At 35.8% G+C, this 144,179-nt stretch overlaps 2 protein-coding genes across 2 annotated transcripts; both read left to right on the plus strand.

The window, feature by feature from the left end:
- The first annotated feature begins 39,603 nt into the window (after nt 1-39,603).
- On the plus strand, nt 39,604-119,451 carry LOC150103408 (thyrotropin-releasing hormone receptor-like). The gene is made up of 2 exons (XM_090398470.1): nt 39,604-40,467; nt 119,101-119,451. The coding sequence occupies exons 1-2, from the start codon at nt 39,604-39,606 to the stop codon at nt 119,449-119,451; spliced, it is 1,215 nt and encodes a 404-aa protein (XP_090254596.1).
- A 9,980-nt stretch (nt 119,452-129,431) lies between these two features.
- On the plus strand, nt 129,432-130,950 carry LOC150103409 (uncharacterized). Its single transcript, XM_090398471.1, has 6 exons — nt 129,432-129,825; nt 129,913-129,986; nt 130,133-130,268; nt 130,358-130,485; nt 130,574-130,708; nt 130,796-130,950. Exons 1-6 carry the CDS (start codon nt 129,432-129,434, stop codon nt 130,847-130,849), a joined length of 921 nt encoding a protein of 306 aa, XP_090254597.1. The 3' UTR covers nt 130,850-130,950.
- The last annotated feature ends 13,229 nt before the right edge of the window (nt 130,951-144,179 follow it).

The following is a 144,179-nucleotide window of genomic DNA, read 5'->3' on the forward strand; positions in this document are numbered from 1 at the left end:
AGCTGAGTTACTAAATATCACTCCGATAACATTGATAGTCCCATTATTTCTTGGGAAGATGAGATGGATCTATACATTAAATTAGTACGTTGTTAATGAGTGTTTGAAGATCTTGATGCAAATACAGATGTGGGTTGGATGAATGAGAGAGCATGCGTGTTAATGGAATGTACTAACCTGGTTGTATAACTCGAGTCTCAACACGACTACGATTCCTAATAAATGGAAGGACAGTAAAATAATTCCATTATTAAAGGGTGAAGCTAGGATTGATGCAGCCAATTATAGATTAATCTGTATCTTTGCGGTAGTTAACAAGCTATTAGAGAGGATGGGCTTATATGAAGGACAGCATGACTTTATTAAAGGTGTGTTTTGTTTTACCAATCTGATCGCGTTGTACAGTATAGTGAAAGCAAACTTTGATAAGGGAAATTGATACGTTATGATTCTTTTAAATGTTTTAAAAGAATCATAACGAAATAATTTGAGAAAATAACAATTTTATGTTTTGTTAGCGAGACCAATTCAAAATAAGACCTGTTTCTATTCCTTTCTCGAAGTATCGATCTAGAAATGAGAACTGTGACCCGAGAGATGCCACCTTTTGTATTTACCTCTTAGCTTTAAGTAGCACTCGAAAGATTGTTGAAAAGATGCGTGCGGAGAAAGATTCTTTGAACATTACGTACCTGAGATCGAGAAAAGGAACTCTCCATAAATGTCAAAATGCTTAGAGAGGAATATTTACAAAATGCGTGAGAGAAGAATTCACGCCCTTTTGCATCGATGCAGTAAATACATTTTCTCCCTAACCCTTTTGAGAGCCGTTGAAGAGATTGTCACTGAATAACAGTTCACTTTTATCGACCATCAGGGAGAAAAGGGGATTTATACGAAAATTTTATCGGAGTAATTTTATCTCGGTGATAGAAAATGTGGGTATTTCAAAACATTGAAAGGTACTAAAAGGTATACTTTTAGTACCTTTCTGTTTATATTTCTGTCCTGAAAAAGAACTATCATTAGCTTTAAATCGTGTTATCCATTTTAAGTATGTTTCATCACACTATTATCCATGAAGAAGAAACAATAGAGAGTCAGGTGGAGTGAGGATGGAGAGATGATGGTGACCAGCTTCTCCTAAGATAACTGATACAAAAAAATTCTGATGTCAGTTAAATATAAAAAAATAAACCTATCTGTATATATTTTTGGATATTCAGATTTATTATACAAATTAAATATTTGAAATAAATGTTATTAGTGAAATATTGCTGTAAATTATCTTAAAAAAACAAGAACTGTAAAAGAAAATACACTGAGATGCGGGGACCATTTATTAGAGGGATGACGAAGCTATTTCCCTTCCAAATATCTTACTCCAATAATCTTACTTATTTCTGTATTCACCGTTATTTTTTCCATCTCTTGTTGAATTTCAGATAAAGCAAATAATTGATTATCCCAAGAATAGGTAGATTGGTTATACTTAGAACCCTCTCTACTGTTCCTGCGTCACCTCGGAAATCAGGAGACCTGATCTTAGCACGCAACAGTATAGGAGAGTCGTATCAAAGACTTATAAATAGGCAAAATGACTTTCTTAATCTTACATGTCAATGTTCCTCTTAGCAATGCAGTTAACCTTTGAGTTGCATTTCCAGTGTTGGCGGTACAAGATATCATTACAGAATAGAACACAAATGATTACAGATGAATTTCAGTCGACTAAAGCAAGTTTCAGACTTAATAGAAGTTTAAGGAACAAAGTTAGGCGCTGCTGTCGATCAGATCGAAACCATTTATGTCCGCCCTTGAACTTTAATATTTCCAGTAAAGAGACCGGAAATATTCATCCAAGGGTGATAACCAAAATTGGTTTTTTCTAACTGAGAGTTCTCAAAAGAAGCTTGATGAATTTAAGCTTCCAATTACTTTTATATTATTATTAAAAGGTCATACAACAAACACCGTTTGATAACATCTCTGAAATAAGTTTATAAAAACGATCTGCATTCCCAAATTAACATTATTATATCAAAATAACTCGTTTTTGCCTGTTTATTTATTTATTTTTATTTTTATTTTTTTTTTGGGGGGATGGACTAAGTCCTTGGCTCTTCATCCCTTCATCTGATTGAAAAATATCTGTGTGGATGGGGTGTTATTGAGCTAAAAGCTCTAGTCATGGCTGAGGTTCGGTAATTGCCGAGCCTCAGTTAAACCTTCATCGGCTACAGCATTGCCATCCGTTACCCTGTGTATTGCCTATCATCTCATCCATCCTTTTGCCTGTTTATTTATTTTTTTATTTATTTCTTGGGAGATGGACTGAGTCCTTGACTCTTTATCTCTTCATCTGATTGAAGAAAATGTGTGTAGATGGGGTGTTATTGAGCTAAAAGATCTTGTCATTGCTTGTCACCCAGCAATGGTGACCCAGCAATGAAGTTCGGCTATTGTCGATTTGCCGAACTTCAGTTAAAACTTCATTGGCTACAGCATTGCCAATAATTACCCTGGATCTGTTCAGGATCACCTCCATCTTTTGCCTGTTGACAATTGACATTTATGACTTAAGGGGTTAAGCGAAAAGCTTTTCACATTCCCCGTTGTCTGTTACGGTCACAGTGAGGGAAAATATTATGAGCAGTGCTCGTCCAGAATGGGTATGGAGATTATACATCACCGAAGGAAGTTAAAATGGCTTTTGGTCTTTTGTGTTTGAATGTATCCGTAGGCTCATAGGCTACAGCTTGCTGAACTAGATAATTGGGACGAGTGGACGTCTTCAGGAAGAACTTTGCAGCTAAAGTTTGTAGGAAGAAGAAGAAGATATAAGGAATATTTGTATCTCGGTGAAGTTGATGATTTCTGACGAACCATGGAGTGTTTAGGATCATTCTCAAGCATTTGTTCTGAACCCGTCCGTTGCAATTTGATAATATTTGTAGTGGAGGTGTGGCTCCAGGCTGGAGAAGCATAAGTAACTATAGGACGAATCGTCAGCTGGCATAAAAGCAGTTTGATTCTGATGTTTAGCTTGCTACTTCTGTTTATTAGGGGGTAGATCTGAGCGATGGCCTTAGATGCCTTTGTACATGTAGCCTTGATGTGTTGATTAAAAGTTAATTTTTTGTCGAGGACGACACCTAAGTATTTTGTTTCCGTCTGCCAGGGAAGTTTGGTGTTGAATAATAAGATGTCCCCTACAGGAGATATCGACCTTTTTGTGAAGAGGATAGCTGAACTTTTTAGGGGATTTACTTGCAGTCTCCATTTGGAGAACCATCTTTCTAATTTTGGAAGGTTTTCTTGAAGTTTTCTAGTAACGAGATGTGGTCGGAGAGATCTGACTAATAATGCTGTGTCATCTGCGTACAGGGCCATGATGGATGACATTGGGTTGTGCGGGATATCAGACATGTATACAGAGAACAGTAATGGAGCCAGTATTGATCCCTGTGGCACTCTGGCTAAGATGGGTCGCTGAGATGAGGTAGTTCCGCCAATATTGACTTGATTGGTCCTGTTTTGCAGATATGAACCAACTAAATGTGTCAATTTCATTGAGATACCAGATGAGATAAATTTATGTAGCAATCCTAAGTGCCATATTTTGTCAAATGCTTTGGATAGGTCAAGGAAAACAGCTCCAGTGTATTGACGCCAGTTGTAGCTGGTAGTAATGTATTTCACAATTCTGTGGATTTCGTAAGCAGTACTGTGGTATTGCCGAAAGCCGAACTGCTCTTTAGGAAGGATGTCTAGTTCATTTATTGAGGCTTGAATACGTGCGAGGATGACCTTCTCCGGAATCTTGCCTAGGTTGGAGATGAGACTGATTGGACGATAATTTTGAGGCAGGTGAGGATCCTTGCCTGGCTTATGTATAGGAATCACATCGGCCAGTTTTCAGGTGGAAGGAAAATAGTGAAGACTTAGGATTGCATTTATAATTATGGTCAGGTGCACTACTGCTTTTCGGGGCAGAAGTTTGATCACCCGATTAGTAATGCCGTCTGACCCAGGAGCTTTTTTGTTCTTTATTTTTTTAATAATGTCATATATCTCAGCAGATGATGTTGGTGCAATATGGTCAGTGCTGGTCAGGAAGTTAGTGAGTGTCTGACCTTGCTGTGAATCTTATATATGTGGCAAAGTCAAAGTTTCCATACGAAGGCCTGCATTGCTCCTCCAAATTGTATGCTATAACTTCTGCTTTTTCTACATCTGTGTGAACAAGGCCCTGGTCAGAGAATATTGGGTAAGGGATCTGTCTTTGTTTCTGATATTTTTCAGTAGTCCCCAGATGGAGTGATCACTAGGTGAAATGGAAGCTAAGGTTTTTTCTTCCCATACTTGGTCTCTATGAGCTTTGAGTGCATCTCTTACTGCCCCTCTTTTGCCTGTTTTGCTCTCATATAAATTAATATATTTCATTTCTTTTTATAAAAAAAAGGTGTAATAATTAAAGCTAAATTTTTTAGAGTAAAATATAAAATTTTAAAATTTAATCGTCATTTTAAATAAAATGGAATTGTATTTCAAATTTGATTAATTTATTATTAGAATAGATATAGATTATATAATTTTATTATTAAATCTAATCTGAAATTGATAATCACGAATTAGTTACTAATTTATTTATGCATTTCATTAAAACTGGAAACAGAATAAATGCATAAATCCAATTATTCTTCTCACATTGGTTTAACGATTGATGATGTTTACTTGCCATTAAGTAGATTAAATATAATTTCAGTAAGAATTATAATACAATTAGAATTTAAAATTCCTCAATTGTTTGATAAAATATGTCAGAGTTCGCTCTGGAGTATATTTTTTGTTTTGTTATTTGATTTTTGATATTTTGCCTATTGTTTTCTTTAGGAATTAATTTCTTGTACCTTCGGGGCTACAGTTTATCCTCTCTTCCTACCATTCTCACTCTCTCCCTCTCTCTCTGATTTTTGTTTATTTTATTTAACTTCATTATATGCATTTCTTAACAAAAAAAACTCTTTACTTTTCTGGAGGATTCCATCCTTGGAATAATTTCTTGTTACTTCACATACATGCATGTGAAAAATTACCATATTTGGGGATTTCAGAATGCGGGGTATGCATGGGAGAAGGGTGATTCTGAATATGCAATAGAAAAGCAGCCAGCATCAAGAATAAGAATAAAGAACGTCGACGGCGAATATCAGTAATCCAAAGGTTCGCTTAGTTGCCTTCTGAATCAATGGGATTGATACCAAGCCCTTGATATCTGATGCTGCAGAGACGAGAGTTAAGGGCTTAGGAATATTACATGTGCATGTATTCATAGTGTTCCGGTAAGAGAAATGTGGAAATAAAATACAATTTATGACACGATTGTAAACTTCTTTTATCAATACCCATTCAGCACAGAACTAATTTATTGATTTACTCGTTGAGGAACACATAGTTTCAATACTTTTAAACTAGTTTAAAAAGTATTGAAAAATGCTCAAAATTGCCGATAGAGAAAATAAAGCATAGGTAGAAATTCAAAAGATAACTGGTTAATAAGAGAAGAAACATCACAAGGAACTAAGTCATTTCGTATAGTTTCCCAACGTTTCGATTGATTATATTTTAAATTCAACTTTCATTATCAACTTCACTCTACTGACTTAATACTTGGATGGGATATGGCTACGCAGCGTATGCTATTAAAAGAATTGATAATAAATATATATTATTCTCCCAGTATCGAGATTTGGTAATTATAATCTTCGAAATGAAAGTTTCATTGTTATTGGAGTGTCTAAAACTCTATCCAGGATGAATAACAGCTGGAATAGGATGCACCTTTATACGGACGATATATATATATATATATATATATATATATATATATATATATATATATATATATATATTTCAATAACTCGTAATTTCAATAACTCGTAACTTGGCTACAAATAGTTTGGACTGGAAAGTTATTGCTCATGATAGCATGAATCCGCTTTAGGAGGAGGAGAATGAACGATCCTTTCCCTGATCCAGAATTCATTTTTTTTTATATAGAGATCAAACATAGATCTTTTTCAAGCCGCTTCAGACTTCCAATAAGCGAGGAAGATTGTCTTACACCAGACGATGGAACACTTACGAACATCCGTGGCCAAAATAGGATTAGAATTCATACTCTATTGGTTGGGTTGGAGATTAGGTATGATAACCAATCGGCCAACCTAGCCTAAAATTCCTATTTGCTATTCGAAATTTCTTTTAAAATATGTGGACTGTTTTGGATGTTATACAGCTAGATTCTTGTATTCTTGTGTTCTAATTCATTCAGGATAACGTCATATTAATAATGCACTTTGAATCTGTTTTAAGTTATCTTTCTAACGAATCTCTAAGTACAAATCAGATAGAAAATCTAATTATGGGTTTCTTCAAGAAGAAACACAGTGAAATGCTATGGAATGGATGTCAGGGGTTTACCTTGCAACACAAGCCCAGTACATCATTATCACTTGTGACATCGTAATAGGCTAAACATCTTCCATAGAAGATGTTTAGCCTATTACGATGCCACAAGTGATGATGATTCCTCTATATTTTTTTTTTTCAAAACTGAAATTGCTTCAAGTGTTGATGCTGTTTCAACACAACCCTGGTTTGTTGAAAGATGGATACACCAACGACATTACTTGTATAAAGATTGAGGCGTGTCTGAAATTGTTTCTTGGTCCTTGGCACTTTTAAAGAATGATTTCTGTACGCGAAGTATTAAGAATGTGCCTGGGAATTGTAATTCCAAAAGAAATGAATCAATAAAATGCCAGTTCAGATTTATTTGATGAATCTGAACTGGCATTTGGGAAAAGAAAACCAGGACGTCCTCTTAAACGATTCAACGATGACTTCTAAGGCCGGAACAGGCCATGCTAGGCCTAAATCCTTGATACGTATGATGATGATGATGATGATGATGATGATGATGATTCATTTGATTTCCTCTTGGCTTGTTGATGTCACAATTCCGGTTATTAATTTTTCAAGACGTGCAGTTTATCAGTGTTGTATAATTTGGGTCAGTGATTTGTATACTCTACAATTCAATAGATGAATTATAAGGATATCGTGCATAATTTAACTCTAAGTTAATTTCGACCAGTGAATATCATATTAAATCTTGAATCTACTTTTGATTAATGAATACAGCTGATCTGAAGTTTGTAAGTTTTTCCAGTTCATATGGATGGATCATTATATAAATTGAAGAAATATAGACCTGCTAGTATTACAGAGAAAGTCGTAGAAAAATATAATTAGGAATCGTATCGTGGGATCTTCGGCATATTTCACAACTAAAATTTAAAACAAACGTTATATCACACATATATATATTTATTTATTTATTTATTTATTTATTTATTTATTTAAAAATAAAATACGTAAGGGAATTGTGTTTACAATAGATAATATCCCTCCGCGAGATCTTACCAAATCTTCAACGAAACGCGTGTTGTTATAATTATTATTTCAAGGGAAATCGTTACACGTTCGAGATAAATATATATAAACAAAGAAAAAATATATTTCTTTATGTACTGTAGTTCTAAATTCCTCTATGTCGTAAAATAAAATATTTCTTTATATACTGTTGTTCTAAATTCTTTTATGCCGTAAAATAAAATATTTCTTTATGTACTGTAGTTCTAAATTCTTGTATGTTGTAAAATAAAATATAGTTCTAAGATAAAATAATGAAATAAAAGGTTTTTAAAAAATTATATTAATTTTATATATAAAAAATAAGTAGGTTTTTTTAATCATTTATAAATCACATAAAAATAGAAATTGTTTTTTAAAAAGTTTACTAAATATTAATAATATATTATACTTTTCATATTTTTTTTAAATTCAAGTTGTCTTATATTATGAAACTAAGAGTCTGTTTATGGAGATTCATGATACTGAAAGAACTCTTTTCAGGTTCATTTTCAGAACACATTACCTTTTTTTGTTCACATGTGGTGCTGATCATCGCATCCACTTAAATTGATTGCAAAATTTATTTTATTTCAGTTTATTTCTTTATTATAATCAAACTCTTCGAAAATTGTATACGTTCACAAAGATCTGAAAAGATTCCAAAAATGTTGAAAACTAAAAATACAATAAATAACTAGTTTTAGAATGGCGTATGTTGTAGCAGGTTCCTCATAAAATGGTCAAACCTAGAATAGTCACGTACTAAACAAGCAAAGAAACAAACAAACGTAGCGACACACAGAGGGAAAAAAGATCATAATAGATATTATTAAAAAAATAAAGAAATAAAATATAGAAATAAAAAGGTAAATAAATTAATATTAAAAATTTTTAAAAATACTTAATTAAATAACAATATTTTTTAAAAAAATAATAAATTAAATAACAATATTTTTTAAAAAAATAATAAATTAAATAATAACACCATTTATAAAAATACATGATAAAATAATAAATATCAGAAAACTCATGAATAGATTAGACGGAAAAAACAAGATGGCGGCTCGCGTGGTAGTGTTTAGTGTCGTGTATTATTATTGATGGTGAATTGTGAATTTGACGGTTATGATTTAGTGATTTATGCGTATTCATCAGTAATTTCAGTTAATTGCTTACTGCCATAAACAGGCACTTTATTTATTTTCCATCCAGGTAAGTCAATTGAAGTTATAAGGGCGATACGCTAGGCCTACTGCCGTTAGTATCGCCATTGCTGTATTTTATATCGCGACATCTTATTGCTGGTAGACACCTTAGGGTGTCTACGGGATTTGCTAGTGGACCCTCAAAAGTCCACAGGATTACTTTTACCTGCTCGGAACACCAGAGCAATCTCTACTCTTTCTCCATCCTTGACTTAACACATTTCCAAATATTGTCATGGCAAAACTTCTGAATGAGGCCAAATTCGAAGAAGTCTATTTTGAATTCCTCAGACTGGGAAAGCTGCTGAGTGAAAATTGGCCAGGAAAAGTCAAGCTCTTTGACACATTCCCCCCCCACAGCTGTCACAGAGGATAATATGGTTGACATGATTGAAGAGCCCACAAGTCAGACACAATCAGATTTAGCACACTCCCCAAGTGTGGAAGATGCTACATCCCAAGACAGTAATTATCATTCCTTGGAAACTGATACAGAGTTCCAACTGGTGAAAAAGAAGAGGAAAATCTCTACCAGTGTGGAAGAACCCAAAACAACAGGGATAGAAGTACTCAATGGTCCTAAAGAAAAGATACCACCAGTCATATTAAGGGATAAAGAAAAATGGATCCCTTTCACATCAGCCCTAACAGAACAAAATATCTCATTCTCATGGGCTAAAAATACAGATGAAGGAGTTAAAATACAACCCTCTACTGTCTCGGATTAAAGACAGATGACCAGATTTATGGACAATGCTAGCGTCCCATACCACACCTTCACTTTACCTAGCGAAAAGAACCTGAAAGTTGTTCTACGTGGGATAGCTGAAGGTATCACTCCTGAAGAAGTGTCCACTGATCTCTCCAGACAGGGCCTATCCCCAGTTAAAGTGAGCAGAATGCTCAGAGCAGACAAAAGACCAATGCCTTTGGTGCTGGTAGAAATAAACAACACACAAAAGCAGATCTATGAACTGACTGTAGTATGCGGTCTCAAAATTACAACTGAGCCTCTAAGGAAAAGAGCATCTGCAGGTCAGTGTCATAGATGTCAAAGATTTGGACATGCTCAAAAATTATGTAAGGCAGCCTACAGGTGCTTGAAGTGCGGCGAGGGACACCAGACCATCTCTTGCACCAAACCTCGCACAACTCCAGCATGCTGTGCAAACTGCAGAGGACCTCACCCCACCAACTATAAGGGATGCCTTTCCAATCCAAAAAACCGAGGAACAATAAAAGTCAATCTTTCTCAGCCACGTAACAATGTTTCAAGCATCCAAACAAATGGTCTTCCAGTCCGAAACACCTTGCCTTCTACCTCACAAGAAGGAACAACCAGGGACAAAACATATGCTGAAGCTGCAAGAACTAAGCCTCCTACATCTCCCGAGCTAGAATGCTCCAACATAACATCTGTCTTAACAGCCTCACTTGCCACTATGCTGCAAGAATTCAGCAAGACATGCCCATCAACATCTTCCAGAAAAAGATTCCTGCAAAGCACTCAAAACATTATAACAGCCATCTGTCATGAATAATAAATTCAAACCAAAAGCTCTTAAGATAATAGCATGGAACGCTAATGGACTAATGAACAAGATATTGGAACTAAAAGAATTTTCAACTCGTCTCAGTGCAGATATCATCTTGATTGGTGAAACAACCTAAGACCAGCTAATAACCCAAAAATCCGTGGATATACTATGTACAGAAACGACAGAATTGGCACAAGAGGCGGAGGCACAGCCATATATATTAAGAGTTATTTAAATCATAACACAATAGACAAGCCCAAAACAGTAAACCTGGAGGTGACTGGTGTGGAGGTGCATACCTTCAATGCCGGGAGTCTCAAGATCTATGCTGCATATAACCCTCCAAGCATTCCTCTGCTGACAACAGATCTGGACTCCATACTTAGTCCAAATGACTCCATAATAATAGCAGGAGATTTCAACTCAAAACACACATCTTGGTACAGCTCATCTACTAATACCAAAGGTCACACACTTTTCAACTATGCAATGCTCAACTCTATTGTAGTGACCGGCCCTACTGAGCCCACCCATTTCAGCCCTTCGGGTGGCTCGGATGTGCTGGACATTGTCATCTTTAAAAATTTAAGATACCAATACAAATTGGAATCAGTCAACGAATTATCTTCTGACCACAGTCCAATAGTGCTTAATCTAGGTTCATCAGATCAATTCTCTCCTCTGCACACATTCATACCATGGGACAAGTTAGCCAAGGTTCTTCCTGATCATATTGGTCCGGTACCCAATATCAGTAAAAAGGAAGAGATTGACACAGCAATAAATAACTTAACTATACAAATTCAGAAAGCAATTGAATCAGTCAGACAATCCACTGCCTTCAACCCAACTAACCGAATCCCTGAAGAAATCATGGATCTAATCAGAGCAAAAAATAGAGCCAGGAAGAGATACCACAATACCAGAGCCCCACAAGATAAAAAAGTATTGAACAATCTAAACAGGCAGGTCCGAGAAGCTCTTCAAAAACACAGAAACCAACAATGGGAAACCAAATTGACCAACATTAACATTGATGATCATTCTGTATGGAAATTCTTAAAAGCAATCCGCACCAAAAAACAACTCATACTCCCTATCCAAACCAAGAAAGGAACAGTTCACAAAGATGAAGAGAAAGCCGAGGCAATAGTAGATAATCTAGAATCTCAGTGCAACCCATCGTATACTAATTTAAATATCAACCTTATATACAAGATTCTTCGTCATGTTAGGTCAACCTTAAGACAGAACAATGTCAACTCAGAACTTATCACTCCTACTAATCCAACAGAAATGATAAATATCATCTCCCATCTAAACAATAAAAAAGCCCCAGGACCGGATGGCATAACTAATAGAATAATAAAACTACTTCCAAGAAAGGCCATAGTCCATCTCGTCAACATTACAAATGCCATCTTTAGATTCCAGCATTTCCCTTCTACATGGAAAACAGCCACAATCATGCCACTGAAGAAGCCAGGAAAAAATGCTCACCTACCTGAAAGCTACAGACCCATAAGCCTATTATCCTGCCTCGGAAAGATAACAGAGAAAGTGATCCTCTCAAGATTCCAAGCAGAAACAGATAAGTTAGGAATTTTGCCTAATGAACAGTTCGGCTTCCGTAGGGCCCATAGTACATCCCAACAAGTGCACCGGCTGGTAGAAATTATTACTAAAGGTTTCAACTGGAAACTCAATACAGTTGCCATCTTCATCGACGCAGAGAAGGCGTTTGATAAAGTATGGCATCAAGGTCTTCTCTACAAACTGATAAAATTTAATTTTCCAGTCAGGCTAATAAAGGTAATACATTCTTACCTGAAAGACAGATACATGCAGGTCAGGGTAGGCGAAACGGTTTCGACCAGACGCAGAATCTCGGCAGGCGTACCTCAAGGATCTCTTCTGGCACCTCTACTGTTTTCAATATATGTAGCAGACATCCCTCTGAACACAAGAACAACATTCACTGCATTATATGCAGATGATACTGCACTGATGGCAAGATCACTGAGCCCAAAACTGGCAACTAAAAGATTACAAAATAGCATACACACCTTAGAAAAATGGATGGCAGACTGGAGGATCCAAGTTAACCCCCAGAAAAGCTCAGCCATACTGTTCACTAGAAAGAAAATTCACACCATGGAGGATATTTATTTATTGGGAGTAAAGATTCCATGGCAGACTGAAGTTAAATATCTTGGAGTGATTCTTGATAGTAAACTCCTATTCAGCAAACATATTAGTTACATTACCTCTAAGACATCCAACGTCTTAGCACAGCTCTTCCCTATGATCAACAGAAAAAGTAAACTGGATATGCAAACAAAATTAACAATCTACAAGATGGCAATTAGACCGGTTATGCATCACTTACGCATCCCCAGCTTGGAGCCACACCGCAAATTCAAACATTCTAAAACTTCAGAGATTACAGAATAAGAGCCTGAGGATGATTCTGGATGCCCCCTGGTACATAAGAAACACCCAGATCCATAGAGAAGTTAATATCCCTTATATCTCTTCCCTTCTCAAAAATCTAGCTGAGAAGTTCTTTACCAAGACAAGTAACCACCCAAACCCTTTAATCAAGGAAGCCTCGGAATATAATGAAGAAGAAATCAACAAATATAAAAGACCAAAGTCTATCTTAAGTTCAGCTGAACACAACTAACTTCACTGCCCTCAATGGGCGAGCATAAAGCTCACAAACATTCCATTTAAAGTCCTACCATTAAAAGACAAAGGGGAATATGAAAAGCAATTTTGCTTCACCCATCTAGCCAGAAATGTTAATGTTAATGTTAATAGATTAGACAATATTATATTATTTATTCGTACATTTTTTGAAAGGCTTTTTGACATTCTAGAAAATACTGATATTGACTTGGTCACAAATAGCATCAGTATGTGTAGTACGTGTAAATGGAGAGGAAACAGGAGAATTCCCGGTGGAGAGAGGAGTCAGACAAGGATGCAAGTTATCACCATTATTGTTTAACTTTTATAGTGAACAAATGTTTAGAGAGGCACTTGAGGATGTAGAAGAAGGAATAAAAATAAACGGTAGAATCATTAATAACTTAAGATATGCGGATGATGTAGTAGTGATGGCAGAAAGTGAAAATGGGTTACAACAAATTATTCAAAGAATTGAAAACTCTTGTAAAGAATATGGACTAAGAATTAACACATAAAAGACCAAGATAATGATAATGGGTAGAAAAATAGGAGATAATGTAAAAAGATGTGGAGGAAAGATTTTAGAAGTGGAAATATTTCAATATTTAGGTAGCTGGATCTCAGAGAAAGGAACTTCAGAGTTTGACATTAGAAATAGAATAGGCAAAGCTAAAAAAAAAAAAATCAGCTAACGCCTTTTTATTCCCGTATACGGGAGTAGGCGAGGCCATTTAGCCCTATTTAACTTTTGGAGACTGAGTGGGCAGTTCAATCTCCACTGGTACCCAATCAGAGACAGATGGCCCAAGGCTATCACTAATTAAGCGGTACGCAGTGAAGAGAGACGGCTCAAATGTGCCGCCATCTCGTGGTCCCTAACCCTAACACAATATATTTAATGTCTGAAATAATGTGGGTTCTACGGTCGATTTTCTTGAGTTTACAGGACGAAAAACCCGAGTTTCCGGGAGGAAAAACCTGCTTGCCCGTGCCAGAGATCGACTAACTCGGGAACCGGTCGAAAAAAGGCTTAGAAAAATTTCCTCTAGTCGCCGACTAGACTCGAAACCAAGACTTCCTTCGTGCAGCCAAGCGCGGTGGTGTGCAAACGCCACATCCACTGAGCTACACAGGCTCCTAGGCAAAGCTAAATCGGCATTTATGGAAATGAAGAGAATTTTAATAAACAAGAACACTAAAATAGGCGTTAGAATTGGAATAGTTAAAGCAACAGTTTGGAGTATTGCAAGTTATGGAAGTGAGTCATGGACACTAAGAAAGAGAGATAGGGAAAGAATTAATAAAATAATTAATAAATAATTAATAATTAATAATTAATTAATAAAATAATTAAAAATAATTACACTTTTATTTAATTAATAAAATTGAAAAAATAATTAATAAAATGGTAATATATTTAATAAACTAATTAACAAAAGTGATAAAATATTTATTAAAATAACGTAAAATTATTAATATAATAATAAAAAATTAATTTAAAAGTGACAGCGTTGCGAAGGCAACACGCAAAAAAATCTACAATAAATATGAAAGAGTCACGCTTCAAAGAACGCGAAAGGTCATTTCTAGAAACATTAATCCAAAATTCGCAAAGAGGACCGCTAATAGCATCTCCTTTTCTTGCCATAAACAACATGGCTTCCTTTCATAACCGAAAGCAGTCAATAGGCAAAAGGATCTTAATCATACCTGAATAGAATCACCTCTGTCGGCATGAAAAATTTTACTTTATATTAACCTATCCATCTCCGGAACATAATAGCTCTTTCCATTACGATCGAAATGGATTTCTTTAGGGAGGAGAGTGTCAGTGTTTTTCTCTGAAAGACATCCATTATTGGCTAATATTCGGACTCAGAAACTAATGATATCAAATAACTTTGCTGCAGTACGAGGACATAAAAGGTTGAAAAGATTATAGCAATAAGGAGAAACAAGAATAGAATGAAGAGAAATAATACCTTTTGAAAAAGTGAGAGGTCCTTTATTACATATATTTATTGTACATATACTGGATATTTAATACCAATCCTACCCAGGAAAAATTACACAACATATCTCTATTTAATGCCTTGTGTAGGCACTAAAGTAGTGAACGAAGCTATCCACTTTTTATTCAAAAGTTGTACATTATAGTTATTAAAAGGCAGTTCGCGAGAATAAAAATAGTTGGAATGAAAGTAGAGAAACAGATTCGGTGGATCTGTAGTTTAATACACGAAGATGTTAGGGAGTTCTGGTCCTATCAAAAGCGTAGGAATAATGTATGCTGGTTTAGTGGAAAAGCGCCCATAGAAGTATCTGTTACAACATAATTCTGACACAATCTTTGCGAATACGATGGAAATGAGTCCATGAGAGATGAGGGAAGGCATTGATTTGCCGAATTGCCTTCTTTTGGACACCAAGGAGATTTTAGGGTGATGTACCATCCCAAATATGAGCAGAATACTCTAAGGTTCAGCTGACTTGGGATTTGAACACTGTTGGATCCATATGAAAATTACCATCTTCAGTGGAAAAGGACGATATCTTTTGAGGATGGCACTGATGAGATGTGTTTTGTGCTGGGAAAATATAGATTGAAATATTACGATATATAAGAGAAAGTAAGTGGAGATCCTCCTCCTCATTGAAGAATGATATGAAGTCTGTGCTTAATACCCTGGTTGTAGTTCTTGAGCTTGGGATTTTGTGCAAATATGGTACGTCAGATGAATACGAGGAGTGGAATGGCTATCATCATCACGATGATACCCAGCAATCAGTCAGAGAAAACAGGACACTTTATTCAGTTACAAAAAAAAAAAAGGAAGGGGAAGAAATTTTACGAATTTTCTGAACAGCTCAAATGAACAGAACAAATGCTCTGAAAATATAAAGAGTCACGGGCAATCGTACACAGGCTTCTCAATACATTTCTGTGCTATGTGTCCAGAGGTGGGTAGTGTGGACTTGGGGATATACGATGGATTTAAACAACGGAATCCATACTGGTATTCTCAACTCCTTCATCATTCTATTTGTGTTGAACATCGCCTGATTAGCCACTTTTCAATTATTATTTTCCCCACTTAGATTTACTTCCTTCAAAACTGTCGAGTGTAAGCTAAGTAAATCTACTTCTTATTGTTGTAATTTGATTCTATAAACTGGTCGGGACGATTCTTTAATTGGACTAATGAGATTCATAATCCTAGTTGGGTGTTACTGTTTTGTGATCCCTATGTTCGGGAAATCCAAAATTGTCTAAGTAATAACTTAAGAGTTGAATTTGAGTTCCTCCAATTTAAATAAACGCGCACTTTACCGTGCAGGCGTTAGAATCCAAATTCGACCAATGAACACAATATACTACTTGTGGTCGTTTGGCCGGTTTCTCTGTTTTGAACAATGAAAAATCCCCCCCCCCCGTATGACACCGGCTAACTCAGCATATGATTGAAAACAGCTGACAATGGTTCCTTACGTCATAGACTAAATTCGAATCCAGATCTTTCCAACAAAAGAGTTCGTCTAACCCAAGTGAGCTACAGTGGCTCAATTTGTAGTTACCATGAAGTAACTAAAAATCAAATCTAAGTTATCTGTTATGGCGACTGAAATCGAACTTATAGCTGTCTTTCCTCTGGCGTCTAACGTTAAGCAAGTGGGAGCCTTACCACAGATCTACACAGACACCCTTAATTTATGAGTAAACGTAAGTGACGTCAGCATACTTCTTTCCCTCAGATTACACGGTTTACCAATCTAATGCAATTTATTTCTCTTTGAAATAATTTTCAGAGAGAGAAGTATAATACTGTAGATGAGTCAACGATGGTAATAGTGAGATAGTAGTGTGCTAACGTCACTTCCGTTTAAACAAACTAAGATATACATATGTATTGGTCATCGGGAAATCGTTCCTATAAGCCAAACTATCAGTTAATACGCTTACGGTGTCCCTATGCGTTTTAAAGATGTTCGCTGAAACAAAAACAGGGAAAAAAAAATGTAATTGGTTGCTTCATCATGGAAAGGATTCGGTAGGCATAACGTTGCCTGTGCTACGCTATGTCTGCCGCTATGTTTGGATTATGCATTCCCTAGAAAAGGAATATTGTTGTCCGGATGAAGCGTTTACTGCAGTCCGACTTTTTTTTTTTTTTTTAAGGAATGCAAATCCTTCTTTTGAATTGACCAACAGTCGACCGACTTCTGGTTGCCTCTCTTTTTGTCGATCATGCGAATGCATAGCAAAGACGTTATTAAAAGAAACAGGAAGGAGCGATTGAGACGCAGAGTAGGCAATCACATGGATCTTCGAAGTCGTAGAATGCATTGAAACGAATTCGCCAACTGAAAAAGCAATTACGAAGACAAGAAAAGCATTTAAAAGAAATGAAATTGCAAAAAAAAAAAAAAAACGGGACTTCAAGCAATCTGGATGACTGCGTCACTATTCTAAGGTTGCATAAAGAAAGAGAGAGAGAGGGGGGGGGGGAATATATAGTAGTTCACTGGAATCGCTGGCGTTTTCTCTCTAGCAACAAACTTTTGTCGTCCTCTGCGTTTTTATTCGTTTTTTGGTTTTTTATGAGATAATTTTATATTGTCTTATTACGTTCATGACTTCAACCCCAGCTTTCCCCTTTTAATTTTAAAATGTCGGATTTTAGAACTCTTCAGGCTATTAGTTATAAGTATAAAGATGATCCTAGTCATTAAAAATATTAAACGTCACAATAAAAATTGATTCTCGGACCTTTTATGACTTATATGTTGTTTATTTACTGCCATTATTACTAACATAAAATGCTTTATTATTTCAAATTTCTTTTCTTAATTTCAAATTAAAATTAAAATCATTGGCAAATTTTATTCTTCATTCAATGTTCGCAAATAACTTTCGCAGAGAAGTTATTACTTTGCATAATTTCTAAATCTTTTGCCATTAAAAGTGGTCCTATTGAAATAAACCGAGATCACTCAATAAATCCTGCAAGAGATATCAAACGGTAAACCTGAATAAAAATAAAAAAATAAAAATAAAAATTCACTCGGAGTGGATTATGATATACATTCTTTACAGATGCATAGAACAAAAATACCCTCCAAATAAGCCATTAGTAGTAACGGTATTTTTTGAAATATTAACTGTACAGTTAAGGATGAGTGGCTATATACTATTTAATTAAACACTCCCTGTTGGGGTGCTATTGTTCGAATTTGGCTAACCTAAATAATGAGATGGGCATACTATTATGTCTATTAATTCAATGTATAGGAAGAAGCCAGACTCATATGGTTGGAATTTTTCCTACTGGAATCTATTGGTTTTCCTAAAAGCAGGTCCTCCTAAAAGCAGGCAATCTGGACAGATAAACACACACCTTTAATAAACAATACATTGACTTCATGGTCTTAGTTTTTTTTCGGCTGTAATTCAGAAGCAGTCGCAACAACCATCGTTATTTGCGTCAAGCGAAAGTGATAGGTATCGAAGTGAAGTAAGTTGGAGGACCATGTTACATTTCGGAACATTTCACATCTTTCTGTTTTAGTATAGAAAAACAGACAACGTTATATACGTAACCAAATACTTAAAAGTCCTTAAAGCTAAATGGGCGAAGCAAGAATGCTTTTCCTATTCCCCGTCATCTGTAGAGGACAGTGTAAGGATAGGGTGTTATTGAGCTATATAAAGCTCTGATCATGGCAGGAGGGCAACAGCAATAGCCGAGCCTCAGTTAGAACTTCATTGACTACAGCATTGCCATCCATTACCCACCCTGGATACCCATTTTAGTCGCCTCGTATGACATGCATGAGCTACATTGGGGCTATTCTTATCCCGGCCACCACACCGGAAATCATAAACCAAATACTACTTCAGAGTAGATCAATTCAAAAGTAACATATCAATATTCATAACTGGTGTGTTTATAAAAGTAAAAGGTTTTGTGTAATTTCTTTATTTTATCTTAAAAAAGTTTCAAATTTTAAACTTAATTTATCATAAAGTTTGTTATTTTATTCTATTTTTCTATTGCTTTTTAATTTATTCTGTATAAATATCGAATTTTGCTTTCCGATTTGCCATCTCGTGTCAAATATGGCAAAACAAATCTGAACTTCACACACACAAAAAGTGTTTTTTAGAGACTTATATATTTCTTTATGGGTTTTGGTTTCTAAAGCGATTTTCTTAGCGCTTCTCACCATTGTGTTTCTTTCTGTGACCATTATCTGGATCAGGTTTTCAGATTTCTCTCCCACACCCTCACCTGCTGTGTGCCTGTGAGTATCCCACTGCTCCATTTGCAATCAGAATGCTGATATTCGAAGAAGTGAGAGGCGCTTCTGCATTATTCAGCAAGTGATGATTCCATATTTTAGGGAAGTTTGGAGTGAGGTTCTTCATTAAGATACGTTATATGTATCTTAATGAAGAACCTCATTGTTGATAAAGCCAGTTTTACATAGAATGGAGTTTTATTTGCCGGCGTCCGACAATGATGGTTTGACCTATTTAAAAAGAGCATCTGTCATTATCTCACAGAAAATTACTGAAATTTTAAAGTATTATCACTCCACTCTTTTCAGATACAGTTTACCCATAATGGAAGGGATCATAGGTTAGCGGTGTCATCATGGAAAATGGCTGTCACTTTATGACACATCCCATAAGTTCGATCAAGTCCTTATCCTTATGAGGACTGGCATAAAGGGGCGAAACAAGAATGCTTTTCATCTTCCCCGTTATCTGTAGAGGACAGTGTAGGGATAAGGGGTTATTGAGCTATTAAAGCTCTGATCATGGCAGGAGAATAACAGCAATAGCCCTGCCTCAGTTGAGACTTCATTGGCTACAGCATTGCCATCCATTACCCTCCAAGGGTATTAATCATTGCATCTCACGGTTCGCATCTGAAGTTCGATCATGGACATACTCCACCAATATAACAATATTATAAATGTGGTAAATAGAATGGTGTAAGAAAGTTTTAATACAATGTCGCACAAAGGAAATAGTAGTATATTTAGTGTTTGCATGAATCAAAAAGTAAATTAAAAATACGTAATTTAAATATAAATATGTATAGTAATATATCCACAAATATTTACCCAGTACTATGTCGATCGTTCAGTCTGTTTTGCGTCATAAATGCAAAGAAGGCTAAAAAAGCTTTACTTTGCCTCGTCCGTATAACGCAGAAAGCATAGGCACGTGAACATTAGCAGTGTGGACATTCTTTGCTGTTAGGATGAGTGGACAAAAAATAGTTCATTCCTCTCGAACGTGGTATGATAGTCGGAGCACACAAGTTCGATCATTCGGTCGGAGAGTTTTGTGCCAATTGCACGTGCCCCGTCTGCTATCAGCGAGGTTATCGTGAAGTGGAAACGTGATGAAACCAAAAGACCCTACCCCGAATTGGTAGTGGAGGAAACTGACAAATCGGGACCGACGAACTCTCAAGCAGCTGCCATAGAAAATCATCAACTAGCCTTAGGAAACCATCGCAAACGACTTTCACATGAACTCTGGAACGAATTCCAGTGGCAGAACTATTCACTGAAAGGTGTTTACCCTTGGGTTTCATGGTCCTGGTGAGGTTCAGCCCTTGATTACACCTGCCAATATTCGTCGTCATCTGGAATGGTGCAAACAACACCATCATTGGACTGTGGATTAATGGAAGAGGATCCCGTGGAGTGGTGAATCACGGTACACGATCTGGCAATCCGATGGACGGGTTTGGACTTGGGTGATGCCTGGTGAACGATACTTACAGGAATGTCTTCTATCGATCGTGAAATTTGGAAGCGTTAGCGTAATGAACTGGAGCTGTTTTTTCCTGGTTTGGACTGGGCATATTGGTTTTCTGTGTCCGGATTTTTAAACGCTGATCCCTATCATGACATTTTGGATAATTCCGTTCTTTCTGCACTGTGGCAACAGTTCGGAATGTCTCTTTCCTGTATCAGCACGATAATACACCTGCTCACAAAACAAGGGTCTTAGCTCTGTGGTTTGAAGATGTGAGGGTGGATGAACTAAACGGGTCATTCCAAAGCCTCAACTTCGGTTTCATGTTAAAATTACACGGGACAAAATTACACGGGATAAAATTACACTGCTAAAATTACACAAGGAAGAAATTACATATAGATAAAAACACACTTAGAAAAAATTACACAAATTTGAATATTCACACCGAAGTTTTTTACTTTAGAGTTTTTAAATTTTTATGATGAATTTTATATTTATTTTCAGATAAGAGTTCCGTTAATTTTGTAATACTTTGTAAGACCTACCTGTTGACTTTAATTCGATTAAAATATTATTGGTATTTTGTTGTCAAATTAAACACATAAACTTTCTTAATATTGCAAAAATTACTTTTATTTTAAAAAATAATAAAAAACAAACACTAAGTCATATAAGCTATGCAACGTAAAAAAATCCAATCGTCTATTAGAGTCATAATTTTGTACAATATTTGAAATACGTTGTTTTAACGAAATGTACCTACAACGTCCTGGGTTTCGTTGACCAGTTAAATGCTGCAAATAGTTTGTATGTTGTAAAGAAAATTCTTTAACGGTGTTATCAAAATTTTCAAAACAGTTGGATGGGAACACTGAAAGAGCGACTGAAGTCCAGAGTGCCATCCTTCGATACAATTTGTAGTTCTAGCTATACGGTTGGCTGCAGAGTGTCTATGGTTCCAAGTAGAAATATTGAATAGAGGTTGTCTATAAGTGTCGTTCCTGAGCTGTCGACCTCGAATATATGTACGTTCGAAGTAAAGGAGAACTTGCTCGATTTGTTCATTATATTCGTTGCTGATCTGTTCTCTAAATTAGAGAACAGATCAGCAACTTCTAAAAATGTTTCTAACACTTCTTCTTCTGGTAAAAGTGCAAGTGATTGTAGCATTTTAATGTGTACTGCAAATGAATGATTAGATTCATATAGAGATTTTAATCCACATTTACTTTGCGTATGAAAGATTGTGATAAGTGAAAAAAGCAGCCACCAATTTCGATGTTTTCAAACACGGCACGGAAAGCATTCGTTGCTGCTGTTTCAAAATCGGTCAACATTTTTCGTGGTCGAGCTTGAGGAATTTTCTCGAGTAACATGTTTAGCATCTTCAGGTATATTTCTTCCTTTTTCCCTGGTAGAAGAGCCAGTAGACAAGGAAAAGCGACGCCTTAATCATATTGGACATGGATACTGTATAACTGATAATATATTTCTGGAACCACTTTAAATGTACCATCTGCTAGCTAAAAATCTTTAACCACAAGTTCATCTAGTCTTGTGACCAATTAGTATTATACGTTTTGGATCTTCTGCGCCGGAATCATGAATAATCCATTTAGAGTACTTCACTTCTCTGGTATTTCAAAATTTTTGTTATCTGGATTTGACGGAATGTTTCCGATTGTTTTAGCTTTGGATCTATTTAATCGCCTCGTCATGGAGCTCTTCTTCGGTTGTCACATTTGTAATCCGTCTGATATAGTCACTAAACTGTTAGCTATAATTGCACGATCCGTTGCGCCTGGATTCGACATTTTTCTTTTCATTTGATTTGCAAGTTGATGAGCTTCAGATTCAAAAGTCCTATTAACATGACAGTGTTCTGAGACTCATGGATAATCTTGTTGTCTCTGGTATGGAGCAGCGATCGACAATGTAAAATCCTTCTTAAAATTCTACTGGAAAAAGCAATAGACAAATATATAATACAGTTTCTGATAAAATATTACTCTAAGACAATTGCAATAATTAAAAAGGACACACTCACAACAGAACCCATAGAGATCCAAAAAGGAGTAATGCAAGGATGCTCATTATTCCAATGCCTATTCAACATATATCTAGAAGAAGTTATAAAGAGGGCAATAGACAATCAGCCTGGGATCAATGTCAATGGTTAAAATATAAATAATATCAAATATGCAGATGATCTCGTCCTTCTTGCAAGAACCCCAAATGAACTACAATAGTTGATCAACAAGCTAAACGAAACCTGTAAAACATATGACATGACAATAAATATACAAAAGACAATAGTGATGAAAACAGGGAGGAAGAGAACTACCATCATAGCCACCCTAAACGGAGAACAAGTAGACAACTTCATACACCTTGGTCAAAACTAACAGAAACAATAGATGAACTCAAAACAATCAAACACAGAATAGCGATAGGATGGACCACCTTGGGAAAATTACAGAAAATCTGGAAAACAAACAAGATATCTAAGCAAGCCAAAATCAAATTATATGAAGCAATAATTATACCAACAGTCATCTATGGAACAGAAGCGTGGACAATTAAAAAAAGAGAGGAGAAAAAACTGCTGGCATTTGAAATGAAATGCTTAAGAAAACTAAATAGAACAAGTTGGATAGAAAAGAAAAACATCACAGTCAGACAAGAACTATTGTATAAAAAGACAATAATAGAAAAAATTAGAAAACAACAACTGAGATGGTTTGGACACACTATACGCATGGACGCAGACAGTCTTCCTAACGTTCAAATCAATACTTTTTCCAACTGAAAAAAGAAGACCCAGAAGACCAAGAATTACCTGGATGAAATTAATAAAGAACATCTCGGGATGCAGAACATATAAGGAACTTTTTCGAACAGCAAGAATAGAGAAGACTGGAAGATCTTGCTCAAGAGAAGACTCAACCCGTCTTAGACGGAAGAGAAGAAGAAGAATTTTTTGTTTGTATAATTTATTCCCTGTGTAATTTTGTCCTCGTATAATTTTTGCAGTGCAATTTTATCCCGTGTGATTTTGTCCTGACACGAGTAATTATATATAATTGAATTATATATAGTAGATTATTTTCAAAATAACATTTCGTTTTATTATATTATTTTTACTTTATTTAATTAAAAATAGCTTTAAAATCTTATATTGAAAACTTATTTAGTATAGATAATAAATTGTTGCAAGGTATTTAATAAAAATATTTTTCTAAATCAATTTGATTATAATTAATTAATAATCAAATAATTAATTTTAATAAATTTCTGCCAAAAATATTTTTCTAAATCAATTCACTTGTTAATTAATAATCAAATAATTAATTTTATTAATTTAATTAATTTTATTAAATTTCTGCCAAAAAATAGTATTACATAATTTCATCTTTAATAAATGAACTTTTCCAAAACACGATGACTGACCGATGACTGATGCGGCATGATGGATATCAGTCCCATGGACTCAGATCCCTTCGTCGCTATGAAATAATCTTGTATTAAAGATTAGCGAGCACCTGGCTCACCCTATTTAGGGCTGTACGGAGGCACCTGAACCGATAAGCAGAGCCGCTTTCGGGCGCTTATGTTTCCACCTGTCGTGTTCGTCATAGTTAGAAGACTCTCGAATGAGTTGATTTGGATGAACAGCTGCTTTGGCAAAATAAGCAGCAGCACTGTTATGGAGGAACGTGGGAATATCTGGAATATCGGCATCACGGTGTAAAAGAGCATTTCTGACAAACCATGGAGCGTTAAAAATCATACGGAGGCACTTGTTTTGAATAACTTGTAGCTTTTTGATGTTGGTGGGGGACGTGTAACCCCATGCCGGTGATCCGTACAGTTAACGATGGTCTGATAATTGTTTTATAGATCCGTAGTTTGTTTTCAGTGCTGACTTGACTTCTTCGATTGAAGAGAGAATAGAGTTGCACAATTGCAGAGTTTGCTTTTTTGCATGCATAAACTATGTGGGAGTTAAAGTTTAAATGATTATCAAGTTGAATGCCTAGATATTTGGTGCTAGTTCTCCATGGGATAGCTATGTTAAAAAGTTTAACTTCTCCAAAGTGAGATGCTTGTCTTCTTGTGAAGAGAATGGAAGTGCTTTTATCGGCATTTACAGGTATTCTCCATTTCCTGAACCAGTCCTCCAAATTTGTTGCTGCAGTCTGCAAGCGCTGCGTAGCTATATGTGGCCTGAGAGATCTGCTACGAATTGCCATATCATCCGCATAACTAGCTATAGTGGTTAGTGATGTGCTAGGAACATCGGAAACAAAGATGTTAAAAAGCAGCGGTGAGTGCAGCGAGCCTTGAGGAACACCAGCAGTGATTTTTTTCAGTGAGGATCGAATTCCGTGCAACGTGACCTGGATTTTACGGTCTTGTAGAAAGGAGTCAATAATTTTAGTAAGGTAAAGAGGGATGTTGGCTGAAATTAATTTATAGATGAGACCTTTGTGCCACACCTTATCAAATGCTTTTGCAACATCTAAAAAGATAGCTCCTGTGTGCTCTTTCCAGTGATGAATTCAGTGAGTCTGTGAATTTGCTGTGTAGTGCTATGTCCGGTACGGAAACCAAATTGTTCTTTCGGAATTATGTTATTTTTATTGACCTCCTCATTAAGTCGGTTGAGAATGACTCTTTCCGCGATTTTTCCTAGGCATGATAAAAGACTGATAGGTCTATAGTTCTGTGGCATTTGAGGTGCCTTACCAGGCTTGAGTATAAGGAATATATCAGCTTGTTTCCATCTTGAGGGAAATAATTTAATCTCAGCATTGCATTAATAATGGCTACTAAATGCATGACAGCTTTGTGTGGGAGGGCTTTAATTGTTTTGTTGGTAATTTCATCTGGACCAGGGGCTTTTTTGTTTTTAAGCTTCTTAATGATTGAGTAGACCTCTTTAGGTAAGGTGGGACAGATATTTTCATGGCTACAAGGTTGCCGAAGCGCGGTGCGTACTCGATGGTGTATTTTCTCTATGAAGACCAGATCCGCATGTGCATAATTAGGACGGCACTGAAGTTGGAGAGCAACCGCGAAAGCTTCTGCTTTTTCATTATCTCTATAAACAAGACCTCTTTCTCCGTGAATGGGCTGGATGTTAGAGCGATCCGTACGGAGAGCTTTAGTCAACCTCCACAGAGAATTATCTTCAGTATTGAGAGAACAGAGTTTTCTTTTCCATTGCTCGTTCTGGTGATCATTTAATGCGTAACGGACTAGGTTGGACGCTCTATTTAGTTCTCCACGGTCTTGCGGAGATAGCGTGTTGTGATAGTGGCGTCTGAGTCTATTTTTGTTCCTGATCAGAGCAAGGATTTCGTCAGGAAGTAAGTTTACTTGAGCTGGGGTGGAAATAGAACAAGCTGCGGATAAGCCAAAATGGATTTTACATTCAAGATTGCTGACTGCCGCATCAATTTCTTCACGGGAAGAGATAATAGGTACTGAGTCTATGATAGTGTTCATTTTAGCCTTGAATTTTGCAAAATTAGTGAGGGATTGCCTGGGAATGAACTCAGGCTCCCCTCCTAAACTTAAAAGTACTGGATTGTGATCTGAGCTAAGTTCGTCAACCACTTGAAGTTGGAATTGATGAGAAATGTTGTTAAATATTGCAATATACAAAACATCAGGTCTGCCGATCACTCCGTAATGTGTTGGTTCGATCGGGCCTGCAATAACAATATTTCTCTTCAAGGCAAAATTGTAGAGGATCATTCCGTTGTTAAAACTCTTGCTGTTCCATAAAGGATGCTTGGAATTGAGATCTGCTGCTGCAATTATTGCTTCAGTGGTGTCTAGTAGCTGAGAGAGAGAGATCGGAGGGGAGAAGTGGTTTGCCAGGGGGGTTGTATACAGAATAAATCATTAAGCTGCCTGCATTTTTGGTATGAATTTCTATGCCTGTCTCCTCGAGGTTAGATGTATTATTCTTCTTAATCTCATTATAGCGGATGCTTCTTCTGACAAAGATGGCAGTGCCTCCACCTCTGGCATTGAGTCTGTCATTTCTAAGTAATGAGTAGTTTCTGAGTTTGGGATTATCGCAGGACGTAGGTGAGTCTCGTTAATGAGGAGAATATCAATTTGTAAATGATCTGTAAGTTCCTGTAGTTCCAAAATTTTGTTGTTGAGACCATTTGCATTCCAGAATACTATCTGCATAGAATTTGATGTTGAGGCGGATTAGTCATTAATCATAGAGAAGATGACCTGAGTATTCCTAATGAATTTGTTGGTGTCGGCCTGGCTTGGATTTGTTTTGCTAAAGGCCGTTAACATCTACCCTAGTGAGGCAGCGAGAATTGCTGAGGAGTTTTGACTGCTAGTTGCAGGGAGTACCTCGGTGTTACGTGAGGAAACCGCCGAAGCATAAGATTTATCTGGCGTAACTACCCGCGCTTTGATTTCAGGCGCAGATCTAATGATACTTTTCTGAATGGATGGGACTGACTTCTGTCTAAACGTTTGGAGGTTGGATGGATGTAGAGAACAACCCTTGTAATTCGCAGGATGTGGGCCGCTGCAGTTCGCACATTTAGCAGGTATGGTCTTTGGCTTGATGCAAGTGTGCGAGGGATGGTTGCCACCGCACTTTATGCATTTGTAGTCTGCTCTGCATAGCATTTGCGCATGCCCATATTTTTGGCAGCGATGGCATTGACCAGCCGATGCCTTTCTTCTCAGTGGCTCAGTCCTGATCACCAAGTTGCAGACTATTCTGAGATCGTAGATTTCTCTCTGATCTTTACTGATCTCCACTAAGACCAGAGGCATGGGACGCTTGTCTGCTCGATACATACGAGAAATCTTGATCGGCTCCAAGCCTTGTGATCTGAGGTCAGTAGCTATCTCTTCTGATGTTATGTTTTCTACCAATCCTCTGATCACTACCTTAAGGTTTTTTTTTCACTTTTTAGTTGGTAAGTATGGTATGGTAATTTTTATTCATCCATAAGCCTGGTGAGCTGGCGGTAGTCCGTTGTTCCTTTGGGCTGTATGCGGACTCCATCATTTGTGTTTTTGGCTGATGAGAACTTGATGTTATTGTTCTTCATCATTCGTGCAAGTGACGACCATTTCTCCTTAGATCTCAGGATAACTGGTGGTATCCTCTCTTTGGGCTGTGTCAGTATATCTGTCTCTGTTCTTGCACCAGATAGCACTGATGTGTCCATTTGATGTACTATTTCAGGTTCTGCTGCTGGTGAACTCTTCTTATGCTTTTTTCTGCTGACAACCTGATTGTCTGTAGAGTTATCTGAGTCCACTAGGGGCTGGTCATTAACCAGTGACATAATCTCTCTGGTGTTATCTTGAGAAGTGCTGGGGAGAGGGTGAGGGGATTGACAGTCCTCTGTATCCACCTCTTCTACTTGGTGGATTGCCACCTTACCTGGCCATTTCCTTTGTAGAAGGCCACCAATGTGTTTAAAGACAGCCAAAAGCTGTTTTAAATCAAGCTCGTCGTATGGAGAGTCCATAGTTTGGCTTGAGAGAAACTAGCAGTTTCCCGGGTAATCCTGTAGACTGAGAGTCTACTAGCAAATCCCGTAGACAGCTTAGAATAAGCGTCTACCAGCAAAACGTTAGTCTGTTATGGGAGACTGTCCTAAAAAACGAGGAAAAATGAGTTTCAGGAGCTTACTTGGACACAGTACAGCGATCTACCTCCATAAAAAATCATTCGTCCACCACTGGTCCTCATTGCGGGTGGGGCCTGCCGGCCATTAGACCTGTGCATATTTCATACAGAGGGGGATATAGTAGATCAAGAACTGTGTTAGTTCCAGTGCAATGCGAGCTTCCCGAAAAACCCTATATAAAAATCAACTAGGCAGAGTCTAAAGGAATACGTCCGATCACAGTGACAGCAAAAACCCGACTCTTTTTCTCCTTTTCCAAAACATTTGTTTTTTTTTTAAATTATATTCCATATTTATTTATATATATAAAAGGCATCTTTGAAAATTTATGCAAATATAAAATATTATTTAAAATATAATCTTTTAAAGTAAAAATATTAAACAATATAATGATTTTTATATAATATAATATCATTTTTAATATAATGTCATTTTTCCAGTTTTACTATACAGAGGTATTCTATAAACTTATTTTATTTAACTTTTAAGAAGTCAATATAAAATAATTTACTACAAAAATTTTATATTAAATATATATATGTATATATTTAATATAAAATAAAAATATTTTAAATAAATATTCAAAATATTTAAAAAGAATGAAAGATAATTAATTAAATATTTAAAGTATAATAATATAACAAATTATAAATAATTAAAAATGAATATATTTCATCGGTCTTCAGAGGAAGGCGATGAATCCTCCATCATTAATGGCTGTAGATGAATCCTCCATCATTAATTCGCTTTAATGATGTTTCTAATGTTTTGTAGAAGAGACTTAACAGATCAGAAGATATAATCAATGTCTTTCACTATAAAACATTATTTATGATACTGGCACGCTAGAAAAAAATTTAATTAATATATAAAAATCAGTTTAATATAAAACTTATATAAAAATTTTTGAAAATTTAATTCCTTAGCTAAATTTAAATAATAATGATTGTTTTGAAATATTCTGTTTCAAAAAAGTGGTCTTCCCTTAAACACCTTATTATTTTAATTATTTTTTTTATTTTATTAATTTGGAACATTTTCAATTTGAAGCAAGTGGAATATACAATGATATTTTAAGTCCTTTTTAGGACTTCCCGGGTAACAAATGGCAATGCTGTAGCCAATGAAGATTTAACTGAGGCTCGGCTATTGCCGTTACCCAACCATGACTAGAGCTTTTTAGGTCAATAACACCCCATCCACACAGATTTTCTTCATTCAGATGACGGGATAAAGTATCAAGGACTCAGTCCATCGCCCAGTTCTTATAAGAACTCTAAGATTTTGAAGCAAGTTGGTATTCCATTGCCACTAGTGCTACTTTTCAAATCATATAACAGAAAATTTAAAATAAAACTCAACGGTATCAGATCCACACAGAGGAGAATCACGGCCGGAGTACCTCAAGGCTCTCTACTATCTTCCCTACTCTTCTCCATATATATACATGGTAGATCTCCCCAAACTGTCTCCAGCTATCACTCTGTATGCCGACGACACAATCATTATATCCAGATCCCTCCGTCCACACCTGGCCACAATCAAGCTGCAGAGAGCAGTCAATGAATTGGAGGATTGGTACACCAAGTGGCGTATCGCAATTAATCCAAACAAAAGCTCTGCAGTACTTTTCACCAGACGTAAAGCAAAACCGAATACAAGCATACAAATGTTTGGTAAAATCATCCCTTGGCGCAATTCTACCAAATATCTGGGAATTCATCTTGATAGACGTCTAAACTTCAAGTCACATATGGATAGTGTTGCCACTAAGGCAAGTCAGACTATAGCACAGCTATATCCACTTTTGAACAGGAACAGCTTCCTAAGCATAAGCAACAAAATCCTCCTTTTCAAATCGGTAATCAGACGGCAACTAACTTATGCCTCTCCAACCTGGGGTCACACGATTAAAAGCAACATCGACAGACTTCAGATAATACAGAATAAATGCCTAAGAATGGCATTTAATGCCCAATGGTTCATCAGAAACATCCAGTTACATCAAGAAGCCAATCTTCCAGATATCAAGACCTACATGACAAGCACTGCAGAGAAATTCTTCACAATCACGGATAATCACCCAAATCAGCTAGTTCGACAGCGGACTACAAGCTCTCAGATCGTTTCAAACATTAAAAATCGAAATCCTCCATCGCAAGAGAAAGCTGGTACAGCCTCAATGCTCACAATGAGCGGGTAAATTACCCACAATAATCTCATCACCCACATTCTAAAATCCAGATGAAGGGATAAAGAGTCAAGGACTCAGTCCATCAACCAATTAAGTTCAAAGTTCAAAGTTCAAATTTAAAACAAGGCTGGATCAATCGACCGTGAGATGCGGTAACACCTTATCCCTATGCTTTTCATCTTCTCCGTTATCTGTAGAGGACAGTGTATATAAGAATTTGAAACCAAATCGGTTTATAAGAATTTGAAACAAATCGGTTTAGCGAGATTGGAATCGACCGTTAGATGCGGTGATTATTACCATTGGAGGGTAATGGAGGGCAATGCTGTAGCCAGTGAAGTTTTAACTGAGGCTCGGCGAATTGCTGTTACCCTCCTGCCATGATCAGAACTTTAATAGCTCATAACACCTTATCCCTACACCGTCCTCTACAGATAACGGGGAAGATGAAAAGCATTCTTGCTTCGCCCCTTTAAGCAAGTCCTTATAAGGATATAAGGAATTTGTAACAAGCACTGATCGTGATTGAAATAGTAAATAGTGAAAAAAAGGAGTTTAGGTTGTGAATGGAAGAGTGTCCGAAACAACAAATATAAATAAGCACTTTTAAATTTACATAGGTATTTAAAAAAATATAAATAAGCACTTTTAAATTTGCATAGGTATTTAAAAAATAAAGCATCCCTCTATGACACCCAAGATGGTGATTTGATCGATTTGGAAAGATCAAAAGAGCGAAGAAGTAACATATAATTTATGAAGCAAAATTAGTTTTTATAAAATAAAGTAAATCAGCTAACGCCTTTTATTTCCTTATTGGGAGTAGGCGAAGCCTTTATAAAATAAAATATAGAATAATAAGAAAAAATAACATAATTTGTCTACTCTTAGTTCTTGGTTATAGATGAGAACCAACGATGATCAACATAAACGATAATGATAGATGAAATAGTATTCCATGTTTCTTCGCTTGTTGAATTTAGTTATGCCGTGCTTTTTTGCGATACTAAGAAGCCATTGATTGAAGACGCACCATTATTATAAAAGTCAAATTTTACCCTTAAAACGGACTTACCTTAATCTGAATCGATTGCCATATTTTAGTTTATACCCTAAATCCCAAATTTTGTAAACTTCCATCCAAAATGAGATTTGCAGGGGCGCAAAGAACACTTTGCGCCCCTGCAAATGACCTAATTGCAATGAACCGAGATAACTCCACAATTTTTTGTAAGTATTTTACATACAGAATATTAAAATCCAATCCGGCCAGCCAAAGTACTGAGTAACTTTGCGTAAGGACAGACAGACAAAAAGAATTTAACAAGTGCTTAACCATTTTACAAAACGCAGGTTAAAATATAAGAAATCGATGCCGTATTGTCTTATGAGTTTATCTCCGTGATTTTTTTTTTTTTCGTCTCACCAACCACGACTACTTTTTGTTCAAACTGTCTTAAGAAAAAAGGAAATCATTTACAAGCAAACGATGTCACATTTTTCACACAAAAGAAAAGCCAGACAATATCTAAGAGAGAGAGAGAGAGAGAGAAAGAGAGAAACAGAGATGAATTTCTTTTCCTATTCTCTATTTTTATTGTTGGTAAACAACGGGAAAAATCAATGCCACCTAATTGTGCTGTCAAACAGTAGCTGCTCTTTAGACTGGCTTCTCTTGTAATGAACGTGTCTGGAAGTATTTTAGAAAAACACTTCTCTTAGCACTGTGGCTTTGGTTGGAAGGTTGATGAATGAGTTTCTTAATTACGACAACTGAAAGCAATTTAACTTGGACATTTTTGTTCGCGTGCTAATCATTAATGAGTTCTCAGTATGCAATTGAGAAATAATGAAATAACAAAAGAATATGCTATTAAAGATATCCCAGTAATTAGTTGAACACAATTTTTACATGGAACTTATAAAAAAATGTAATTTTTTTCTAGCATTTCAGAAAAGTATGGAGAAAATTAAATAAACTAAAAATTATGATTTCCATTATTCCATGTCTTCATAAAATGAAAGTTATTCAAATTTAAAACATATGTAAAACATAAATAAATTTGAAAATAATATTACTATTTAAGAACACAAAAATTTAAGAATACAAAAATATGTATCGTTAATAAATAAATATTAGAAAATGCATATAACATAGAAATATCAGGAATTCGTCTTTCATATCATTCTTAACAATTAACTTCATTTAATTTTTAAAAAGGTAAAATATTTATATAAACATAAATCAAAAATTTTAATTTTTTCGTCATTCTTAAAAATTAATTTCAATTTATTTTTAAAAAGATAAATTATTTTGTAAATAAAAATATATGTTTTGAAATAAATATTAAGTTAACAATTAACTTTATTAGTTAACAATGGCTTAGTTAACAGTTAACTTTGTTATATGTTTGCAAACGTAAATGGTTTTATGTACAGTTTTATCTTTGATTTAATAAACATTCTTTTATTTTTAGATATATAAATATTTTGCGTAAATATATGAAAGAAAAAAAAAATAGAATTTTATTTTAATTACAAATATTTATTCAATATATCTTAATTTAATATTAAGAATTAAGATACAAATAAAATATTAAAGATGAAGGTAAATAATAAATAACTATATTGGAATAAATCAAGAATGTGAAATGGATCACTTATAGTCTTCTTCTTCTTCTTCTTCTTCTGCAGCTTCTCCCACTTAAGTGGGGGTCACTGTGGATGATGAGTCTCCTCCACACCTTCCTGTCTTGGGCTGTCACCACATCCAAGTTCTTCATCCTCAAGTCTTCTTCTACCAGCTCCCTCCATCTCTTCTTTGGCAGCCCACGCTTCCACCTTTCTCGCACATCCATCTGCATGACCCGTATTCTCATATATTCTTCCTCCCTCCTCATCATATGACCAAACCATCTCAACCTTGCCTCCTGTATTTTCGTTCCTAAGTTCGTAACTTTCACTGTTCCCCTGACATAGTCATTTCTCAGACGATCCTTTCTGGTCACACCGCACATCCACCTAAGCATTCTCATCTCTGCTACTTCCATCCTGCTGATGTTATTTTTCCTCAGGGCCACAGTTTCTATAGCATACGTCATAGCTGGCCTCACTACCGTCCTATAGATTTTGCCTTTCAGATTGATCGGCATCCTCTTATCGCATAACACTCCAGCCATTTTCCTCCAACCCTCTTGTATCCTGCATCCCACTTCCTTCTCAGCTCCTCCATCTTCTTCCACTGTTGAACCTAAGTATCTAAAGTCCCTCACCTTCCCGATGACATTTCCTTCCAGCTCTAGATCTGTCTCCTGGCCGCCGCCCACAATGCAAGACATATACTCTGTCTTACATCTCCTCAGTCTCATATCTCTCTCTCTCTCTCTCTCTCTCTCTCTCTCTCTCTCTCTTCAGGCACTTTTCTCCATCTTTCCAGTTTAGTTCCTGCTTCTTCTTTTGAATCTGCACACAGCAAGATATCATCTGCTACAACATTGTCCAAGGCGCATCTTCTCTCACCTCCTCCTTCACCACCTCCATCACAATGTTAAACAGAAACGGACTTAATGCTGACCCTTGATGCAAGCCAACTGTTATTTGAAAACTTTCTGTCTGTCACAGACAGGTCCGAACACTTGTCTTCACATTTCTGTACATCTCCCGCACCAACCTGACATATTTCTTCGGCACCTTCTTCTCCCTCAGACACCTCCAGACTTCTTGCCTTGGCACTCTATCGTATGCTTTCTCCAGATCAATAAATGTCAGATGTAGGTCCTGTTGTTTCTCTCGAAACCTTTCCATCATCTGCCCTAACCCAAAGATAGCATCTGTTGTTGATCTACCAGGCATGAAGCGAAATTGTTCCTTTGCAATCTCCACCGCCTTCCTCAATCTTCCATCAAGAACCATTTCTAGGATTTTCATTGTATGGGACATCAACTTTATTCCTCTGTAATTTTTGCAGTCTTGTGCATCCCCTTTACCCTTGTAGATGGAGACAAGAGCACTTTTCCTCCATTCCTCGGGTATATTTTCCTGTTGGCAAACTTTCATGAACAGGTCCCACAGCAGGTTAATTCCTTCTTCCCCCAATGCCTTCCATGCCTACACTGAAATCCTGTCGGGGCCCACCGATTTTCTATTCCTCATCCTCTTCATGGCCTTCGTAACTTCCACTGTAGTGATGTTCTGCATCATCCCCTCAGAAGGCTGCCCATCTTCTCTGTGAGTCCTTGCATTTTCCTCCTTCAAAAATCCCTCAAAGTATATTATCCATCTCTTCCTTATGGCCACATCCCTCCATAATAATCTTCCTTCAGCGTCTTTGATCTGCCTCACATGTAAGATGTCCTTTGCTGCTTTATTTCTACATTTCGCTAGTTGGTAAATTTTTCTCTGTCCTTCCTTTGTTTCTAGTTGATCATACAGATCTTGATATGCCATGGCCTTTGTCTGTGCCACAACTCTCTTGGCTTCTTGCTTTCTTTCTCTGTACACCTCTCTGTCCTCTTCCACTCTTGATTCATCCCACTTCTGCTTTGCCTTCCTCTTAGCTGTCACTGCCACTTGTACATTATTATTCCACCACCAACCCTCCTTCTGCTCTCTAATCTTTCCAGATATCTTACCAAGCACCTCGATTTCACAGCTCAAGATTACTTTTGAATTATGTTTCCACCAAACTTGTACACTTTCCAGTCCATCCGAAATCCTCTCTAACGCCGTCTCCCTAAAACGATTCCTCACACTCTCTTCTTTTAAGCGAAACCACTTAATTGTCTTCATCCCATGGCTTCCAGAAGTTCTTATATTCAATCTTATTTTAAAGTCTGCGCTTTACTTTGAAATGTAAAGTTGGAATTACTTTACATTTTTCACAACCTTGAGATGTTTTCTTCTAGTCAAAATGTAGTCAATTTGTGAACTGTTGTTACCACTCCTAAATGTTATCAAATGCTCTTCCCTCTTGTAGAAAAACGAGTTCACAATTACCAGGTCAAACGCTACTGCAAAGTCCAAAACCCTCTCTCCTTCCTGGTTCATTATTCCCACTCCGTGGCCACCATGCACCCTTTCACAGTCTCTATTCTGTCTCCCTATATGTCCATTCAAGTCTCCTCCGACAATCACCATCTCATTTTCTTCCAGTTCCCTCATTTCTTCATCTAACACGTTCCAGAACTCATCTTTATCCTCTGCTGTGCAGCCAACTTGCGGGGCATATACACATAATACGACCACCCGCTCTTCTCCAAGATCCAATTTCATTTGCATGATCCTGTCGTTCCTTCTACCCGCTTCCAGTACTTCGCCCTTCATTCTGCCACACACCACAATTCCTACACCATTTCTTCCCTCGTTATTCGCTCCAGAGTAGAACAATTTATATCCATCTCCCAGTTCCTTTGCCTTTCCCCCCTTCCACCTTGTCTCCTGCACACATAAAATGTCCAACTTCCTCTTCTTCATCATGTCTGCCACCTCTCTTCCCCTTCCAGTCATGCTTCCAACATTCAGTGTTCCCACTCGCAACATCCTCTCCACCTGCTGGGCTCGCTTCTTTAACTACACCCGCCCTTGTTGCGGTAGCCCTCGTCCACTTCTCGCAGCTGTAGGACGATGTGGCTGCGCGTCGCATAAGGGGTACGCCCTAGCCATTTTCTCTTTGACTCATATCATAGCTAGAGCGGTCAGTGAAGGTTTACGACCGGATACCCTTCCTGACAACAACCCTCGCCATTTATCCGGGATTGGGACCAGCACCTATTGAGGCTAGCTTGCCTCCTTCGGTGGCTGCATAAGACGAAATGACTTAGCAAGATAGGAAAGATTCACCCCTAGCCCTCGAATACTCTAATAGCATCAGGGAGAAGGAGCAAGGAGAGGAGAAAGAAGCAAAGAAAGAAGGGAAGGGACCAGTCTACAGAATAATGTAACAGATGTATATTACATGAAGTAAGGCATGGTCCAGCATCTGGTATCTCGGGTTTGCCATGCCCGTACTCACTAAAGTGAGCTTTTGAGGTGAAATGGATCACTTATAGTATTCATCAGAAACCAGTTTTGAATTGTGCCCGAAGATTATGACGTCATTGTGTTGTTATCAGTTACCCGTGCGTATATTCTCTTCTGAACTTTTTGCTTATTTTACAGAATGAAAAAAACAGAGTTTTCAGATGGAAAAATCCTTCCACTCTTATGTACGATGCCATGTATAGCTCCGAAAAAAAAAACTTGGAATATTTATCTGAATATTTATAGAAATGGGTTTATTCTATTACATTCTAATTCGAACGTTTTAAAGAAAATTAATTTATACAAAACAGTAAAAAAAAAAAAAACCGATTTTTCAAAAATCGAAAATTTCAATTTTAAACATTTGATTTCAGCAGAAAAACTTTTTTATAAAATTTTAATTTGTAAACTTGTCTTTTGTAAATTTTATTTTGCGGAATTTTAAAATAGACTTTTTTTAATTTTCGGTAAAAAATAACCAATAAAGCATTTTTGCATTTTTTAAACTAACAACAATTTCAATTTTAAAACATATTTCAAAAGGAATTAAATATTTCAAAAAAATCTTAAATCTGAAACTTGCTAACCTACTAAATTCTAAAAAGTTCTAAAAAAATATAAAAATATAACTTTAATAATACTTTATTTAAAATATTTTGGGATAAATCCTAAAAAAAAAAGAAATTCTTTCTGATGAATACCTCCCACACCTCTTTCTGTTCTACATACTATTTAATATGCTTAACGTACCCAGAGAAAAAATTGTACGGTTTCAACTTATTAAAAGCATATCCATTGTACTTTTTCCATCACTTGTGGTTGCCTAGTTACCGATGATGCATGCTGCAGGGTTGAAACAGTTAAACGATCAATAGCCTCGAGTTTTCTCTTTTGACGTAGCTGAATAACAGCCGGAACAAGAACGATCCGAATACGTCCGTGAAAATTTCAAGTTTCATAGAGGAAAAGATGCGGAATCCCTCTTGATTTGATTAAATATTACACGTTTTGTATTTCCGAATCCTTCTGAGACTTTTTTTACGATAATATCATATGTGAGATGATCTAATTAAGTGGAAGTTTCTCTTTCATTGCACTAATTGCTCCATCAAGACATCTCAATTCAAGCTGTCTCTTGACTATTCTCTGAGGGAAACCGCATCTATTTCCTTTTCCCTGCTTTACTGTAACCAAAGCGCTAACCCTTGACATTCTGACACCAGTGTTTGATAAATGTCCGCAACCTCCCTTGCCTTGTGAATAGCTACTCGCCAATGCTTCCGCTAATCTCTCTCTCTTTTCCGGACAGCTTGGTGGCATAAGATTGAGAATGGAGTATCAATGTTTATAGCATCTTTAAGGCATCTCACTTTTTTTCCCTGCAGTTAGTCTGATGACTTAAGTGACGCAATGATTACAAATAGCACAGTAATGCCACCTGGCGATATCCAAGCACTATTTTTATACTTGTTTTATAGATGTTTAGAACTGTAGTAAATACCTTTATTACGTAGGAAACGAATTAGATGATCTAGTGCTGCCACCTAGTGGTTACTGATTTCTTCTCTTTGTATTATTTTTTTTTTTGTTTATTTATTTCCTAACTGGTGTAATTGATTGGTTTTCTTAAGATTTAACTCTCTCTCTCTCTCTCTCTCTCTCTCTCTCTCTCTCTCTCTCTCTCTCTCTCTCCATTTTGAGATTATTAATTATTTTAGGTTTTTCAAATATTAAATTAAGATTTCAGCATGGAAATAACTATCTTTTTCGCATTGCAATAAATAATCTTAAACAGACCAAAGTTGGTCGGAACTAGTACCCATTTTAGTTATTTTCGCTTCGTTTGATCCAAACGCGTGTGCTGGTTCGTTTGATTCAGAGTTTGAATGCCCCTTTAATCCGTCCGTTTATGCTCGGTTAAGTAAACTGAATGTGCCCGGGCATGAAGATAAAAGACAGTGTCAGAGAAGCTACAGAATCCGACTTTATCAAAAGAAAAATCCTCGGTGCTTAAATAACAAAGAAATGCATTAAAGAAAGTATTCCTTTTGTATACTTTAAATGAAAACTATCGAAGTTTCACTGAAGCGTTCCTTTTAAAATCTATTTGAAGCTGTTGGTATAATCTAAATAATGTAATCCACTGTCTTAACAGAAATAACAATAAAATTAGTACAATGTATATAAGCATCAACAATTTATGGTCTATTTAACATGTAGAATAGCTAGTCAGTGGTTCAGTATATTAAAAAGAGAGAAAGAAAGAAAAAGTAATGTGAACTGGTGAGGTTTACATTTTTTTACTTGTTTATTTCTTTTCGATTGGATGGAATGGAGTTCATGGTTAACTCCTCCTTATGATTATTCCCACTAAACGTACGTTACTCTCTCCTCCTAACATAGAGATACTTCTTTCCTCGTTTTCAAATAATCTCCGAAACTAACTGTCTCTCTTCGGTTGCCATGACAACGCACGCACATCTTCTATAGAAAATCCATAAAATAATATCCGTTAGGTTACTTTTTAGTTTCATTGGGTATCAATCTTTTGACCAACTATAGCATCTCATTGTCAGGTATGGGCTATCCTTCGTATTTAAGTTGATTTTTTCTGTTCTTCCTCTCATGAGTATAATCCCAGAACCTAACACTGCGTCTCTTCGGTTGTCATGACAACCCATGCGCAGATTCTGTAGGCAGCCCCGAGAAATAACATCAGTTGGTGTCGCTTTCTAGTTTCATTCGGTACAAAGCGTTCGACAAAGCCACCTCCTTCTATTGGGATCTAAAGTCAATCCGTTATCTACAAAGTTGATGATACTTTCTTCGAGAATTGTGATCGCGTATTTCATCGTGGTGAGTTTTGAAAACTGGAGTGTTTTTGGCATCTTTAAAGATAACTTATGTTCAAATTTCATTGATGTATTGACTAGTGTTAAACATAACTGACCAGTTCATAATTTAGGACTCGTCTTCGAATAATTTTCGAAGTTATTTGATCATGACTAGTCCTACTTTGATTCCTCCCGGTCTTTTCGATTATGACTGGGAGTGCTTCTTCCGAAATGCGTCCTCTGATTCCGAGTATGCCAACTTTACTGGTTGTCCTTTTGGAGATAATCACGACCCAGCATTCGGTCCTGAATATCAGGATCCCTCATACTATTCGCGGAACTATCGCATCATCGGTACTATTTTTCAAGGTATTATCCTACTGGTTGGTGTCCTAGGAAACATCATGGTGGTGCTTGTTGTGACCCAAACTCGAAGTATGCATACACCAACCAATTGTTATCTCGTTAGTTTGTCAGTATCTGATTTTTTGACGCTAACTGCTTCCGTACCCAATGAAATCCTAGCCTATTATTTACTAGGAGACGAATGGATATGGGGTAGAGCCGGATGTGCGCTATTCATATTTTTTCAATATTTGGGAATCAACGTATCATCACTATCTATAACTGCTTTTACTGTGGAGCGTTACATAGCCATATGCCATCCCATGAGAGCTCAAATTGTATGCACAGTAAACAGAGCCAAGAAAATTATCACTGGAGTTTGGATCTTTGCATTCATCTACTGTTCACCATGGCTTTTTCTTACCAAAACCAAACCCCTTTATTACAAGGGACAAGACTCAATTGAAACGTGTACTTTTGCTCTCTCCAGAGAATACTATTTGGGTTATTTCTTTGCCGATTTTATACTGTTTTACATCTTACCCCTGGCGCTTTCTTGTGTGCTTTATAGTCTTATAGCCAGGGTATTGTTTTCAAGAGATATTAGGAGCCAACGAAGGTCAAATGGAACTGTCCGTGTCGCCGATTCTAAGAGGTCAATCAGCGGAGGAAATGCCAGAACTCAAGTAAGTAAAATTTGTTACTAGATCTTCATTTTCAGAATTTGATTGGCAAAAGTGCTCTACTGATGTAAGGTATCGTTATTAAAAATGGGCCAAGACTTTGTTTTCAAAGTACTGGAATGCTAGAGAATAATTATGTAATATATAAATATAGGCATATCATAATCCTGAATATGATATATATATATATATATATATATAAGTGTAAAGTGATATTATTTATCATAAACTCTCAGCAGATATGTTAAAGATATAAATATTTTCTGAAATTCTGAAAATATAGAAGACACCTTTAATTTTTACTTATCTTATTATTACAATATTTAACGATTTCTTTTTAGGTCCAAGGATACAGGTAATCAAAGATTAACATATTGTAATGCATCAACCATGAGTATATAATGATTGTTGACAATCTCGTGCAAACATTTTCTTTTTAGTTCTTATTAAAATGTATAATTTATTTATAATTTATATATTACAATAGATACTGTATATCCGTAATCATAATTACGGACATTAGTTGAATACACGAACAGGGTAAAGATATGGAATAAATGAATTAGCAACAAACAATTTCACAGGGGTCTTGAAATTCACGCTTGCTCTTGTTATCATTGAGGGAGCGAGAGGTGTGATTGAAGTCTGATTAGCGGAATGAATTACTGACCATTTCAAACTATATATTTAGAAATTTATGTACATTTAATCATACAAATACAACATTCTATCTTTTTGAATTTAGCTACTTGAATACAAATTCTACCCTACGGTTCTTCTTTATGAACTGTTCAATAACATCGTTATAAAAAGTTGGTTGTAACTTAATTTTCCCAAGCAACACGCATACTTGTAAAGGCTGGCTGAAGCTCACTGGCCAGAGCATCGTTGACTGCGTATGGCCTGTGTTTAAGCAACAGAGTGAGACGATGTGAAATGGCTATGCGCGCGCATGAAATCCAGTACTGCTGCGAGGAGACCTGGAAACTCCTACAACCGAGCAAGCCAAGGTAGACAAGACCGATGCTTGACTAGACAAGCAAGCATCGGCCTTCGATACACAACGCAAAGCTCAATTATTGCCATGCAAGCTTAAGACATATTCTGTCTACAAAAATAAAAGTCTAAACGGAATGCTTATAAATGCATGCATTTATTGCGTATCTAACGTATATTAGTACCACAGATCCACGGCGGTAATATTATGCTATAAGTTGTGAAATTTCTTGCATACGGAGTTGATATAAGTATAAAGGGAAAAAATCTCTAAACCTTGCTCTAGAGACCAAATATGATTGAAAATTTTCAATAAGCAGGTTGGTGCTTTGACAGCGAGCGATGTTTTAACTCCTAAAACATTCACAAAGTCCCATGTTTACGATGCAATTGTAAACAATTTAAAATTTTGTCACAGATAACTTGGGAAAATGCAGGAAATTAGTGACTGTTAAAAGTAGAAATTGTGAATTAAAATGTATTTTGAAGTCACAGATAACACCAGTGCTTTAAACCAGCTAAAAAAAATCTATATTAATTTTTTATCAATTCCACGCATGTTGGGTGTTAATAGGAGTTAAGGAAAAGAAACCTGTTAGCCTTATAGAATATCTGAAGACTGTAGACATCAGAACACTCTGTGAGACAGGCTCGTCCACAGAATCGAGGCATATAGAAAGAAACAGGAAGTTCGGAATCGCATTCGTTATGTTTGCTGTTGGACTGTAAAAGGATGTTGGGATGGCACCGCTGATGTTTAAACAGGCCTAATGGAAACCGGAAGAATGATGGATGTCCCTGAAATAATTTCTTGAAAAACATAAGACAGAAACAAAATATATGTGAGATAGTAGATGAAATGAGTGAGTAAAAGAAGTGTTGATAAAACGCACTCCGTTCTTCTAGATAGTACATGGATTTTAGAGGGGGGGGGATTCGAATGCATCACTACAAACATGAAAATCCTGTTTTAAGGATAACTCTTCTAGTAAATTTTTGATTTCTTTATGTTGTTCTCCCAAGAAAGGTTGTTAACCTATAGTATATTAGTACCGTGGTCGCTTAAGGATATTTTTTTTTCAATTCATTTTTGTACAAAATTCGGAAACCCTGCTCTAGGGACCAAACATGGAACTTTATTAAACCTTCAATAAAGTGGATGATATTCTCACACAGGGCACTGAAATTCATCTTCTGCCTAAAGAGAATCACACACATTCATGTCCACAGTAGGATAAAAACCCGCAGCTTGGTGGTTGAAAATCGGGGACCCTAACCACTCGACCAACCAAGTCGACATACAGCAGATATGAAATTAGGAAGTGATAGCAATTTAGTTTAGCGTAGGATAGGAATGACAATTATTCTGAAAAGAAAAATATGTCAGAAACATTAAAAAAAAGTGAGGGGAAGAGCTTTAAGTTGTGAACTCAGGACTGAAATATTATCGGGTAGAAGTAAAAGAGTTTGAATTTAAAATGTTCAATACTTATGGCAAATTCTGAACTAAATGTTATCTGATTAAGCCATGGGAGCATGAATCAGAAATGATAATGGTTGAAAAAGATAGAAGAATATTCTTAAATTTCAGTCAGGATTAATATTTCACTTGTTTTTATATTTTTTCAATTTGGGTGTATGGTTTCATTTTCGAAAATCGCGTGCATATTTTTCTTTGTTTGTTTGTTGTCATTTTCGTCCCTAATTAGTAATTTGTAAATACCTTGAAATCAAATTTTTGTTCCACAATTTATTTTATTTTCTAAAATCAAGTAAAAATATTTAAATAAGGAAACTGAATAGATTATTGGAAGATATCACACCAAACGAAGTCTGTCCTCCAATGAATGAAGATTTAGCGTTCTGTTTATAAACAAAGCCAGACGAGTTCTAACTCATCTCACTCTCCTTATTAAGAAAACAGTCAACTGTTATTTTTGCATGCGTTTTTTATGCGATCTCTCGTTCACTAAAGGTTGTAAACCTATTATACATCATAAGTTGATCGACTTAAGATTTTTTTTATGATTCTTTATTATAAAAATTAAATTAAGGGGATAAAAATCCCTTATTATTCTACAGTCAGTATGCGCAGTAAAATAATAAGGGATTTTTACCCACTTAATTTAATTAACTTCGCCAGAAAAAATAGCTGTTTGGCTTTTTATTCTTTATTATTTTAATATTTTTTTATATTTTATTTATTTATACATATTCTGAAAATGAATTTTTAGAAATAATTTTATTTAAACCATTTTAGACCTCTAATAAGTGGAAAATACTCTCACACCATGCAAATAAATTCATGATATTAGTATTATCTTCAGTCCTAGGAAGGTTGTAGTTTTGTTCTCCTCGAGAATTAGAATCGACCGTGAGATGTGGTGATGCATTGCCATCCAATACCCTTGGAGGGTAATGGATGGCAATGCTGTAGCCAATGAAATTCTAACTGAGGCTCGGCTATTGCTGTTACTCTCCTGCCATAATCAGAGCTTTAATAGCTCAATAACACCTTATTCCTACACTGTCCTCTACAGATAACGGGGAATATGAAAAGCATTCTTGCTTCGCCCCTAACCTAAGCCAGTCCTTTTAAGGACTTTAAGGTTGTAGTTTTGAGTCAACATAATCAATGTCAAATTCTCAATTTCACATTCAAGCATTTTCCCATTACTTCGAAGACGGCGGATATCACGCCAATCAAAAAGATTGGAAATAACTCTCAATTCCCCGAAAGCTACAGACCTATCAGTCTTCTATCCACCCTCGAAAAGGTAGCGGAAAAAGTCATCCTTATAAGGCTTCAGACAGCAACGGATAAGATAGGAATTATTCCGGACGAGCAGTTCGGATTCAGAAAAAACCATAGCACTGAACAACAAATACACCGAATGGTCGAATATATCACAAAAGGTTTCAACACTGGAATCTCCACGCAGCTACGATCTTTATAGATGATGCGAAGGCTTTTGATAAGGTGTGGCAACAGGGTCTTCTCTACAAACTCATCAAATTCAACATACCAATTAATCTAGTAAACATAATTGACACATACCACAAAGAAGATACATGCAGGTCAAAATAAATGAAACTGTATCAACCAGACGCAAGATCCAATCAGGTGTGCCGCAGGACTCACTTCTGGCCCCCTGCTATTTTCAATCTACATAACTGATATCCCTCAAAACCCAAGTTCAAAATCACTGCATTATATGCAGTGATACTGCTTTATTAGTCAGATCTCTCAGCCCCAAACTGGCTATTAGAATACTCCAAAGCAGATTCATACACTGGAGAAGTGGCTGATGGACTGTAGGATCCAAGCAAACCCCCAGAAGAGTTCAGCCATACTGTTCTCCAAAAAGACGGTCCAGATCAAGGAGGACATACACCTGCTAGGAGTCAAGATTCCAATGCAGACTGAAGTCAAATATCTGGGCGTGATGCTTGACAAAAAAACTCCAATTCACCAGTCACATAAAACATAAAATCTCGAAGTCATCCAAAGTAATCTAGCAACTCTAATCCAAGATCAACAGAAGAAGCAAACTGGATACTCGGAACAAACTACTCTTATACAGGATGGTAATACACCCCGTCATCATTTACGCAACTTCTGCACGGAGCCATACCTCTGATACAAACATTCAAATACTGCAGAGGATACAGAATAAATGCCGGAGAATGATTCTGGACACCCCCATGGTTCATTAGAAACTCCCAGATTCACAGAGAAGTCAACATTCCCTAATCACATCCCCTCCTTCATGATCTAGCAGAAAACTTCTTCACCAAGACAAGCAATCATCCAAATCCGCTGATCTTGCTTTATTGTAGTCTGAAGCAAGCTTCAGACTACAATGAAGCAGAATTCTACAAATACAAACGACTCAAGTCAATTCTATGCTCAGCTGTGCAAACTAATCTCACTGCCCTTCTAGGGCGAGCTTAAAGCTCAGTAACTCGCTACTTAAAGACCTTCCCTCTCAGACAAAGTGGAATATGAAAAGCATATATGCTTCACCCATCAAACCAGTAACGTTCTGCGTTCATAGTTTTGGTTTGTGTAAAGATCTTGAAGTTACTCATATATTCCTTAGATCTTCAGATTTCTTCTATCTGATAACTATGTGAATTAGAAAAGATTGGCCAGTTAGAATTACAACCAAAGCAAAGAAGGTTACAAGGAGACCATCATGTTATGTCTGCTAGTCGCGTGTGTTTTCTCAGTCGAATTCACCTGCTTTTGCTGCATAGAAAAAAACGAATTTCCCAGTTTTTTTGCACTTACGGTAACTTAATTTCAGTTAAAAACGATGGTTCCTCGATGGAATTCGAACCACCCACTGTAGGAAAATGTCTCAAGAAAATGATACTAAGGAGATTAGTTTAATGGGGAAAAGTAGCTTGGAAATCTGTTATCAATATTTTCAAGGTTGTAGAGGATATTTATGAATATTTTTCAGAACGCAGTTCAGGAAAATGGGGGGGGAGGCAGGGATATCAGTTGCAAGGGCGCCGATTAATCTAAAATTATCCGAATTGAAAGATGGGAAAGCTGATTGATAGTCAAGTTTATAAACTGATAGTGCGTTTTTATTTCTTGAAATACAGACAGAAAAGCAGTTACTATATAAATAGAATTAAAATTTTAGCCATTATAGTAAAGTTAAAAAACATAGCACTACTGTGCTGCTATATTCTAGGATCAAATACACTTGTTTGAGAAGCCACAAATCGAAAAATTCGTTTGCATAATTAAATGAAACATAAAGCGTTACTAGGTTCTATTCAAGTTGTCGACTATAGAAACTTTTGTCGGCTTTCCTCTGCTGGTTCACTAATCTGTTGATCTTGGACATGGAAAGGAATTTTTTTTCTTTGTGAAACTCGGGTTTTTGCTCCCGCAACTCAAATAATGACTGTATAACTTATACTAAATTCAGACATATACTAAATATCTCTTCAGATTTAGGACCACGACTTGATTTCAGTTACTTGCCATACTCTCTCTCTCTCTCTCTCTCTCTCTCTCTCTCTCTCTCTCTCTCTCTCTCTCTCTCTCTCTCTCTCTCTCTCTCTCTCTCCCGGAAAGCCTTGATTCGTTGCTAGTTTATAGTTCAGCTGTCGGTAAAGGCTTGAGGGTAGAAATTGACCCCATCCATCTTAAGAAGGTAATCAAGGTTTAAAGAGTTTTGTGATTCCCTGGACCCAAGGCATTACAGGATTTGTTTTTCAAATGCAAAACTAATTATGATTCCATCCAATATCTATCTAAAATCATAATATTTATATTGAGAGAAAAACAGAATAGGAATTTTCAGTGTGGAAAATTATAGGTGATCATAAAGTCGTGTAACATTCTTTTTTATTTGAATGAGTAAGTTTTGATAAAAAAAGTGAACATATCAAAAATTAAAAGACTACGTATAAACTCAGTTCATTTTAAAACGTTTACTACGTTTATTTTAAAAACGACGTTTGTACTCCAGAACAAAAAGCTAGTTTAGTTTCTTCTCAGCATACAAGAAGAGTGATATTTTCAGATTTATGGCACAATCGCGAGGAGATCTAACATTTCTTCTTTCGACGATACAGCTTTACGACGGTTATTTTCGAGATCGGTCGCTAGACAACATCCTGCACCGAACGTAATGGTAAGCTTTAGGAGGGATAAAGACGTTTCCATGTAAGAAAATAATGAATGCTTTCGCTATTATTGTTCTGCCAGGCACACATGGAGGACTCCATGTAGTGTGGAAGTTATTGCAGTGACTACAATCTGCAGAGGAATGAGGTGAAATTCTTAATGTGGATGGCATAATAAAGAATCCATTACTGTATCAGTTCTTCCCCATTTTAACTCAACTTTAATTTTTCCTCTGCGGATTGCAGCCTCTGCAATAACTTCCACACTACATGGAATCCTACATGGCTGTTTGCTGGTTCAACAGATGCCAAGGCATTTGCTCTCATCAATAATTCCATACAACTTTTTCCATTCTCCTCATCCTCATCTCTTCCTTACTAATGATCCTTCTAGTAAAGTGTGGACGTTGTTTGTCTTGTAGACAGTTCAGATCACAATCTATTGTTCATTTCTTCGTTTCATAGATCAATGTTCACACAGCCACTCTCATCCACGTCCTATCTGGCATTATAAGATAAACTATGGAGAAAAACATACACATGAATAAAACATCGTGGAAATATTAACACACGGAAGTCATAATTTCTTATTTTCTTGATTGTATTATTATTTCTTCTGATCCAAACAGTTGAACAAACATATCATTGAAATAATTCTTATTAATATGGAAACATTTGTTCTCCATTCTATTTCGAATCCTCTTTCCTTATTTAAGCAACATTATTTCTTCTTTGTCCAATAGATGTGCCGAAAGTATTCAACATTTGACTTTCATCAAAATCCCCATCTTCATTTTCTGCTTACGCTAAACCTCATAAAAATTACCCAAATATCCGAAACTGATCGGAAAGAAAACCAGACAACATATTAAATACTGGATCCCACTTGGATGGCTAAGTTAGCTTATCCGGTTCTCCATACAACAGGATTTGGGTTGGAATTTCAATACCTGTCAATGTTTTTGAATGTCTGTAAAGTTTATAGATGAATTTTATCGCCCTTTCTGAGACCAATACCAATACCCTGCTTATTTCAGGCATCAAATGCCTGGAAAAACAATTTTTTTCCACTTTGGCCGGTATCCATCAGGGTTCTCTAAAATAAGTGACTCACTACAGAAGATGGCAATTAGATTGATTATTAAGCCATCTCTCACCAATTGACCCCACACCCAATCACGCACTGAATTTATTATATTGCTTGCCTTTTCCCACAAGCAGTTTCTATGGTTACTCAGAACGAACATAAGTAGTTTTCCAGCTCTATCAGTGGCTATTCGCTTCTTCTTCTTCATAGTTGAACTCAAACCTCACAGAATATATGTTTCTTACTCTCCAATATTAACAAGTTTCTTCTTTCTCTCATCGGTAACTATGTACTATAGAACACGGGTATATATATTTTGGTTCTAAAATGCATATGGAAATGTATACTTTACATTATTTCTATGACACGAATATAATTCTTGAGATCGAAGTTTCGTATAGTTTCCACTTTTAGGCCTAATTATAAGTAATGATCTTTCTCAAATAACTTTTGCTATTATCGATCTTACCCTCCCCCCCCCCCAAAAAAAAAGCTACGACCTTTATAGGTGGATGGCAAGGACATTCTATTTTAGAAGAATCTTTGTTCTCTTAGCATTTGGGTGGTTGGTTCATTAGATTTTATTTTTACGACTTCCCATTGCAAAGTTATGCAATTGTTTATAGAAAACCAAAGGTGTACCAGATGCATTGGATAATTCATCGTATATAACTAAAATAGTTTGTTTATATACTGTACATAGTCCTGACCAATAATCATGTGACACATTGACTTCACCACAATACATAAAATCTGTAAAGGGGGGTCCCAACAAATACGCTTTATACGACAAATCACCTTATAGAACTCTTATTGAATTATTGGAATATATCATTAAAAATAGTAAAGATAAAGAAAATAAAGATAAAGTTTGAAAAAATGAACTACTTCCTGACAGCATTATTTTATGGATTTTTAAACTTCATCCCTCACATGCGAACAAGTCCTTCACTAGAAAACATCTGCTAATGTACAACCAGTATACAGGACAGTGTCCATAAAATAACAATAATAATAATAATAATAAGGTAGTTAGTTTTGGTTACAAGTAGTAGGGGTTACTGATACATTTGAACGTTTCATACATTTGAACTGAAGTCTGAGAATAAGCTCGTGTGTGGATGCACAAATGGCAAGAAGTATTGGGAACAGATAGGAGGACCTTGAGACATTCATTGATTCAATTTCGCCTGAAATATTTTAGAATGTCAGACGTATCTGATAGAGAATGACATTATGACTGTCATAGAATGATGGTTGCCTTACATTTCGGTAGGACAGTAAGGAGAAAAAAAAAAGGTAAGGAGCGGGGGACTGTTCATGATAGATATATCCGAAAGTGGAAATCTAGGAAGGAAGGTTGTACTACTGACAATATTGGTGTGAAGTTTAGGTATAATAAGACGGATTTGGTAGTTTTGGACAGTCCAAGATAGATTGAAAAAGATGCGATTGAATTGTTTCAACAAATAAAATTAGTAAGACGTAGACCGTCATTATGGGTGACTTTAATTATAGTAATATTGATTGGAAGCGGGAAGTGTTCTTGAGTTACTCAAGGACTGTTATTTAACACAGCAGGTGGTCAAGGAAACACGAAGATTCCCTGTGTTAGATTTTAGGATAACCTCGTAGGATGTGACAGTCAATGAAGTATCCACGCAGCCTTCAATTGGTGAGAGCGATCATGTGATAGTGACATGGAGATGGTTGGGGACATGCCAGAACAGCAAACTATGCGAGTCTCAGACAACAGCTTGGCAAAATTTACTAGCATGAGACACTTGTTGAGAAGGAGATAAATAGTGCTTGGAAGTTGTTCAAAGAACATTTGCGAGTATAAAAAAGGTGAACAATTGCATGATGAATATAAAACACATTGATATCATCCTATAAAAATGACAAAGATGATAAGAAAGAAATAAGTTAGATTGTGAAGGAAAACTGGCACAACAAGCTAAGAAAAATTCTAACAGACTTTTTCGTTGTTTAACTTACGTTGTGATAAGTATGGTAGCAAGGTGAACAAGGCTGAAGATATACTAGAAATATTCAATGGCTATTTTGTTATCACATTTCATTGGAGTGGAAATATTGTATGCTAGGAGTAGATGCAATGATGATGGAAGTAGAAGAAAGCAACAAGAAAGAGTAGAATTGATATCAAGTTTGCTTAAAGAGAAAACTTGATATCAATAAAGAAATACTATTAGGATAAAATATTTCCGCTATGGTTCTCAAACAGATGTATCGAATTACTGACCAGTTTGTGTTTCTGAAGTTATAGCAAAGGTCATCAAGGAGTTGGAAGGTTAGAAGAAGGTTTGATAAAAGTTGTTTATATAATGTGTAGATTACTACAGACGGATCAGGATGACCTAGCGATAGAGTGGGAATCTCTCTTCAATGTCCACATGTTAAAAGTTTGCGTTTCTCTAGAGATGCAACATACTATATTAGTGAAATGCAGTGCAAGAAATGTAGAACTAAAGGACTTGATGATGAATATGGATTGGTATGTTCAATGGAGACACTTAGCAATTGTAGTGAAGACGACATCGCTGAAAATAACGAAACTTATATTAGTAGGTTCGCGACAAAGAAGTGATTAGATCATTATAAACGGTGTTTATTCATTGTGTTCGAGTTACTATGCACAAACTTAGTCACTTGACTTTAAATGAGATGAAGAAATTTTAGAAAGGGGTTCGAAGAAGAAGAATTACTAAGATAAATTTAGGACTGTGGAATGGTCACTTTGAGCAGATCAGGTACGTGTTGGTTGCAAAGTATGGCTGATTGGTGTAAGAGGAGGGAAGAGGGTATGATAGACATCTATAAGTTGTATTTTATGAAGGATAGATAAGAGAGAGAGAGAGAGAGATTGTTCAGTACATGGTTAGGATGGAAAAGAACAATTTGTCATTCATGGACGTTGAAAAAGAGTTCAGCAACAGGTTAGTTAGGAACAGATTTTTCTCTTGACGGTCGGTGAGTGAGTGGAATGTGTTACCAGGCAGTGTTGGGAGTACATCAGTTTTTATGGAGATGCATGACGGGCATTGCTTCAGCGTGATGGATCATCCTTCAGAGCTGATCTGATTATTTTTGACTTTTAGTGTAAACATGATGTACATTAGCTGATGTTTTGTGTCGAGTGACCATGCCACGACCCTGGAGTTCATAATGGCAGAAGCGTATCAATAATGCGTTTGTTATCCTTCGTATGGTTCCGAATGACGTAAATTGTAATAATAATAATAATAATTGTTGTTATTATTTATTTATTTATTTATTTATTATTCACATAATTGATACACAGTCAAAACAAGATATCATATAAACAAAAATTTGATTGGTAATTCAGAACAATTCAGATTCTACCCAAGAATCTAAGAATAGTCCGTCAGATAGCGTCGTAAAATATGGACTATTCCAAGTAATGCTCTTTTTTGTAGCTCATATGGGGTCACTTCGTTGATTTTTAATTGCTGTAAATAGTTTGACAGCTTCTTTGAAGTTGCCCCAAGTGCACCGATAACTATTGGGATGTCTTTGGTGTGTTTAAGCCACAGTCGGGCAACTTCGATTGCCAGATCTCGATATTTAGTAATTTTTTCCAGTTCTTTGTTGTTAATGTTGTTAGCACTGAGTGCTGCGATATCAATAATCCAAACCTGTCGATATTCGATAGTGTGAAGATGTGTCAATGTGTCGATATTGTCAATTGTATTCCAAATGCCGATCAGTTTGTATTCTAAAGTCCCAGAGAATTTTTGCTGTTTCGTTTTCCAGTACTGTCTCTATTTTATGGTGCCGCCAGTTATCAGAAGTAGGAAAGCCATATTTTTTGTATACATGCAATGAATTATTTTGGCCACTTGATCACTTGCTGCAGGCACCGATTAGATGTTCTACAGTCTCATCTTTCTGATTGGATAATCCGCATTTGCTGTTATTATTAATGTTCAAAATTTTTGCTTTCATTGCATTAGTTTGTAATGCCTGTTCTTCAGCCTGCTAGAATAAATCCTTCTGTCTCTTTTTAATATGCCCGTATTGTAGCCATTGTGACTGGTCTTGTTCACGTCAATTATTATTATTATTATCGCCAGATGTCTTTCAAAATATATATAAGAGAAATCCAGGTTGCCACTTTAATCAAAATAATTCGTTGACTTTTTTTCCATTTAATTATCTGTTAGCAACATTGGTTTTTGCAGTAGCTGCCAAGCATTAAAAAATGCCCTTTTATAAAAAACATCTTTGCATTTTATAAAGACGAGGAATTTAAGAATTAAGTGTAAGTTATCGTCATTGGAGGCTTAATTAACTTTTCAACGTTATTCTCTTATTTTAACTAACCTACGCTAATATAAAAAGAGAAATCGTCATTGCGATAGCGTTTTCCATAAGAAAAAAAAAGGGAAATTATAATAAATGAGATTGTCTTTTAATTATTGGAATAAAAAGTACGCAACATAACATCCTGTATTAGAAACCTTTATGCAGATATAAGCAGCGCAAATGCAAAATACTTGGTCACGTGCATCATCACATGTTCTAGGGAACTATTAAGAATGCTACTGGTCAGTAATCGTCAAGAGTGTTGATCGCAATGGGAAAAACAAAGAATCATACGGAGTTCGATAAGGGGCTTATGGTAGGAGCCCATCTAGCTGGAGTCCTGATTCTGAAAACAGCAGAGCTGACTGATTTCTCAAAATGCAAGATATCTCGGTGTTTAATCAGTAGAAAAATAACCCATGTTGCTTATCTAAGGAAGCGTAGCTGTGCTCCTAAGACAGTTTGTCAGGAAGATCGACGTCGTCTGGAAAGGCATCTATGAACAAACAGAACTTCTTGTGTGCAGCAACTGACCGAAGGGTTTAATGAAGGCCCGACCCCATATCTCACCGAACTATGCGCAGGGAATTGAAGAGGGTCGGTATTGACAGTTGCACGCCTATAGGGAAACCACTGATTTCTACGAAGAACGGGAAAGTTCATCTACAGTGGTGTGAGGCACACCGTGACTGGACACTGGAAATAAAGTCATGTGGTTGGGCCAGTCACTGTACACCTTGTTCTGTACCGATGGTAGACAAAGACTTTGGCGGAATCCATGAAGCAAGTGAACTCAGCTTTCCTCGTAAACACAGCTCAAGCTTCTGGAGGTGGTGTCATGGTGTAGGCATGTTCTGTTGTTACGGAATTGGTTCCGCGATATTACTGGAAGGTCAAGTGTCCTCCAATATCTGAACATTGTTGCCGATCAAGTCCATCTTGCAATGCTGACTTTTTATCGAACAGGTGATGGTTCTTACATGGACGACAAGGCTGTTCACCAGTGTTTCATCGAACATGACGGCGACTTCCACCATCTCCCCCTGGCCACTACAAGTCCCGGATCTGAAACTAATTAAGAATCTAATTCCATGGAATTACAAGCAAAATTAGAAATAGTTTCTTCTTACTTTACAAAAGTCATCCTGAGAAATTCCGCCTAATTGGACTAAAATGAACAGATGATTTTAACAGGGGTTGTTTTCTTCTCAGAACTCCTTTATAAGAATCTTTATAAGGACATATAAAAACCAGCTGACTCAAGTAAAGAACAGCTAGCCTATCAGACGTTTATTAATGATGTATGGTTAAAATATTTCTTACTAATACGTCACTGGAAGACTTTTAAAAAAAATATTCAACTTAATGTCCTGCGTTAACTAAACGTTAATAATAATAAAAGAGAAAATATATAGCACATATTATCGTCTACTAATATACATAATCATTCCACCACCTATGAAATAGATATCTAAAGCTTTATTTATCTAAGGTTTTTTCATAATTAACTATAAAAAAGAAGATAAAAAATTATTTAAACTATTAATATTTCGATAATATTTTGAAATATTAAATTTCTTAGAAAATAAATTCTTATTTTCAGCTACACCATTTAAATTTTATCACTCTTTTGTTCTTATACAGTTTTCGTCGCTTTTTTCGAGTGAAATAATTGCAGTAGTTATTGTTGTGTTCTGCGAATTTCATTTATTTTCACTCGAAAAAAGCGCCGAAAACTTTATATAAGAACAAAAGAATGATAAAATCGTCATCATCATCATCATCATCATGCATATCAAGGATTTAGGTCCAGCATGGCCTGTTCCGGCCTTAGAAGTCATCAATGATAAAATTTAAATGTAAACTACTGGAATTAAGAACACAACAATAACTACTGCAGTTATTTTCACTCGAAAAAAGCGACGAAAACTTTATAAGAACAAAAGAATGATAAAATATAAATGGTGTAATATATATATATATATATATATATATATATATATATATATATATATATATATATATATATTATATATATATATATATATATAAGAAACCTTTTTTTTGAGTACCTCAACCTTTTTTTGAGGCCTCCTCAGTGAGTAGCTAGACCCTAAATACCAAGGTTTTAGTAATACAGAGCCTTATCAACTTTACCTATAGAAGTTGATAAGGTTGAAACCGGTCTGGGTAGTGACCCCACCCATAATGTATTGCAGTATATATCTTTTAGTGAGATGTGCTTTACATTATGGGAAAATACTAAGAATAGTGATCAGAGCTTTACATATATATATAATATATATGTTAATAATTAATTATATATATATATGTAATTAATTTTCTTAATTTGGGGATATTGTATATTAGGGTTACCAAGTAATTTTATAAGCTTGGTTATTTAACTCCTAATCCCAAGTATACAAACAATTAAGTTTGCGATTGAAACAAAGTTCAAGTCTAAAGATGGTACAACACCAAGGCAACTCATTCTAAAGGTGGTGAATATACAGTATCCCCAAGATAAAAAATTAATTACACACACACACACATATATATATATATATAGGAAGTGTTATTTTCGAATATATTAAACCTGGAGTAAAACCAGGTTTAAAATAGCTTGGTATTCTTAACACACACACACACACACACACACACACACACACACACACACACATATATATATATATATATATATATATACAGGGTGTTCGGGATAAATTTGACAGTTTCGTAAGGAAAAAGAAAATCTTCTTTCTATCTATTAAATTTAATGAATTGACAAAAAAACATTACAGGCAGAGTTAATTACAATACTATCAACAAGATTTACTCAAAATAACCACCATTAGCATCGATCACAGCTTCAATTCTGCTTCGGAACCTCGAACAAGCTGATGCTACAGTCTCCCTGGGAAGGGCCGCAAAAACTGTTTTAATTTTATCCATTAACTGGGCTTTTGTATTACCGGAAGTGCGATTGGTGTCTTTTTCAACTGCGCCCCATACAAAATAATCCATGGGGTTAAGGTCTGGGGAGTTTGGAGGCCAAACATTTGGACTGGTGAAGTCGTAGAAATTTTCAGACAACCATTTTTGACTTTTCCCAGAGGTGTGGCAAGGGGCCGAATCCTGCTGCCATACATACGGCCTACCATTGGCTACCCTTGTTATCCAGGGGCTTGACTACAGTTAGCAACTCCACGAACAAAGCCAGAATTCCAATGCCAGGGTTCTTCAACACCTGTTCCTGCAGATTTGCGAGGAATTCTGCTGTACGAACGCAATCAGATCGTCTGCTAGGGATCTTTCTTCTTGCTACATCCTCGTAGTCACCATTGCAAGTCTCTAGTTCATGCCTGATTGTTTTTACTGTATTCAGGGAGCATTGGGCAGCAGTCGTAATATCCTTATTTTGATGGCAGGCACGAATCATCATGATACAAGTTATTCTCTTCCATGATTCAGGTGGGTTCCAGCTATTCATCCTTTCTGACATCTTGTATATGAATGAAGAAGGGTCCAAACTTTTAAATGAAGAGAAGTGTGTGTTAATACATGTAACTTACGGAAAAATATAATTAATTATAAATATGTCAAATTTATCCCGAACACCCTGTATATATATATATATATATATATATTATATATATATATATATATATATATATATATATATATATATATATATATATATATATATATATATATATATAGGCAGTGTTATTCGAATAAAAAAATTAATTAGATAAAATAAACAGAGTATTATTATTATTTTGTCAATAAAACTCGCTTTAGCATATAATTCTCTTTAAACCATTGACAACGAGGAGGAGGATTTAAAGTCTCCTAAGGATACAGAGCATTTTAAGCCTCTCCTTGAACCCTTTATTTAAAAACGAAACACTTTCATTATAGCACAAGCATGTAATTAATAGATAAATAAACACCAGAGGGCATTTCATATAATATGATTTATTTGTAGCTCTTTAACAGCACGTATCACCTAATTTTTTATAATTCTCGTGATCATTCAATAGTTAGTTATTTAATTCTCACAGTTATTGTTATTTTATTTAAATCGGTTGTTGTTATCATTTCTCAAAGTTCTCATCCAATTAGAAGAGTGTCCAATGATTCTCGAACATCGAAAGCTTACGACTTGTAGTAGATGTCATTAAGACTGAAATCTGATAGCGAAATGGGAGATAGCGAGTAGGACCAAAAAGATAAAGAAAACTACGCAATCGCCAATGGCGAAAAGACAAGTTCACCTGAGTAGAATACTATGATAGATACGTTCAAGCTAACCAAGCAGTACCTAAGGCTATGGATAACAAAGCACATGGAACAAGATTCTTGAAACGGAACTGACTGAAGATCTGAAATGCAGAATAATAAACGTCAAGGAATACGTGAGAAATGTTCGCATTTAGCTTGGGGGGGGGGGGTTGTTAAGTACTCTATGCAGTTTCAAAGATTGTAATAACAAAGAAAAGGAAAATATTGAAACAGTATTCAACAGATAGGGATATTTTAAACAAGGCGATGTAACATATACATTTTTTTTAAATACCGAATCAGTGGAATATATTTCAAAACAAAATGTTTTTATTTTGGTTTCCAACATATTGTAATATTTGTTTAAAGAGCATTCTTGTGTGCTAACGTCGTATGCTGCAGACTTTTACGTAATTCAATAAATGCAGCAAGATATTTTTTTGATAAGTCTATTAATTTTTCATCGAAAATAAAATAAAATAAAACATAGTTTTTTATATAAATTGAATTAATCAGTTAGATTAGTTTAAATCTATTTTTTACAAACATACCTAATTTTCTATTGCATCATATTAATTCATTTATTCAAATACATAGAAATAATATATACAGGGTGTTCGGGATAAATTTGACATATTTATAATTAATTATATTTTTCCGTAAGTTACATGTATTAACACACACTTCTCTTCATTTAAAAGTTTGGACCCTTCTTCATTCATATACAAGATGTCAGAAAGGATGGATAGCTGGAACCCACCTGAATCATGGAAGAGAATAACTTGTATCATGATGATTCGTGCCCGCCATCAAAATAAGGATATTACGACTGCTGCCCAATGCTCCCTGAATACAGTAAAAACAATCAGGCATGAACTAGAGACTTGCAATGGTGACTACGAGGATGTAGCAAGAAGAAAGATCCCTAGCAGACGATCTGATTGCGTTCGTACAGCAGAATTCCTCGCAAATCTGCAGGAACAGGTGTTGAAGAACCCTGGCATTGGAATTCTGGCTTTGTTCGTGAAGTTGCTAACTGTAGTCAAGCCTGGATAACAAGGGTAGCCAATGGTAGGCCGTATGTATGGCAGCAGGATTCGGCCCCTTGCCACACCTCTGGGAAAAGTCAAAAATGGTTGTCTGAAAATTTCTACGACTTCACCAGTCCAAATGTTTGGCCTCCAAACTCCCCAGACCTTAACCCCATGGATTATTTTGTATGGGGCGCAGTTGAAAAAGACACCAATCGCACTTCCGGTAATACAAAAGCCCAGTTAATGGATAAAATTAAAACAGTTTTTGCGGCCCTTCCCAGGGAGACTGTAGCATCAGCTTGTTCGAGGTTCCGAAGCAGAATTGAAGCTGTGATCGATGCTAATGGTGGTTATTTTGAGTAAATCTTGTTGATAGTATTGTAATTAACTCTGCCTGTAATGTTTTTTTGTCAATTCATTAAATTTAATAGATACAAAGAAGATTTTCTTTTTCCTTACGAAACTGTCAAATTTATCCCGAACACCCTGTATATATATATATAGAAATAATGTACATGGCTGAAGATAGGGGAAAAAGTCCTTTTTAGGACTTCCAAGGTAACAAATGGCAATGCTGTAGTCGATGAAGTTTTAACTGAGGCTCGGCTATTGCCGTTACCCAGCCATGACCAGAGTTTTTTAGCTCAATAACACCTCCTCCACACAGATTTTCTTCATTCAGATGACGGGATAAAAGAGTCAAGGACTCAGTACATCGTCCAGTTCTTTTAAGAACTTTAAGATAATGTATATAATTCGTTATGGGACATAATTTGTAATGGGGCATGGCCTGTTAAAGGTATTGTTTTGCTTATTGTTCAACCAAAATTGTTGAACACACTTTGGTTGAACTTATAATTCTAGGCCAACTCAGCTTCTGTATGTATAAAAGGCTGTTATAAATGTGCTTCACGTCTAAACGGCATTTAAAACTGGTTACAGGAAAATTCATCGAAAAGCCAATCCATCGAAAGACAATTCATCGAAAAGGCAATTAATCGAAAATGCAATTCATCGAAAAAGAATTCACCGAAAATTTTAAATTTTCCATAATGTTATAGTAAATGTAATCCATTTAGAACAAAAACTGAACCATGCAGACAGCTTCTTGTACCAACAACTTCTGCTAAGTCCGTTAAGTCAGAGAGTTATTGTAATACATAATTTGGACACGTTATTTCTTTGTCTCCCCGAATATAGCTGAACTGAAAACTGGAACGGTTCGACATTTTCTTGTAAAAGTTTCAAATAGCGAATCTGAGTAAAATTCATCCCATAATAATTGCTGTATTGAAGTCGCATATTATACTAGCAACAATAATAATAATGGAGCTTGCGTAGTTCAGTCAGTATAAACGAAGCCGTTTAGTTAGAAAGACTTGAGTAGTTGGATCCCATTTACTCGTATTTTTCAGAACAGGACTGATAATTTTTATCAGTCCTGTTCTGCTAAAGGTAAGTTAGAAGGCATAATATGGAGATGGCTGGGTTTTTTTCCAGAAACAGGCAAATAAGTCCCATGAAACAGTTATCGGACAAGAAAGACTATAAGAACCATATTGTTCTATAATTTTTCCCTATGAAAGTAGCATTGTAATCTCCTTATTCACGGTTCAGGTTTTGTTCGAAATGGATCAATTTTCTCTTAACATCTTAGAAAATTTTAAATTTTCGGCGAACTGTTTTTTTGATGAATTGCCTTTTCGATGAACTCTTTGGATACCTTGAAACTAGATCTTTTCAACCAGAAGACATAATCGTTACCTACCGATCCTTAACTGTTTAACAAGGATCCTAAAATATCAAATTGAAGTCTAGCTAAGAAAGAATTTTTTTATTATAATTAAGAATTGTTTGGGCAATTACAAATTTACGAAATTATGATCCAATTATAAAAAAAAAAAAATTCATTAATCAAGGAATCTAAACCTTACTGCACCATAAACATATAACCAAATATCTATTGCGTTAGCAGAGTCTCATGCGAACAATACGATTTGAAACTATTCAAAAACTATCCAATGTGAATGCAGAAAGTGAACTTAAATAATTTGTTGCACCCCGGTTTCCTGTAGCGAAAATCCAACAAATTGTTACCTCACAATTAGCTGATCCAAATTGTGTGATCCCAGTTGTTGCATCTGGGATCACACAATCATGTAGAAGATAGCACATCTGCACGATCGTTTTAATTGTCCCTGTTAACAGAGCTTTGAAAGCCGTCCATGATACTATAGTATTTTAGTTGTGTAGTACTTCGTATTTTTCAGCATTATAAATTCGAAACAACTGATTTCCTAAATACGCAGATTTTGGTGTCAATAAAAAGGACTTCTTTAAAAATTGTATACCACTTATTCTTAGCCCTTTAAATAATAAACGCCATCTCCATTCTTATTTAAAGCCTTAACCTTTATCTGTATCAAATTGAGTTTAATGTATTGGCTCAGATTTCACGAGGGAAGAATACAAAACTTCTTCCTTCTGACACTCTAACGAACTGCTCCATTTTTCAACCTCAAAATAGCGATTTTAGCACCGCTGTTCCACTCACATTAAAAGCAAATATATTTCATTAAGTCAGGCTGCATGACCATTCAAATCTAAATTGTTCTGAAGTTATATATATATGTGTATGTGTGTGTGTGTGTGTGTGTGCAAATCGTAAATGATATCTGCTGGACTTCCGCAAATTGTCTTACCAACATGATTCCTAAGCTTAAATTTTCTATTAACAAAAATACCCAAATCACTATAATTATAAATGTTTTAATTCATATTCATTGAACATAAAGCCATTAAATGCTAGATCATTACCAAATCGCACACATTTGAATAAACATTTTTAAACTGAATTTCCACGTCGACTCTTCCAGTATTTTAAGATCATCCAGTAAAGATGAGGTCATCATGCAGTTGGCTGGTCTGGACAGTTTCATTTTATCAGCAAAGAGGCAAATTTTATATTTATTTGAGCAAAATCACTTATGAATATATTAAATAGAAATGTACCCTAACACGGAATCCTCGACCATTGCTCTCTGTCCGCCAATCAATTTTCTATCATTAAGTGACCATTACTATCTATTTGGAAATCAATTTCCTGTCATTAAGTGATAGAAATCACTTTTGTAAATTTCAATTACGAGTTTTTAGTGGGACTTTGTAAAAAAAGGATTTGCTGAAATCTCAATAAACTTCATCATCGCCATTATCCTGATAGATTTCCCTCTTGATCTTTTCATAAAAAGTAAGCATATTTGTCATAATCAATCTCTCTTTAACGAGATTATGATTCTCTACTTGACGCCTTTCTGCAATGAATCATTCTTAAGAGTGGATAAGCCTTGAAGACTTCCAATCAGAAGGACCGATTCACAATATCAATGATTGATTGAAGATGATCAAAAGTGAATTAATTAATACTGACACACGTCGTTTTTACCCTGAAGTGCATATATTTGTCTCATGTGTGTGTGTGTGTGTGTGTGTGTGTGTGTGTGTGGTTCTTTTAGGAATGCTAAACAGCGACATATCCCTCGCGCAGCAAGAAATGTATTACGTTAGGTGTGAAATATGAAAACGAGATAATAATTGAGCTTCTTATTAATGTTGAAGGGTTTTATTTTAAAGCTAATTCTGCATAAAATCAATTTAGACAACCAGAACATCACATAACATATTGTTACTTCTCAGTCAGTATAGACGAAGCCCTTTGGTCGGAAAGACCTGGGTTCGATTCCCTTCAGTGACGTGAGGAATCTCTATTTGGTCTATTTCGACGAAAGGTAAATTAGCCGGTCTCATACGGAGGTGGTGGTGGTGGGTTCACACGGAAACTCGGTTGTTTTCCCCCAGAACAGGCGATCCTGCCCCGTTAACACACATCGATTACAGTCATACATACGTCCCAGCCATATGCCGGTCCCGAGCCCGGATAAAATAGGGGGGGGGGGGGAGTAATGGTAGTCACCTACGGTCGGAAACGACTGAAAGGGAAAACCAGTCAGTTAATCCGAAAAAACGTTTGTAGCGAGAAGAGAGAGAGAGAAAAAAAATTATGTTTCTAGTTCAACCACTTTATATTAAACGGGGATGAATTAAATAATTAAAAAAGTAATTAAAAAAAAAACTTTATTAGAGTATTGTAAAAAAAACGGACTTACACTCTAATATACCTAACGATTTTCAGAAACTAAAGTTAATGCATTAGTTGTCGAAACGCATTAGGAAAAATATATGATTCAAATCCACCACTGGGCAGCGTTAATACTCGTACATTAGATAACCTGAAACTCAGGCTTGTCGCGAACTGTTTCTAAAAGGAATTTCGTACATTATCAATCTCATCATGAAAATGGTCTTGATGAAACGCAACAACAAATAATCCGATTAAATATAAATAGAATTTGTGTTGAAGGCGAATAAAATCCATGCTTTCCGAATCCAAGAATAAGTCACATACCTACGGACCAAGACAGACAAAAACAAATTTGTACGTATTTTGCGAGACGTATCTAAAAACACATACGCTGATATTTTGGTACTTGCTTGTGTCGATCTCTTAATCTAGTTAATTTCTACGTGATCTATTCTTTTCATATTATATTCAATTGACTTAAGAACTTTATCGTACACTTTATACTTAACATTAATTATATGATGATATTTAAGTTTTTAGGATTATTTAAAGTTTTTATTATTTTTGACAAAAAACACCTTATAATATATTACATCAGATAAATATATATAATAGAAACAATTTTAATTGATGTCACTGGGATAGAGAATCCAATACCCTTGGAGGGTAATGGATGGCAATGCTGTAGCCAATGAAGTTCTAACTGAGGCTCAACTATTGCTGTTATCCTCCTGCCATGATCAGAGCTTTAATAGTTCAATAACACTTTATCCCTACGCTGCCCTCTACAGATCACGGGGAAGATGAAAAGCATTCTTGCTTCGCCCCTTTAAGCCAGTCCTTATAAGGATAAGGATTGATGTCACTGTTGTGATGTGAAAGAAACACGTACTTTTGAGTTTGGGATGTTTTAGTAAAATTTCCCAGCAACTAAAACATGAAGTCAACTCCTAAGTTTAATATTGGCGTAATGGTTAAATAACCAGGAAACTGTGCTTCAGAGACCAAACATGATTTTTTTTTAAATGACTTCGAGCTTAGCTTTCAACGAGCAGTATAGTGGAAGAGACCTCACATCACATGATGAAATCCATCTCCCATCTAGAGACATTCTCAAAACATCCACAATCAAAATTGAATTCAAACCCGCATCCTCTTATTAGTACAATGGGTATGCTAACCAGTTGGCCATTCCATCAACAAGATAACAAAACTATATTTTTAATGAGATATGCATATTCTATCCTGATGCAAACAATTTGCTTCAAAATCGGCCAGATAGGTCACATTAATAGCTACCACATGAGCAGTTCTCTCTATGTCTCCATTACATCTCAAAAAATTCACAACACGAACGCATAGATACTCTAGAAGAAGAAAGAACCACTAAAAATTGCGGAGTTGTTGGAACTTCCTAAAAGTCCAGCAGCTCCCCTCTAAAACGGGCAACCCTCTCCCACCCGTATGAGACTAAATATTGAAAAAAATACCTCAGAAATATTCTTGACATCCAAGACGATATTCATAAATATTCGGTAGTCAAAGATATGTTCTTTGTTTTGTTTTGTTTTCAATCAAAGGCATTGTCAGTACTGACTAGGCTACAGAGGCTTCAGTCAATACCAGCTTCAGAGGACGTAATAAAGTGACCATCTAAGCCTAACTGTGATCCCACAGGAAAAAGATAATCACAGGTTATGAACACAGTCTGGACTTGTAAAAAAACTGAGAGGAAGAAGAGCAATTTGTTCACTTCCCTTTATTTCGCAAGTTGATATCCCCCTACTGAAAAGATGCTAGACAGAAGAAAAAAGCACCTTGCTGTCTCACCAAAGTAGATGTTATTAATGAAAAGTACATTAGTAATATGGGAAAGCATTATGAAAGAACATTAGGGTTAAACTCAGCAGGAAGTCTGGAGATAAAACGGAAACTGCATTAGAATGTCATCAAAGGAACCATGTAATAAAAAACAAGTAATACTTAGACCTTCCCTACACACTCGAAAAAATATTTTAAAAAAAAAGAGTTGGGTTTTGAGAGGTTTACTGATATTCTTCATTGCTCAAAGGGATATTCAAATATTATCCTTAATTCCAAATATAAAATTTTAGGACTGTCAGGGTTGGTTCCCGACATAATGGTCACATGCTTAGTCTCAAAATCCATATCATACACATATGTCTATTTATTTCTATAGTATGGGTTTTGCATTACGTTAATATATTTATTGTTATCATTATGTATATTTTAATAGAGACAATAAGTTGACATAATAAACAAGAATAATAAATGCGGATTATTTACGTAAAATAACATTTTTTTTATTTGTAGAAGATGAAGATGAAGATGCCCACGACAAGTTGGGTGAAAATTCTATAAATAAAAAATGTTATTTTTACGTAAGTAATCCATGTTTACTTGTTCATTGTTATATATAAATATTTACGATCATTGATTTTAACTGGTGTATTTTTAAATTCAGTTTTAATTTATTTTAATATAGTTTTAATTTTTTAAACTTTATGTTTTTTAATGTTTTATTTATTTTTTATATGCCTTTGCATTTATCTGATAGATTTTAATTTTACCAATTGTAATGTTGTCTCGCTAGTAAATAGTTTGTGTTTTTAACACTGGGAGTAGGGAGCTAAATCCATTATATGCTAATGCTAATACATAAACAAAAAAAAAGGAAGGTTATTTTAAGAACCAAAATAAACAACAAAACGAAACTATTTTAAATAGGCAAGGAGCCTTCGATGCCGTTAGTTATTCCAAAGGAACATATAACTTGACACATTTAATAATAATTTGGTGTACCAGACTGTCTAAATCATGTTCTTGTTCCAAATAAAAGGATATTGAAATAATAAAGAAATTTTAACTAAGCAGTTCTTCCGAACAAGGCCTAAAATTGATTACATACAGTATCTTATTTCACTGGCTAATTAGCGCAGTGATAAACTAGCGTCCCTTACGGAAAAGCAACAAACTAGTATATGAAATGATACAAATTTATTTTTGTGTAGTATTCTTGGAAGGTATTTAGAATTCAATCACTGCAATTTTTTTCTCCTTTATCAAGGGTTGTTTTTTTTTTTTTTTAATTGAGAGTAAAAGCTTTTTTGTCTTCTCTCAATAAGTTGTTCAGGGAAACAATTCCACAAAATATCGCATGTAATATTATAATATAGAAATAATAATTATTATTATAGAATATTTTGTATCTTTTATTATTTTTATATTATTACAAAACCATCCTTTTTTTAATATATATATATATATATAATATGGAGTGGGATCGAGGTAAGGAGTAATTGAGAATTCCAGAGGGGTAACAGATGGCAATGCTGTAGCCAATGAAGTTTTAACTGGGGCTCGGCTATTGCCGTTACCCCACCATGACCAGAGCTTTAATAGCTCATAACACCTTATCCCTACGCTGTCCTCTACAGATAACGGGGAATATGAAAAGCATTCTTGCTTCATCAATCTAGCCAAAATAATAATAATAATAATAATAATAATAATAATAATAATAATAATAATAATAATAATAATAATAATAATAATACATTAGATTTCCAATTACCTTAATAATTATCACAGGTTGAACACATTTAATATAATCTGTGCTTTTTTGGCAAAAGAAATGTTTAATACCTTTTTTTTTTTTTTGCTGGGAAGTAAATAAAATTTGAGTTTTCTTGCACACAATATAAAGAAAGTTGCGGAAGCCATTTCGTTTTTAACATTAAATATTGGGGGGATGACATATTTGAAGAATGCGTATTAAGTTCTGGTTGATCGAATACATAGAATCTCCACTTTGCTATCAACAGACCTAAATTCCACTGTGACATCGATATTTGAAAGTCTTTACATAAAGAATTCACAGACCTTGTTTGCGCAATTTCCAACCAGTAAGTATTCTATGTTGTTGCGTCAGTGATACGGAAACCTGAGACTCTAAAGAGACCCTACTATTCAGTTTCATGTTAAAATTCTATAAAGAACTTTTGTATTATTTAGTTGCATTGCTCAATGTTCTCATTTCCCTGGGGGAAATATCTCTCGCTGATACAATCAACTGCAATGACTATAATGGGAAAAAAAATCCAAGATAGTTTTGCTCATAAACTGTTTACGTGATATAATGGTACAATTCAGACTATATTTACCTACGTGTAGCAATAGAAACAACTCATGTTGTTTATATAGACTCTAACTGAAGTCCTGTTAGCTATAATGGAAATAAGTTCGCCCCTTGATAATTCAACGACGTTATCACAGAATGCAGGACTTGAAAAACATCTTTCTTACAGTACCTTGAGGGATATCAATTCAGTAAATTATCAATAATATTGTCCATTACAAATGGACGCCAACAGAAGATACCTTATCGCTAGAGTTCGTATATTAAATGCTACGAAGGCACAGTTTGTTTTGCATACAACAGTTCATAAAAATAAATAATAGAATAAACCCGTGAGAGTAAATCAAGTCTGCTAGGTTGCATCCTTTCATTTTTTTTTTTAAATAAGCATTTTTATTTTTATTTCATCGTTTAATTCTGAAATTGTTGCTTATTTCTGTGAAAAAAAATCAAGCAATTCCTATAAGATGAGTTATGTTTTTTAATTGATTGTTTGTCATTCAGCAAATTAAAGTAATTATTTTAGAAATTAAAGAATACAGTTTTTGAATTATGCGTTTAATCCTTTCATTCGTGTGGTTACACAATGAAAGGATTAAATTTTTCATTAATACAACTTTTCACAACAATAACCTAACTCGTATATGTTATTTGTCAGTAAACTAATATAACCATTAAGTATAAATTGCTCATTAGAAGTAAGAAATATCAAAATACTAATTCGATGAGGATTAGTTTAAAGTCCAAAATGCAGTAATGAAACTGAAAAACCAATGAATATCAATCGAAAATATTAACAGGCCTTTAAAATGATGGCTTAACAATCTTATTAATACAAAATCCCGCAACGAGGGGGGGGTAATACTTAGATCGCCCCACAGAAATTCACAAGCCAAACAACATCACTGAAGAGAGCCACCAAGAGAACTTTGCAGCCAGTTAGGTAAAAGCCTTATCCTTATAAGGACTGGCTTAAAGGTGCGAAGCAAGAATGCTTTTCATCTTCCCGGTTATCTGTAGAGGACAGTGTAGGGATAAGGTGTTATTGAGCTATTAAAGCTCTGATCATGGCAGGAGGGTAACAGCAATAACCGAGCCTCTGTTAGAACTTCATTGGCCTCAACATGGCCATCCATCCTAGGTAAAAGCCATTCTTCAATTCAGTTTCATATATTTTTCTTATACAAATTATAAAAAGGTGTATGAATTCATTACTAAAATACTCTGAAATAAAACTAAAAAATTTTTTTTCTCATTAATTTGAAAGTACATTTTACTTATCAAGAAATTATATTCTCATTTAAACCTTTATTTAAGTCTAAATAAACTTGTTTGCGCGTGAAATATCTTCACTACTGAACGGTATTGGTTGTATCGTAAAACTAACTAATTACATGAATTTACATTCCTTAAAAGTTTGAACGAAACCGAACACGTTTGGCAGGTGCCTAATAAATTGGGTAATCAGTGTATATAAAAGTCTTCAGGTTCTTTAACATAACAGTAAGCAAATCGCATCATATAGGAATTGGCTGCAATTAAAATACAAGTTGACCAATAGTACTATTGACAATAAATGATGAGTCGTGCTTGTAATAATTTTCCGATGAGAATCATAGCAGCTTGTTGTAACTTGAATGAAAGCAAAGGATTATAACATACTGTGACTCTTACCGCTTGATTCAGCAGGCGGTGATGGACGCAACTTTTTTCTTACTTTCTCTACCCCTTCTAAAGGCGTTTCTTCGATCAAGACAAGTTGATTACAGTATTTGTTACTGCTAAAAGACGATTGAGGGTTTGTGCTCTTAAAGGTCGATCGACTAAGCGCAGTTTCACAGTATTGGGTTTTTCTGGCCTGTTCACGAACTCTTGTAGCTCTTCCCTCCGCATCAAAAGCCATGATTTCTTTTCTTTTTCTTTTTTCCCCCTAGATGCGAAAAAAAAGGAAAAAAATCTTATTTGACAACTTCTTAGTAGCTTTTTAGGAAATTGAGGGTTATCTCTTCTTTCTCTTGGTTGCAGAAGTATTTTTTTATCATTGAATTATCCATGATAACATATTATTTGATAGCCGGCACAATTTACTGGTTATAAACAAAGCGCATCATAAAGTAATTGGCTAAAATTATAATACAAGTTGATCAATAGTACTGTTGACAATAAATGATACTAAAGCGCATGTTTGTAATCATTATCCAATGAGAATCATTGTATTTGTTGTCAGATTAACTATAATCGTCTGTCGCATTAAAATTAATTAAAGTTCTAGCTTTGCAATAACTAGAGGGCGCTGCTTGTAAGAATGAAAATGTTAGTCTTTTTCAAACTAGAAATATATCCGGTATATTTAACAACCGGAAATGGATTCTTTCCGTGAGTTGAGACTTTTATAATTTATTTCTGATAGAAGTCGAAATCCGACAGCTGCATACTAATAGTACATTTCATCAAACTTGTACCAGCAATTTATGTATGAAGTAAAACACAAAGATTGCATATTTTCAAATAATAAAAAAAAGTAAACGGAAAGAATGTTGTCAATAATTTCAAACACGTGTTGGCGCCTGTACTTGCATTTTAACTAATGGTTTCTGAGATCAATGATGCAGTTTCCAGAAGCGTTCTAATAGCTTCTTTTATAATATCTATAGAAAAGTTTTTAAACAAATTTTATATAGATTCTTTAGCATTGTATATTAGCTATTAGGGGATCTTACTTTGTAAGGTTTTCTCCAAAATAGGCTAAAAGGCTTCGTTCTGCGAAATTATTTACGTAAAGGTTATTTATATCTATTTACATTTCGCAGTCAAATAAATATTATTTTGGAAACTTGTTAGAATATGACTTCCAGCATGAAAGCAGCCTTTACTGATTCTAATTAAAATACATGAATTCAGCCACTATAAATAAAATGATGCTGAATTATGATTTTTTCATTTAATAAACCTTCACGCACATAACGGTGATACTTATTTCACACCGGTAATCGGCGGCTCATGAATCTTCCCCGGCTTTTTTTTTTTTTTAAGGTCTGCTTCATCCATCAAGATATGATGTTAAGTGACCATTGCATCCAAAGCACTAGGGCACCTGAAGAAAAACGGTTCAATGTTCGATTCTAGTATCCGACTAGAAGAACTTTTTCTTAGCTTTCTTCGTCATATTCGCAATTTAGTCCAGAATTCAGTTCTGGCACTGGCAAGTATGATCATCCCTGGAAACTTCGGGTTTTTTAATTCCACAAGTGAAGAAAATTGACCATATAACTCACACTATTTAAGACATTAATATATAGTGTTAGGAAAGGAACCACCAGATGGCGGCAGTTGGTTTCGGTACTCTCTTCCCCAGATTCCCTTTAAAATCATTGATAGTCTTGAACCAGCTATCTGTGATTAGCTATGGATAGTTGGTTATTCCTCCAGTTTCTAAAAGTTAGTTATGGATAAATGACTTTCCTTTGAGGAATAAACGGCGTTAGCGGATTATTATTTATTTATTTTATTTTAACCTTTTTAACAAATTATTTTTAATTTCATTTTAGTCATTATTTTTTTATTTTATTTATTTCTTTTGTGCTGCTTACTGTAAAACGTTGATTGAAAACAGAAATCGTCAGGAAGACTGTTATTGACTTGGATACTTCATAATCCAAGAAAAAGAAAAGTAAATATGAAACATCCTCGCTGTCGTAATTTAGAAACGAAACTAATTAACCTTCTTAACCCAGTTTTGAGTTTCAAAGCGAACTTTTCCTACATAAAAGTCTTCTTAAGTTTGTTTGTTTTTTTTCAATGTAACTAATGAAAAAATAGTAAACACTCGCTCGTATTGGTATCAGTTGTGGTTTTACAAAAGTCGAAGATGAAATGTGGATGAAATTACGGAAATCTTCATCCATAAAATAAATTTTTAAAAAATCCCTTCCATACTTTGTAGTTCGATGAATCTTCAGACGTTTTTTATTCCCAGGAATGTTTATAAATGTCCTTGAATTCATCTTTTGGAAGTGAACAAACTCAACAGTCTTGAAACTAATATGTGTATTGCCATTGTGTCATCCTGCAAACTCCAAGATTCTCCAGTTTTTGTGAAATGCTTTTGATTAAGAAATTTGAGCTGTTGATCCTTATCAGACACCATTTTAAAACTGAATGGTCTGTGAATAGTCTTCAGTAAAGGACAAAAAAATAAAATAAAATACGATGATGATAATTCTGAATATTGTTCCTTAGGGGGAAATATGCTTTGGTGTTTTAGTATGCTAGACGATTTTTCTGTCAAAACCAGAAATCAAAAATAAATAAATAATACTACAATTGAACATTTAAGAGTGTTTTCCAGTGATATAATTGTATAACTAAAATATATCCAAAACGATCCTGAATTTCGATAATTAATCGCATTACATTAATGTAGAAACTCTTCTATATGTCATTTGTTTTTGAGTCAGTCAAGATCGAACCTTCCTTGAGAATACATCTCTAATGACCAGGACAGACCGGAATCAGAATATAATATATGCAAGAGCAATCGCTACTTCAACTGTATTATTAGAGAGAAAATACTACAATTCTCCAAGGGGGGGGGGGGATTTCCTCCAAATAAGAGAACTGGTTTCAAATCCCGAGTAAAGACGGTACTGATTTTATTTCTCATTGATGATCACGTAATATGGTCTCAAGAAAGTGCTTATTGGGTGGATATATTACACATCTACAGCTGACAGGCAGGCTAGTGACTAATTTCAAACACTACAGAATTTATTAATCCTATATATTGAAATATGCAAATAATACTTTCAACAGGAAGGAATGGTTGGGGGGGGGGGGACTTGCCGGGAAATTTTGCTACTCAATGATGACAAGAAATTATAAATTAAAAATAAATAAATAAAAACTGTTAATTTATAAAATTTATATAAAATTATAATGTGATATAAATGAACAACGCATGATAGATTTATACGAGAAACAAAGAAACAAAAAGAATTAAGAACACCGGCATTTAACTGACATCATGCAATGGCCTTATAGCCTAAGTAGCTTTGGTCTTAAATTAATATTATGCTACAAGGAATAGAAGGGCTCACCGCAGAGGGCAATCCACTCCACCCACCATCTAAACTACACAGTTGCTCCCCTAGTATAAATTGCGTGTGTTCTCTGATCGATTTGCCTGCATGCGGAATAAAACCCCGAGTTTCCTGAAACATAGCTACCTCCATATGCAATAGGCTAACTCGCCTTCAACTGAAAAAGCCCTTTTTTTTTTTGAAAAAGCTCAATTTTTCTGCTCACGATAAGAATTGAACTCAGATCTCCCTAAGATTGAAATTGGAAATATAAATCTTTCATTTATATGCATTTTAATATTTATGTTGATATCTGATCTGACATGCTGTAAATCTTTAAGTTATATACCGGTATTTATTTTTCATCTATTTACTTGTTTAAATTTTCGTTTATTATTTTATTTATTTCTATTTATTTTTCTTAATTTTGAAATTCCCGTGAAATGTAATAAATAAATACTTTATAAATGTATGGCATCCATGCCAATTTTTTAAAGAGTCAACGAGAATATAGATTAATTTAATGGTTCATCAGTAATATGAAATTATTTGTCTGGGGAGTTAACAACAGCTTTTACTTATCTTTAATGTGAGTCTTGCTCTGGGCCGAGTTCCAAAGGAGTGGAAAAACGGTAAAATTTTTCCAATTCATAAAGAAGGTGATGAGAGTAGGGCTTTGAATTATAGGCCAGTGTGTGTGTGTGTGTGGAGTTGTGGTTAAACTGTTAGAAAGGTTAGATAGGACCAAGATTCAGAATTGGGTTGACAACAGAAAAATACGCTTTGGCGGCCAGCATGGATATATTAAAGGAAGATCGGGTTTTAACAATCTACATACTTTTTATACTAGAGTGACAAATGCATTGGATAAGGATGTTGCATACACAGTGGTATATTTAGATTTTGAAAAGGGGTTTGATAAATTGCCACAAGACAAATTAGTAGATAAATTGGAACCGATGGCGCTAAACTGTAGATTAGTTCGCTGGATTGGAGATTGGCTCTCCGATAGGTATCAGCGAGTTGTCTACGGAGGAGCGATATCCCAGAAGAGGAAAGTTACTACTGGTGTGCCCCAAGGGTGTTTTGGATCCATTGCTGTTTAATTTGTATGTAAATGATATCTGGAGAGGTCCGAATGATGATATTCAGTTGTTTTCGGATGATTCAAAGTTTGGGAGAGCTATCAGGAGTAGAGCGGATGCTGTAGCTTTGCAAGAGGACTTGATTACAGTGACTGAATGGGTAAATGAGTGGGGATATCACTTCAATGTTTCAAAGTATAAGAGGTTTCGAAATTTGGGAAGCAGAAATGGGAAGTAGAGTACACAATCGGTGGAAATATCTTGGAAGAGGTAGAGGAGATGAGAGATCTGGGAGTGATTGTAGACAAGGATCTAAACTTTCGGAGACATATTGCTAAACGTTTGAGGACAACACATCGGATAATGGGAATGATGCGGAGGGCACTGACGTGTAGAAGTAAGAATGTTACGGTTCCCTTGTATAAGGCTTTGATCAGGCTACATATCGATTACTGTGTGTAGATTTGGTCACCCGGTTGTCAAAAAGATGAAGATGGGTTGGAAAAGGTCCAGTGACGATTGACTAAGGTGATTTCTGGTCTCTGGAATGTAGAGTATGAAGACAGATTGACTAAACACAATTTCTATAAATTGGTGGATTGGAGGAGAGTGGATATGATCGGGACATATAAGCTGTTAAGGGGCTATTACCAAATTAATGTCGGGAGGTTTTGCACAGAATGGATGAAGATAGGAAGAGAACGATAGATAATCCCAGGAAGCTGTATAAGGAGAGTGGGAGGAGCAAGGGGTGAAGAGCAGAGGTTTTTTGTGTATATATATATATATCAGTGTCGTCGCGTGCCAATAGAGGTTGGGTGTGCTGTCGTGTGGGTTATGCAACTCGCGCTACAAATTCAGTGCATAGCGCATTAGCGCTCATCTTAATTGGTCCAATGCAATTAATTGTAGGATAACTTTGAATACTTTAATTTATCAATTAATTGTAACCACGTCTGCATAGAGTGGGGGAACAAATGTGTTTGCTTTAAGATATATTAGAAAACAATAATAAAGGAGAATGCTCTGTTTGGTTGGTATATTTGAATTACTCAAAAGTGCAAATATGTAAACTATCATTAATAAGTCATATGAGAATGGGTAATGAAAGGAAAGAATAAGTGTGAGTAGAAATACTTTGATTAATGGCAAACGAATTATTAATAATTGACGTTAGTGATATGTGTGTCCCATACGTTGCTGGGTAGAGCGAATAGCATGCGATCCTATAGTCTGGATATGAATAAGTGAATGAATTTATGATTGCATAATTAAAAATACTTACGAGGAGAAAGGAAAGAGATTTGTTTGCAAAGTATAAATAACTAATCAATAAATAGCCACTATAGGGGAGGAGAGAGAGAACTAATAATGTTGATTTATTTTTATTCAGGAATTGATAATAGAAAAATATAATATCAGTAATATTGATATTCCATGGATGTATACCCCACACCTAGCACACCCAGAAGATTCGCCTCTGAGTATATATATACGAGTATATATTGACTAAGTTAGGTAACAAGCAAGTAAATACAGACTATTTGAAATAGACTAGCAATATCACGCATGCGCGATTTACGTTGCATTATGTTGGCTAATCTTATGCGTGGTGATCTTCAGGAGATCACTTTTGTATTGAGAATTGACCAAACCGGATGTGATACCTTATTTTTGCTGCACTGATTAGGTTTTATTAAAAACATTTGCGATAACTCTTTTTCTAGTGCTTTAACGAAAAAGTGCGATTTATCTTTCAGTTCATTTCTGATTCCGATTAATTAGTTCACACAGTATATCTTTTCAGCAAACTCGTTTCCTTAATGCATTCTCAAATGTGTTTCTGTGAGTACATTACGCAAGCTATTTAATACATAATATAATTTTGAAGATCTTTCACGACACGCATAATTGCGTTTTATTTCATGCATGTTTCATATAAATAATTATAATACAGTCAAAATAAACAGAAGTAACAACCAGCAGAGTTTTCTGCAATTCGATATTGTACATTTTCTGACGTAAATCCTCAATTGAGGACCGCAAGAAGGCGCTACTAACGTTATCTTATTTCTACAGTGAAATAATTGCATTTTTATGGTTTTATTATTGCATTGTGTTAGTTGGCAATAAAACAGAATATCGTCTGTATTTGTTATCTTACTTTTAATTCTAGTACAACTGTTAATTATGTACTTCGTAATTTTGCTATTTAATTCCGAGTTGATGATTGGCTATTGCATCGTACTCTAGGCCAATGAGAGGGCGGGGGTTGGCCTTACCCACTCTCGTCAGCTCTGATTATACGTTTGTTATGGGTTATAATATCTACATTCAAAATAAATGCCGGTAGAATTTATCTAGTTATATATTCATTTTTATCGGAAAAGTTCCACACTGATGTTGTTTCAAATTTCTCTACTGCTTTATAACATTAACTTCAAATGCAATTTTCCGTAAACCCTGTTATTCACTTATTATAAGCCTTCTTGTGGAGCAAAATAAGTAAACAAGATCAGTGTCTAAAAATCGATGCTAACTGTTACGCCACCTGGTGTACGTAGAAGGGTGAGCTGTCACTCGATATGAACTTAATATTTGCAGCTCCTAACTTCTTCATTTGATTTTGGTTGTACTTAATAACCGAAAGCGAAAACATGCCGCGTGTTTCCGCTCTTATCCCACCACCCAGGGTGAAAACAAATAAAGCAATGTGGCGCCCTCTACTTGGGATTTCCGAAACGCACACACGCTAATGGGATTTCACTGATCTTATCATGGTTTCACCTTCCGTAAGTTTGATAATAAAGAGGTCGTGAAAAACAAAAAAGATTTCTGTACTTCAGTCCTTTTAGATTAATAATTAGGTCGAGGGCCCTTCGAAAATCTTTAATTAGTTACGAGCAGGCAAAGATTAATTGGGGAACTTTCACTTAAAGTCTGACATTTAGATATTTGTTTACTCATCTAATTACACTTAGCGCCATCTATCGAATATGTTATTATGGTTGCAATTAAATTATATTGAAAAGACGTTAGTGTTTCCGAGATTTAGAAAACTCATACTGCTCTCAATAGCTTCTACAGCTAGATCATGTTCGTATTTTGAAAATAATAACAATGATAATAAAAATGGCGTTTCCATTTTCCCATTAACCTATATCTTGCCTATCTTAGCAACGATAAAATAAGTTTTCGTTCGTATCGGAACAAACTCTGACGTTCTTAGCGCTCCTACATTGTCTTAGAAGCTTTTTGTATATGGAAAATATCAGGACGCAGGACATATATGACGCAGAGGATGAAGCTTCACGCTTTTTATAATCCCTGTTGTCTGTTTCGGGAGCAGTGATGGGAGAGATTTGTGAGCTATTTTACCTCGCCCAGAGTGTGCAGGAGTGGTTACTCGTCGTTGAGTGTCAGGATGGCTTTCGGTCTTTTATGTTTCCAGTGGTCATCACCGTCATAGTTTCCGGCTTGCTGTATCAGTTGGTTTGGATGCGTAGATGTCTTCATAAAGAATTTTTCTGCTAGGGAGCGTAGCAGTGGAGAGATGTAGGGGATATTTATGTCCCGGTGGATGTGGGCGTTCCTTATGAACCACGGGGCGTCCAGTATCATTCGCAGAGATTTGTTCTGTAGTCTTTGTAGCTTGAGGATGTTTGACTTGAAGGTATGGCTCCAGGCTGGGGAGGCGTATATAATGTGGGGCGGATCACTGTCTTGTAGAGTAGAACTTTGTTTCTTGAGCTTAGTTTGCTGTGTATGTTGATCAAGGGGTATAGCTGGGCGATAACTTTTGAAGCTTTGGTGCATGTGCTCTTGATGTGGCTGTTGAAGCATAATCGTTTATCGAGAAGTATTCCAAGGTATTTCGTTTCAGTTTTCCAGGGAATTTTAGAGTTGAACAGGGTGATGTCTCCTTTGGGGGAATGCTCGTCTTCTTGTTAAGAGTATCGTTGTTCTTTTCTGGGGGTTTAGTTATAGTCGCCAGTCTGTGAACCATTTTTCTAGATTCAGGATGGTGTCTCGGAGTTTTTTGGTAACGAGATGTGGTTGGCGGGATCTGGCTAGTATAGCCGTGTCATCTGCATAAAGGGCGATGGTGGATATGGGAGTTTAAGGGATGTGCCGTGTAGATATTGAACAGGATCGGAGCTAGCAGTGATCCTTGAGGAACTCCAGCGAGGATTTTCCGTTCGGTTGAGACTGTTTCATTGATTTTGACTTGCATCCTCCTGTTTGAGAGGTATGATTTAATCAGGTGTATCATGTTTAGTGGAAGGTTAGCGATGATAAGTTTGTACAGGAGGCCTTGGTGCCAGATCTTATCGAAGGCCTTTAAGATGTCTAGGATGACGGCTCCAGTGTACTGATTCCAATTAAATCCTCTCGTGATGTATTCTACCAGTCTATGGATCTGTTGGATGGTGCTCTGATTTTGACGGAAGCCAAACTGTTCTTGTGGAATGATATTTAGTTGGTTGACATGATCCTGGGGTTTGATGAGGATGATTTTCTCTGCTAGTTTTCCTAAATTCAATAGCAGGCTGATGGGACGGTAATTTTCAGGTAGGTGTGGGTCTTTGCCTAGCTTGTGAATTGGGATGATGTCAGCTATTTTCCATGACTGTGGGAAGTGCTGCCATTTGAGAATGGAATTTATGATGTTTGCCAGATGTGCTATAGCTTTGCGTGGTAGTGCCTTGATGACTTTGTTAGTGATGCCGTCGGGACCTGGGGCTTTTTTGATCTTGAGATAGTTGATGATGCCGATTATTTCGGTAGGTGAGGTAGGCATTATAAGGCTTGGATTGTCATCGGGACGATTTACTGTGAACCTGGCTAAACCATGGATCTTGTATACATGGTTGATGTTTAGGTTCTCATATGCAGTACTGCATTGTTTCTCTAGGTTTCTTGCTATGGCTTCGGCTTTGTCAGCATCTGTGAATGCAATGTGCTGTTCTGCTTGGAGAGTGGGGAGGAATTTGCGCTTATTCCGGAGGTTGTTTAGGAATTTCCATATGGAATGATGTGCTGTGGAGATGGATGTGAGCTTGTTGTCCCATTGTTGATTCCTGTGGTTCTGGAGAGTTTCTCGGACAGATTTGTTCAGTCTGTTGAGGGCTGCTTTGTCCTGGGGAGCACGAGTGTTGTGATATCTTTTTCTTTGTCTGTTTTTTTCCCTTATTAAGTCCATGATTTCTTCCGAGAGAGGGTTTTGTTTGTGGGTAATCGTGGATACTGTGGCTGCTGTTATGGCTTTATTGATTTGATTGGTGAGGTTTCTTTTATTGTCGTGTCTATTTCTTCCTTGGCTTTTATATGGGGAACCGGGCCAATGTGTTCTGGTAGCACTTTCTAAAGTTTCCCCCAGACAAGGGAGGGTTTTTTTTGGGGGAGGATGTGTCTGGTCTTTGTTCCCTAAGTGAAGTAAGATTTGGTTGTGATCTGATGATAATTCGTTCAGTGCTTGAAAGCTGTACTGGTATTTGATGTTGTCTAGGATGGTGATGTCCAGGATGCCGGCTGTGCCAGTTGAGCTGTGGTGGGTCCTGTTACGACAGCGCTGATTAATCCTCTGTAGCTGAAGAGGATACTGCCATTTTTATTTGTGGTTCTGCTGTTCCAGGAGGGATGTTTGGAGTTTAAGTCCCCAGCAACGATGATAGATTCATTTATGCCGAATACAGCATCCAAATCAGAAAATAGCAGGGTCTTAGCGCAGGGGAGAGTTGTAGGCGGCGTAGATTTTAAGTCTTCCTGTTGAGTTTGTGTGGGCGTCGACACCGGTGAGATCTAGATTGGAGGCTGGGCGGTTGAGTATTCCATTATGCCTGATGCAATTCCTGATAAATATAGCTGTACCACCACCTCTGTAGTCCAGTCGGTCATTTCAGCGTAGCCTCTCAGTTTTGGATTGTCTGCAGGTGTTAGATGAGGTTCATTAATTAGGATGATGTCAAGGTTGTATCTGTGAGAGAATTCGGGAAGCTCCAGGGTCTTATTTTTTAGCCATTGGCGTTCCAAGCGGCGATCTATATTGAGTCTGGGAGTAATTTAGTTTTACTCATTAACAAACATTGATAATATGGTTTGAGTTTCTTTTAGAAATCTTTTTGTGGAGTTTGGTGAAGGGTTTGACTTACTGAAGTCTTGAAGCATGTTTGCCAATGAGACTGTGATGACTGTTGTCATGTAGAAAAAATTTGGTCCTGCTAGATATCTTTGGATGGGCGGGTTACTTCGGCGTATGTCCTGCTTCGACAGTGGCTTTCCAGAATGTTGGTATTTTCCATTTGTGAGAGCTGGTATTTTGTTGTCTTTTGTTGGGTGTCAGGCAACTAGGGAGCCGTCGACTCTGGTGCCTGTGGACAGAGTTGAAAGATCTGTTTCCTTTTGTTGTCTGTTTTTTTCTTACGGTAGTGACTGCAGCCTCTGTAGTTTACTGGGTGGGGCCCCCGCAGTTCGCGCATTTGGCTGGCGAGGTCCTGGGTTTTGAGCTGGTTGCTGTGGGGTGGTTTTGTCCACATTTGAGACATTTGAAGTCTGCTCTGCAGAGTTTCTGTGCCTGTCCGTATTTCTGACCTTTCTGGCACTGGCCCGACGAGACTCTTTTCCTTAGTGGTTCAGTTGTGATTTTCAGACCACAGATCGTTGTTATGTTGCATATGTTATTGTGTGTGTGTGTGATAGGTATCTCTACGAGTACTAGAGGCATTGGACTCTTGTCTACCCGTAACATTCTGCTGACCTTGATAGGCGGGAGATCGTGGAGGTCTTCAGTTATTTCATTTGTGCAGATGTTTTCTGTTGCTCCACTAAGTACAACTTTTTTAGGTTTTTCTCTGTCTTCAGTGAGTAAGTATGATATTTAATATCTAACTCATCCATGGTTTTTGTGAGTTGTCTGTAATCGCCTACTGTGGCAGGCAGGATTTTAAGTTCGTCATCGACGTTTTTTGCCCATGAATAGGCAATTTGGTGGTTTTACATAATAGGCCTAAGGACCGTCCAACGTTCTTTTTCCCGTAGAACAATTGGAGGAACTTTTTCGTTGTTGGGTGTGGGGAGGTCAGTGTTGGGGACATCTACTTCCATCCCCTCGTTTACCTGAGTCTCCGCTGTTTTACGCCTTTTTCGAGCATGGGTTTCTGTATGGTCTTTTGGTGTGGGAGCAGAGATTATCAGGTTCGTCTTCCCTTCTTCCCCTGATGTTGAGTTGTCCCCTTCTGTGGAGTCGTCTGTCGCTGAATATAGGTTTAGAAACCCTGGCCACTCTACCTCAAATTTCTTCAACAGTTTTTGAGGAGGTCGAACTCCAGTTTCTTATCCAGAGATTGGACAAAGTCGTCGGGACTTAAACTGTTCATATTTAAAAGTATTCGAATACTCTTACCTGAGAAAAAAAAAAAAAATATATATATATATATATACATACAGTGATACTCCGAAGTAGGTGGGACCAACGAAAAGCGCGTAAGTCGAATTCGCGTAACTCGGGGTATAATTTTGCATGTAATTTATATATACAAACATACAATTGGGACCAAACGTTTACAAAAACACCTACATTTTTTAAGAAATATAATCATAATTGTAGTTTTTCGTACATAAAAAAATGAAAGTTATTTCGATATCGATGGTTTCATAAAACCGAATAGATTCGTCTGACGGCATAATGTATTTTTGTTGTCACGCAAAATTTCTTCATAGCAAGCCAGTGATTTTTTATTTTTTGACTTGTGGCTACAATTCCTTCCTCGTTAGAATCTATGTCCTCCAAAATCTGTAAATCTTTCTTAATTAAGCTGAGACCTTCTGTTAATTTTGCAATTGTCATGTACTTTTCTTGTTGGAGACCCTTCAGTAGCGAAGAGTCTCCGATATCGGAGACACCCCAAGAATCTCCGATAATCCTTACAGCATTTAAAACATTAAGGCGTTTCCAAAACTCTTTAACAGACAGTTGCTCATTTTGCCTCATAGCTTCATTCAGACTTGCAAGCGAACGCTGTGTGTAGTACGTTTTGAATGTCTTTCTTTTCTTTCTAGCTGTAGAAGAATCGGACTTGCTTCTTTTGGGCGACACTATTATTTTTTATGTGATAAAATTTTTATCAAGAACATACATTAAACAATCGCGAGGTTTGTAGACTATAAAAATCGTTTATGAATGGAGACCACGCGAAACACGTCAGTGCTTGTTTACAGCATGTGCGACACTGGCGAATATATATAATGGCGAGGAGAACGGGCAAGGGCCGGAAAATTGCATCAAAAGTCCAAGTGTTACCTTGTACTCCGCTATCAAAGAAGATTCACAAAATCTAAAACTCACTAATCACCACAGAAATAATAATAAAAAAAAAAAAAAACGCATCAAGCTTAATCACACTCCGGAGAACATCATTGACCATTGACGTTACTGACAGGATGGGTGAAGCACAAGTGCTTTTCTTATTCCCCTTTATCTGTAATGAGAGTTATTTGGGAATAGGAGATTTGTGAGCAATTAAGCTCGCCCTCTGAGGGCAGTAGTGTTAGCTATGATCGGTTGAGAGAAGAATAGCATTCGGTTTTTTGTGTTTCTAGTAATCTGTCTCATTGTAATTGACAGATTGTACGATTAGTGGGTTTGAATGTGAACTTGACTTCACGAAGAATTTTTCTGCAAGATCACGAAGAAGGGAGGAGATGTATGGAGTACCGGTTTCTCGCTGAATTTGTGAATTTCTGATGAACCACGGTGCATCCAGGATCATCCTAAGGCATTTGTTTTGGATTCTCTGTAATTTTGAAATGTTTGATCATAGTCCTTATAAGGACTGGCTTAAAGGGGCGAAGCAAGAGTGCTTTTCATATTCCCCGTTATCTGTAGAGGACAGTGTAGGATAAGGTGTTATTGAGCTATTAAAGCTCTGATCATGGCAGGAGGGTAACAGCAATAGCCGAGCCTCAGTTAGAACTTCATTGGCTACAGCATTGCCATCCATTACCCTCCAAGGGTATTGGATTGAATGAATCAATCACCGCATCTCACGGTCGATTGATTACCCTCAATCAAATTTTCATCCATCATGTCGAAATGTTTGATCATAATTTGTTTTCTCAATTTAGGTGTTTTCATAATGAGAAATATTTAGGTGTATGAGTAATTAAAGCAAAACTTTAAAAATTTAAGTAATAGATAAATATGTTTGATTGCGTTACTTTTATAATTATATTTCCATTAATGTTTAATTTAAGTTTTTGAAACAAATAAATATATCACAATTGGACTCTTTCTTGATATACTGAACAATTTTCGTTAGTTTTGCCTTGTTTTTTTTGAAAACTTATCAAATAAACTATATACTGTATTTATTCTTGAAATTTAGTAAAGCCAGTGCCGTAACGAGATCGTGGCGAAAGAGACGCCCGCCACGAGCGCAACTAGATTTGGGGCGTAAAAATATTATTTTTATTTTTTTAACGTAAAAAATAAAAATACTAAATAGATATAAAAGTCCGCTATTTTATATTGTATTTTTAAATTTCGGCAATATGCTGCTTTAAGACACACAAATTCTGCAATACACTGCAACTCTTTTTGATGGGGTTAATAGTAAGTATTTAACATATTGCATTTAGTAAAATTTAACTTGTTACATTTAAAATTTTCAAAATTTTTGTCCTTTTTGGGTTAGGGGAGCGCACGTTAGACTCTTGCGTTGAGTTGGGAGAACGCAAGTTAGTCACTTGCCACAGGCGCTTCATACCGTCGACTGAATAAAGCAATTCTATAAATTATTTTCCTCAAAACTCTAATTTTGCATTTAACGACAGCTCATTGCTTAGATTGGCGTTTTAACAAGTCATCCAAAGATATGTCATTCTTGAGAAGATACGCCAATAATATTTGATGAGTATTAATAGACGTTCTACTACATCATAGCTAATGAAGCAGGAACAAACTTTCAATACGCGCGCGCGCGCGTGTGTGTGTGTGTGTGTGTTTTAACAGCTAATCGCGTTCTTTCTTCTCGTCAAACAATGAAAAACATTTTTTTGTATAATTAATTATCGTCCTGTTATTCGGGATATAAAAATCCACTTTGTTTCTTTTATTATTTTTAAAAACTGCCAACTTAGACACCCATTACAATTCTTGAATTAAATATTTCTCTCCGGGTTTAGCGAAAGTTAAAAAAAAATAAAAAAGCACCGGTGAATTTTGCTTTAGAATTCATTTGTTTGAAATGTCACATAAAAGCAATATATCATAAGTTGGAAACGTATTAAACTAGTATAATTAATTGCTAAATAATGAATGTTCCTAAAAGATAATTATTCCTAACCATTGGGAAGAAAACTTAAAATGTCAGACGTCGAGCTCTTGTTACGAAGGTTCATTAGTTCATCGACCATTTTGAAATGCTGAGCCAATAGTGGAGTTTTCTTTGCGTAGCTTGAAAGATATATAGATTCTAAATTAACTGCAGACTTTTCGAGATATCTACAACTAAAATCGTTAAATAGCACATAAATTCCCTTTTATATACATTCGTGCATACATTTTTATTTTATTTTAATATCATTAATTTGAGAGTTAATGTTTTTAAATTTATGATACCTTTTATCACTGAGATTATCGATGTATGGTGTTCATCGCAACAAGAAACAAAACAATGATATATCGAATCTCTCTTTTTTTTTTGAAAAAGTCTTAGTGTTGATCGTAATTCAAAATAAAATCAAATAATCTGGAAACTAAGGTTTTACAAGCCGCATACAGGCAAATCGCCCTAAGAACACACGCAGTTTACAGTCCAGAAATACTGTTGGTTGTAGTGGGCGGAAGATGGCGTTGATGGTAATAGTAGTTTCGTTGTGTGTAGTTGAAAGATCAAATAGTGGAAAAAAGGACCCTTCAGCGAAGATTACTTGGACTTCTTGTGGAGATGTCACGTAATAACAATAATAATAATAATAGTATAGTAATACCCCGGTTTTTTCTGAAAACCCTAAAAAATGCTAAATAGTCCATGATTCCATATATAACCCGGTTCTACTAGAAGCCTAAAAAAGCGCTAAATTTACTCTGATTCAATTTATCGCTCTATTTCCCTTGATTCGTATATAATACGATTATTCCCGAACCAATTCGTCGTAGCGCTGTAATTCTCCTAAACCCTAAATTTATGTTTATCCAGTGCATTTGTTTTCCCCCTCACATCGTATAGTTGTTCATTGGCGGTGAAATCGTGTCCACGCTTAATTTTGTCCTCCAAAACGAGGACAAAATTAAGTGTTCAGCAACCATAACGTCTTCTGCAACAAAGGTAACTCGATTATTCAATGTTTTGGATTGATGATGAAACAGAACGCAACATGCCAAAAAGTCAGTCAATAATATGAAAAAGACTAGAAGTATTTCTAATCGGATTCAAAAACAAAGAGAGGATACGAGCGAAAACTCTTCAACTAGCAGAAGTTGGTTCGATAGATTTAAAAAAAAAAAAAAGAAGAAGAAGAAGAAGCCTCTACAACATTTGAATCGCCGGAGAAGCGACGAGTGCAGATACTGCAGCTGCTTCAACCTTTCCATCAATTTCATCCTCCCAATTGGTAGCGAATTATCCAGATTTTGAAAGAAAAGCAAGATGAGGCGTTTTGGATGCGATCTCTAGCTATCGACAATTGCTTAATAAGAGAAAAAGAAAACTATAAATGACACCAGACGACTTCATCACTAAAAATCAAGAATTTCAGAACAGCCAGAACCTTCGATAGCACAAAAAGAAACTTTGTATTTCTGTGTACGCATATACATGTGTTATGTATAGTTTGCCAGTTAATATAAAGATAACTTAAAGTAAATCTTTCATATTTATGAATTTAGGGACACAAAACACACGTGTTGAAAAGATTATTTTACTGATTAATAATAAAATATTAATCAGTAAAATAATATTTTCAACACGCGTGCTTTGTGTCCCTAAATTCATAAATATGAAGGCTGATCACCGTGTAACCTTAAAAGAAAGAGTGAAAGTAAAATTTGTTTATTCTTGGTCGCGTGTTCTCCTATCCCTATTGACTGTGGGTTAAAATGACCCCGTTTAACGCTATTTCGTTTAGAGCTGTCTTCTAGGACGCATCCTGAGCATTAATCGGGGTATTACTGTAATAATAATAATAATAATGCTTCTCTCTCTCTCTCTCTCTAACGCACGCACGCACGCACACACACTCAAATGCCTAGATGAAAGTAAATGTCATTGAAAGTGAGTTAGCCAGTCTCATACGAAACGGGCAGAGGGATTTTTCTGCGATAAAGCATGAACACTCGCCAGAGAAAATACATACCGAGAGATGGAGTACACTGTGCAGACAGGATAACATAGGATTAACCACCTTGCCGTGACATTAATAGAACATTAATTAGGTCCGTGTGTGAATCCAAAATGCTTTGGTCGTAAGTAAAAAAAAGATGGGATGAAACTGACGCAAGGTACACATGACGACATCTAAGATTTTCTTCCTTTCTTCCCCCCCACTCCTCCCTTTTTTTGATTTCTCCATTTTACGCTGTCCATAGAATACTAAATTCTATAGGGAACATTCCGGTGCTACCGGTAACAATCCTCACTGAGTATAATTGTTATTATAAACGCGAAACTTCCCTTTTCTTGGCTAATCTAAAAGGATGTTGTTTCTCCCAGGGAGATAATGCCATTGCTTAGTTAATTATTGATTGCTATCGCTTGAATGCATTCATTGATTTTACATGGAGGGACCTTTTAATGAGACTATCCTCAAACAATCTACTTACAAATAAGGGATGGAAGTGTGTGTGTGTGTGTGTGTGCGTGTGCGTGTGTGTGTGTGTTGCCAACCAAACGACACATCATAGTTTCTAATATGTGGAATATTAGAATAGTGTATTTACATTTAAGTAAAATATGCGCATACATTCTGTAACTGAAACGAATGTAGAAGAATATTGTAATTTAAAGTAGATTAGCATCAGTTAGTTATGAAAACACACACATACAAAGTGAAGATAAATTAAAATTCATCCAACTGCACTACAGAGTAGATTTGGATAAACAGGTTAATTTCAGCATCCTAGATCACCGTAAAACACATTTTGCTCACTTAAAACACATCCTTATAAGCATTAGGAAAATGGGGACAAGTGCAAAGTATACTGAAGCTCGAAGCTGACTTTCTGAAAGTTTTGATGACTGCTTGCATGGCTATCCACACTTAATACGCCACTGGAAATAATTTTAACGTTGCCATTACCTTTCTACGCGACATTAATTCTGTTGAACCATAGGCCAAATGTGTTGTCAGCAGTACGCTCTTAGACTTATTCACAGTTTTACAAGTCGTAAAAGTTGATGACTGGAATGAAAACCTTAACTTATTCCAATGATGGTCACTAGGTGGCGCTATACTCGTCTCTAGAACTATTTAAGAAAGTACCAGGTATCGTATTGGTTGGAATTACAGCAGCATAAATAAGACTATACAACTAATGTATTACATCGCTGAATCGAATGTGTACTTGAGGTCGGTTTGTCTGTTTTGCAGAATAAAGAACCCACGTTTCTAGGAAGAAAATCTTTGCTATATCCATATTCCCATTAACTTACACAGGGTATTTATTGGCTATTGGTCTTTGAACATCTCGTATGTAGCAGTGATACAAAAAAAAAGGAGGGTGTAGAAATTAAGACCTGGAAACTCGTCATCAACTGAAATATCCTTATGAAGGTTTCCTTATCCCATCTGCAAATTATTTAGAGATTTCTGCTAATCTATTTAACACAGAAATGATACTTAGATCTCATTATCCTTCCAATAATCATTACATATGAATAATAATATAACCTCCTTATGGATTTGCCGAAGTTCCCAACTGGTGTCTTATTACTTTGAAATTATGAGTTTCTCTTTAGGTAAATCGATTATTAATCTCAGAATTATGGAGCGATTTAACAATCTGAGAAAGGTCTCCTCCTTTGGTTTAACTGCTTTATGATTTTATTATAACCAATTTCAATTTTACATTTCGATTTTAGATTTTTAATATAAAATGTTTTCTAATATATCACAAGAGAGAAATTTACTGCAATAAGCAAGCTCACTCTTTTAAATAGGGAATGAACAAATATGATACGCATCTTTCAGACACCTGAAAGAATATTATTTTTACCCATGGAGTTTTTCCAAAAATCGTGTACGATTTCCACAGTCTCAATGGAAATGCATTCTATTTCCGGGTCCAAAAAGGGAACCCTTTTAAAGAAGTAGGACGTATGTCTTAAGTTGTGTCGAAAGTAAGCATAACAGCCTTTATCAAAGGCTTTCGTCAATAAGTGAAAAGCGAATAGCAGAGAATCTTTAAGACCAAATCGCGAGTCTTAGCAATTTTTCTGTTTCTTGAGTTTCTCGTCGACATACTTAATTTTCATTTTTTTTTTATTTGAGTTTATTTTTTCGTTTTTACAGCGGTGAAATAATACGATGATGCTGTAGGCTTCTTCTTGCTACAAAAATGGATAAAACATTAGCGTATAATATAAAACTAACGTCTTAATTTTAAACATTAAGATAACGTAAGTACTTTCCTGATGTTGGAATCATGACGTTATTCACCTTTTGCTGGTTTTTATGGTTCTTCCGTAACTCAGTTTGCAACGATGGTAAATGTTCTTCATTGCTGGTGAAATACCACCGCCGAGCTTCTTGGAATTTTGAAGTGGTAAATGACATTTGATCTCCAGGTCAGGTTTCTGTTCCCACCTTCTCAGTGCATCGTGAGTGATGCTCTTCAAGACCTTGACAAACCTACTTAGAGAACCAAAAACTCCTCAATTTCGAGGATATATCAGTTAAAACGGATGCCGCTGGCCGGCTGCCAAGTTAGTACACGGGGGCCGAACCTGAGAGGAAGGCCGAACCGGGGTGCCTGTAGAGGAAGGCCGATTAGTAATAGTTGGGGGGAAAACTGCCGATGCCACGTCTTGGAACAGAGACTGGTTTCTCTCCGTATGGAAGTCATGTCCTGGTCTGTCTTCTCTCACTGCACGACCTCACTATATTCTTTCATCTAATCAACCATATGATCAAACCTATGAAGACTCTAACAAAAAATAACAGAGACACTGCCATAAAAGCAAACCTCCCGCACAAACTAATCCCATAGAAAGGTCACATCACAACCAACCACAATATGCAAACCATACCAAAATCTCTTCACTAAAAACTCACTTTCACATCCACTTTACTAACATCAGTGGCATTAACCTAAGCATAAATGGTGTCCAACAGCACTTGCAGTTTTCCAGACCAGACATCTTATTTCACAGAAACCCAGATTGCATCTACATCTACTACTGTGAACCTCCAAAGCCCAGAATGCACACTTCATGGTTCTTTGTATACCACAAGAGTGACACCTGTGACTTTATGAAATCTGGCATAGCCGCAGAGAATGACTAATTTAGAAACTCCTGCTTTTGAGCTTCTCTGGCTCAAGGTTTCCTTGTCCCATTTAGTAACATTCATTAGTTGTATTTACCAGTCTCCAAATGCTAACAACCACTCAGATCTTTTCAAATCCTTCAATAGAAACTTGATTACCTGCAATCTAGCTATCCAAATAGTGAGGTCATCTTCCTGGCGACCTCAACGTCCATAATTCCAACTGGCTCCCCTACTCGAACACCACTGACCATTCAGGACCAGAAGCAGACGTCTTTGTTATAGGTAATGACCTATCGCAAACTGAACATCTACCCACTCGAATCCTTGATACCCCCCTCTTCAATCTCCAAATAATATGGATGTCTTTTTTGACCGGTTCTCCTTCCAGATCCACCATAGAGGTTACCTCTCTTCTCGGTAACTCAGACCACAGTCTGAAGCACCACAAAGAAGTCAATTGGGATAACCTCCAGAATTTACACTACTCCTTTCCTTGGTCTGACTATTTCTTACACTCATCCTCCTAACAGTGGCTGTGAACAAGTCACAGAAATTATTCTCACTGGATGAAGGCCTTCATCTCCCATTTAACTCATAAACCACATCCTCCTTCCAAGCCTTGGTTCAACTGAAAATGTGTCAAAACAGTCAAAGAAAAAAATTCAGCTTATCGCATGTGGTTGCATCAAGATCTATCTCCAGCTTCATACTTTGCCTACACCAAAGCACCCAACATATGCAACTCACAAACCCAATTTCATGAAGGCAACCAGCAGGAAACTCGCTTCCTGTCCAAATGGAAGCCATGCCTTCTGGTCGCTTGCTAAGGTTGTTGGACGCAACTTCTGCTCTCCTGCACTTCCATCTTTTCTCTCTCATCCTGATGGCACCACTGTTGCTTCGCCCAAAGATAAAGCTGAACTCCTGACATTGCCTCAAACTCCTGCATAGATGACCAAAGGAAATCGCCTCCTACCAAACCAGAATCCAAGCACCTATGCCAGTTTTAGATTTTCGACGAAACGTCTTCAGGAAACTACTAAATAACTTGGATACTAAAAAATCTTCTGGTACTGATAGTATCTCCGCAATTGTTCTCAAACATTGCACCCCAGAGTTAACACCTGTCCTTCACCATCTCTATAGTTTACTATACATATCTCGTACTTATCCCAATGCATGGAAACAATATCACGTCGGTCTTATTCCAAAAAATGACGATAGAAGTGTATCGTCAAAGTACCGACCAATTACCATCACTTTGTCATCTTTAGAATAATGGAAAAAGTCATCAAAAGCCAACTCCTCCATTACTAAGAGATCCACGAATTAATCAGCGACCGCCAGTAAGAATTTCGCCATCCAAGATCCACAGCTGACCTTAGCTTACATCACCCACCACAGGACATACCATGAACGGGTTCGGAGAAATTTGTGCTGTCGCCCTTGACATTTCCAAATCTTTGACCATGTGTGGTATCGAGGCCTACTAAACAAATTTCCATCCTTTAGTCTCCCTGCCACCCGCTGTAATTAGGTAGCCAGCTTTTTCTCTGGTCGTTCTCTGCTAGTCATGGTAGATGGTTCCCTCTCTTAGAGCTTCCAATGCTAAAGTGCCTAAAGACTCTGTCCTATCACCTATACTACATAAATGACCAACTCACAATAACCACTAATCTTATTCACAGCTTTGCAGACCATTTCCCCACTCATCCTACTCATTTGATAAATCATGCAGTACTCTGACATCCCAGTCATAAGATCATCTATAACTAGTGCCTTAAACATTGATCTTCATACTATCCCTCAATGTGGCGAGTACAACCTTGTTATGTTCAATGCCACTAAATCATGGTCTTGCCTTTTCTCGCTCTAAAGAGTTTCCAGCTTACCCTCAGTAATATACAAATCACCAGACAAGATCAGATCTCTTTGCTTGGATTAATGTTAACCTCCGCTCTTTTCTGATATAAACACATCACATCAATAGTCTCCTCAGCATCCAAGAAGCTGAACACCCTCTTTCGTTCAAGAGACTATTTTCACTATATAAAAATCTCAAATTCGGCCATGTGTAGAATATTGCTCACATATTTGGGACGTTGCCCTTTAAATCATTGGCGCCATCCAGAAGCGTGTAATGAGACCCACAGGTGATCCCTCTCTTACAGATTCACTTCAACCTCTATCTCACACGCGCAGTGTTTCAGCACTGTGTCCATTCTACAGCTACTTCCCTGGTCTCTGCTCCAGTGACTTGTCAACTATCATTCCTTCACTTTCAGTTGCACCTTAATACAAGAGCTACAGCTGCACAACATCCCTTTACTGTGCAATGCAAACGCACCGAACCTGCTTCTATTCATCTGCTTTTATTCCGTCCACTACTATCCATTGGAACAGCCTTCCTCAAGAAGTATTCCTAAACATCTACAACCTGCAAATGTTCAAAAAAAAAAATCAATAAACTTCTACCTCAGTCCTCATATGCATCCCACAGACGGCACTGATGTGCTTATAGGTCCCTCAGATGTATGGGATTAATAAACAACCTAAATAATAATATATAAATATATCAATAAATAATACCTAACTACATTAATAAATAATAAATAATACTTCATCATCATCATCATGAAATTCCTGACATGCACCCTCAAGGGGATGTACAGGATATGATTGTACTACAAGAAAAATTTATATCATTACTAACTTCCCATCTACAAGTTTCCTCCAAATCAGTCTGTTACTTGTCAAGACTCCAACATTATCAGCAAAATCTTATATTTCTATCTTCTAAGGCACTTTGTACTGTATCAATCCACCTATATCTTGGTCTTCCTCTGGGTCTTTTACCTGCAGAGAACACTCGTTTTGCTAATCTTTCCTCGCCCATTCTGTTTAAAGGACCATACCACCTGCGATTAGCTCTGCTAACGCATTCCTGGATGCTGACAATGTCCAGTTCTTTCCTAATATCCTCGTTTTTACTATGATATTGCCATTGATGCCATCTGTTCACGCCTCTAATCTTTCTCAGGACTCTCATATCTGCGGTCTCTAGTCTTTGGTCAAGTGTTTTACTTCTGACCCAGCTCTCAGATCCATAAGTTAAAACTGGTTTGAACACTGTCTTGTATACAGCTAATTTAGTGTTCCGACTAATTCCTCTCTTACTCCATATGAATTTATTCAATTGACTTCCTACCATACCAGCTTTCTTGAGTCTGTTACCTATTTCCATATTTAATTTACCATCTTCACTAAAAATCGTGCCTAAGTAGCTGAAATGTTTTACTTGTTCCACAGGTTCTCCGTTTACAACACACTTGACATTTTCAACGATTCTACTATTTTCATTGTCTTTGTCTTTTTATTGCTGACCTTCATACCATATCTATTACAACAGTTATTCAATTTATTCAAGGAATCTTGAAAACTTGTAGCGGATTTATTTAGAAGTATGACATAAAGCAAACAGCTGACATTAACATCTCCAATTCTGATATCATGTTTAATACAACTTTCCTTCATAATGTGATCCATATAGATAGTGAATAACAGAGGGGATAACGTAATCCTTGTCTGACACCAGATTTAACATTAAGCCATCTTCCCGTACTCCCTTCAATTCTAACTACCGACTTACAACTCAAATAAAGACTAAGAGTTGCTTGATATAATGCCCCATTGACACCATATAACTGTAACGTATTGAATAGCTTCTCTCTTGGCACCTTGTCATATGCCTTTTCCAAATCGACAAAACTTAAATACAGATCTTTGTTATATTCCCGTGCTTTCTCAACTATTTGTCGTAAAGTGAAGATCGAATCCTGACAGCCTCTATTTGGCCTGAATCCAGCTTGTTCTTCGACAAGCTTTTCTTCCACAATTCTTCTCATCCGTTTCTCAAGTATACTTGCATAGATCTTGCCAGGAACACTCAGTAGGCAAGAAATACCTCTGTAATTCTCACATTCAGTTTTATTTCCCTTTTTATATATGGGTACTATGAGAGCTCTACTCCAATCATCGGGAATTCGTCCCTCTGTCCATTCTTTCTGAACTGTGCAGTGCAGCCACTGTACGACTTTTATACCACCATACTTCAGCATTTCTGGTCGAATATCATCTACCCCTGCTGCCTTTCCACATTTCAAGCCTTTGATGGCTTTTTCTACTTCAAGTATGGATATGTATTCCTGCCTGCATGCCTGTTGAATGTTTTTACCACTATGCTATCATTGCTTGTTTCATTTAGCAACAAGTTTTCTAAATAATTACTCCATGCTTCAAGGATATCTTTTTCTCCCGTTTTCATATCTCCTTTATCATCTCTAATTCCTTTTACAGAACTCTTTCTTCCATTCCTAAGCTTCTTCCACAACCTCCAGAATATTCTGTCACCTTCTTGATATTTATTTTCTATGTTCTTGCCAAAGTTCTCCCATGACTTTTGTTTAGCTGGTTTTACACAGTGTTTAGCTTTCTTCCATTTGTCTCTGTATTCTCTAAGAGCACAAGCTGACTTATTTGCCAGGAACTTTTGATATGCTTTCTTCTTTTCCTTCACTGCCTCTTTAACTTCTTGTGTCCACCATGGAGTTCTAATTTTTCTATATCCTTGCAGACAACCTCACCACATGCCTCTCTGGCAGAATCAATCAATGTTTTCTTCAGAGTTTGCCACTGAATCTCCAAGGTTTGTTTCCTGCTCTCAAACTCTTTCATTTTTTCTTCAATAAGCTTCGTGTATTTTAGTCTACAGTTCACATCTGAGAGCTGCTAAACTTTTATTCGCTTTAAAACTTTCTTACATGTTATTCTTTTCAATATGAAATTCAATTTTATCCTGCTCAAGACTAAATAGTGATCGCTTCCAATTTCAAATCCTCTGTAGACTCTGGTGTCCTGCACCAGGGAGAAAACATCACTATCAACAATAACATAGTCAATGAGACTTTTCTTATTCCTTGCCTCTTCTCTCCATGTGAATTTGTGCACATTTTTATGTTGGAACATGGTGTTAGTAATAACCAGTCCATGTCCTGAGCAGAAATCCAACAGATATTTGCCATTATTATTAGCTTTGCTCTTTTCTCCAAATTTTCCCAAAATATTTTTTAATTTTTTTTATATTTATTTATTATTTATTGATATATTTAAGTAAATAATACTTAAATATATCAATAAATAATAAATAAATAAAAATCTGTTTTTTGTTTCATTCTACCCTAACCTGGCTTTTTATTCTAACTCTTCTAAATTTTTTTCGCTATGAATATTGGGAAAGTTTCATTATTGAGGTATTGGCTTTGCTTTGTATCACACACTCCGTTTATATCCTTTCAATCGAACTGTAATTTATTTGCGCAAAGGAGCCATGTAGTCGTTTTTGTTTTCCTTTTGCTAATTTTTTTTATTTTGCTTCAGAGGTTTTCTAATGACTTTTAAATCATAGCAAGTCCCCGCTGATGCTTCGATTAAAAGTTCAATTTCTCTACGCCATATTTTTGCATTGCTTTCTGGTCTTATTTCTTTTTTTGAAACTGCATTATGCTAATACTGTTTGCAAATTCTTTAATGTAAGCCACAATATTTGTAAAATTGAGTTTAAATGTTAATGATCATCACACAAATATTTCTTTTTCATGATATTATAACGAAGTTCTAATTTTAATAGATACCTTGTTCATCAAGAGATGAAAGCATTACATGATAAAATGAAATGATACAGAAACAAAGTAACTCATAAAAATTTATAGTTTATATAGAACATATAGGAAATTTAATACTAATTAAACTTTTTGTAAATTTTTATAATATTAAAAATATTCAATAGAATAATGATTTTTTTAAATAAACCTTTAGTTTATTAATATACGAGGGTGGTCTGAAACGTTCTCGGCCTCGATCATAGATGGCAACACTATCGGCAACTTCTTATTTCCTAAATTGGTACATCTCTCGTATGCATTCATGTGAAATTGCAAGTTATTCTATCAAGTAGTTTACTTTATACGGCTATCTGAAGCAAAATTGTTGTCTGCACCCCTTGAAATTATAAAATTGAGTATCGTGCAGTTATAAAATTCTTTGTAAAAGAAGGTTTAACGCCAAACGAAATTCATTCGAAGTTCATAAACGTTATGGGTACACTTCTCTTTCGTTTTCAGCAATTAAGAAATGGGCTGCCGAGTTTAAACGTGGCCGTACCAGCCTTGAAGATGATCCACGTGAAGGAAGTCTAAAAAGTGTAACAACGCCAGAAATCATTGATCATCTGCACGAATTGTTATTGGATGACCGGCGAATCGAAGTGCGTGAAGTTGCTGAGACTATAGGCATTTCAAAAGAACGTGTAGGATATATTTTGTATGAAGAATTGCAAATGAAAAAGCTTTGTGCAAGATGTGTGTAGCGCTAGCTCACAGCAGATCAAAAAACGCACTCGCATGAAAATCTCTGAACAGTACTTGGAGCATTTTAGCAAGAATAAAACTGATCTTGCGCGTTGCTTTATTACTATTGATGAGATATGGATTCACCATTACACACCAGAATCCAAACAGCAGTCAAAACAGTGGACAGAAGCCGGTTGTTCAGTGCCAAAGAAGACAAACTCGGTTCCATCAGCAGGAAAGGTCATGGCATCGGTGTTTTGGGATGCTAAAGCATTTCTTTAATTAATTATCTTGAAAAGGGTAAATCAATAACCGTGGAATATTATTCCGATCTTTTAACCAGACTAGAGGAAAAAATTCGTGAGAAAAGACCCGGTTTGCAGAAGAAAAAAAATCATCTTTCATCAGGACAATGCACCTGCCCACAAAGGTGTTTTGGCAATGGAAAAATTAAGGGATTTGCACTATGAATTATTGGAACATCCATTCTGTTCTCCAGACTTGGTTCCCCGTGAATTCTATCTCTTCCCAAAACTAAAACACTTCCTCGCTGGTCAGCATTTTTTCTTCGAATCAAGAGGTGATTGCAGCTGTAGAGGAGTATTTTGCAGATCTTACTGAGAACCAGTACAGGGACGGGATAATGGCGCTGGAGCATCGCTGGAATAAATGTATTAGTCTTAAGTGAGATTATATCGAAAAATAAAAATAATCTTGAAATTATAAATTCCTTTTTTCATTTCTTAGGCCGAGAACTTTTCAGACCACCCTCGGAAGTTTTGTACTGAACCTAGTCAAAGAGAATTATGTGTCAGATCTCGAAGGTTTTGAAAATCAAAGGTGGCATCTTTTTAGTGATTGGGTCGATTTTACAGGAGTATTTACTCATGTCATTGTCATTATTATAAACATTTTATGAGTTTTTGAAAATACGACTTTTTTTTTTGCTAGCTCACTCTGTCGTGTTCTTCTTCCTCTGTAATTTCTTAATCTCAGGATCACTTTTATACTTTAAATATTGATAGACTCGAACTCACATAATACAGGTAATTCGCGACTTTACGAGTTAATTCATTCCTAGCACGCATTCGTAAAGCGGGAACTGTCCATATACGCATATTTATTTGCTACTGGGGTTTTTAAAGGATGTTTAAAGGTTTTTAAATATCCGCGTTATATGAGGTAACCCTCGTATAACGCGGATGTTAGGTTCCGCAGAAATGCTGCGTTATATAAATCGCGTTATGCGAGACTCAGATGGCATAGAAAAAGCAAGCATTACTGTATGTAACTCGCCAGAAAATAAAGTGCTCAGCTTGAGATGAACACACTTATGATTTTTAATTCACCTTCCTGGCAGAAACGAGGACAATTTTCAACAATAAACGTTTTATACGGTAAACAATTGAGGTACATGCGTGCTAAAGAGTATTTCCCCTAATATAAATTCGCATAATACAGGTAACTAGCCCTCATATAACGCGGTACTTATACAACGCGGTTTCGATATTACGCGGTCTAAAATTATAGTAACCCTTGTTGAACGCGGTAATTACATGCGCAATACAGGCAGACACAAATTTAACGAAGCTAAAATTTGATTTTTAAGTCGCGCGGTGAAAAACATATGAAAAGATAAAGGGTTACTACAATTTGTAGACCGTGTTTTTATCGGAACCGTGTTGTATAAGTACCGCGTTCAACAAGGGTTACTATAATTTTAGACCGCGTAATATCGAAACCGCGTTGTATAAGTACCGCGTTATATGAGGGCTAGTTACCTGTATTTCTAACAAATACATTTAATACGAATTGAGCGTTAGCGAATTGAGTCCTTATTTAATTCCAGTTTATGTCATAAATGAGTTAGAAATACCGTTGTGTAACTTATACAACAGTATTTTAAGATAGTTTCTTATGTTAAATTGATTCAGTGTTACTTCAATCAGCACGTGTTTTGCTCAACAACATTTGGGTTTAAATCCGTTAAGATCTGAGGATGAACAATTTTTTTCAAGTCTTCATCCAGGCAACGTTCAGTCAACTGGTCTCAGAGATCTTCGTTTTATATATTCGTATTTTCTATTTTATTCGTATTTTATCCTTTATTTCTGTATTGTTTTCTTTCCCCCCCTTTCTCCGTCAAGTGCCTACGCATTGAATTTTGTCATACTTTTCTTATTCTAATAACACTGAGCAGGCAAAATTAATAACCAAGAGTATTTATATGCAATCCACTTTTTTTTGTCATTTCTCCAATTAGAGAGAGACAAAGTATGGATATCTCACTGATATATAATCTACTGGAACAAAACAAGCCCATTAGAGCTAGTAAAGCAGTAAAAAAGTACTTAAACAACTAATTAGTATAATAAGATCAGTCTCATTATTTATGTTTGGCAAGCCTTGATAATTGCCTCGACTGTTGCAAAAGTTTTCTTCCTTACGTCATTTTTTTTCCTAAAAGAAAGCCATTTGGAACATCTGTTTCTGCCTATAAAAAATAGCAGGCAGCCAATTAACAAAACTTTGAAAAAAAAAATTATAATTAACTAGCAAAACTGTAGCTAGAAAAAAAAACGTTGAACTGCATATCTATTTAGAGAATCTGCCTCTAGGCTACAGGACATACAGGACGTATGTTGATTTTTTTTTTGTAATATGTAAAACAATTATTAGAAAATTCTGTTCGATACTCGTAATTTTGTAATCGAACTTCTTTTTTTTTTTATAAATACATATTTCTCGCTAAAAAACCTCTATTTTTTTCTACAAGTTATTATTATTATTATTATAAAAACCTCCATGGAGTCAAAGACTCATCGTGGGAGGTCCACTGTTATACACACAGTTTATCATACTGTGCCTTAAATATATTCACTGTCTCTGCACACACCACACTCTCGGGCAAAGCATTCCAATCACTCACCACTCTCCATGCAAAAAACTTGTTCCTCACTCCCTTGCTCACACCCTCCTTATACAGCTTCCAGGAATGACCTCTTGTTCTCCTGCTATCCTCACCCATTCTGTGCAAACCCCCTCCCCCGACGTTAATCTGGTAATAACCACTCAACAGCTTATATGTCTCAATCATATCCCCCTCCTCCTTCTATCCACCAATTTCTGCAAATTGCATTTTGCCAATCTGTCTTCATACTCTACATTCCAGAGACCAGAAACCACCTTAGTCAATCGCCTCTGAACTTTTTCCAACGCAATTTCATCTTTTTGAAAACCAGGTGACCAGATCTGTGCAAAGTAATCCATATGTGGCCTGATCAAAGCCTTATACAAAGGAACCATAACATCCTTACTTCTACAAGTGAATATCCTCTGCATCATTCCCATTATCCGCTGTGTTGTCTTCACTATTTTAGTAACATGTCCTCGAAATTTTAGATCCTTGTGTACAATCACTCCCAGATCTCTCATTTCCTCTACCTCTTCCAAGATATTCGCACCGATTGTGTACTTTACATCCCATCTCTGCTTCCCAAATTTCAAAACCTTACACTTTGAGACATTGAATTGACATCCCCACTTATTTACCCATTCAGACAGTGTATTCAAGTCCTCTTGCAAAGCTACAGCATCCACACTACTCCTGATAGCTCTGCCCAACTTTGCATCATCTGCAAACAACTGCACATCACCATTCAGACCTCTCCAGATGTCATTTACATACAAATTAAACAGCAATGGACCCAAAACAGACCCTTGAGGTACACCACTAGTAACTTTCCTCTTCTGAGATATCGCTCCTCCATAGACAACTCGCTGATACCTATCAGACAACCAATCTACTGTTCAGCCCCATCCGTTCCAATTTAATTACCAGCTTGTCATGTGGCAATTTATCAAACGCCTTTGCAAAATCTAAATATACCACTGTATATGCAATACCCTTATCCAACGCATTTGTCACTTTATTATAAAAAGTAAGCAGGTTGCTAAAGCATGATTTTCCTTTAGTAAATCCATGCTGGCCATCAAAGAGTATTTTTCTGTTGTCGACCCAATTCTGAACTTTATTCCTAACTTCTCTAATACCTTGACCACAACTCCAAACACACAGACTGGTCTATAATTCAAAGCCTTACTCTTATCACCTCCCTTATGAATTGGAAACATTTTACCCTCTTTCCACTCTTTTGGAACTTGACCCAGTGAGAGACTCATGTTGAAAAGACATACAAAAGCTGTTGTTAACTCTCTGGCACATTCCCTCAAGACACGTGGTGAAATAGCATCAAGTCCCACAGCCTTATTTACATCAAGTCTATTCAATTCCTCATATACCTCCTGTTCACTTACTAACAGTTCCTCCTCCTCCTCTCCCACTACTTTCAAGTTCTGCATGATGTCACATTCGCAAGAATGAAATACCTTTAGAAATTGCTCATTAAATATCTCAACTATATCCTCCGCAGCGGTTACCATTCCTCCGTTTTCACCAATCAATCCCATTCTACCATAACCATTCTTTCTTCTACTGGCGACATATCGAAAAACCTCCTTAGGATTTTTTTTGGTTTAGCTAACTGCTGCTCATACTGCATTTTTGCTACCCTTATCAAGCTAGTCACCTTCCTCTCCTGCTCTTTGTACTTGTCATGCGACTGGTTGTTATATATACTCATTTTGTGTTTCCTCCATAATACCTTCTTCTTCCATATTGCATACCTTATCTCTTGATTCATCCATTTTACACCCACTCTGTTTACCCTCTTGACCCTTGGAATACACTCTGATATTGCCTCCACCAAATAGTTATTGAGTATGGCCCAAGCAGCATTGATATCCTATCCATCCAGTTCCTCTTTCCAATTTATTATCGCAAGCTGTTTCCTGAGCTTTTCGTAATTACCAGTCTTATAATTCCACATATATCCCTTTCTAACAGACGTCCTCGAATGACTGGTCACCCTGCACGTGATCACCTCATGGTCACTCTCACCAACTGGTGGAAGAATGGACACCTCATTTATAATAGCATCATCTGATGAGATGATCAAATCCAATACTCTTGATCCTCGTGTACCCTCCGTTACGTGCTGCCTAATGTAATTATCTTTCAAAAACTCCAAAAATTCTTTTTCTTTACCCCCAGATGCAGTCTCTTGCTTCCAGTCTATATCACCATAATTAAAGTCACCCATAATGATAACTCGTTTCTTGCTAGCTAGGCCAATTTGCATATACATTTCCTTCTCATTACCCTACATATTACCAGTTCTATAGCAACACCCAACTAAATATTTCATCCTGTAAACTTCTACCTCACACCATACGGCCTCAAAACCGTGACCACTATTTGCACCTTGCAATTCCACCTTAGATGGGCACAACTCATCTGCTACCATTAACAGTACTCCTCCTCCCTTTCTTCCCTGTCTATCTTCACGAAAAATATCCTATCCATTCATCTCTATTCCTGTCAGGATGTCATCGTCATCTAACCATGTCTCACTTATACCAACAATTTTGGGGGACTCGTGCAAAGCAACAATTTCGTTCCCCTTATTTCGAATACTTCTAGCATTAGTGAATAAACATAATAAATCATTACTGCTTCTACAAGTTGAATGTGTAAAAATAAATTTGGCGAGAATTTATCAGACAAAAATAGTAACTAAATTTTTTTTTTAATTTCTTATTTTTGAATATTAGTAAACAGAATGCTAACAGCGCCCTCTATTTTAACCTACAGGTTAAAATGCGACGAATTGCTTATTGACAATTTCATATGAACAGCAAGATAATCGTTTGGTTACCAATATTGAATATCAATAAACAAAATAACTGTTAGCGCCCTCTATTTCAGTCTACAGGTCGAATGTGTATACGAATTCTGTATGGCATGAATTTGTCACGAACGGTATACCTATTTGTTTTCATTACTACCCTTTATATGTCATCAGTATTGGGTTTGATCGTATTGGAACACTCACTAAAAAGGTGTCAAAGAAGTCTAGACTTCCGGACCACCTATTGGCTAAACTTCATTAACTTACTGAAGCGGAATTATCTCTTGTCACTATCGTTCTTGCTTCTCGTCTCACAGCTCAACCCACATTCTTAGCACGTAAACAATTTATCATTCGCTCCATCAACTACACGCAGGCTTTTGCTGCTAGGATAGGTTTCCGTTAGCTTCTTGCTTTAATAAAAACTGCCAGTTGCGGACTGCCTATATTATTTCCGGAATCTACATTACCGCACGACTCTCAGCTCACGCGCGCGAGAGAAGACAATAGAAGTGCTTAGGCTCTGCCCTTCGCCGTTGATGTTATATCATCAATTTTGCCACTTGTGGTTGTCACCTTATTGGTGTCTCTTTATTTAGAGTAAATCGCGTTTATTTTGCCACTGTAAGTGCTTTAAAATTTTCGCTTTAATTTCAGTATATTATAAATACAGTTCGTTTTTATTTACGCATAGTTATAATTTTTATGATTTTTATTTTTACTTGTTATTTTCATATATATCTTTATTAATTCCTTGCAAGTTATTTCACTATATAATAACTTAAAATTTACCCTCTCTGGTTGAAAATATTTGCTACCGACATCTATCGGCGATAATAAATAAAAGAAAAATTAATTAATGTTTTAATATATATATATATATATATATATATATATATATATATATATATATATATATATATATATATATATATATATATATAACTACCTTATTCTCGTAACCCTAGTTGTCGGCTCTACTTTCATCTATTTTCAAATTTGAAAGAGCCTTAATAGGGCGTATTTTTGAAAGCGGATAAAACGAACTCGATAACATCCTTAAATATGTCTTTCATACTCGTATATACAAAGTATATATATATACTTTGAAAGGAGGAGAAACGCTGAGAGCATTGCATTCATGTCAAAATGAATAAAAATTTCAAATAAAATAAATTTCGGGAATCATGGAATTTGAAAAGTTTGTTTTTCTTTTGGCAATTCGCTGTTTGCGATATTGTTATTAGAAATATAGTTCCTGTACATAGAACGCCATCTAACGGATATTAAGATATTAATTGTTGAACGTCAAGTTCAGCATATAAATATTAATAGTAATAATAAATAGTAATAATAAATAAATAAGTTTTCTACCTTTTTCATTGTACGTATTGTAACCTCTATTCGTTTTAATCGTTCTCTTTGAAAAATGGGCCTCCGGGGTCGTGTTTGAGCAGCTAATGGAAGAGACTAGCTCTCTAAGTAGATTACTGGCAATCTCCTGTCATCTTCAATTCCTATTTACTCTGCTTGTGACATAACACACATTCTCTCTCTCTCTCTCTCTCTCTCTCACACACACACACACACACACACACCCTTTTTTTTTCTTTTGGAACAAAAGATACGTGTTTGAAGTCTCAAGTGTCTAGTCTGTACGTGAGTTGATTAAAATGTCTCAAAAAAACCTAAAAAAAATATCTCTGTACACTTGGAAATAGGTACCGGAATAAAAAATATTAAACTTGAGAACAGAAGAGTCGGATGAAGTTATTTAAGTTGATTATAATTCGATAATAAATAAATAAATACCAGCATCGTAATTCATGCCAGACTAATGTTGTTGTTATTATTATTATTATTATTATTATTATTATTATTATTTTATTCACATAATTGATACACAGTCAAAACAAGATATCATATAAATAAAAATTTGACTGGTGATACAGAACAATTCAGATTCAACCCAAGAATATAAGAATAGCCCATCAAGTAGCGTCGTAAAATATGGACTGTTCCAAGTGATGCTCTTTTTTGTATGTCATATGGAGTGACTTTGTTGATGTGTAATTGCTGTAAATAGTTGGACAGCTTCTCTGAAGTTGCATCAAGTGCACTGATAACTATTGGGATAACTTTGGTGTGTTTAAGCCACAGTCGGCCAACTTCGATTGCCAGATCTCGATATTTAGCAATTTTTTCCAGTCCTTTGTTGTTATCACTGGGTACTGTAATATCGATAATCCAAACCTGTCGATGTTCGATAATTGTGATGTCAGGTCTATTGTGTTCCAAATGCCGATCACTTTGTATTCTAAAGTCCCAGAGAATTTTTGCTGTTTCGTTTTCCAATACTGTCTCTATTTTATGCTGCCACCAGTTATCAGAAGTAGGAAAGCCATATTTTTTGCATACATGAACTATTTTGACCACTTGATTATGGCAGTATTTATAGTCAGTTTGAGCTATTTTGCTGCAGGCACTGATTAGATGTTCTACAGCCTCATCTTTCTGATCGCATGATCTGCATTTGCTGTTATTATTGATGTTCAAACTGTTTGCTTTCATTAGTTTGTAATGCCTGTTCTTGAGCTGCTGGAATAAATCCTTCTCTTCACTTTTTTAATGTATCCGTGTTGTAGTCATTGCCACGTCTTGTTCACGTGAATTTTGTCCTCAGTATCTCGAAGAAATTGGTCATGCAAGGGTTTACTTTTACAGCTCACATATCGGTTATTTTGCTGTTCCTTTTTGTAATCGGATTTGTTTCCTGTTGCTTTTAGAAGTTCATCTTGTGTTATTGCTTGAAGCATTTGCTCACAGCTATTGTCGATGTAACTTTTTTAAAACTAATTTCTTCTTCTTCCACAGTCTGTCTCACTTGCAGCAGACTAAGTCCACCTATTCTCCTCGGTAGCTACAACCGGTCAACATCACTTCGTGGTTGTAATGTATGATGCATAGTGATTAATTTTCCAGTTTTGCGATCCAATTTGTCCAGGTCTTATTTTGTCCAATCTATTATGCCAGCTGTGTATTGGATCACTGGTATAGCCCAAGAATTCATTGTTCTAATTGTGTTTAATCCATTTAGTTTTGTTTTCAGAATATTTCTAACTATTTTGGTGTATCTTGCTGCTGCCTGTTGTTTACCTTTCGATTAGAGAATATCACTGGCTTCTAATATTCATAGGTATTTATAGTGTTCGTTAGCTGAATTTACTTTTAATATATTTCTCCGAAATATATGAAAAGAAAATATATATTAAATATATATTATATAAGAAATCCATACCGGATCAGTCGACGAAGCCCAGGTCATCAAGGACTGCTTCAGATGTTGGGATCCTGAGCATCAGGCAACAAGTGGGCTACAGGGCCCACTTGTTGCCCACTTGTTGCCTGGCAACAAGTGGGCTACAGGACCCAGCTCTCCTTGCTGGGCAAATCAGGACAGGAAGCTGAAAAGCGACTGGAAGAAACCAAATATAAAAAAATGGACTGTAAAAGAAAACAGAGAAGATATGGAATGTTTTTACAGATCAACGCAAGAAAAACGGGATTTTAGAAAGCGTATGCATTTAATTTGGAAACAAAAATTCCCAGAATCTGCATTAACACAACAACGACTCATAGACCAAAAGAATTTCATTTTTCGCAACAAAATATTTACCGAACTTGAGCTGCAAGAGTTGCGTAATAAACCAAAAACTCCAATAACAACAAATCATCAGGAGATTTGCTGATCTAGAATGCTGAACTAGAATCAAGCTATATCAAACTGGAATTCAACACAGTGAGCATCCAGCTGACGACATACCTCAGAATGTTTTGACAGAAGGGCAGTGTAAAATGAAGTCAGGGATATTGGAACATATGAACTCCATAAATGACCGTATAAGTCATTTATGGACGCAAATGCTGTGATTAAAACCATCACAACAGACAGCATAAAGGAAACAAATCAACTCCTATACAGCACAGCCATTATCATTACAGTGAAGCTTGGTTGCAAAAACGAAAGAGCAAAAGCCGAGAACCAAACAATCTACACCATTGAAAAACCGGTTGGAACGAAAAGTCAACAAACGTCGAGCTGATTTGAGCAACTTAAAGAGTTTTAAAGAAGGACAGTTGAAAAATAATAACATCAAAAACAAACTGATTAACACGTATAATTTGGCCAACGAAACAATTGCTGAAGTTGCTGAAGAACTAAAACAAAGAATTACAGAGACTGCTCAGAAAATTAGAACATATAACGCAATAATAAACCAAAGTGTACAAAATATGCAATTTCGACAGAACCAACATCACTTCTTTCAGTCTCCATATCTAACCACTCGGTATGGTCGAATGGCAGAATAATTTAATTATTTGTTGCAGTCAGACTCAGTTGAAGACTGAATGATATCTGGGCGTACTTTTCTCTTCATGAAAGATAAGGGTGCGGACCATATTGTGACTCAATGTTATCTCAGAGCATATTCAGAAGATAAATTGGACATTTTAAGTGCTACACCCGAAGCTCTGAACTATCGACCAATATGGATGTAACCATTTAATTTTATTGTTTTTTAAAATGACTTTTGGCTTTTAATTTTATATGTTTTTAAAGTGGGAGTGTATTGTACTGCATGTTGTGTTATTCGTGCCATACGAATAAATACATAAATAAGGGTGCGGAGCCAAGTAACTATCGTCCAATAACATGCCTACCAACTATGCTTAAGTTGTTCACGTCAATCATAGCAAATTCCATTTACCACTACTTATCAGATAATCAGATTTATACGGTGGAACAAAAAGACAATTTTCCAAAAATCTAGAGGAACAAAAGACCAGATTCTTATTAATAAAATGATTTTCAGAAATTCGAAAAGACGAAAAACTAACTTAAACTTGGCATGGATCTGTTGTACATGGATGACTTGAAGCTATATGAAAAATCGACCCAGCAAATAAGACTCTTTACTGAACATAGTTCATATTTTCAGTCAGGATATCAAAATGGAATTTGGTTTAGATAAATACGCAATTTAATCTATTAAACGAGGAAAAATTAATGACACTAGCAATTTTAATTTTGATCATGTTCCGTGTTCCTTGGGGGAGTATTATTATTATTATTATTATTACGCGAGACCTCAGAGGAGTCCAAGGACTCATCGAGAAAGGGCATTCTACTCCACTCCGCTACACACATCTAACCGTCTCCACTACTACTTTATTCTCCTACTATATACAATTACTATCAAAGCCATCTACCGCCCATCACCACCACAAACAGTATACGTTTTTGTCTGTAAATTGCGTGTATTCTGAAGGCCGATTTGTTAGTACAGGGATGAAAAAACCTCAGTTTCCTGGAGAAAAACCTCGCTATCTCCCTATGACAATGCATGTAGTCCGTCCCTGTATGCGAAATCAAGTAAGTTGTATTCCATATCCATACAGCGAGTTCAGACAAATCACTTGCCTTATAAAAAGTACGTTTTAAAATGAGTTTATTACTTTTACACTATTTAATTAATTATTTATTTATTTTGTTAATTTATTATTTCCGAAATATCCAAGATACCAGATCTGTCGCGTGTTCTAGATGTATGCTGATCAATATCTTAATCATGTGATTTATTTATCTTATTTATGGCAATAGTTTTCCGAATAACTTTTGCTGCGTATCACCTAAACTTCAGCTTACTGTTTACATCGTTCTGCCTTCTCCCTTTACTGGGAAGTTATCCGATTCAAATTATTAGGAAAGCTCTTGAAAGTCGACCTAAAACATTGTAGTAACCCAGTTAAGAATCAAACTCTATCAAATTTACTTTAGGATTCATAAATTGTACCTTTGATTAATGTAACATGCCACTTTAGATGTTTATTGGATTTCCAAATCAGGACATCTGCAGCTATTAACCCGTAGACCTGAGTAACCTTAATAACCTTGCTGTTCAGCTAGATTATAACCGTGGAAATTATCATTTCAGTAAATCCACGCACATTTCTCCATAATTACCAAACTCCAGCTGCTAAAAGTGATTTGAATCTTTGTTCAAATGTCCAACAGCTAGCGAATGCCACGGTATATTTTACAATAACGTTAGGATCAAACGAAATGTGTGTGTGTGTGTGCATGTGAATAAGAATTGATATAGTTAAAGAAACACATTAATTATATAACATTAACAAGTATAGTTCTTGATAATTTCCCAGAGTTTGGGCATGGAAATTCCATTGTTAAGGTCAATGGAAGGGTGATGTTAGGTGATATTAGGGTGATGTAGAAGGATGTCAAGATGTTCTTTTAAGAGACAGTATTTATGTGTACGTGTGTGTATTAATTTAGTGTCATTCCAGAGGATCCTGTGGTGAGGATCCTGTTTGTGAGGGATCGTGAGCCGAAGTATCATGGATATACCAACCTGAGAAGATACGTTTACGAAAGGAAATGCTAGTGTTAGCAATTTCATGTTTTTGCCAGACCAAACTAATTACGTTTCTTGTAGGTAATGTAAGATTGATGTTAAGAAGTACCTATAGAAAGAGATCGTTTTGTCCAGAGTAGGGACTGAATACACTATAGGTAGCAGAATAGATGGAATTTTATCTTTTGGAGATGGCATCGCAAAGCTGATTGAATGAATAGGCTTGAATGTGGTAGAGGTATTGAACTTTTTGAAGATATAAAACATGTGTTCTGAAATGCCTCTAATGTGCAGGATGGAGATTTGATCCGACTCATAACAATTGTTAATCTTTTCTATTTGTGAAGATTATATTATAACCGTTGTTTCTTTGATTTGAAGTAGTTCGGATGAGAAACATATGAGCTCTTGGATGAAGTTACTCGTATTTAAAAATACCATATTTTTGTGAGGGATAGTGAGCCGAAGTATGATGGATATACCAACCTGAGAAGATACGTTTAGGAAAGGGAGATGTTGATATGGAACCAACTAATTCATTTTTTATAAAGATACCTAAGAAACGTAGTTCCATTTGATTCAAGTTCCAATAGTGAATTTGATTCTGTAATGAACGTTCCGATTTTGTTAAGATTTCTAGTTGTTGACGTGATTCATTCTAAAAGGCAAAGATATCATCCCAATAGCGAAGCGATATGGAAGGTTTTGGATTAAATGTGAAATTGTTTCTTGCAGTTATTCCAGGTAAAAGTTAAGAAAGAATTCATTTCCTTCTTGAACCTTCAATTTTTTTCGTTCCAGTTAAAATATTCAGAATTATGACGAACTTGAAAAGTTCTGAAATATCTGATGGAAACCTTGATGATAAGAATTCTAGGATGCCAACTAGAGCAACATTAGTAAAAAATGAAGCCATGTTGAAACAAACTAACTAATAAATCTGTAGAATCAAGTTTAAAAATCTTTAAGTTTTGAGATAAAGTCGCTTGCATTTTTATTATAAGCAAAAGAATGGCAAGATAAAGAAGAGAAAAAGGAGATTTGAAAGAAACTTAAATTTTGCAACTTAAGGAGTCTATAAATTCTTAGCTAACTTGCATGATGAGTTCTTAGTTTTCGAACTGTATCAGGATAAATCAAAAATATTTATATAATAAGGTGTTAAATTTGTTAAGCTGACTCTGGATCTCTGCTAATTAACGCATAGGGGTTTTTATTCTTTTATATATATATATATATATATATATATATATATATATATATATATATATATATATATATATATATATATATATATATATATTTGAAGACACTGTACAAAGATTTCAATTCTGCAGGAATATTTAGAGGTAGAAGTTTAGGATTATGAATAATTTTGGCGACTTCAAAGAGTAATTGATTTCTATAATCATATAATAACTGATATGTGAGATATACCACCTTTGATATATAAGATTTAGAAGGCCTATTGGAATAAGAAAATAATAACTACGAATTTTACATCTGTTGGTTGTAGCTCTTCTCACTTCCGTAACATTTCCCAAGAACAGAAAGGTGTCGAAATATAGGATAGCATAAACACTTCCGAAATAATAATGTCACAGATCAATACTCGTACCTTGACAACAGCGAAGATATCCGACTTTGTTATTTATAAATAGGATTTGGATAAAAATCTTTTCTAAAGGTTGTTATACTGTTGATAATTCACAGATGTTAGTACGTGTAGAATTTTAATGTTTACTAAAGGGAGAGCTTTGTCTTCTATTTATTGGCAGAAAACCCTATTCCCTGAATGCAAATCCCGACTTGGAGACAATCTCGTATAGAACTTGGTCGCTTTGTCTTATAAACATGCTGAAATCAAACAAGCTTTGACTAAAAGGACTACAGCAGATAAAAGCCTTTTCTCTAAGGTAAAAAAACATAAAAGGACCTCCGACAGAGATTGTAGTTGGTGTGCATAAATACTTTTCAAAGCTTCCAAGGGAGATGAAATAGGAAATATGTAATATAGTTTTGCAACCGTTGTCAGCAATATCTAGAAATGTAATGGGACAAATATCTCGTCGTCTCCTTCCTTCATATTATCTACCTCTGTTCTTTGCAACAGCTTCCCCCCCCCCGGTATAGCTCCAGGCTTTTCCACTACCTTGTTAATAGAGTTCCTTCCTTTTCTTAACCATTTGCCCATACTTGGCACTGTTGTGTTATAGGTATTTGGAACCTCTCGTGTGTGAGTTGATGTAAAAAAGAGGGAAGAATTTATTTGTTTTTTTAGGGAAAAAATTGAATTTTGAGACGAAAGAAAACAAATCGAAATATAGTAACCATGATCAGGGTAAAACAAATACTCATGCCCACTAGCCAGTGGGGCGGGGGGTTGATTTTTCTAGCTGGTGAGTAGCTGCAAAGTAGACAAAATAGAATATTTTTTCTTTAATAATAATAAAAAACTTTCTAAATAAATTAGTTTTAATTTTAGTTAATATATATAATTAATATATAATTAAAAAAATTAACGAGAGTGAAGAGTGAGAAAGTGAAGTCGTCAGTATTTTACCTGGATGTGATAAAAATAAATGACGAAGAAGGGCTATGATGGCAAACGATTCGATGCGTAGGCAGTGTAGAAGGAATGGATGCGAGTTTTTGGATGTGTGGAGTGAGTTTGAAGGAGGACTGGATTTGTATCGGAGGAAGGGACGACCTACACCTGAATGCGTTTGGTATCAGGAGCCTAGAAAAATTAACAACCGGCATGAGATCTAACACAGAGAGTCAGGGAAACTGAATTATAAACGGAGGAATAGTGAGAATGTGAGTGTAGGTGTGACAATGCTATATAAGTTGTTAATGACGGGAATGGGCTTTATCATGGAAATGTTGACGAGGAGAGAACGATTTCAACTTTGTGTTCGTCCGGTTTGGACCCATCTGACTTGTGCAAAAATGTCTGCATGTATAAGACACTATAGAAGAATAGAGATCTGCAAGTTGTCCAATGTGCCAGGCAGACTGCAGACAGGAGTATACAAAAGAACATGCAGGTAGATTATTATGTCTGTACGCGAATGCTAAGAGTATCAGAAACAAAGGGGTAGAGTTTGTTGCCTTGGTCAATATGTTGAGACCTGAGATTGCAGGCATTAGTGAGACCTGGCTATCAGAATCAGACATGCTCGTACTAATTGGTATCGAGTATAACGGGTACAATGTTTTTAGGAAGGATAGAGAGGAGGGAGTATGCTGTTAATGATATCGGATGACTTAAATCCAGTTAGAGTTGAGACCTATGATTGTAGTAATACTACTAAAAATATTTCACGTGGCAGTGAGTTTAAAGCCATCTGGTGTGAGGTGGAATCTAACAAGACAAATGACATAGTGGGGTGTTGTTACAGACCTGGTGGATCGGTAGCTGGTGATGAAGAAATGCATCACCAAATAGAAAAGGTGAGCGCGAAAGGAGTAATCATAATTGGAGACTTTAATTATCCAAATATTGATTGGGTAGCAGTAGAATCTCACGAGAAGAATAAAAATGCATTTATTGAGCTGTTGTGGAGAACTTCCTCAAGCAGCATGTGATAGAAGGAACTCGAGGTCAAAGAGTGTTACATTTGATTATAGTGTCAGAGGGTGTTTTAGTTAAAGACGTAACTATTCTGCCTCCGGTTGGTGACAGTGGTCGTGCGGTACTCACTTGGGAAGTGACTAAGTTTATGAATGTTTTATTCAGAAAAGGTTACATGTTGAACTACAAAGCAGGAAATTATGACCAACTGAGGAGTAAACTGTGTTCAGTGGAGTGAAATACCAGCGGTTGCTGGATGGAAAGAATATCGAGATATATGGGAAGCATTTAAACAATATTTAAATGATGCGATATCAGAATGTGTCCCGAGAGTTCGAAGAATAAATAGAGTAGGAGTCAAATGGATCTGTGATCTTACTAAGCAAGATATTTTTAAGAAAATGATGATGTAAAAGGAATACCGTGTGCATAAGGAGAATGTGCATTATGAAAATTATAAGCAACAGGCTAGAATAATCACAACTGTTGTACGGAAAGCAAAGTCGGAGTGTGAAAAGAAACTGGCTCTGAGTGCTAAAGACAACCCACAAGAATTCTACCGATATGTTGCAAGTCAAAGAAAGAACGAATATGTAAGAATAACTCTTCTAAATGTAGATCGCGTGTAGATCTACATTTAAAAATCACTACTATTTTTAATTCTTCACTGCATGAAGGATCTCAGGTATGAGGCCGAGGTATTAGAGCTGTTGCACAAGCAATAAGAATTCAGCAAAGGGACTAATGGAATATCAGCACGTGTGCTGAAAGAATGTTCAGCTGAACTGGCCGTTCCTTTGACCAGGCTGTTTAATATGAGTCTCAGAATGAGGAAGATTCCTCAGGAATGGAAAGAATGTATGGTAATTCTATTGCACAAGGGTGGTGCAAAGCCCGATGTATCCAACTATCGCCAATTAGCATCTCAGGAGTGGTGATGAAGATTTTGGAAAAATTGGTCAGGGCTTGCATTCAGAAATGGGTTGACAGTGAATCTTTATTTTGCAATGAGCAACATGGGTTTACTAAGAGAAGGTCACGTTTTAGCAGCTTGGTCACATTCTATAGCAATGTTACCATTGAACTTGACAAGGGAAATGAATACGCCATGATACTTTTGGATTTTGTAAGACTTTTGACAGAATACAGCATTGAAGACTGTTGCATAAATTGCAACAGCTCTGATTGGTGAATATGGGTTTGTGTTCTAGAATATTAGCGTGGATAAGAGGAGGTGTATCAAAAAGGATGTGAGTCTGCAAGATTTAAGGTAAACAGTGGCGTACAACAAGGATCACTGCTTGGTCCACTGTTATTTAATCTGTACATTAATGATATTGGGAAGGATTTGACAAGCGACATGCAGCTATTTGTTAATGATGCAAAGATAGGTAGGGTATTCAGGAATGCTGCTGATATGCAGTCTTTGCAGAATGATTTGAATAGGCTGGAATTGTGGGTCTGAGAAAATGGATGTCAGTTCAATGTCAATAAATATAAAGTCATTCACTTCGGCGTGATGACATATCCAATGTCGTATTATATTTGTGAGATTACGCTAGAAAAAACTGATGAGGCTAGGCATCTTGGAGTCTTAGTAGATGGGAATTTGAAGTTCAGGGGGCCCATATAGCAAAGACTGCAAATACAACTCAAAAGATAATTGCAATGCTGAAACGAACGTTCATATGTAAAGATAAGGATGTCATTTTGCCTTTTTACAAGGCCTTGATAAGACTCACGTGGACTATTGTGCGCAAGTCTGGTCTCCTGGATTCCATTGTGATTCTGATATATTGGAGAGTACAAAGGAGAGTGTTCAAAATTATATCAGGATTGTGGAATACTGATTATGAAGACGGAGTTAGAATTTGTGTGACTGCAGACACTAGCAAACAGGTGAAAATGGGGCGATATTATTGATACTTACAAACTTCTGAAAGTTACCTACAGGATTTCAGTTAATCAAATTATTCATTTTATGGAGGGTGGGAAAAGGACAAGAGGGAATCATTGGAAGCTGAGAATGAATGCCGCTAAGAATAACTAGATTTTTCTCTCAGAGGGTGGTGCGTGATTGGAATGGATTGCCATTGCATGTTTTGAATGAATTCAAGAAAACGTATGATAGCTGGTGCGTGTAGTATGTGGCCTCCCTCGATGAATTCCTGACTCCCTGGAGGGCTCTCTTTATGATGATGATGATGATGATGATGATAATAATAATATAAAGATCTATTCGAGTAACAAAAATTATATACGGTATTTACTGGAATATAACTCGCCTTCGCGTATACCTCGCGCCCCTGATTTTGCTTTACGAAAAAAGAAATTAAAAACCTTTGCAAATAGTTCGCACACGAGAAGAAAAAAAAATTTAAAACTTTTATAAATAGGTAGCGAATGTTGTTATGGCAGTTTCAGATATTTTGGAATTCGTTCGAAGAGAATCAGCATTTCAACTCAACAATCGTCGGCTTTCCTTTGTCATTGAGTCGCGCGATCTTTTGTTAATATCGCACCAATCATAATGCATAGATGGAAGCAACCAGCAGAGAAAATTTGGGAGTGAGAGTGTCGACTTTTATTCGATCTTGGATTGCGTGGACATGGATTAAGATTAAGAGACCATCATTAGAACTGTTGTGCAACTGGAATTTGAAAGCTTGGAACGTGATTTCGCCAGAAATGATTAATTTAATTACAGAAGCATTGTCGCTAAAGATTCAAATATATCGCATGATGAAAGTGAGGGGGCCGATCGCGTAAATAACGGTGATAATTAAAATTTAAATGCATTCATTTTATGAATGTGAGCAATTATAAATTATAATGAATACTGATGATTTAGTTATAAACGTCAATTTAGTTTTTTCCTGAAAAACTAAATTGACGTTTTTAGTTAGTTAGAGTATCCGCTCTCCAGCAAAGAGGCTGTGGGATTCGAATCCCGCCATAAGAATGGATGTTTGCGATTGTCCTATTAATTCTTTGGGGAATGGGCATCTGAAATCATACCACCTCTTGCAGTAGAATGCTTCACTGGAACAGGAAAAAACAGGTTTTCATCCCGTTTTCCGGGATAATAAATCCATTCACCTCCGCACGAGACTGGGTAACTCACCTTAATTTAAAAAGCACCGATAACAGTTCTTCGCGTCCTAGACGGGACTTAAATCCAGGTTATTTCAACCGAAGGGTATTGTTGAAACCGCCTGAGAGCCGTGGAGGTTCCTCTATTTAAACATAGTTTCTTAAGCTTCCTTTTTTCCCTATTTTTCATTAATTTTAGATGCAGGTGCATCGCTGGAGAGATATTACCAAGAGCTTAACGAAATCAAAATTCATTATCCAATACTATTATTTATTACCATCAATACACTTTTCACAGACAGTCAAAAATTCTCTCTCTCTCTCTCTCTCTCTTTCTCTCTCCCTCCCCCCCCCCGATCAATAAATATACTTCATCTCCAAAGACGACAAAACAATATCTTCATGAAACAAAAAAGTTAAATCAGTTTTAAAAGTATTATTAATGATCCTTCTGACACTTATTCCTTTAAGGCATATTTGTTGTTAATTCTTTCTTAATAATTTCACATTTAGCTGTCGTGCAAGTTGTTGCCAACAAAGAGAATATTTTGGAGAAAGTTAGGACGGTTTTAATCAGTTTTTTTCTTTATTTTTTAAAAAAATCCAAGTTTGAAGTTCCTTCGGAGGTTTTAAAGAATGCTCCTAAAAATCGATTTGTTTAGGACTCCAAAAGTTCTCTTGTCTATCCGTTTTCGAGGATAAATTCTCTTACCCAAAAGAGAATTTATCCTTGAAAACGGTTTGACTGGAAGTTGAAATGGAAAAAGAAATAATAACACTCTTTTGAAACATATGCAGATACAATAGAATAATAAAAGTGTGGATAAGGATATAAATACCGACATCATTTATGATGAGATAACATTATAATCACAAAGGCAAGTTCATTCATAAGATTTCAAAAACATACACTTCTTGTTAAACATTTAAGTCAGTATAAATTCGACATGGAAGACTGTTTGTTGACCAATTATTTTATTGAATTTAAACCTGTACTAGTTTCGTATACATTACAGTATACTTCATCAGGAGAGTGAAATTAAAGAAGCAAATATAACTGAAATAAACAACAAGCAAATATAACTGAAATAAACAACAAGCAAATTAATGGAAACAGTAACAAAAAATATTTGAAAGAAGACAAAATATTTCAAATATTCTGTATTACATTATTCGACTAAATAGTTGCAGTTTGTTGTTCTATTTTTATATTCTCACAAGACCACATTGATTTTTATTTTGAATGATGACAATATTCATTTAATAATCATAATCATAATTTTTATATTTTATAATCATATACATTTATTGAGTTCATTCCCTATGATACGGAAATATATTCTATTATATGGAAATATATAATAGAATAGTGAATAATAGAAGAGTGCAGATATTGTATAGCTCTTGCTTACACCTGATTTTAATTTTATACCATCTTACTATACTTGTTTCTGTTTTAACTGCTGATTTTCGCTTTGGATTTTGTCGTATTCAATTATTATGTTTTGTTTTACTATTTCCTTGTAAAATCAAAAAAAAAAAAAAAAAGTGTTTTTATATAACATGATAACTACAACCAGAGTGCGCGCAAGCAGTTGTCTTTTGCTACGTCGTTTGCTATTACATACCGAGTAAATGGTTTAGCTAGTGATTGATGATATTCTTCCGCCACAGAAATAGATCGGGTTAAAGATTGATGATTTTCTGTATAAATGTTGCATGTTTATTTTCTTTCGAATGCTAGTTGATAGTTTTGAAAACCTGTGTACGCAGATATCAATACAAATATTGAAATACATGCAAAACATTTACTGCAAAAATATATCTAAACTTCGTTAAATTAGCTGGTATATTTTTATTTAATATTTTTGCTAATTGATTTAAAATTAATTTTACGAGAAATGTGATTTATTTAAATTATCTGCAGTATTGTTTTTCCGGGAAAATATCTCTTTTGACATATGCTAAAATTCCCTTTTGAATCAAACGATCATTAAGAAACTTATATTTCCAATTTCAAATTGCTACTCTTAACAATAATTTTCTTTTTCTTTGTGCGCAATTTCCTAGTATTAATTCTCTCTAGAGGCCTCTGTTTGAAACCAGATAAGCTCATTATTTTTCCTCTCTCTCTCTCTCTCTCTCTCTCTGGAATAGTGGTTTATCGTATAAATTAGTTTTTGATTTTCTCTGAAGGACACATACGATCTGCTAACACACATTGTACTTACTAACTTCAGAGAAAGTCAACGCAATCAATTCAATCTTGGGAACGCAGATATTCGGCTTTTGTAACTGCCACTGGGAATTGTGAATTATCCACAGTATGTAAGGAATTCAGTTTTATAAGTTTCTCATCGAAATCTTTCTTGGAATTCCCAGTTTTCACATTCCAATACTGTACGTATCCCTGTAGTGTTTTCAATTATGGTAGACTCGTATCAAAGTGCCGGAAATCTATAACCGAGCCGTACGTGCTGTAACACAGCCTAGATGGAGAATATTCGTGGGAGAGAAAATCTAATTTAACGTTCAAATTTCGAGGGGAAAAAAATAGGGATTTATTTTAAGTCCTTATCCCCCCCCCAAAAAAAAAAACCTTACATGCGTATTTTCTATAAAAATGTTTTTATTTCTTTTTTGCAATTCTCGTATTATTTACATGCTATCTTTATTAACATATTTTTATTATTAACAATAAATAACTTAAGAATGAAAATGTTTGAATTAGGGTTGATAGTATTGCAATAATAAAGAGATAGCAATAATTAATAAAATGAGTGGTTTTATTTAGGCTTCCTTTTTTTCATATTATTTTGGTTGTAAGTCTACTGAACTGTGCTTTCAAAATAACCCTTGTTAGAAAACAATCCTTCTCTCTCTCCTTATTTATTTAATACTTTTAGATTTATTTGTAATATGCAAATGTCTGGTCATTTTATTTCCACAAATGAGTCGAATTTTGATGTTTGAATAATAATAAGAAAAAAAAAATGAAAATCGCGTTAAGTTGATATCTATTTTTTTTCCCCCAATGTCTAGGTGCCTAACAAAAGAGTACAGCACTTCTTTATTATCATTTGTTGGTAACTCATTATTTCTTTTTTTTTTTTATTTGTCTGCGCAATTCAACAAAAAAATTCTGTGAAATTATGGGAACCATTGTACTGAGCTTAATAACGAAGAAGAAAAAAAAACTTATCATAGCATTCAAGACAGAACATATCATAATGTTCGAAGCAGTTTACATAGTGTGTGTGTGTGTGTGTGTGTGTGTGTGTGTGTGTGTGTGTGTGTGTGTGTGTGTGTGTGTGTGTGTGTGTGTGTGTGTGTGTGTGTGTGTGTGTGTGTGTGTGTGTGTGTGCGTGCGTGTGCGTGTGTGTGTGTACGAGAGAAAGAAAGAGAGAGAGAGAGAGAGAGAGAGAGTCGTCGTTAATGATTCTATTTTTCTCTAGACACCAGTGCTTTGATGATACCTTTCTTACATGTCTAGTGATGTGTATCTGTCGATATTCGCCGGCTTTTTTTCTATGCAGTGCCTCTCAAAGGCACTTTCGTGGCTCTTGTTACAAGACCCTAAACAATCTTGTCTGTGATTAACAGCATTTTTGTCTCCTTTCGTTATTATAATATCCAGATATCTGCGAAACTCCCTAGTGGGTTTGTCATTCTTGCCTGGAGAAATAACTTGTAGGAACGCATCTTTCTCAACGCGAAAGATAAACTGTTTTTTATTCCATAATTCCACTGCTTTTCCCTAAGTTGAAGAAAAACTGCGGTAGCCACTTCTTTCCTTGATCATTTTTCTATCTTGTTTGGAATAATGAAAATATGATTTAGGCTCCTGCCTAAGATACGGAGTTCATCTGTACGGTTGTTTAGATTGAGAGAATACAATACAGGAAACCTCGCTTAACGCGATTAATTAATCCATCAATTAATGCGCGCTAAGCGAAATCGCGTTAAGCAAATGCAATAAAATAGGAATAGTTATCATTCATCCATCAGTTAGCGTAAATTTGAAAAACAAAAGTACAATATAAGCTATATTAGAGGATAAAATCGTCAAAGTTAATAAAAATCAATTGCTTAATTGTCTAAACATTTGATTGAGCTGCTTTTTTTTTACCAAAAAATAAAATAAAATAAGTAAAGATGTTTGAATCACGCTCGACTTTTTCATCTTGCGATAGCTGGCGATCGCTTTATCAAGATTTCGAAGCTTCGTTCCATATCAGGATCAGCATCAAACAAAATTTCCTTAGCATACTCAATATGATTGAAAACTAGCCGAAGTTCTTTTCAGTTCGCTTCTTAGCCGTACATAACTTATATATTTAGTTTAATCCTTTATTCAAGTGTAAGCAAACAACGTTTGCGCCCGAAGTATTATCTGGACTGGGGCAACTCGTGACAAAGGTGAACTGACTTCACATCATTCTCCTTAGTATCCCATAATGCAAAGCAAATCTCCTTGCAGACATGTATAATCCAGAGTATTTTAATAATAAGGTGTGACACCTTTTGGCTAATCGTATACGAAAATATGACTTCTGCATTGCTTCAACCTTGGTATAACCTCTAGGTCTCGCTCCCACTGAAGAGACCTCAATAAAGGTCGAAACCGGTCTGGGTAGTGACCCTTCCCATAATGCATAGCATTATACATGTCCGCAAGGATATGTGCTTTGTATTATGGGATATTAAGGCAAGTGATGTGAACTCAGTCCGCCTTTACCACAAGGTTTCCCCAATCCTGAAGATACTTCAGGAGCAAACTTTGTTTGCTTACACTTGGATAAACGATTAAACTAAATATATAATTTATAATCTAACCAAGTGGGAAAAAACTTCCAACACCTTAGTCGTAACATTCTCTTCTTGTTCGCACTCCTTATCTGCTTCTTCATACGCACGCTGTTCTTCTAGTTGAAGGAGATCATTCCCGCTTAAATGTTCGGAATGGGAATCGAGCAAGTTTCTCACATCTTCATTATCCAGTTCATTAAATCCAAGTTCTTTTCCAATTATTTCTTCAATAATGTTAGATCTTGGGTTTTGAGCACGATAAACTAACATAGGCTTGAGTTTAAAGTCGTCTCCTGCATTGCCTCCTAATAAGAGCGTAAGACGATCTTTAGATACTTTGTATCCTGGATGAGATACTCCAGTTTAAGCTAGGAAAGTTTTTGTTGGCATATGCTTCCAAAAGAGACCAGTTTCGTTGACTATTTGCCGATCGTCAAAATCACTACCCTGAATTATCCTTTGCAATTCTTCGGGAAACTTGGCCGCAGAATCTTTATCAACACTAGCACATTCCCGAGTTATTCTTACGTTATGCGGTCCAGTTCGATTTTTAAAACGGAAACGGTCAAACCATCCTAAAGCTTTCACATTCCTCTTGAAATTTGCTTTCTTTCAATGAGGTAAAAATATTGAGAGCTTTTTCCTGAATATCCCCTGTGCTAAGAGGTATTCTTTGTTGGTTATAATCCTCAATCCGGAGTGACAGAAGACGCTCCATCTCAATCAGTAAATGGCTTTTGTTTATAGTGATCTTTGTACTCCTATGTAATATAGTGCAAACTGTACACTCGCTGCATCCCAGGTCTCGCACAATCATTGTATTACTAGCGCCACTTTAATGTCTCTTAACGACTTCCAACTTTTCCGCTCGCTGCAAGATTGGCCACAAATAATTTCGCGTAACGTAAAATTTCGCATAACGTAAAAAAAAATCGCGTTAACTGATTAATCACTCGCTTAAAGCGGGAAATGGTATCATTTCACTCAATCGCGCTAACTGATTATCGCGCATATCGAATCGTGTTAAGCGAGGTTTTCCTGTACTGCTATCCTTTCCATCCAAATAAGATCTCATTCTTATCCACTAGCTATAAACCTAGTTATTTGGACAAATTCTTATTCAAAGCAATAAATAAATAAAATCTTAAAGGATAACTCTATCATTTTATAATTATATTTACCTTTTGTTTCCTTTTTTTTTTTTTATTTCTTTGTAGGTTGTTAAGATGCTGGTTGTAGTGGTGGCCGTATTCGCCACGCTCTGGCTTCCATATCGTGTACTGGTTGTATACAATTCTTTTGCCAAACATCGCTACATGGAACTGTGGTACCTTATGTTCTGTAAGACCATGATCTTTATCAACAGTGCCATCAATCCAATCCTCTACAATGCCATGTCTGTCAAGTTTCGACGTGCCTTCAAGCGAATGCTTTCTTGTGAAAAAGATGACTATACAGCCAGAGGTCCTTATATCAGTGTGGTAGGGTCGCGTAGAACCCATACGTTGGCTACCCAAGTGTCTCGCACAACTTCTTGTAATGTCGAACAATTGCAGCAAGTCATATGAAGATATGAAATTTGTCAAACCAGTCTTGTGGTATTGTTGACTCTGTGAATCTCATGCATGCATCTTAATGTAACGATGTGTTATTTATAACCATGATGAAATATGTTTCATATTTATGACATAGATGTGAGACAAATATCTAATATTTAAAACATAAAAATAAAAATAAAAAAATGACATCTTTGAAAGCGACGCAACAAAGGACATCAAATCTATTAACTATGAGTCAACTTAACAAAATTTCTCTCCAATAAAATCATTTTTTCTTTTGATATTTGTCGGATTGATTAAAAAACAAAGTATAATATTTATATTTCATTGATCTACTGTTAAAAAGAAATGTAGTATTTATATTTAATGTCGGATTGTAAAACAAAGTGTACTATTTATATTTATGGTTGGTTTCTGAAACAAACTTTAATATTTATATTTGAACGACTAATTGTAAAAGAAATATTTATATACTGTAAACTTACAAAGTCTTTCTTTTGGATCCATCAATATTTCAGTACCAATTTCTGTCTTCTGATAATATTTACCATACTGTACACTCATGAAGTCTTTCTCTGGATCCATCAGTATTCCACATCAACTTCTGTATTCTTTGATGATATTGTATACATAACTGGTTATAATAAATGTATTACACAAAACAAAGTTGATATATTATGTTTATTATTACTGTATATCTTTTTATCGTAAATAGGAATTATTCATTATCATTATCTTTTTACAAGTAGATACAAATTCGCCTAGTATGGCAATGGCGTGAAGTGAAATTTGGTTAATTAGAACTTATGTACAACCATTCCTATGTTACAGTGTTCAAATTACGAATTCTTGACCTATTATGATACAATCTTACACACACACACACACGCGCGCGTTTACGCTCGAGTCATCTATTCGCTAAATACCAACGCCTTCAATTTTAGTAAATAAACAATGTTGGCAGCCGTAATCAAATATGGCGCCGTCCGAGACTTTTTAAAAGCGACATACCTTCTTTTTTCCACCAAGTGAAGTTTTTAATTTAACCTACAATCTTCTAAGCTTTACTACGTGTTTTTTTTTTTAATTATACTGCATATTCCTGCATTTATCTACTTATAATCTACACTTCCCTGTCCATTATTTCACATTTTTAAGATGACGATCCTTCTCACCAGCAAACAGAGACATTTTACTCTTAATATTTAAACTTAAATCATTAATCTTATTAAACAAGGAATCCTTAATTCGTCAGAATAATTCTTTCTAAGCATTTCTTTCTGACATCTACCTGCCAATTAATTCCCTACCGAACTCACGAAAAATAAATAAATAAATAAAATTCAAAATTAATACCTAATTGGAGCCATTTATTCGGTAAATTCAGTGAGAGAAATAATGTGAAAATCGAGACCGATCCCATTGAGCCACCGAAGTATTCTATTTTTTTTTTTTTTTTATTAACCGATTCGTAGAAAAAAAAAAAATCATTACCACGTATGTCAAAATCAATTTCCTTAACGAAGCTATTCTCTACTCTGCTTAACAAGTCTGCCTGAGATACGATTCCTAATTAATTTTTCCATCAACTTGTCAACAACGCTTATAAAACCGCTCTACATTTATCCATTCTACGCGAAAACCCTTTCCCATCGATAAAAACTCGCAAGTATCCAGTTATAAAAGGGCTTCGAATTTCCGTGACTCATTGATATTAATTAGTGAGAAAGCTCAGATTTGGCATAAACTACTGACTTTTATAAGGTTTTGATTTTCATTTTTGCTATTCTGTAAGATTTTTTTTTTAAATTCCATTTATTTTTTACTTTATTAGAAAGAAAAAAGAAAAGAAATTTCTCATTGAATAAACTATTATCAGTTGAACTAAGCCTATTTAAATAGAATAATATTCTACATTTATGCAGACGTAATGGAGTTTTGGCATTTTGCCAAGCTCATTATCATAACGTCGGAAACGGCACAAGAATGTATTGAACTAAAGGGACATATTAGGATAGTCGTTTATATAATGAGTGATATCAAGCAAGCAAGTAGGACCAGTACAATGCAACACAATAGAACTGCCTAATAAACATGTTTTAGCTCTTCATCTCTACAGATTTGATTCATTAAACACGGACGATCAACTGTGAATAATTTGTATATTTCCATTGGTAGAATTTAGCCAATCAGCCACAAATATTTTGAGCTAAACGATAATTCTATTTTATATGTTGTAAACTTTTTTTTTGTTGTTGTTGTCGAATTCCATTCTTTAAAATATTCTCCAAGTTTGGTCGATGGACATAAGAGCTCCTGTTGTATCACACAAAGAGAAGTATTCAATGAATAAAGCACTTAAAATCAGCACACGTTACTAAAGTGGAAATTCTTTGCTATTCAGTTATCGACAAACGTGTCTGGGTAACTTTTGTGCAGATTAAAAGCGCAGAAAAGTCCACTCGATTTCATTATAAACCTTTGTGTAGGCCACGCCATCTATTGGTAAGTAAACAATGTTCTTCCACGGTTCAATAAAATATTAAGGGATTTAATCTAGGGATTTATAAAATACTCGTCACAGATTAATACAAACATATATTCGTAGTAAAACAGATTTTATTTATTTTTTTTAATTGAAATCATTTGCATCTGAACATATAAACGGATTTAAAACTTTCTGAGTATTTGTTAATGTATCTAGATAAAGCTTATACAGTAGAACTCGAATGTTTTCAAAGATTTTGAAAGTTTTTTTGTTTCCCTCTTATGTGTTTGTTTTGCTTTATGTAAACAAGGTTATTCGACAGATTGGTTCACCGTAATATATCTTCCACATGACCATGCATTTCTTTTAACTAAATCGGCAGAAATACTTGTTCTGAAGTCCATTAAGCGATACGAGGATTTCTAAAAAATTAAAAAATATATTTAAAAAAAAAAAGAAAAGAAATAGTAGTTTTTGTTTTATTTCTGTGGGAAGTCCATTAAGCGATACGAGGATTTCTAAAAAATTAAAAAATATATTTAAAAAAAAAAAAAAAAAGAAAAGGAATAGTAGTTTTTGTTTTAATTCTGTGGGGATCCCTCGTTCTCTCGACGTCCTTCAGGTCTAGTTGAGCTCTCCTAATCAGGGATTAAGTATATATTTTTTTGACTGTAGCAGGGTGTGTTCACGGCAGGTTTGCCTGTTCTGAAGGACGAATCGAACTCAGGTTTTCCCGATTAAAGGGTTTCGTCTATACCGACTCAGCTACTGAGACTCGGGAAGAATTCCCCCAAACATATTAATGTTTTTTCTAATCTAAAAAAAATAAAAATAAAAATAAAAGAAGATAAAAAATAAAACCGCTATAGTGTATGAAATTGATAATTCCAGACCTCCTTTAACAGAGACTGACAATGCTGTAACTGATCGTGCTGTAACAAAGCGTGGTCCTCCCCCCCATCCCCCCCATCCAAGGAATTTATCAACAGCTTGCAACCGAAAGAGAAAGAGCAAACTAAAACGGAACAGCTAAACATTTTAAAAATCGAAAAGAAACACGTGACAGATAGTTAAACAAAGTGACACACACACACAGCGGTAGAGAGAGAAGTGCGCGTGTCTCCAAGACAAGTGAACTGACCACATTCTAAGTGTTTGCACTCGTCAATGTGCTAAAAGCTCCAGCTATCACGTCACGTGCAGACGAAGACAAGTAATCGCAGTGACAAGGGCTTCCACCTCATCAATTACTGCTGTTCAGTTTTGTGCTTCTGAGAGAAAAATCTGTAGCAGCGGAAGAAAACTCAACCCTATAACTATAGCGCAATTCCAACTCATAAAAAATAAATAACTAAATAATTAATAACAATATATCCAAATATTGGGCATATTCTTTCCGTTATCTATTTTTTCTTTTTTTTTTCTTTTCTTTAAACCGGATATGTACCGAGAACTTTCCGATCCGATTAAAATTAACTTCGAATGAAAGTAGGAAACCTCATCTGTTTCGTTTTTTTTTTTGTTTCTTTCTATTTTTTTCCCTAGATTTCATTTTAATGACAGGAGAAAGTCTTTTAAAACATTAAAAAAAAAAAAAACATCTGAATTAAAGAAACGTGCAACATTTGTTTAAAAAACTTTTAAAAGCAGATATATTTCATATAAAAAAAAAAAGAGAATGGATTTAAAAACACCAATATCGTTCAAACTTCACTCACCAAAACTGAGCATTAGAAATCCAATCGGCAAAAAAGTTGGCATAGTGCCAAAAAAAGTTAAGCCTACCAAAAACACTGAAATCAGCATGGAAATAAATAAATACGTTTCTGCACTTTAGCGAGCCGTTTGGAACAAAACACAAATTCCATTACCAATTTGGATCGATGATGTTGTGGTGATAATTTGAAAGTTTTCGCTTGTCGTGGTTATGCTCGCGAAGCACGTATGTGAAGCATGAAAGCTAATCAATTGTTATAACCACGCTCCATGCAGCACGTGAAAGCTGTTGTTCGCCAACACTGGGATTTCCCATAAATCAGATTAGTAAAACGATATCATAGCAGTACATCGGTATTCTCGGAAGATCAATACCATCTACACGAAATAGAGCGTTATTGGACTACATCATTCCAAGATTTCGTGAAGGGCGGTTTGGAGAACTCATGTTAGAATTAACACAAGCAAAGCGTGAGATCTATTCATGTTTTAAAATAAAATGAAAATTGTTTTCTCTAGTGAGAAGGCTATCGAAACGAAATAATAATAAAAAAAAAAATTATAAAATCTTTACAGAAACAAACGGAAAAAACATCTTTTCACTCAGGCAATAATTTATGTTAATTGAAAATAATAATAGGTATGAGTGCATATATATATATATATATATATATATCAAAACTAACGAATATATATCTATATATATATATACACACACAGTTGCCAAAAGTATAGGACACCCCCATAGCTCTACGTCGCCTCGTCCGTATGACGCAGATACACGCTCGCAACGTTTTATAAGCATAGGAACGTAGACATTAGCAGTGTTGACATTCTTTGCCGTCATGATGAATGGACGAAAAGAGTTGAGTCCATCTGAATGTGATATAGTGGGAGCGCAGAAGTTCAGTCATTCGGTCCCGAGCGATTTCTACCACATTGCACTTCTACTGTCCACGAGGTTATCGTGAAGTGGAAATGTGATGGAACCACCAAACCCCACTCTCGCGAACTGGTAGTCTCAGGAAATTAACAAATCTGGACTGGAACCCCGAAGCGTGTTATCACAGTAAATCGTCAATTAGTCGAAGTAACCATCACAAACGACTTCCGCCTGAGCTTACACTTCGGCTCGTGCATAGGCACTACAGAACTGCAGCGCCCCCAATTTATCTGGATATATAAATATATTTATTCATTTATTTATATTTGCTTGTAATATTTAATTTTATCATCAACAATCCTATACAAGTCTCTTATTTTGTATAAAAAATAATAAAAATCCATCTTGTGGCACTTAGGAGAGCGAAGGACGCTAACAGCACTCTGTTTACCACAGTGTCATATTGCTAGGCGCGCAAGCATATGCACGTCATAGTGAGATACGAGCTATTAGCGTAATGCGTAAACCGTCGCGCAGTTCCACTGTTGTTTATATGCAGTTTGCGCCAGTTAGTAGTGTTCGTAGTGCTTATCGTGTTTACTCCGTCTTTTTAATTATTTGGACATTACAATTAAAGGATTTAATTGTAATGTCCAAAAATTGTAAATCCATTCCTTTAATTACAATTAAAGGAATGGATTTTATTTTTAAGTAATTTTGAATTATACCAAACTGTATAATTTTATCGATAATAAACAATATTTTTTCATGTTTATTTTTTTTTTAAATTTTTGTCATAATTTTGATATTTCATCCAAGCACGTATACACTGTACTTACAGTGCGTATGTATATTTCGAAAGTTGCAGCACCCCCACGATTTCAAGCCACGAGCCGCCACCGCTTGAAAATGCCTGGAGTCGTTCGGAATGGTGAAAACAACACCGTCATTGGACTGTGGATCAATGGAAGAGGTTCTGTGGACGGTTTCCACGATATGGGAATCCAATGGAAGTGTCTGAAGCTTGCTGATGCCTGAGGAAATACTTGTAGGATTGCCTTGTATCGACCGTGAAATTTGCAGGCGCTGACATAATGAACTGAGCCCATTGGTTTCTGTAGCAAGATCTTCAAACACGGATGCCTACCATGACATTCTGGACAATTCCATTCTTCCCACACTGTGGCAACAGTTTAGAATAGGCCTTTCCCTGTATCAGCACAATAACGCACCTGTTCACAAAGTTTCTTCCTTCTCTCTAATATATATATATATATATATATATATATATATATATATATATATATATATATATATATATATATATATATATATATATATATATATATATATATATATATATATATATATATATATATATATCAGAGAGAATTTCATATATATATATATGAAAACATGAGTCTTCAGTTTATCGAAATATGAGTACCAGGAGATATCCGAATTGACGAAAAAGAATTGAAAAAATTACAAAGTATCGTGAGTTGCAAGTAGAAGAAGTTGAACGAATCTGGCAAAAGAAAAGAAAGTTGTTCCCATACTAACATACTAATAGGTGCTTCAGAAGCCACCCCAAAACATTGAAAAAACATCTAGAAGCACTCGAGTTAGATGTATTAAAAATTGGGCAGCTGCAAAAGGCCGCTTTGTTCGGCACAGCTTTCATTTTCAGAAAGTATTTCCACAACTCATTGGCCCTTCGGTAGGGCTCGAATTAGTGGAATATAACCAGCCCTTAAGACTGAGGAAGCAAATTTATAGTCTAATCTGAGTGTCTTAATAGATGTCATGTTATTTCCCCTTTTTTTTTCTAATGTAAGGGGTATTTCTCTTTTTTTCTTCTGCCTTTCTTATACCTCTTAATTTCTAGTTCTTTATATTGTGCTTTATATTGTGTGATTCTCACTTTAGGAATAACGGCTGGGCCTTTCTCATCTTCCTCTACCAGTATTTCTTCCACTGGGAGCGACTTGTTTAATTTTCCCCCTATGTAAAGCTCTTCAGGGCATTGCACCCATCTTTGCATTATTTCATCTTCAATTAACACTTTTCCATTCATATTCTTGATCGCACTCGCTGTCTTTATTATTTTTCCCAATTATTTATTTGAATGCGCGTTCAATGTTACCTCTACTCCCATGCACTTTTGTTCAATCCACTCTTAAAGAGAAATACCACTCTTGGTTTGGGATAGTTTTGTGTGCTTACTTCTTTGACATTATTAGCTGGAATATTTCTCCAGTGATCCGTGCCTTATATTGCATTTTTTTTTCTTTTCCATTTTTTTTCTGCAGCTTTATTTATTTCTCTCTTCAAAGATTCCTTTTTGCCAGAGACGTAGTTGGTGTTCGCATCTGCTCCAGGATAACTTAGTTTCAGCTGATTACGCAAATCTTTTGGGAGAAGCGTGTATTCTAATTGATATCGTTCCAGGATGCCTATGCAATCCATGTATATCTCCTTTTTAGCTGTTCAAATAGTGTATTTACTAGGGTTAGGCTATGTCTTTTGTAGAATTCAATGAGTCTTTCTCTTCTTTCATTTCATTTGCCATGTCTGAATTTACCAATAACCTTCTCTTCTCCCCCTGTAAAGACTGCATTCCAATCTCTCATCAAGATCAAGTTATCTTAGTCATTCACTCTATCAATACTTCTTCAGTCTCTTCTTCTTCTCTTTCCTCTTCACTGTATCCTGTTGTCGGCATGTATATTTGGAAAAGAGCTAGGTTTCTTGGTTCTGCTTGAATCTTAATTAGGATTATTCTTCGGCTATATCCCAAAATGCTTTTAATTTCATGTCCTAATTTGTTATTTATCGAGAATCCAACCGCCCCCATATCATTCTGAGAACCCGAGTAGATCATTTAGAAATCTTCACTCCAAAAACCTCAACTATGTGAATATCTTAGCTCCCTTACTCCAAGTTCTTACTCTAGTATTATATATAGTGTCCAATTAAAAATTTATATTAAAATTATTAAATTCTTTTAAGTATTTAATAATTTAAAATATTAAATATGTAAAAGGATTTAAGAACTTTACTAAATTTTAATAATAAAAATTTTAGTGTTATTTTTAAATCAAAAATCCAGAATAAAATATTTATTCATTTCACGAAATAAAGCTAGTTTTCATTTTCGGATATTTATATCGAACATCGATTGTTAGCACGATCTGTGGGCAACATTGAACTAGACATCTTTCGATTTTTTTTATTGGTAAGAACTCTCCAAAAGTCGGATTCTAATTACAAAGCGAAATCCAAATTTCTAATGGACATTCATTGCCAAATTATGCACAGTAGCTTTGTAATGGAAAGGAGGCAGGTGAGGATCTTATTCCCGAATTAAGCAGTATGAAAATGCACATATCTTGGAGACAGTATCTGCGTTCAAGTGTGTATAACAGTGAACAAGATCGTGACATAACTTCTAACAGAGGATGATCCTGGGAGCCATATGGGCTAGTAAGAATATCTCGAAAACTGTCGTCCTGTTAGGATGGTCACATGTCAGTATATAGTGCATTACCAAAAGATATCAAATGAAATTTGAGAAAATAATCGGAAACAGTCATCTTATCTTCAGCAATATATTTTGCCGTCCCCCGAAAAACATCTCCCCCAGTGCAAATGTACGTTTTGCACCGTCGGTAGAACCGGCCTGCTTCCTTGACCGTAATTCAAAACAACTAGCGTCTCCTGATTTTCTAAAATCTGCTGAGGAAAAAAAAAAAAAAATCTTTAAAAATCCTGTAGTGGGTAACTAGATTCGAACTTATAAATTCTTTCTTCTGGAGACATCTCAATTGCATTGGTATACCTAAGCCTAAAATGTATTTCTCGGGACATTCTCCAATTTAATAAAATTATGAAGAAATATAAAAATTATATTTAAAAAAATAATAATAAAAAACGCGAAAGTAATTCCGCGATGCATAGCTTTCTAGAAAAATAGACATTAAAATCAATAGTGGCGCCATCTGGTAATGATTACATACTTGATGAGATTTGCGACATAACAAAATCCATTACATAGACGTCATTATTTATACGAAGTGTTTGTGTCAGCCACATATTTCATTCTTTCAAGACTAAAATTCGTTTCTGTTATCTCTGTGGGAATGTCAACATTACAATACGCACTTAATTATCGCACGGGAAGGCTAAGAAATAATACTTCAGAAGGAAAGTCGCGTAGGGATACAATGAAAAATGTTTTAACTAGACGATTATTGATTACTCAGAAATCTTCGGAGATACATAATAATCAACATACCACTTAATTCGACAATTTCCTGTTCTTTTATTTATTCAAAAGGAGATTTTAAAAAAAAGTTAATTTTAAGTACTCACCATCATACTCTCACCTTCCCTACTTTCCACATATTTTAGACATCAAATTTGAATGCTGTGCTAGCCGTTAGCTACCTTAACAGTTATTGGATAATGTGACTGTGACGTCATCGCTCGCAGAGACCAAGGGTAATATATTAATGACTGTTCTGGCAAAAGCGTAGTTAGCTGGTCGTTTGGTAAGTGTTTTCGCCAGTAATGTTAATTTGATAAATGTTGATCGCAATAAATAAAACGGCTTAAATATTTAAAACGTGGTAGAATCGCGGGGTTAAATCTACGTTTGCATTAATTCTATAAGAATTGTTAAATACCATTTAAAACTGGGAATTAAGGCTTAAATTTTACGGAGATTGCACTTCGTTATTATTGCTTTAATTACTTAAATAATCTTTTCTTCTATTTAACGTTACTTGATTCTTTCTATACTTACTATTAAGTATACTTTGTCACATATTAACTTCTATCCCATCTTCCTTTTTATTCTGAAATTAATAAAACTTAATTTCAGGATAAAACTCGTCAAATATGGATAACGACAAAGCTATTGAACCTACCCAGGAGAAGGTAATTGACTCTACCGAGGAAAAGATAGGCTTACTGCAGGAAAACTCGATCGAATCTACTCAGAAGAAAGTAGATGTCGAGAAAAGCGAACGTGTTGAAGTCACATCTACTGAAGCAAATGATATTGCAAAAATGGAATCGGTGTCGTCTTCAGTTACCAGTGTCAACTTTCCACTTGTACAACGACTTGTTAACCTTTCAATTGTAATTTCGGTCTTCAACGCAATCCGCTGGGTGTATTCAAGTTTGAAGGAGAGAAGCAACGTGGCTTGCAAGCTACTAACGGCCATGGAGAATTCTGCCCTTGGGGTGATGCATAAAATGCGAACAAGATTTCCAAAAATAGAACAATACGGTAAGTTTTTAATGTTAGATTTTAGATCAAAATCGTATTTCCGAATTTAAAATTCATAGAAAGCAATGATTGCAATTCTACTTGCAGCTCAAGCAATCGACAAGACGCTTTACAAAATCCTCCAGAGAACAGAAGAATACGTCAAGAAGATAACTGGGAAGGTAAGTTCTCTAGCTACGTGCCAATGATTCTCAATTAAAGATAATTCAACCTCAGTTGAAAGTGAACCGAACATATCGGTCGACTAACAGCTTTTTGGGCGTAAAACTTTAAACCTACGCTGATAATTGACGTTCTCTTTCCGTAGATCAATAACTTTTACTCCACCAGAATAAAAACACCATTTCTCGATTCTCCACGGGCGAAGGAACTCGTTAATAACCTAGATGAAACCCTAAGTTCCATTGAGACGAAAATTGACAATTGGCTTCCATCTACCGAACGTAAGTGATCATAGCTCATCACTAGAGCTTAATTTTTTTTTCTTGTCCTTCGACTACAAACTTAACCCGCAAATGTTTTTTTCTTCTAGCCCGAAAAGAACTCTGCCTAGCACATCGCTTCTTTCATCTACCCATCGACATAATGTGTAGAGGAATAAAACGAATATATTACTTGATGTCTAATACAGTAAAACGTGCCTGGATAGTCCAAGAGGAGGCAAGTGAACTAATTACACTAAATTCTCATTTTTAAGTTTTTTTTTTATTATTATTAAGCTTAAAGTAATTTCTTTTTTCCCTTGTAGGAACTCTGCAAGAAAAGCTTATTCATAAAACTGTTCCAACGTCTATTTCCACACGTTTACCAGAATCCTGCCCTCTATTGTCCATTTATGCGATTAAGAAATGGCTTAAAAGCCAACCAGACTAGCCCTGAAAAGGTAAGGCGGTAATTCGCTTCTACTGATGACTGTTTTAGACAAAATGCAATTAAAGGTTTGATCTAATCGCAATAACCTTTTTTACAGGAATGTGGAGAGAAAAGAGCAACAGGGGAGCAATGGACAGTCGTAGAGGAATGAGAATACGTGAACGACCATCTCGATTTCTTGTTAATTTTTTGTTCTTGTTTCTTAAGTGTTCTGTATTTGACATTTCTGTAAATAAAGTTAAATATTTTTCATGATGCTCTTTATTTGTAACTGTAATAACATGAAACCACAATCGTCTTCACTCGAGTAAAAAAAAAAAAAATCTTGGCCGAATTATTAGGAAACTAGCAAATTACTTCGGCGAATTTAACCCCAACTACATTAATATTGAAGTTGTCATACCCATTCGACAAATTCTCGATATACGTGAATATCAGTCGAAATATCTTATGGCACGCAATATTCCGTTTCATGGGAATAAAGTGAAAAAGATTTGTTTCACTTACTACTTTCTTCAGCCAGCAGGGGTGAAGAAAATAACCCATCCCCTCACTATGGATCGGATAAAAATTTAAACTTTATATATGGCTTTGATTACCCTGGAAACAATATTTAAGTTTAAACTTAAGTATTGTTTCGCACATTTGATGCGAGTTGACTGACGTCTTCATAAATGCAGGGATATTTCCAAAAACTTGGGTAGCTAGTGCGATAGCAACGCGTTAGGTTTGCTACCAAATATCCTTTATCCCCCCTCCGAAAGAGAAGGCAGGTTTAAGTATAGCTGACAGAATTTCTCCAGTCATCCCGTTTTTAATTCGCACTGCTCCATTATGTTGAGTCAACATTCTTAGAAAAATACTCGGGCATTTCTTCCTTGCGTGTTTGGTGCATCAATTGTGCGGGCTCGAATGCTTTTAACCCAAATCTTCTCATGCAGGTTGCGAAAACAATCGTAAATTAGATCGCTGATCTCCTATGATCATTGGACTAAATAAATATGCAACTTAGAAAGGTCATTAATAGTTTCGCAGTAAACGAAACTCTGGCTCTTAATCAGTGGTATATATAGCTAGAAAATACAGATTACGCCAAATAATTATCAATCTGATTTTGGAAAAGTTGGTACTAGTACATTCGTAAAGGAGTTGACTGGCAATTTATGCTATACATAAACAGCATGGGGTTTATCATGAGAAGGTTTGATTTGAGTAACTCGCTCACACTTTTAACGTGGTTGAGTTAGACAAAGGTAATGGATATATATATATACACACACCCACAGTGTTGAGGCTGTTGCGTAAGTTGGACGAAATAAGATTGGACTACAAACTATTCGCTTGGATGAGATGGTGGCTGAATGATATAAAAACGTGTGGAGGGGTGCAACATTTAAAGTGACCAGGAGCGCATTCCATAGATCAGTTCTTGGTGTGTTGCTATTCAGTCTAGACAATAATCACAGTGGGAACGATTTGATGGGGGAGATAATATAGCTGTTTGCTAATGCAAAAATAGGAAGTAAAATTAGGAATGAGAGCGACTTGCGGAATGATTTGAACAGGCTGGAATTGAGCATGGAAAATGAAATGACGGTCAATGTCAAGTTATGCACTTTATTGATGCCGTATTATGTTGATAGGATTACGCGAGAATAAACTGAACAGAATAGGGATCTTAGTTTTAGTAGATAGGAAGTACAAGTTCAGGGGTTATGGCAATCTTTTGTTCCAAATGCAAACTCAGGATAAGTGCAATGTTGGAACAAACACTAACATTTAAGACAAGTTATTTTGCCTCTCTACATGGCCTTGATTGATGTAACTTCACTGAAGTATTTTTACTCAGATCTGAGCTGATCTCGGTTCCGAGATGATGCAAATACGGTGGAGGAAGTGCAAAGGTGAGAGTTAAGGGACTGGGGAATACAGATTGAGGATTTATATAGACTGCGCAAAAAACAGCGGTGATATGATACAGACCTGTGAACTTTGGAAGGGATCATACATGGCACCAGTAGATGGAATTTTTCATTTTATGGAGGGGGAGGGAGGTTAGGAGTAGATTTTTCTCTCATAGAGCGGAGCGTGAATGGAATGGACTGCTTTTGAGTGCAGATAGTGTGAATAAATAAGATATGACAGCTCTGGTGTGTGCCACAAAACATATACAAATAACACCGTAGTGTTATTTGTATACGTTTCCGATGTGAGGGTAGTTTGCCTCAATGAGTCCCTAGAGGTGTATATATATATATATATTAAAGATGTTGGAAGTTTTTGCACTTGGTTAGACTATAATAAATTTAGTTTACTCCTTTATCCAAGTGTGTGCAAACAAAGTCTGCGCCTGAACATATCTTCAGGACTGGGGTAAGGTGGTACACCGGTGGGCAACTCGTATAGATAAATATGACCTCGCCATTGCTTCTGCCTTAGTATCACCACTCTGGGTCTGCCTCCCACTGACCAGAGACCTCAAAGGTCGAAACCGGTTGGAAGCTTGGGTGATGAATGGCAATGCTATAGCCCGTGAAGTTTTAACTGAGGCTCGGCTGTTGCTGTCACCCAGGGCCTGAGTGGGGGATAATGAATGGCAAAGCTATAGCCTGTAAAGTTAACTGAGGCACGGCTGTTGCTGTTACTCTTCCAGGTGAGAAAATGAGCGGCTCTGCTAGGTGGTGGGGGAGCCTGCCACGGTGTAGAGCTAACTGAGTTTCTGATCCTGCGGGTCGCTCATTATTGGGTGATCCGGGGGAATTTACGAGTTTCTGGAAGAGGTATCCCCGCACTTAAACAAAGGGAAACCGGTCTGGGTAGTGGCCCTTCCCTTAATGCATAGCAGTATACATGTCCGCAAGGAGATGTGCTTTGCATTATGGGCGATACTGAGACAAGGAGTGATGAGAACTTGGTCCACCTTTGCTATGAGTTGCCAAGGGATGTACCACCTTACCTCAGTCCTGAAGATATTTTCAGGCCCAAACTTTGTTTGCTTACACTTGGATAAAGGATTAAACTAAATTTATTACAATATATATATATATATATATATATATATATATATATATATATATATTTTATGAAAAATTAAATGACTAGAACCGAGATTTAAGTAAAAAGGTTTTAATATAAACACACTACAAGTTTCGGCCTGTAACAGCCTTCTTCAGGTGACATTATAAAAGAAGAAAAAACACTAAACATTGAGGGTTAAAAGACTATGAACAACACAGACAGTCTTTATACATAATTAGCATGAAAACGTTGTAGTTGTATTTGAAGCTGTTCTTTCATTTGTTGCATTGTTGGGAGAGTGCGTGCTTGCTGCATCACGTGAACGCCAGTACATGATTACAGCTGAATGGCTATCTGGGAGGTTGTAGCTCAAGTTGTTATTTAGATAAACAGGATTGAAGATGATTTCTCTAGATTTCACGATTTTTCTCTCTAGTTCGTCACAGCAACGGAAGATGTTAGTAGATTTTTCCCAGCAGACTTTGTGACTTTGGTTATCATCATTAGGATTAGCCGAGAAAAGGATGACTTGATAATGCACTCGCTCGCTGTCTCTTATAAGTAATGTCCCTCATGTGTTCTTCCATACGCATTTCGACAGATTCGTCTGTCTGCCCAAAATAATTCATTCAGCTGTAATCATGTACTGGCGTTCACGTGATGCAGCAAGCACGCACTCTCCCAACAATGCAACAAACGAAAGAACAGCTTCAAATACAACTACAACGTTTTCATGCTAATTATGTATAAAGACTGTCTATCTTGTTCATAGTCTTTTAACCTTCAATGTTTAGTGTTTTTTCTTCTTTTATAATGTCGCCTGAAGAAGGCTGGTACAGGCCGAAACTAGTAGTGTGTTTATATTAAAACCTTTTTACTTAAATCTCGATTCTAGTCCTTTAATTCTTCATAAAACTATGTATGTTAACCGAGTCAATGATAATTCTGTCATATATATATATTAAATTAAAAGTAATGTTATTACTTTTAATAATATTAAGACTGTAGTACCATTAATGATAACATTGTAATAACATTTATAATACTCCGCATATTAATAATTCATATATATTATCCTGAAATCAACTTTCATTTTGGCTTTTACTTGGCGATGTTGTATATGTTTCCGATACATTTTGTTTTATTTTTGTCAATAGAAAAGCATGTAAACTGCAGATTCCTGCCAAGGGATACGCTCTAGTTAAAAAAATTATTCAAACGGAGCGATGGGTTTCGTTTGCTAAAAAATCTGTTTTCCTGTCATTCGATATGGATTTACTCTTCGCAAACAATTTTTAAAATTTGCTCGATGAAACAGGGAAAAAAAAATACCGAATATAATATTAATATATAAACCCAACGGCAAAATTAAGTAGATGAATTCGGAAATAGGCAGGATGGCTTAAATTTGCAAGATGATTGATGATGATAGACGCAGTTGCTTCGAGTTTGAATCCAGCTCGGAGGAAAGTAAATTAAATAAAACTCGGGGAGTTTAAATTAAAACCCCAAAATATTCGACTGATATACTTCAGAAGTACAAGAGAGAATGCCTAGAGATTCAGAAAGCACAAGCGCTTACGTCATTAGCGTAAAACTACACGTGGTTTATATTATTCTCTTCGTTTCTAACAGTATTATGTAGAAGTCCGATGTGGCTTACCGCAACCGACTTAACTGAGTTATTAGGCACGCGGACTTCCTACTACCTAATATTCCACTTCAGTAGTACCGCGCCGTTTCTGAGGAGGGGGATATCTTCCTAATGAGCTTCTAAACTAAACCGAGACATGCTGAGGAGGTATCGTGATGATTCAGAAGAGGTGAAACCTGCTGTTTGCTTAATTTGAATTTGAGAGGCGCACCTCTTGACCTGCCGATGTGCAGTGCGATTTGCTTGCTGAAAGGTTAAAGATTTGGTTCGTTCATTGTAATGATCATCAATGAATTACGTAGTGTTATTTTTCGGATTTTAAATCGTCCCCAGCGCTCTCATGAAGTGCTATATATATATATATATATATATATATATATATATATATAATTAAATTTACACACTTACCCACACACAAATTGCTACCTTATACCTGATAATACTTCCATTGAACTTGTCTATTAAAATATCTTTTCACAGTCGACATACTAAAGTAAACAAACTTGTTTTCCTATCTCTTCTTTCACAAGCAGACATATTGAAATTATTTATCTATTCACTCGATCATTCAGTATTATAAGTCACCGTTTTCTTTCTATTAGCTTCGATCCATCCTTCAGTTTGGTATGGTCGGCAGAGTCAACTACGAACATGAAGCCGGTATATGTCTGTTTTCAGAAAGCAGCTACTTTTACTTGAGTGTGAAATTAAGTCACCTTCACTTGAAAAGTCCTTAAAAAGGTTTCCACCTTTTCTAGAGAGGGGGATTCGACCCCAGGTCTTTGCAGCCGAAAAATAAGTAAGTACTTATTCGTAATGAGAATATTTGTGTAGATGACTGTGTAGTATGCTCTCGAGTGCCTTACCAAAGTCTAAATAGGATATCAAAGTTCTTTCCATCATCAAATTCTTTATCGCGATAACCAATCCAGGGGTTGACTATCCTTGACAAAGACACTGCCGATTCATTTATTATTTTATTGTCGTTTCCTTCATTTTTCCAACTACTGACAAAATTTGCGGGCCTGTAGATTCCCTTTTCACGCTTGACCTTTCCTGGATTTGAACAATACTTCTATTTTCCCAGTCCGTTGGAACTCCACCTGAATTTAATGAAGACCTTATAATTAAAGCCAAAGGTAAAATAAAATCTTTGCCCTCGCTTCATAATAATAATCATAATTGGATACCTTCGTCTATCCCACATTCTTAATTATACTTTGAACGATTTTCTTTTTCAAGGTCTTTTCAGTTATAAATTTAGTTCGCTGCATATGTACAATAGTTACTACTGTCTTCTGTTTTTATTCGTTGCTACCCAAGAATTGTCGTCAACGTATAGTGCACAATAGCACCAAGGTTGGACTAAAAACTAATAATCCAGATATTCTACTCCAGAAACCAAACGTTCTGCTTTAGACACTGCAAACAGTTTGATACTCAATACGCTGCGGTTTACAAGGGAGTACTGGAGTTTATTGATTTTCTAATCAGTAAGATCGGACCTTTGGTAACACTGCGCTTCTTCCATCGCTTAATCAACAGTATACCCGAACGATGCCGCATTTTTTAAGGCTGGATATGCAAACATCTCATTAATTTTTTTTGTTTTTTTTCAGCGAATCCTAAGCAGTCGTTTATGATCTACCAAAAGGCTTCATATTCTTGTTTTTCAAGATTTTATGTTTTGTCGTTCTCTCTATTAAACTACTCTTTGAAACATGATCATTTTTTCCAGAGCAGACATCCCTTCCCTCAGTACGTAATACCCCCCCCTACCCCGCATCTTTTACTCTTCGGAGATTAAATTCGTTTCTAGAATCTATCCAATGAATTTAAGTACCTGTTTCCATGGCGACGCGATCTGTATCTTGACAGTCTTTTATTAAATGGAATATGGAAAGGTGTTATCGCATTCTCAGTAACATCCCTTTTCACTTTCTCGTAATGCACTTGAACATCCTGAAAATAAAATTCCAAGAAGATTTTCTATTCAGATAGCCACTTGGAGATCAGATTTAGAGGGAGTTTGAAAGCATATGTTGCAACTGTTATCTTTCTCGAATTTTAATCTTTTGAAGGGTTTACTTTTGTCTTTTATACGGTTGGGAATCGCAATGGCGTCCAAGTGAAAAAAAAAAAAAAAAAAAAAAAAAAGTGATATTTCGAAGTTGCACACATTAGTGGGACTTGTTATAGCAACGTGTTGATATCGAATCGATTTGTGTGGGTGGGGGGAGGCTATACGAACTGAGCTACGGGGGGCTCTAATTTAATTTTAAAAATTATATTATTAATTTTAATTCTAAATTTTTTAAATGTGTCACATTTTAATAGAACCGCTACCAAAGTTATGTATGTTTTCGGAATAGCCTATGTCACCGCAGTTGACTGGGAGGCATGAAAAAGTAGAGTTTTCGTTTTGAAAGCAATGATTGGCTTTCCAGTTCGTTGTCTTTAAGTGGGTTGGTTTATTGTAGAGTTAAGAAGAAAACAGAAGCAAAAAAAAAAAAAGCACCATAAATGATAGGAAGAAAGAATTATGAAACGAAAACTTGTCTCTCGATTAAAAAGGATCCTAATTAAGAAATAGTCTTAACTATGTAAACTCTTCTCTATTAAAAAAAAACCCTTTATTTCACTTTCTTTTTTTTCTTAAAAGTACCTGCGACTCTACATAAGACAAGAATGACTCAAAGGCAGTCCAACTTCCAGTGCCTCCAAAGAATAAAACTAATTAGGACTTTTTTGGCTTTTTTTCTAGACCAGCTTCGTTACCTTCTCTAGAATGTTCGCAAAGTATTTTGGTTCTGAAAGGTTCATTTTAATTAAAAATCGTTTTACATCTAACTGAGTGCTGAAGGGAAGAAATTGATGCTTTTATGGCTCTCTGTAATAGCAGTTGGTCCTATAGGGTTAGATCGCTACTTGGCATTTTTCTAGACCATTTATCTTTTCCTTTTTTCCGAATTAGCCAGTTTCGATTTCTAGCACATGTCAGTGTGGTTCCCCCCCCCCTTCCTGGAAACTCAGGATTTTAATAACAAAATTTAAAAATAAAACACTCACGCCATTTTAGACAATAATATATACAGTATCTGTTAGCGTTTAGGACCACGAAATAGCAGTTTCAACCTTACTCTGTACCCAGATATCTATGAAATTATTGATAGCCTTGGGCTCAGTGTCAGTGATGGTTAAGAGTTGAGACCAACTGCTGATAGAGCTCTGCCTACTCCATTTCGATATGAAAAGCGTCACAAGAAGATTTATTTAAGAGAATTATTAAGATTAACGTGTTACCAAAAAATAAAATATAATAATAATAATCTACTAATCTAGATATTTTATGTCTTTGTAATAATTTGTTGATTCCTCTTTCCACTACAAAAATCGCAATTGTACTAAACACAATTTCTGCAACTCAACTATCGGAGAATTCATCAGTACAATGATAGCAAATTTCTGGGTGGTACAATTTTTTTCTAATTATCTTTCGCATATAGGGTTTCTTCATCCTAGTATAATTCTGAGATCTAAGATAGAGCGCTATAAAACATGATAAGTATTAAATGCGAAAGTTACGTCAAGGTTGCTGTGCTAGTTAATGAGCAAATGGGCTAGCTGAAGTGTAAATAAAGTAGCGAAAGGATAAAACTAAAAATTTTAATAAGTAGGATGAAAGTTGTTATTAACAAAATGGCCTATATTAATATAAATTGGACAAGATAATGCATTATTTATGAGGTATGTCGTGCTTATGTGAAAAATTCATTTCAAAGGAGGTTTACTTTTGAATAATGATTAAATATCCATTATAATTATTCATTTGTTTATAATGCATAAATTCTACAAGTAATACGAAATTAAACGTTTCATTAAAATTATGCAAATTAAAGTTATACAAAAGAGCTGTAGCGATGAATTCTAAAGCAAGTCATGTTATTGTTGTTCACAGACTTCTTATTACAACAATAGAAGCTAGTTATCGACCAATTCGACCAAGTTACTAGACTAAGGATTTCGACTGAATTTAGAATAGAGTCGTTTCGTTTTTGATGGGAATCATAAGGGGAGAGTCGAATCGTAAACCAGTTGACGATTTATTCGTCAACTGGTTTACCGACGTCTACAAAAAGTTGCTGTGGTAGCGTCCCCTGAAAAACATGTCAAATGTAAAACGTAAGCTAAGATTAATGTATTACAGTATTGAGAAAATAGTAGCGAAAAGGCCACCTGAAACCATAAGGCTTTTGTATAAAACGATCAGACAGAAAAAGAAAATATGAAAAGTGGAACCGGGTCACTACATCTGATTCTGAAGTCCACGCAATGCATCTCCCACTTCTACACAAACACACACACACGCACGCTTTCTGTTTCTCAGTAACTCTTATCGGCTTTTACTCCCACTCCTAATCTGCTCTTCCATAACGGCAATTTATGCACTCATTAATTAAATGGAAATTGCACTGAACTGTCCCCGTGGCTCAATTAGACACTAGCTAATTGGATTGACGACGTTCGGAAATTTGCTGACCGGATGGTGTGTTTCTAAAGCTTATAAGATCCCCTACGTGTTGGTTGAAATCGTTAAGTGAGGTGCCATAAAATTCTCTCTCTCTCTCTCTCTCTCTCTCTCTCTTTCGTGTTATATTGTGGTTTGTGTCATGCAACACAATTAAGCGACCCTTTTAATTTGATAGGGTATTAATTAAGATTTTCAGTGCATGGACAGAAGATAGACGATTTCGGTTAAATAAACATTTAACGGCTTTTCTAGAAGCAACACTCCGATTATTTTCGAAAAGTGAGGGCTTTTACTAATTCAGTAAAAACAGAATCTGACGAAGACAATTCATCTGTAAAGTGGAAAACTTTAGAAAATCAGCCATCTACACAACCAACTTCCTTGTTTATACAACTTATTTTCATTTCACCATAACTATTTATTTCATTTAAACTAAAGGTGTACGGAGACACATGCAAAATAAGATGGATGACCTATTTCTACGACTAATTTCTGACAATGTCGCATAAGAATAGTCGGAGTGGAAATAAGAGAAATTGAAACCGAGACAAATATTTGCGTAGACCACTACTAAGCAACTATATCGTGGAACCAAAGTGACCAGCACTTTGGCAACATGCCATTGCTAATAAGCCAACTCAAATATCATGTTGATCTTAACGGCCTATTTCCCTTCTTAACGATAGCCCACTGAGCGCTTTCCCCGCACAAGGATAACTAGAGAGTAAATATCCTGTGAGGATTAAAATATCTATATTGTTATAGGATATGCAATAACTATTCCTGTTACTGAACAGATTTTATTATTATAAGAGCAGCATTCCAAATATTGCAAACTGTAGTCTAGATCTATGAAGCGAATATGACCACCTCATCACAGGACTCTTTCCTGAGTCCCAGAATTCACTGCGGGAGGCTATTCTACACCAGCTAACACTACAGAATGTACAGTCTGCATCACATAATCCAGTATTCATACTACATATTCTACCGTGGCCGCTGCCCAACCGTATATAGTATTTAATAATTACTTAATAATATTATTAAAATACTAAATTTCGATTTAATTATTAAATTAAATATAAATTAAAATATGAAATCTGAATAACATAATGTTAACTTCAGAAAAATAAGGCCGTACTGAGTGATCACGTGATGCTGCACTAGAATTGATCTCCAGCGATTGTAATCTGGCAGTTACATCTGACGTGTGATTATTTCGCATTATGAACACGACTTTGAAGTGATTAATGAAAAGGCATTCTTTACATTATTACTAATTACAGTCAAATTAGAGACTATCGATGGAATCCAATCTAACACTACAGCTTTCCACTACGGAACCCGGAAGTAGAATGAGCATAATCACTGTGGTACGAAGTGATCATTTTGACATTAAGATAAAAATTGGCCCGCTTTATTTTTAAGTCTTGTTAATTCCCTGTTGTGTTTGGATTTAAATATATTTTTTTTTAAAAAATCAGATATATAATGTATGATACATATACAAATAACAGACATACACACTGCTTGGAAAGAAATCACGGTGTGATGAACGAACAGTCATGGCGCCCACCTTAATAAGATGTAAGACCTTTCAGAGAATGGTCCACAATGGAAATTTTGGACCGTTCTTCGAAAGGATGGATGTCCATTCTTCCTATAGACATGTAACGAGATCCGGGAATGTTATAAAGCGGGCGTTCGTTGACTTCACTCAAAGCTGCAATTCATTCCACAGATGTTCAGTAGGATTGAGATCAGGGATCTGTGGAGGCTAGTCAAGTGTGGTGACGTTCATGTCCACAAACGAAGGTGAATTGTCTTGCTGACAGATATAATGGTCAGTTCCATAGAAATACCACACAGTATAAATCATTCATTGTTCAGAATATTCAGATATCTCTCTCTCGGAGTTCAATATTTGTGGCACCATAAACAGAGGTCCGAGGCCAAATCAGGAGAAAAAGGACCATTCTATCACACCGCCACCTCCGAATTTTATAGTTGAGGTTACACACTCTTACCAGAGTGTGTAACCTTACTGGGCATCCGCCACACGAATACCTGTCCATCTGCTCGGTAAAGAGTGAAGCGTTATTCGTTGCTCCATAACAGAGCTTTCCAAGCTTCTAAGTCCCACTGTAGACGCTCTTTGTACCCCTGAAAAGGGCTCTGCATGTTGGTTCGGGTAATGTGGGTCTTGCATATGGTGTCTTGCCATGGAAACCCAGGTTGTGAGCCTGCCTTGTGAATGTTTTGGTGCAGATTTGTGTTCCAGCAGTCGATGTCCGGAACTCCGCAATCAATGTGTCTGCTGAAGAATGGCGGTTTTCACGGTCATCTTATGGTCATATTTGGTGAGTGTTAGGGGTCGTCTACTGCAGGTAGCACTTGTTGACTCCTCGCGCTTCCATCTCAGTATGGTATCACAAATTGGGCCTAGGATGGCCCAATTTGTCAACAATTTACCGAACAAATAGTCCTGCAACATGGCATCTATCACAACGCCTCTGTCAAACTTCGTCTGTTCCCTTTTTCGCAGCCATTTCACCCTGATACAGTTGCATTGACTTGGGAGCATCATATTCCTCCAATTTTTATTGGCTACAAACAAGTAACTCGTTACATGGCATGATGCAGCTTGCCGATGAGGATGTTCGTTGAATTCTTTCCACGCAGTGTATGTATGTCCATCGTTGATCAACGTTTTCTCTCAAGGTCCGGAACATTTTGCGTATTAGATTTGCGTATTAGAATGAAGTATAGGAGTGCTCAATCCGGGGACTGGTAGCAAGCCTAGTTACAATAGATAAAGCAATGCGCTATATAATGCATATTACCTATATTATATATATTATTACAACACTACCTAGGAATGAATCTCACGATTCTGTGGATGTGTAACAATATTATTATTTAAAAGATATACTTTTAATGAAAATAAAACCATTAAAATTTGGAGGTCCTCAAAATATTTATTAATGAAAAAAAAAAAATGGAGCTCTCTAGTTATTAGAATTGGAGGGGAAAAATATTATTAAATATAATTAGAGAACGCAATGTTAATTATTAAGCTGAAATGTAATTTGATGCTTGCACCATATACCATTCTCAAAAGAAGCATTTATTATTATTATTATTATTATTATTGCATGACGCCCAGGGAATTCAAAGGATTCCGTACACGAGGACACTAGACACAGTTCACTGTCTACCCTACTTAAGCTTCCCTACACCACAATGAACTTTGAAAAAATAAACACTGAAACTAATACTTACGTGAAATAAATTTAATCTGAAAATTCAATACAAAAAAAAAAAAAATCAACTGGCTTTTGGGATATTTTAATTCTTCGTCAGTCAGATGGTAGTTTACAATTTACTGTTTTTAGAAAAGCAACTCATACTGATCGTAATATTCATGCTAATTCTCATCATCATCATCATCATCATCATTCTGGTCAAAAGATTGGGACTCTTAAAACCTTGTTACGTCGTTAATCCGAGTGATAGCTCCACTATCACTCGGATTGCATGCCCTTTTATTAAAGGGATTTGTTAATGTATAGCTAAAGTTTTAAACTTCTAGTATTGTAGTTCCTCTGACGGATAGCTGGGGATCGGCAGCTATCCATAGTGAGGAATATAAATCTTACATCCTTTACCATGAACCGGAACAATCTAGCCTAGCAGAACATCTCATCTCGAACAAATATAGATTTTTTTTTTTGGGGGGGGGGGGGAGTAGATTCCTCAGAGAGCTTTTACATAGAAGTAGATTCCTCAGAGAGCTCATATAAAGAGAGTTGTGAGTCTTTTTTTACACCGACTGAACTTCAACAGATCCAATGGCCTATTATTCTCTTTATGGAAAATATTATTTACATCATTTTATGCAAATTTCTGATTATTATATTATTGTAATTTATATATATATAGTGTCGACGGGTCTCGAATCTGTGGACTTACTATAGCAGACGACATCAATTTTGGCGGTAAAAATTTGGAACATAGTGTACATGGAAGTAGTGTAGTATGCCATTAAAAATAACTTTGTAAAATGTTTTAAATCGGTAATTAAATTATTTCATTCTGGTGAGGGATTTTTTAAAATAGTTAGCCATGAAAATGTATAGATAGAAAAATTTTTAAATCTGTAACATTTATTTTTAAGATGTATATAGGCGCACTAATCGAATTTTATAGGCCCACTAATAGAATTTGGGTAGCGAAAAAAATGACGCACTAATCGAAAACGCACTAACTGGGGGCGCA

Source organism: Typopeltis vanoorti, chromosome 9 (assembly GCF_054136105.1).
Source record: "Typopeltis vanoorti isolate ZY-2024b chromosome 9, IOZ_Tvanoo_1.0, whole genome shotgun sequence".
Lineage (NCBI taxonomy): Eukaryota > Metazoa > Arthropoda > Arachnida > Uropygi > Thelyphonidae > Typopeltis > Typopeltis vanoorti.

What these genes read in the sequence shown, in the direction of transcription:
- LOC150103408 (XM_090398470.1), top strand. Translation starts at nt 39,604, where the DNA reads ATGACTAGTCCTACTTTGATTCCTCCCGGTCTTTTCGATTATGACTGG. An exon ending in GAGGAAATGCCAGAACTCAA is followed by an intron (nt 40,468 to 119,100) that starts GTAAGTAAAATT and finishes ATTTCTTTGTAG; the next exon opens with GTTGTTAAGATGCTGGTTGT.
- LOC150103409 (XM_090398471.1), top strand. Translation starts at nt 129,432, where the DNA reads ATGGATAACGACAAAGCTATTGAACCTACCCAGGAGAAGGTAATTGAC. An exon ending in TCCAAAAATAGAACAATACG is followed by an intron (nt 129,826 to 129,912) that starts GTAAGTTTTTAA and finishes TTCTACTTGCAG; the next exon opens with CTCAAGCAATCGACAAGACG. An exon ending in TCAAGAAGATAACTGGGAAG is followed by an intron (nt 129,987 to 130,132) that starts GTAAGTTCTCTA and finishes CTCTTTCCGTAG; the next exon opens with ATCAATAACTTTTACTCCAC.